This window comes from Pelodiscus sinensis, chromosome 4 (genome assembly GCF_052426305.1).
Source record: "Pelodiscus sinensis isolate ZL-2025 chromosome 4, ASM5242630v1, whole genome shotgun sequence".
Taxonomy (NCBI): Eukaryota; Metazoa; Chordata; order Testudines; family Trionychidae; genus Pelodiscus; species Pelodiscus sinensis.
The window spans coordinates 37,361,144-37,505,322 of record NC_143055.1 but is presented as its reverse complement, the minus strand read 5'-3'; the positions used below and the strand labels follow the sequence as shown (position 1 = coordinate 37,505,322).

The 144,179-nt window shown below is 41.0% G+C and overlaps 1 pseudogene; it reads right to left on the bottom strand.

Annotated features, from left to right (window-relative positions):
* Positions 1-37,370: 37,370 nt before the first annotated feature.
* Positions 37,371-96,363, bottom strand: LOC149524502 (uncharacterized; annotated as a pseudogene).
* Positions 96,364-144,179: the final 47,816 nt, after the last annotated feature.

The following is a 144,179-nucleotide window of genomic DNA, read 5'->3' as shown; positions in this document are numbered from 1 at the left end:
AATAATAGGTGGGCCTAAGTCAGAATCTTCATTTTTTCCTGGTTTGGAATTTGATCTGGTTTGAAATCATGTTAATTAATCAAATTTAATATGATTTAAACAAATAAAACCCTCATAATTCAACTAGTTCCATTCAACCAACCAATTTCAATTGAATTTCATCTATAGTTTGGCAAATGCTATTCAATCTATAATAGCATCAGCTGTTTTTTGGATTACAGTAACAAGGAATCTCCTATTAAGAATTTAGAATAGTAGAAAATATATAGCAGGTATTAATTAATGGGAATTTGTTTCAAGGGATAAGTCCTCAACCCCCACTCCTCTCCTCCCCCCACCGAAAAGCCCAAAACAAAAAACAAAATAATATTCACTCTATTTGACCACACCTTCTCTAAAATATTCCTTTGTAATAGTCATATTTAGTGTCAGTTGATGTCCCCCTTATTTTAAAATGACCCTTTTACTGAGAGAGCCTACAACAAAAGGACAAATTGAGACTTCCTTTAGAAAAAATAGAAGGGTATGGTGCAAATACAGTATCTTGCTTATCATCATGCATCATTTGATATATCAGATCAGTACTTAAGTATGAAATAATCTTCCACTGGAATTCATACTGTCCTTGGAATGGAGCAATGAGACTAAGGAATGGCCTTCTGGATATCACTTTAAGACATGAAAGCTTGTTCACAACTACAGTAACAATTTCTATTCTCATCAGGACTCTGCAGTCACTATATCAATTACCTCCTAATGCCTTATCAGTTCTCTGTATTTTTCAAGATACTATAATTTCTGTATAGTGTTTGTTTTTTGTTAGTAACACCCTCTAGACTAAAAAAAAAGAGTCCTTCCTTGCTACCAGTTTTGTTGTATTCCATTTGACAAATAATGAGCAACCACGTGTGTGTGTGTGTGTGTGTGTATGTGTGTAAAATAACATAGGTATATTTCATTTGTTTCCCTATTGATGTAAGAAGAGCTCTGGAAACTATTTATAAATCCTTTGCTAGCTTTACTATTTGGTAAAGCAACTACCATAGGTGCTTTATAAACATTATTATATTATTTGTTGATTATTTTCTGACTTCTTGGCAATGGAGTGGCAGTTAAAAATATTTAAAATCAAAAGGATAGTCCCTATCAAACTCCTTTTTTAATATTCTCACTGTCAGCCCCCCAAAATGCAAAATGCTTTATCGTTATTTAATATAAATTGATTAAAGTAAGTGATGTAAACACTTAGGCTCATATTTTTTAAGGTGGAACTGTCACCATCTTCATATGCAAAATCTCTGATATTTTTACAAAACAGAAAATTAGTAGCCACACTTTCAAGCTGAATAAAACTTTGAACCTTCACCACTGAATTCAATGGGAGTATTGTCACTGATATCAATGGGAAATGGATTATGTCCTAAATTGATTGTTTTGTAAACAAATTTCATTCATATTTACGTAATTTTATACCTATCAATAATAGATTGGTTTGGTTCTAGCCCTGAATCCTCATTTCTTCCTAAATTTTTATTCAATCCATATATAAATCCTTAAATCCTCAAAGAAACATATATTAGCTTCAATGTGAATAAAGACTGAATAAATTCTCATGTCTGGATTTCTAACTTGTGGAAATCAGTCATGTCAATATGCCTATGCTGACTTACTATAGCTTCTCATTTGACCCTGAGAAAGGTCCTTAGTGCTCATCAGTCTCTTCTGCTTTCTGTCAGACTAATTCTAAATCTTTCCATTTTTTATTTCATAGGAAACAAGAGGAATTAGCTTTCAGAGACTTGATGGTGTGCTGTGGTGAAATCAAAAGATGATTAGTTGATGACTTTCTAGTGGTGCATGCTGTGGTAACAATCTAATAACTATAAAAAGCAATGAAATTTTATTGCTTAAGGTTTAGTTAATGAAGCAAAATACCTCAAATAATTATTAGGAAAAATAGTTAATGTGCAGGCAACATTTTCAAATGTTGCTATGTATATACTTTCTGAAAAAAAAGCGTATATTCCTCTCTGCCAGACAGTGTCAAGAAAACCAGGAAGGAACAGCAGAGGGTTGGAGAGAAAAGGTGGATATTCAGAGGCATCACCCTTACTACATAGCATCTGTCAGCTTCTTCCCAGGAACTACCTGAAAATGCACCTTGCCTAGAGGAAAAGAGAAAGAGTCAGGGGACATTCTCACAATGTGACATAACTTACTATGCAAGTCCACTAATAACAACTAAATAGGTCTTTTGTTTTCTATTAAATAGAAGACTCTTCTGGTAATTGCCCACAACTATCATGAGCACAGGAACATGAGACCTATGCAAATACACTCATCTTTACCATTTGTCCTGTACCCTATTCTAGTTTTTCTGTTTATCCACTGCCTCTTACATGTGACCATAATCTTAGATTTTTGCTTTCAGGGACATATCTTTTATTTGTCTGTACAGCAGCTATCACAATAGAACCTGAATCTCTGATGGGGACTGTGAGGTACTGCCATAATCTAAATGAGTAATAAATATCAATTAGCTATACCATGTTACTTTAAAAGAAGTATAGAACCCTTAACTCCTCTATTTTGTCATTGCTATAAAGTATTGATTAATATTAGGCATTTCTTGAAGTGATGGCCAGTGACTGACACTGAAAGCAGTGATAACATTTTATAGTGACGAAAGCCTGATTAAAATATAAATAAACTGAAATATTTCATCTATGTATTTTATGTACATAATCCTACTCATCAATATATTGTAGCAGAATGTAGGTATTTCCAGGACTGCTCACGAATTTGGAATTATTTATAGACCTGCAATTACATGTTTTTCTTTCGATATAAGATTAGAGATTTTGTTTTTGATGAAAGGTGGAACACCTGTCATCTGATCAAAATATTGATTTTGTAAGTATTCTCTTATAATTACTCTGTATTTAGGTCAAGTGCTGCTCTGTTACTCTTCTACTATTCCAGTGAAATAAGTGGCATTGCCTTGGTGTTATGCATTGAAGGATTTGCCTCTCTTGGTGAATTGGTTATGGAGTTGCAATGTCTGATCGTCCAGTAGGTTGGAAGCATCATTATTACTATACATTATGGCTACGTCTAGACTGGCATGATTTTCTGCAAATGCTTTTAACGGAAAAGTTTTTTCGTTAAAAGCATTTGCAGAAAAGAGCGTCTAGATTGGCATGGATGCTTTTCCGTAAAAACACTTTTTGCGGAAAAGCATCAGTGCCAATCTAGATGCGGTTTTGCGCAAGAATGCCCCGATCACCATTTTAGCCATTGGGGCTTTTTTGCACAAAACAATACCGCTTTGTCTACACTGGCCCTCTTGCGCAAAAGCATTTGTGCAAGAGGACTTTTGCCTGAATGGGAGCAGCATAGCATTTCCGCAAGAACACTGACAATCTTACATGAGATCATCAGTGTTCTTGCGGAAATTCAAGCCGCCAGTGTAGACAGCTGGCAAGTTTTTCTGCAAAAGCAGTTGCTTTTGCAGAAAAACTTGCTAGTCTAGACGCAGCCTATTTGTACCCAAAAAGGATCAGGGTTCCCTTGTACTACATACTGTACTGGTACATGAGAAGACCCATTTCTTTCCCTGAAAAATGTACAGTGTAATATGAAACAAAGCACAAATGGATGTAAAATAAATTGGAAGCCACGCTGTGTGGGAAGGAGGACATGGGTAATGACAGAAAGATCACACAGTAGAGGTAAGCTATTGCACAGTTAGATTTTCTACCCCCTGGCTTCTACTCAATCTACCCATCATCAGTTAGCTGATTTCATTCCAGCATAAGAACAGATGTGAATATTGAGGAGCACCACTTCTGAGGAGGGGAAAGAAAGATGGAGAGGATTCATTTTCATTATATGTGACTGTAGTTGCAGCATGTAGTGGCAGTCCTTTTTTTTTTTTTTTTTTTTTTGCTATGTACCTGGACAGCAGGTCAGTTTAAAGGTCCTATTGTTCATTGACAGCAAATAACAACAACTCAGTAGTTGCAGGGTTATATGGTTTGTGTCAGGCAATGACACAAATTATATATGTCACGAATGTTTCTTTTGTAGTCGTTAAATAACACTCAGAAAATTGCCTTGTAACTTACAGTCTTTAGATGTAATGATATCACTGTTGTTTACAAGACAGAAAAAAATAGCATGTAATTACCTTGTCATTATATAATATTTACCGTTCAACATGATCCTTGTGTCATTGCAAGAGTTCCCCATTGGGATTCAGGGTTATGAAGTATCAACAGTTCCATGTCTTGTCAGCACCGAGGTTGTCTGCTATTACCTATTATGCACAAAGTAATCTATCCTCAGTGTTCCTGGAATTGCAGCAATTAACAGAGTTGTTGCAGTCAGCACTGGTTAATCTGATTTTTTGTGGGTTATATGAGGCAGAATTGCTGTCTTTAGACTTCTGGTAAAAAGGATCAGGTCTCCAGAGTTTTCTTTCTTCTTGCAGTGATCAACTGTCTTCTACAATATCCCATAGCAGTACTGCCACCAGCAGAAGTGTAGTATGGTGCTTAATTACAAAGTGTCATAAATTCATATGCCATTTGTAAGTTTAATAGTAAGTCATCAGTGAGATTTGTTCTGCCAGCACTAGAGCTGTAGAACATTGAAAGTAGAATTTCACAAGTTAATGGCCTGCCCTTTTCTGACAGCACACCAGGCTTTCACACTATTAACTAGCACTCTGCTTCACTCAACCACTGAACTGTTGACAAGAGCACTTTAGCAAATCTGAACAGCAGAAAACATCAAGTAAGTCAAAAGCCTGTTTGGAATGAGGGAAAAAAATAGGGAGGAAAATATGAATAAAAGAAAAAAGTAATTAGGTAAACAAAAGCAAGGAATTTTATATGATTTGGTTTGATAATCACATCAGTACTATTTTAACTGATGCATTGATATGGCCTAGGATAACAAAACATGCAATATTTAAATATTGGATACATATTTTGTAAAACAATTCAAACATTACTTTATTTTTTCCATTTGTTTAAGAAGCAGTATTTTAAGTTGATGAGACAGTACTTATTTCTGTGTAATATATTAGTATAAAATAAACAAACCCAGAAAATTACGATGTGGAGATATCTAAATTTTACAAAAATATCTCTAATGGAAATATTTCAGGGGAAACCTTGAACATTTATATATTTGTATGTTTTATATTTCTCAATGATCATCACTAAAATATACTTGCACACATTAGTTTGTTCCTCTATAATATTGTGTGTCAGGATGCATCTACAAAGCAAGGTTTAACTCGAAGTAAGCTACTCAAATTGAGCAACATCAATTGCATAGCTTATTTCAAAATTGGGAGCGTCTACACAGTACTTACTTCAAAATGGAGCTCTCTTCTTCTGACTTCCCTTACTCCTTGTACAGTGAGGGTTACAGGAGTAGGAGTAAGAAGTCCTCCAGCTTCAGAGTATTTCGACGTGATTTCGAAATAACTACCTGCTGAGTAGATGCAGAGTAAGTTATTTTGAAATAACACTAGTTATTTCAAAATAATGTTTCTGTGTAGACGTACCCTCTGTGGACAAATGTTGTGGCGAAATATTTCCCTAGGAAAATCCATGGAAGAAAATGAATGCTGGTACCTGAATTCCAGTACACTCAGCACATCTCTGATGATTTTGCCAAATGGACAAAGGACCAAATATATATGGGATTTTTAAAGATCAGAAGTAGCATCTAGGAAAGGGTCCGTGAAACAAATCAGTGTATGTAACCTAGTAGCATATGCATATGTACCAACAATGAACTCACATATACTATACCTGTTGAATATTCAACCACGGTATTATTAGAGTAAAAATTATATTGCATCCCATTTAGAATCAGAGTATGTTGTATTTTTTTGTCATCTTATTAATCAGAATTTCATGTGGTGTGGACAGATTGCATATGACTTCAATTAGACTTCCATGTTTACGTTAGAGAGAACTTAGCCTAATAGCAAGTTTGAGAGCCAGTCAGTCTATAGCTGGACTCACTTTATATAACTGTGTTGTGTATTTCACTCGAGTAATACATGAATTCTATCCTAAGCACTACTCTGCTAAAAGGTACTGCTGTTCTAATTCATATCTTTAGTTATCTAAGAAATTACAAAGCACTTAGTGGATTGAAGGAGAGAAGCTGTTTCCACATTTAAATTTAAAGAAAATGTCAATGCTGCCACATTTTGCCATCAACAAAGAATGTTGGATAAACCTTCAAAATTACAAAGTGGAACAAAACCATTTTAAACAAATTAAAAATACAAAACGTGACATGATAAGTATGAAATTGAATTGTTACATAATTAGAAATATAAGTCTTGGAGGTCACAGGAATAATCACATGAGTAAAGATTCGATGACTGCTAATGATGCAGACCTCATGTGTGATTTAAATACTTCATGCACATTTTTAGAGTCAAGTCACAGCAAGGCAGATGCCAGAGAGATTGGAAAATGAGATGGGAAGTAGGTGGGTAATAAGAGACAGAAGTGACAGAACAGCCCAAGGATTTAAAAAAAAAGTTTAGCTGTCACTCATTGTTCTTGTAAGATATTAACAAACTCACAGAGATGATTACTTTAAGTTTTCTACTTGTCTCATTTGCCTCAATTAAATGGCGCTGAAAAGAATGCACAATATCAAATTTGAAGAAAAATCTTTACTTCTTAATATTTTTTCTAGTTGTTCTCCCATAGAAATAAAATATTCATGCCCTGAGGTCACAGGTCCACTTTTTACTTGTCAGGCAGAATCTCTCATATACTTCTTAAAATGTTGACATAAAACATCTAGACAAAAAAAAGAGAGGATTATTAATGACAGTGAACAATTTCAAATCCAGTTTTGGCTTCTCGGCATTTGAGGAAGTGAGGCTGAGTATACACACGCCGACATTTATTGTAACAAAAAAAAGAAAGAATCTTTAGTGATATAAAGGTATTGCATATGTTAACATTTAATCAGAATTTACATATAACATTAGGGAGAATGTAAAAGGGTAAAACTGATTTTTTTTTAATTATCTTGACAATGGAGGGAGCACAAGCTGAACAGATCCTAGCTTTCCCTTTAAAAGCAATAGGATAGTCAGGCTATGTCTGTACTTTAGATAAGACTGAAGCAGCCATAGTCGATTTTTCAGAGTTTCAATTAAAGGGTCTAGTGAAGAGACAGCACCAAGAAGGCACTCCCATCAATGTCAGTAGTCCTGCTTCTATGAGGAATAAGGGAAATCTAAAGGGTATGTCTACACAGCAAAGGTATTTCGAAATAACCATCGTTATTTTGAAATAACTTTCCTAGAGTCTACAGAAGCCAACCACTATTTCAAAATTATTTCAAAATAGGGCACTATTCCTCATAGAATGAGATTTACCAGTTTCGAAATAGCAATTAAAATAGGCACTGTGTAGACAGGGAATGGGGCTATTTTGAAATACGGGGCCTCCAGCCCTTCCCAGGGTGCCCTGGTGGCCACTCTGGGCACAAACAGGGAAACATCTCTTCTCCCTCCCACTCCCAGAGCCCTTAAAGGGGTAGAGTCTGGCCACAGTTTTTAGTGGCTAGCACCAGGCCTGCCAGCCCAAAGCTATTCTGCTGCTGCCCTTGACCCAGGCCACAGCATGAGCTAGCAAGCTACTGGCAGCCAGCCCTCCACTGCTCCTCAGGACCAGTCTGCCAGCTCCCAGGAGCCTGTCAGGGGCCGGAGAAGGTGGGCATCTTCCTGGTCCAATGTGGAGATCATGGACTGATTGAGGTTTGGTGAGATGCCACCAACGCCTATGATCTCCACACTAGATGGAGGAATGCGCTGTCTAAAGCTGCATGGCTGCCAGCCTGGCCACAAAAGGCTACAACCGAACCCAGGAACAGGTTCAGATGAAAATTAAGGAGCAGCAGCAGGTGTATGCAGGGACACAGGGGGTAGCTCCCAACTAGGGACAGACCCAGAGAGCTGCCCCTATTTGGATACCCTGGACCGCATCCTGGGAGGCGGGACAGTCTGTGCCCCTCAGGTGGACATCGACCCTGGGGCAGAGGGCCCTGACCAGGGCATGGAGAAGGAGGAGGGCCAGGAGCCACAGGAGCCCAGAGGGAGCGTGCTGCACAGCCAGGACCCCCGAGCTGTCCCAGCAGACCTGTCGCTGGTGTCGTCCGAGGCCAGGGAGGCAACAACATGCGAGTGCCATCACTGTTCCCTTATGCAGGGGTGGGAGGGGAGGGAGACCAGGGACTGCGCACGTGGGCCTTGCTGACCACGGATCAGGCAGCAACCTGTGCACATGTGCGCACATGCTGTGCCACCCCTGGGCACGTGGACCCAGCTGGCCTGGCTGCCATACAGGGACCTTGGCCTGTTAGCCACACGTGTGTGTGAAGAGACATGACATGCTCCTGAACCCAGGGTGGGACACAGCAGGATGCCATCTCTCCACAAGCCCTCTCTACACAGAGGCAGGGGACATCTCCCTCCACCCCCCCACACACCCACACACTGATGCAGCATAGGGGCATGGGTGCAGTCTTGGGGCAGCTCCCACTTCTGGGGATAGCAGGACATCCCGAACATGGCCTGTGTGCAAGCACATCGGCTTTAATGGTGTGAAGAATTGTTGTCCTCACTTGCAGAGAGGGGCTGGGCTTCACCCACTGTGTCCGCAGTGATAACTGACCACTTCTCTTGTTTCTCCACAGCTGCACCAGCTGTGAGTGCTGGGCGCACCACCTCACCCAGGTCATCCTCCTGCACCCGAGCACTCTGTAGTCTGACCCATGCACAAGAGGACTACCAGCAGCTGCACCTAGGGGCACTGCAAGCCCTGAACTGCACCCTGGGTGGAAGAAGACCTGCAGCTCCGAAAGGAGAGCTGGTGGGAGCAGCTTGCCCAGGACCATGCCATCTGCGAGCACCTGCAGACCCTGGTGCAGAGATTATTGCCTCCTGCTGCTCCAGCCCCTGCTGTCTCCCCAGTTACTGCTCCTCTTCCCACTCCTTCTCCCTCTCCCGCTTCTCCGTCCACACTCTTTACCCTCCCCACCCCACCCCCCGGGATGCCGAGGCACCCGCACCTGCAGTGCTGGAGGACAGTTGGGCCATCAATACCCCCAGTGCAGAGCCCAGAGCTTCTCCTCCCCTTCCTCCCCTTGCCTCTCCCTTCTAGCTCCCTCCTCCCAGGTTTCCCCCTCCCCTCTCTTCCCCTCTCTCGCCTTCTTTTACAAGTCTCACCTGAGTTTCATTCCCCTCCCATCCCAGTTTTGTTCAATAAAGAGACTTTGTTTTCATGAACACATGTGTCTTTTATTTGACATCAGGAAGGGGGTTAGGGAGGGGAAAGTGGAAGGATGTGAGGGAGGAATGAGGCTGTTACTGTTCCTCTGGGTGGAAGCTCTCCCACAGGGCCTTCCGGGCATGGACAGTCCCGCGATGGACCTCCTGGATGGCAGCCGTGCAGGGCTGTGTGCACAGGCTGGCCAACTGCTTGGCATCTGCCATGCAGCCTGGCAGGAAAGCCTCCCCCTTCCGCTTCCACAAATTGTGCAGTACACAATATGCTTCCATCACATGCGGAATATTCTTTTCTGAGAGGTCCAGGCAGTGAGGAGGCATCTAATATGAGCCTTCAGCCGGCTGAAGGCACCCTCCACTATGATGCGGGACCTGCTCAGCCTGGCATTAAATGCCTGTTAGGAAGGGCTGAGGTGTCCCGTGTAGGGCTTCATGAGCCAGGATTGTAGGGGATAGACTGCATCCCCCACCAGGTAGACAGACATGTCCACATCTCTGACCCTGATGTGGTGGTTGGGGAAGAAAGTCCCAGTGTGCAGCCTCTAGAACACGGCGGAGTTGCAGTAGATTCGCATGTCATGTGCTCTGCTGGACCAGCTCACATTGATGTCCACAAAGTGGCTCCGATGATTAGACTGGGGATTGGGTTGCTGCAGATCCTGTGAAGCAGCCTGCAGAAAGTGCTGCCAGGCTCGCAGCAATAAATCCAAGAGAAGCACCAGAGTGCCCAGGGTTGGCTCCGGCTCCATGCTGCAGAGTGCTGTGGTGTCCTGAGTGAGGGCAACCAGAACATTCAGAGGAAAAAATGCTTTGCTGTCTCTCATCGAAGTAGGCAAGCAAGCAGGGAAACCTGACAACTGTCTGTGCAGGGGGGTCCCTTTAAGCACCTGATGCCCTGCCAGAATTGGTTCTGGCCAACCTTAAATGTGATTCAGCATCCAATCAGTGTAGACGTGCTATTTCAAAATAGCAAAACACTGTTTTGAAGTGAATTTTGTGTCTAGATGCGTTATTTTGAAATAACGTATTTCAAAATAACTATTTTAAAATTAGATATTTCAAAATAATGCTGTAGTGTAAACATACCCAAAAGGAGAGTGAGCTCTCTTAGACTTCCCACAGTGTGGATGTCACCAAAATTCAAGTTAAGGTACTTTGACTTCAGCTATGCAATTAATGTAGATGAAGTTGCTTATCTTAATTCGAACTATCCCCAAGTGTAGACGAGACCCCAATGAGTAATTTTTACATCTACAGTCCAAGATGTCTTATTTCTCTGAAAAAAATTTGGTTTACACATTCAGAGTTGTAGGAAATCAACTTCAAAAACTGAAGGAAAGGATTACATATTACAAAAGTCAGTACAGTATCTGTTCTGGGTTTACACCACTGTAACTGAGAACAGATGTTGGTTTGAAGCCTTGTTATTTTGTTTTGAAAATGAATCTCTTACTATTTACAGTACTGCCAGGTGCCTGGGACTGAAAGCAGCAAACTCATTTAACAACATTAACTAGAAGACAAGGAATGAATATGATGAAGTTTATATTCTCTGGCTTGGATAAAATATGAAATCCCTTTAGCTCACCTCAGCATGTATATTAGTGCTGGGATATGTGAGCTTGTTCTAGTCTCTGGTTGCATAGAAATGACTTTCTAATTATGTGTTACAAAAACCCAAGTAATTTTTTCCTTGATGCATTACATGGTTCATGTTACAAGTGAAGATAAACTAATGTTTTGAATTGTTTAGAAATGTTACTTATTACTGTGGTGATTCTTTTGGATTTTAGGGATGGCATTCTTCTCCCGCAGTCCTTCCCCCATTTGTCTATGAAAGGGACTTTGCATTCAGATTTTCTCCCTCTATGTAGAGAACAGTTGTTGGATTGCTTCACCATTTTCTCTGGTCCTGCCTAGAAATTGCTCAGTGAGTCCAGGCTCCAAGTTTGGGGAAAGGGCAGATAGTGGGTGCTTTCTTCAGTTACCTCAAAGTGTTTGACATTGTGCATGCTCTTGTACTAATCATAGAATACACTTTTTGTGGATTGTTACTTTATCACCATTGATAATAGTGATACAGCCATGTTAAGCATTGTTTTCTCAACAAAAAACTATATTTCACTTTGATCTACTGACATTAAATAAAAACTAGACACTCTTATTCTTTAGCAAAATTCAGGACTATGTAGCACTTTAAAGACTAACAAGATGGTTTCTTAGATGATGAGCTTTCATGGGCCAGACCCACTTCCTCAGATCAAATAGTGGAAGAAAATAGTCACAACCATATATACCAAAGGATACAATTTAAAAAAATGAACACATATGAAAAGGACAACATAGTCCTGTATTTTGCTTCAGCTATACCAGACTAACACGGCTGCATTTCTATTATTATTCTTTAGAGCACTCACTTGTTAATACTCCAAATGTACCCCTCCTTATTTTTACCATGCCAGTGCTCTGAAAATAAAACAATAAATACTGTAAAAAATATTGCTTAAAATTATAGGTCTGAATATGAAGTGAGAAAAGACCACATTTCTATTATGCTTTTAGTTAGTGATATTTGTATTTGCGTAAGCCCAACATAACTTAATTTTTAAATATATTTCATTTTTCACTCCATTTAACAATTTCTTACATTGTTTGTAGAGAAATGTGGTAAATTAATTTTAGAACATTTTCATTTTCCTATAAATAACACTATGTATTGTTAAATAGAGCAAATAAGGCAAACAGGTTTTTTTAAAAATCAGGTCGCTGTTTTATTAATCATTTCATTATATAGCTTTCATTGCACTTGTTGTAATTTTCTTACTGAACATTGAGAAAATAATTCCTACCCTACAAGGACTATGAACCTTGTCAGCAACAGCAGAAAATGGATTACTTTGAAATATTGCTTTTTAGGTATAATATTTCTTTTTTTCAATCCTTTAAAAAGGTCATTCCATTTTTATTAGTTTGACCCATTTTTCAGAAAAGGAAATTTGGAAAAACAGTACCTAAAGGAGAGATGCTGAATTTTTGCAATATAAGGTTTTCATATTGATTCAGAGTTTCTTGTGAATGGCCAGAAGGGACCATTATGATCATGTAGTCTGCCCTCCTATACAACTCAAGCCTTAGCACTTTCCCAAAATAATTCAATTCTATCTTTTAGAAAAACACATAATCTTGACTTAATAATTACCAGTGATGGAAAATCCACAACAACCCGTAGTAAATGATTCCATTAGTTAATAAGTCTTACCAATAAAATGTATGCCTCATTTCTAGTCTGAATGTGTCTAGTTTCAATTTCCCACCAAAGGAATTTGTTATACTTTGCTTTGCTAGATTGATGAGCTCATTCTTAAATATTTTCCCCAAATAGATTCTCTAGACAGTGGGCAAGTTATCATCTTAATTTTTTCTTTGGTAATCTAAATAGATTGAGTTCCTTGTGTCCATCGCTATAAGGCATGTTTTCTAATCCTCTTTTTATTCTTTTTTTACTCTTACTTGAGCCCTCTCCAATTTATCAATATCCTTCTTGAATTGTAGGTGCAAGATCTTGACACGCTATTCTAGCAGCAGTTGTGCGAGAGTCAAATATATTGGGAAAATAACTTCTACACTCCCAACTAACAATTCCCCATTTATTTATCTTTGGAATGTTAGCTCTTTTGGCCACAGTGTCACAGTGTGAATTCATATTCTGATGATTATAATATACTCCAGCTCCCAAATCTTTTTTCTAAGTCTCTGCTTCACAGTAAATGTGAACTGTAATGTTTATTCCTATATGTATATGTTTACACTTAGCTGTATTAAAAACACAGATTGTTTGTTGCATCTCTTTACCAGCAATCCAGATAGTGCTGAATCAGTGCTATATATTTAGTACACTGACAATTTTTGTCATGTGCAATCTTTCAGCAATGTTATCTTCCACCTCACTAAGAAAATATTAAACAGCAGATCCACTTGATGACAATTCTCCATTTACAGTTACATTTTGTAACTTATCAGATAGCCAGATTTTAATTCAGTTAATGCTTGCCATGTTCATGTTTTATCATTCTAGCTTTTAAATATAAAAATATCATGTGGTACCACATCAAATGCCTTACAGAAATCTAAGTATGTTATGTCAACACTATTATCTTTATCACCCACTTATAATATCAGAAAAAGGTATCTAGTTAGTGTCAAAAGAGCTAAGATCATGTTGATTTGCATAAATTACATGATTGCCACTTAGTTCTTTGTTCATCGAGTTCTGTATCAGCTGCTCCATTATATTTTCCAGGATTATTATTTAGGCTAACAGGCCTGTAGTTTCCCAGGACACCCCATTTTCCCTTTTTCAAACATTGGCAAGACATTACCTTTCTTCCATTCTTCTATAACTTCCCCAGTGCTCCAAAATTTATTGAAAATCAACATTAATGTTGCAGCAAACTCCTCGGTCAGTTTTTTAAAAACTCTTGTATGCAAGTTAATTGGACCTGTGATTGAAAAAAAAGGTCTAATGTTAGTAGCATATGCTTAACATGCTCTAGAGAAAGCAGTGCAATCAAAAGAATGTTATCACTATATAATGAATCTGTATCATATGTTTCCATTTCTTCATTATTAATGATAATTCTATTATGTCAGTCTAGTAATGGATCAATACCATTTTGAGGATTATTTTAATATTTTTCTAATATCCGTCTTAATGTCCATAACAATGCTTGCAATAGATTTTTCCTTTTGTCCCTTGGCTTTCCTTATCAATGCTGTGATTCAGATTTATATTAATTACTATCAACTTTCCATTGTGGAATTGTAACCTTTTGGGGAATCTGGTAAGGTATTCTTAAAAGATTCCCAATGACTATTCATATTTTTCAGATTATATTCTTCTTTCAATTGATTTGTTTCATAATTGTTTTCAGCATTATGAAATTGGCCCAATTAAAGGACTATATATACGTCATTATAAATAGGTGTATAAAGAGCTGGTCATCCTGTTCCCTAGAGCGGTTTTGTGACAGACCTATATCGTACTTCATCTTCTACTTTATCTGTAACCATTCATGATAATTTTCTTTCAAATTATCAGTGACTTGGAAATATGTAATGACATATTTGAAATAGAGTGCCATTCCTCTTCAGAATGTAGTAATACCAACTAGATTAAATTTATGATCATAAATGAATAATTCTAATTCCTCCTGTTTATTATCAAAGCACTTTCCATAGGTAATTAAAGAATTTATGCTCTTCATGCCCTTTGGTTCTTTGATTTTGTTCTGAAAATCATTATTTTTGTGCTGAATGCTTGTATCTTTCCCCTTTTTTACCTTCCCCTTTTGTTGTTAGCTTAACACCTTCATAACTACTGTAGCCAGCTTGTCCTTGAGAGGATTGGTTACCCTTCTACTGAGGTGGAGGCCGTCTAAACAATATGGCCCTGTCTTCCTATATAAGGTAAACCAGTGTTCCACAAAAGAAAAGCCCTCCACTTTATCCTACTTACTTAGACTTCAATTCACTTGCAGTTCTGCCTTCCTTTTCTCCATGGGACAAGAAGAATTTTGGAGAAGATGGCTTGGACTTTCTTCTTCAGCATGCTTCAAATTTATCTTAGGTAATCTGTGGTCCGTGAGATGTCCCATGATGCAATTTCATACATACCACCAAAAGTTAATCCTTGTCTGTTGTGTTCAGAAACTTGTCAAATCTTGTGTTTTGGCTCCAGAAAAGTAACACACCTCTTAGTAGTCTGCCTGTCCTTTGGAAGAAGTTTTTTAATTCTTCTGAATATTGATTTCCTACATGGATCATCTCTCTACCCTATACAATTAGAAAAGTTTTTGCAGGTAACAGTAATATTTTTTACAAGTTGGCTGAGCTGCCATCCACACATATGTCCTGTACATAGCTCCATGTCCTTGGGCTGACTAAATCCTAAAGGTATCTTTCTTAGTTTCCATGTTGGTGTTAATTTGAAATTTCAAGCTATGTGGAATTTATCTTTTTTTTTTATTGCTGGTGGCCACATTCTGTCTATCCCACCTTAATATATACTTGAGCTAGCCACCTTAATATATACCCTAGAAGTCAAGTGGGATTGTACTTGAGTACTTGACTGCTAATTTTGGCATATAGCTCAAACAGAGATTTTGTGTGAACATCATTCCAAGGTGGGAATTACATCTCCCAGATGCTGTTGATAAATGTTTAGTAGCTCATTTATCTACCTGTATAATACAGATAATAGCATTTTCCTACTTCAGAGGTTGTTGAGATGATACATTAAGGAGCGTAGTAATGAGGTCTATTAAAGAATCTTAAACTGCTTGTCTAAAACATGGTGTTCTGAGATATATTTCTTCATATTATTAGGGAAGATTTCTCATAAAAAAACTGATGTGGAAAAACTATATCCTGGGATAAAGGCAAGATAATAGGCACAGTAATTTACCACAGGCTTAGGAAAGGAGACTAATGGCTCATCTAGACTACAGGGAACGAAGTCGAAAGAAGAAGGTCCGTGGGAATTTGCATTTCTTCTTCCTTTTGCACTTTCAAAAGCTGAGCTTTCGAAAGTGAAAGTAATTAAGACACAGCTTTTTCGGTGGACCCCCACTATGTCAAAAAGCCGCGTAAATCTCCTTTTTTGAGGATAAGTGGCTTTTCGACGAAGGGGGCGGTTTGCCGGAAAAGCTGCATCTTAATTACTTTCACTTTCGAAAGCTTTGCTAAGGGCCAAAGGTTAATGGATAAGAACCTCTAAACACAGTGAAGAACTGTGGTGGGGCCACAGATATTCTTGAGATATTTGGGGTCTGCCCTTCTTTCACATTTTGGCAGTACACATATACCCTTGTCGTGTCTAGAATAATGTTCTGAAATGAACATAGCAGCAGATTACCCATTTCCTATTTAAATCTCATTTAAATCAATGCGCTGTCATCCTATTTAAATCCATGAAATGTCTCATGAAGTAACTTACATTTCAATGGAAGTAGCAGACAGATGGGTGAATACAAACAAATAAAGACAATGTTAACTGGTATGACAGACAGTGATCTCAGCACACCTTTGACCCAGGTATTGTCACAAGTTTTGTAGGCATCACAGGGAAGTAGAGTTTTAAGGAGGAATTTAAAGGATGATAGTGAGATAAAAGTTTATTCAGAAGTCTTCTCAAGTGTGAGCAGCAGCTTACAAGAAAACACAAAGGTGTCTGTTTGAAAATTTAATAATTGGACAATACAGGCTCACTAGAAGGTCATTGGAAGAAGTTGACAGCCTAATAATAAATGGGTGGGGCTAGGCCATGAAATGCCTTGAAAGTAAAGTTGTAACCCACACACCTACTTGCACAACAAAGGTGTGTCTAGACTACATGGCTCCGTGGATGGAGCCATGTAAAGTAGTTTACCCAACATAGTCAATGAGGCATACAAAGGCTTCCCTTGTCGACCGATCCACATCTAGACTGTCGTGCTGTGCCGGATCAGCTGCTTGTTGGCACAGCTCGGTGGCCATTTTTATTTTAATGAAGGAGGGATTATTTAAATCTCCGCTTCATTGACTATGTCGGGTAAACTACTTTACATGGCTCCGTCAACGGAGCCACAAGTTCTAGAGGTGCTAGGTTCAATTCCTCCTGTTGGCATAGCAAGTGGGGGCTTGCCTGGGGTTTTAACTGGGAAAAGACAATGGGATGTGCTTCCTCAGCTAGGGGAAGTATGTAACCCATACACTTTTGGGTGTAGTTACTGTCTCATCTAGTGGCCCTGAGGCCACTTATAGAGGGAATAATGAGTCTGTTCTACAGCTTTTGCCAAAAGTCAGCTGGCTTTTGGCTCAGGCATTAAGCTCCAGAGGTCCCAGGTTCAATTCCTCCTGTTGGCCTTGAAAAGAGACAACATCCATTATGTTTGATGCAATTGCGAAGGGGGAGTCCTGTGGAGGGACACAAAGGTTACATCTACAATACACAATTATTTTGGAATAAGCTATTCCAGAATATTTATTCTGAAATAGCTTATTTTGAAATAGAATTTCTACACCGCAGGGAATCCTCAAAATTAGTCCGAGGCAGACTTCCCTAATGTAGATGTGCTATCTTGATTTAGAGCCCCAGGAGGAATAACTTAGAATGGCTCTGGGAAGGGGGTATTTTGAAATAGCAGAAGTGGAGCATCTACACAGCTCCTATTTTGAAATAACTACGTTGGTATAGGCATTATTCTTCATAAAATGAAGTTTACAGAAGTCAGAATAAGCCGTCTGTTATTTTGAAATTATTTTGAAATAATGGAATTGCTGTGTAGATGCTTGCATAGTTATTTTGGAATAACAGCCATTATTCTGAAATAACTTTGCTATGTAAACACACCCAAAGAGGAGTAACATGGTCAAAGTAAAAGTTAGGAAAATGTTCTTTGTAGCATTAGCAGAATGTAAACGAATAGGACAAGATCATATTTGTAAAGAAAAGATAAAAAGGATGTTATAGCACTTGAGGTGGAAAATGACCTGTCCCTGGATGGGAGTTTTCACTGCATAGATTGATAGGCATGCCACATGTCAAGGCTTTTGCACTCTGGCACTTTGAATGCAGAAGGTGAGGGACTGCAAATACCTTGCCACTATAGGCTTCTGCTTAAAAACTCCCCAAGTTTCCCTGACCTTGGGTGGTATGCTGACACCAACCAAATGCAAAACCCTCCTTGAAAGCCCAGGAAGATGTATTTGGGAATTCCTTCCTGTGGGCTAACCCCAAGCTATTTAATCCTCCCTCAGCAGAAAGCTTGAAAATAAAATGCAGTTTCTTAATATGCAGTTTCTCGGGCACATACACACAGATCCTCCTGCGTTCTAGGACACAGGAATCAGGTCAAGATCTTAAATGATGATTTTAATAACAAAAGAAGACATACGTGATAAAACATACTTGGTTGCTAGGTATCACAGAGTAACTGAAAAAAGGCAGATTAAAAAATTTCTTCTCTGGGATTCAGTTTAAAAGTTACAATGTCTGATGAGGAGGGGAAGTGTACATGGCTCAGCACAGAGGAGTTGAACCAGACCCAAAATTTAAAAAAATATCCTGATCACGTCTAAGTAAACAGCCCCTATTCTACGTACATGTCAGTTGTTGCAAGGTTTAGACTTTTCTAGACATGGATATTGCTGGAAATCCTATGCCTGGCTTAACTCATGTCTATATCTCTCCTCTGGTCACACAAAGACTACAGCTGACAGATCCTGATTTCTTCAAAAACTTACACTCTCTATTCAATAGCTCTTCTGGCTCCTTGCAAACATTTCCTGGAGAGTCTCAGGAGTGCACTATCTCTGGGTTTAACCCTTACAGGCAATTTAGATAACTGAATGGCTGGGATGTCAAAAAAAGAGTAATGCCATCCCAGGCATCACACCACAATTTATAGCTGTTATGCCAAAAGAATTGGCAAGATTTAACCATAATCTGAATAAGAAACCATAGAGAGAGATTTGAATCAAAGATTACTCTCAACAGGTTATGGACCTAAGAGATGGGCAAGATGTTCACGTTGTCCACTGTGACTGAGAAAGGAGGTGGGTGGGAAGGCCTGTGGGGAAAGACTGAAAACTATTTTCAAAGAGTCTAAATTCCAAGGGCAGAATGTACCATTTTAATTCTCTATTCATCTCTTTGACCATCTGTATAAAACAGACCAAAGAGAATCTGCTAAATAATTTGTTACAAACTTTAGCATACCTTCTAGCCTTGTTGAGTTTGACCTAAAGGCTAGATATTTATGAAGAAATAGCAAAGAGAAATTTAAAAAGTTTTAGTTTACACAAGAGACAGTACTGAAGTAGACCTGTGAGTCACCAGAATAGATATTATGACCAAGCACAGAGCCCTGTGTTTCTATCTGGAAAGGGACAAGCAAAAAGACATTTTTTTGCTAAATCAGATGTAACTTCAAAACCATGTATTGAAAATACATTAGATTTACAGAAAAAAATTCTATTATATTCAACAGTAACTTTCTAACAGCTGATAATATAATTGACCTAGGTTGGAGGAGGAGTGAAAATTACAATTATAATTAAATTCTTGTTGCAGTCTTAATTATGGTGAGATGAATGCCACCTCATTATAATGATTATATTAATTTTCTTGTCATTTTTGATAAAGTGATGCAAATCCCTCTCTCCTTGCTGGATTTCAGAGACCAGATTCCATCCCAGGAGAGAACATTTACATTGGTACTTTTATACCTGTAGCATGTGCCACCACAAGCCTGCCTCAGCGGAAATTGAATATGTAACTTGCTGTTGTTCATTTTGTTTGTTTGTTTATTGCAATGTAACTATATTCCAAGTGAATGATAATCAACCATATCCTATGTTAAATTGTGTCAAAGGTTAATTTGCCTGTGACAGGCTACAACTCCATGCTAGCACCTCCTGATCAGATTCACAGATCAGTACACCAACATATAATCTGGTCTTGCCTGCTGACATTTCTGTTCCTAGACTCTTGTCACCATAAGGATCATAGTGTACTCTTCAGGACACAGTCCCTCATTGTCATATTCCCCCATTCCTCACAGTCTGACAGTCCTGCCAATCCTGGATTTCTGAATTTGCCTTAACATCTCTGTATTCTTTTGGACTGAAAGCTCTCTAGAATAAGGACTTTTATTTACGTATGTCCTATTAGAATTATACTAATACTAAAGACTAAGTTTATTTCTGTTCTAGCAACTCTTTGGTAGACAGTTGACGCATGGTCTGTCTCCATTCAAGTCTGTCTCCACATAGTATTTTATTGTAAACACTGATTTTCTGAAACCATTTGGGGATTGAATTGTTGGATCTTTTCAAGTGAGAGATGTGTACTGACACATGAAATACACATAAAAGTCCTGGTGTCTATTACAGAGGGCTAAATGGGCATCACAGCATCATAGAAATGTATGACTGAAAGGGACCTTGACAGATCATCTGTTTCCTGTTCTAAGATTGCTTATAAATTTCCAGTTACCACCCTTAGGGTTGACAGGTTCTTTGTCTCAGGATCAGGCCCACTATTCAATTATTCTATGGCTGGGAACCCTGATATGCACAGATGCCACACTCACACTACAGGAATTCTTGTATAACTGTAAATATAGTTTATTAATATATTTAGCACAAACACCCCAATTACATAAGATAAATAGTGAATGTACATCTGTATTTCTGTAACATATACTCACACCATTCCTTCTAGAACAACTTGAGGTGTTAACCATAATCTTTTTCATGACCTTTGCCTTCCCCATTATTGCCAGTGGCCATCATTCTGGTACCTCCCAAGGACTCCTGGTCTGGAATGCCACTTTTATAATATGTTATGCTGACATTGTAATGTTCGATGCATATTCAGTAAGGGATGTTTCCTTTTCTATGTATTTGTATTTCCTCACCTTACTAATGGTGAAGTGTCTTTTTCCAATAGATCAGTGTATAATTGATCTCAACATATGCATCAATTTATTACTATGGGCCTTTTGTGGTCATCTATCACATTTATAATTTCTGTCCTACCCGGTTATTCGTTCTGGTCTCAAGCAGTTATTTCAGGATATTCTAAGTGATGAAGTACCTGCTAAGTTTGAGGGTATTCTTGGAAGCTCCTATACCATGGAAGTCACTCTGTCTTACCACCAACTACCTAGGTGAAAGGTCCTGAACATATGTGAGCTACCCATGCTATTTGGGTGAAAAGTCCCAGATACTTTGCCTAATACTAACTTTGCCTTAGCTCAACATATAGGATGTGGTTTTTAAGTCTTTTGTATTACAGATAAACTGCCAATATAAATCAATCATAACTTATTATAAAAAACATATAATCAAAACAATAAGGAAGTAATCAATTCATATATCGACAGGAAAGCAATTAGGTTAGCCCTATAGGCTGCACATGTACTCCAGTCACCTAAATTAAGGAAGGTCTTATTTAGACAAGTATTCATCTAAACTGCACTCAGAAATTTTCAGTGATGGAGATTCCTCAGCCTCCCTAGGTAGTTTGTTCTAGTGCATTACTATCAATACAGTTCAGAAGTTTTTCCTATTGTCTCATCTACATATCCCTTGTTCATTACTTCTTGTCTTGTCCTCAATGGATAAGGAGAACAAATGAGCTCCTTCCTCTTTGTAATAATCATTTATGTACTTGAAGACTGTTATTATGTCCTTCCTCCATTTTTTTTTCAAGACTAAACCTATAATTTTTTTTCAGTCTTTCCTCATTGGTCATATTTTCTGGATGATCAATCATTTTTTATGCTTTCCTCTGGACTTTTCTCCAATTGTCTACATATTTCCTAAATAGCAAGGTCCACAACTAGACACAGTACTACAGTTCAAGCTATGCAGAATCTGTGCTGAATAGAGTGGAAGAATTACTTAATGTGTATTGCCTATAACACTCGTCATAATACATGCGAGGATGATAAGAACATAAGAACATAAGTATGGCCAAATTGGGTCAGACCAAAGGTCCATCCAGCCAAGTAACCTGTCTGCCAACAGTAGTCAATGCCAGGTGCTCAGGGGTAGTAAATCAAACAGGTAATGATCAAGTGATCTCTCTCCTGCCATCTAGCTCCACCCTCTGACAAACAAAGGCTAGGGACGCCATTCCTTATCCATACTGGCTAATAGCCTTTTATGGATTTAACCTTCATGAATTTATCTAGTTCTCTTTTAAACCCTGTTATAGTCCTAGCCTTCACAACCTCCCACCAAGGAGTTCCACAGATTGACTATGTACTGTGTGAAGAAGAACTCTCTTTTATTTGTTTTAAACCTGTTGCCTATTAGTTTCATTTGGTGCCCCCTAGTTCTTATATTATGGGAACAAGTAAATAACTTTTCCTTATTCACTTTCTCCTCACCACTCATGATTTTATGATGATGATTCATATTTACTCATGTTTATTTTGTGATCTATTACAACCCCAGATTATTTTCTGCCATATTTATTCCTGGGCAGCCATTTCCTATTTTGTATGTGTGCAGTTGATTATTCCTTCCTAAATGTAGTAATTTGTTCTTATTGAATTTCATCCTATTAATTTCCAACAATATCTCCAGTTTGCCAAGACCAACATGTAGGATGATGATGAAGAAAACACAGATGGGGAAAACAAATATAATAGAGCCAGGTGGTGATGTTAAAGAACATTTTCTTCTGACATATGACATGGGTAATTTACAATGATTTCACGGCAGTGAAACAAAGGCAAAAGGAATTCCTTTGGTGCGTTGTATTGTAAGATATTAAAACCAGCACAGTTTAGAATGATTTGAATAGAGAAAGATAAACCATGAGAAGGACTTTGTTTAATTGATGAATATTAAAATCTGTTACTATACTATGAAAGGGAACAGTTCTTTCAGATTCATGAATAGCCCATCATTTTATAGACAGTAATGTGTGCACATTCATTGAGGGCCATGAGTTGAGTAGTCACCATTTGTGATTTTGCTAAGTAATAATATTGCTCTGCTTACAAAGATGAACTTTTTTTTGTTTTTTCAGGAAAATAAATAAGTACTCATTTTTCTTAAGCTCTGTGCTTACTCTGTATATGATTAATGTGCTGCACTTGCAAAATATTATTCCTGTTATCTCAATAGTTAAATGTTAAATATTTTTTTCCAAAACCCACTCTTTAAATGGAAGATTTTTAACAAAAATCATCTGGTGGTTTAATTCTCTATCAGATATACTTTTGAGTGACTATATACATAGTGTTCACCTACCCATTCCTGATATGTTTGTCATCTGGAGTTCTATTCTACCTGTATAGTAGTTCTAAGCATCTTGTTTACACCAAATATACCTTCAACTACTTGCTTCCCTAAGGCAAAAATATGTATTTTTCTTAGTTAATTTTGTATGTAACAAGGGAAGAAGGGTTAAATTTAGGAGATCAGTTCTTTTTGGAATATCCCAATGTAGGTTTTATTAAGTATTCTGTATGACAGTGCAAAAGTTAGGTGAATTCCAGTGTATTTCTCACAGCAGATTTTGTTGTAAATAGTGATAATTTATAGCCACAACTTATCAATAATATTACCTTTTAATATCTTTATTTTAATTTGGGCCTCATTAAATTTTCCAACCAGCGTCAATTTGTCAATGTGTGTTAGTTATATAAAGTTCAAGGCCATTTTGTCCGTGTATATGTGGGTAGTGAAGTAAAGGGTGCAAGCTAAGCAAAATTATTCTAAAGCTTTTCAAGACATTCAGGGATCAGAAACTAAGTTGATGTTTCTGGCCTTCTAGCTGGCCATCTCAATCAAAGAAAAGGTCACTCTGCTCAGAAAATCCCTGCCCCAACCTCCCACCAAGCTTCAGAAACACCTCCAGCTGTGTAGATGAGTTATGTGAGCTGTCTGAGATGAGGAGCTTCAGAGGGTAGCCGAGTTAGTCTGTTACAGAAAAAAAACCAAATGGTCTGGTAGCACTTTAAAGACTAACAAAACATGTTGATGGTATCATGAGCTTTCATGGGCACAGCCCACTTCTTCAGATGACCAGTCATCTGAAGAAGTGGGCTGTGCCCATGAAAGCTCATGATACCATCTACATGTTTCATTAGTCTCTATAGTGCTGCCAGACCATTTGTTGTTGTTTTTGTCTGAGATGAAACGGCTGATTATGGACCTCCTGCTTCCCATGATATTCTGTTCTCTGTTCCTGTAATTATAGAATCATAATGCATAAGAACCAATTAGTAGATGGTTTGCTCATGCTCCTGGAAACAATGAGCTCTCAATAAATATGCTTCAGAGGGGTAGCCGGGTTAGTTTGTAACAGTAAAAACTTAAAAAACAATGAATAGTCTAGTACTACCTTAGGGTATGTCTACACTACAGCGCTAATTCGAACTAACTTAGTTCGAATTAGTTAATTCGAACTAAGCTCATTCAATTTAGCGCATCTAGACTTAAAAACTAGTTCGAATTAGCATTTTGCTAATTCGAACTAGCGCGTCCACACCGATTGGACGCTGGGGTGCACTTAAGGGCAGCTGAAACCGGTTCCGGCAGGGCATCAAGTCAGTAGTTGCTTTGTGTGGCTGCTGTCTGAGGCTATCTGAGGCTCGTGCTTAAAGGGATCCCTCTGGACATCCCTCTTTTCCGCTTGCTTGCCTACCTCGCCGAGGGACAGCAAAGCATTTTTCTCTGTCCCTGTCTGTGTCAGTGGTTCCCTTTGGGGCCGCCGCCGCAGTTGTCAACATGGAGCCAGAGCTCGCCCTGGGCTTTCTGGTGCAGTTTTTGGACTTGCTGCTGCAAGTCTGCCAGCAATGGCTGGAGGCTGCCTGGCACCACGTGATGCACGTCAGCCCCCTACCTCTCCTCCTGGCCTCCCTGGGGGCCATGGAGGAGCTGCAGCAGCGCCCAGATGACAGCGTGCCCTGCTGCATCTGGCGTCTGGATACCAGCAGTGACTGGTGGGACCGCATTGTCCTGGAGTGCTGGGAAGACAGACAGTGGACCCAGAACTTCAGGATGAAGAGGGACACCTTCCTGGAGCTCTGTGAGTGGCTCGCCCCTGCTCTGCAGTGATGGGACACTCGCATGAGGCCCGCCATCCCCTTCAAGAAGCATGTGGCCATCGCCCTCTGGAAGCTCTCCACGCCGGACAGCTACCAATCTGTCAGGAACCAGTTCGGCGTGGGGACATCCACCGTCAGAGCAGTGCTCATTCAGGTACGGCACCCACCGGGCACTGGGCCGGAGTGGGAGGGGGGCTGCAAGGAGGGGATGGGCCGCCCCAGGGAAAATGGGAGGGAGGTAGGAGGCGAAAGTGCCCCACACCGGAGGGTTTGGTCTGTCCTGGCTGTCCTACACGCCTCCCAGTGGGGTTGTCCCGTTGCTTCCGGGAGTGGTGCGCGGGGCAGTGCCAGGGAACGAACTGTCCCAGCCACTCGGGCGCCCCAGTGATTTGCTGTTTGCTGTGTCTCTCTGCAGGTAGTCAAGGTCATCAATCAGGTGCTGCTCTGCAAGGTGGTCCACCTCGCCAACCCGGACGCCGTCATCCACGGGTTTGGCGCCCTCGGCTTCCCCAACTGCGGGGGGCCATCGACGGGACGCACATCCCCATCCGTGCCCCGGAACACCAGGCCTCCCAGTACGTCAAGCGCAAAGGGTACTTCTCCATGCACCTGAAGAACATGTGTGACCACCGGGGCCAGTTCACGGACATTAATGTGGGCTGGTCCGGCAAGGCACATGACGCACGGATGTACCAGAACTCCTCCATGTACCAGAGGCTGCATGCCGGGACCTTCTTCCCTGACCGCCACATCAGGGTCAGGGACGTGGACATGCCCGTGTGCCTGGTGGGGGATGCGGCCTACCTCCTACAGCCCTGGCTTATAAAGCCGTACACGGGGCACCTCAACCCCTCCCGCCAGGCCTTCGATGACAGGCTCACCAGGGCCCGCATCATGGTGGAGGGGGCCTTCGGACGATTGGGGTGGGGGGAGGGAGGAGTGAAGGTGGGAGAGCGGAGGGGAAACCTGGGAGGAGGGAGCTAGAAGGGGGAGGAAAGGGAGGAAGGGAAGGGAAAGCTGAGGCTTGGAGGTCCTGCTGGCTCTCTCGTCTTGCAGCACTGCAGGTGCGGGGGCATCGGGGGGTAGTGGGTGTGGAGGGTGGGGCAGCAGGGATGGGGGGTGCAGAGGAAGCGGGAGGTGGAGCAGGGGAGAGAGGAGGAGCGAGAGCTGGGACGGCCACAGGAGCCGAAGCTGGAGGAGGCAGGAACCTCTTGACCAAGGTTGGGAGGTGACCTCTGAGGGCACGGCCCTGCACCTCCAGCACCTTCACACTCTGCTGCCACAGCCACAGGTCCTCCTGGACCCAGTGGTCCTGGGTGCGGAGCTGCTGCTCCAGGAACTGCAGGTGCCGCCGCTGATAGTCCTCCTGGTTCCTGGCGCGCCTGCTGGCCCAGCTGCGGGTGGCTGTTGCAAGCAGGGGTGGTGCACCCTGCAGTCCCAGGTCCTGTGGCTGTGGTGAAACAAGAGCAGTGGTCAGTTCTCCCTGGGTACAAGGTGGGTGAAACCCAGCCCCCCTCTGCAAGGCCAGGGCCCCTGCATGACACCTAGCTGCTGCTCCATGGCGGGCAAGGCCCAGGCCTGGGCTCCCTCTCCCCCCACCCTCCCATACTCATAAGGGGACCATGATGGCACTCACACGTGGATCCCTCACCGGCCTCAGACGACACAGGCGATGTGCTCTGTGGGGTGCCTCGGGGGTCCTGGGTCCTGGGCAGGCTCTCTGAAGGCTCCTGGCTCTCGGAATCCTCCTGCTCTTCCTCCTCCCTGTCTGGGACGGGGCCCTCTGCCCCGGGGTCGATCACCACCCGGGGGCATGGACAGCGTGAGCCCGCAGGATGTGGTCCAGTGCCTCAAAGTGGGGGCAGGCCTCTGGGTCGGCCCCTGGTTGGCAGGCCCGGGAGTCCTTAATTTTGCAGCGGACCTGCTCCCGGGTCCGCATGTGGCCTCTGGCGGCCAGGCTGTCAGCCATGCGGCTGTAGATGGCCGCGTTCCTGTGGCTAGTGTGGAGATCGTGGACGTTGGAGGCTTCCCCCCAAACCTTGATGAGGTCCAGGATCTCCGGACTAGACCAGGTGGGCGCCCGCCTCTTGCGGCCCCGGGCAGGCTCCTGTGAGCCGCCAGCCTGGTCCTGGGAAGAGGCGGAGGGCTGGGTGGCAGCGGGTGGCTGGCTCATGTCATGCCAGGCGCAGGGTCTGCTGGCTGGGTGCTGGCAGGCTTGCAACTGACACAAACACTGTAGCCAGACCGTGGCCTTTTAAGGGCTCCGGGGCTGGGAGGGGGGCAGAAGAGTTTCCCTGGTGGTGCCCAGAGTGGCCACCAGGGCAAGCTGGGAAGGGCTAGCCTCCCACTAGTTTGAATTAAGTGACTACACAGCCCTTAATTCATACTACTTTATTCGAACTAGGCGTTAGTCCTCATAGAATGAGGTTTACCTAGTTCGAATTAAGCGCTCCGCTAGTTCGAATTAAGTTCGAACTAGAGGTTTGCATGTGTAGCGCCTATTACAGTTAATTCGAACTAATGGCTGTTAGTTCGAATTAACTTTGTAGTATAGACATACCCTTAAAGACTAACAAAACATGTAGATGCTAACATGAGCTTTCATGGGCACAACCCACTTCTTATGGTTAGAGAAATATGATAAAAGCATAAACTTTGGAGGGCAAAAACTCACTTTGTCAGATGAATGCAGTGGAGATTACAGAGGCAGGCATAAATATAGTAGTCCTGTCTCTGTAATTTCCATTGTATGCATCTGACAAAGTGGATTTTTGCCAACAAAAGCTTATGCCAAAATAAATCTGTTAGTCCTTTAAGATCCCTCAAGACCCTTTGTTCTTTCTGTGGACATAGATTAACATGTCTGCCCCTCTGATAAAAGCATAATCTCACCAAAATTAATATTTCCTCATTTTATTAGAGTAATCAAATCTATACTAGCCACATGATTCCCAACTATTTGTAAAGATTCCTATGGTCTTTTGTTATCTCACTATACCATCTGCTATTGAGGGTGTGGAAGGGAGTGAAATGTATCTCAGTTTTCCTTAAATGAAACCGCAAACTATCAAACCTTGAATTTAATGTGCAAATGAATTTACATACAACAAACCTATATTAAAATAATGCTTTTGCATTGCAAAGTTAAGCGCTTGAAAGACAGGGAATAGTAGAATTGTCTAAGAAGCCTTAATTCTTTCTTCCTCATCATGGGCACTGAATGAAGCAGAGGTCCTGTGGAAAAAAGCAGTGGAGTATATTATAATTGAAGACTCTCTCTATATATATATGCACAATGAAGGTATGTTTATACTACAGCATTAATTCAAGTTAACGTAATTCAAAATAGTTATTTTGAATTAAGCTAATTTGAATTCATGCATCTACACACAAAACTTATTTCGAAATAGTGTTTTGTTATTTTGAAATAGCGTGTCCACACTGAGTGGACTCTGAATTGGAGTTAAGGCTGGCCGGAACCAATTCTGGCAGGGCACCAGGTCAGGACTTAATGTGTGGGGCTGCTGCGTGAGGCTATCTGAGGTCTGTGCTTAAAGGGAGCCTACCCCCAACCTGGACAGACAGTTCCCAGGTTTCCCTGCTTTCTTGTCTACTTCAATGAGGGACAGCAAAGCATTTTTGTCTCTGCATGATCTGTTTGCCCTCACTCGGGACACCACAGCACTCTGCCACAAGGAGCCAGAGCTGCCCCTGGGCACTCTGGTGCATCTTGTGGACGCATTGCCATCAGCCTGGCTGCACTTGCTGCAGGCTGCCATCCGGGAGGTCCATCGGGAGGCTGTCAGTATCCAGGGGGCCCTGTGGGAGAGCTTCTGCCCCGAGGATCACTAACAGTCTCCCTGGTCTGCCCTGCTGGGGGCTTGTGCCCCATTCCTCCCTCATGTCCTTCCACTTACCCCTTCCTAGCTCCCCACTTCCTGATGTCAGATAAAATACACTTTTTTCAAAAATAGAAACTCTGTTTATTTAACAAAATGGCTGGAGGGGAGATGAACTTCTGGGGAGACTGGGGAAAGGAGGCGGGAGACAGGAGGAGAGAGGGTGGAAGAGGGTAGGGGGAAAACTGTGAGGAGGGAGCTGGAAGGGGGATGCAAGGGGAAGAAGGAGGGGAAGCTCAGCGCTCAAGATTGGGGGTCTCGTAGGGCCACATGTCTCCCAGCACAGTGGGTGCGGGGGCCTCGGCATCCCCAGGAGGATGGGGAGGAGGGTGTGAAGGTTGAGGAGGGAGAGGCAGGAGGGGGAGAAGAAGTGGGAGGAGGAATGGTAGCTGGGAGGGGCAGCAGGTGCTGGAGTGGCACAAGGCAGCATGCTCTGCACCAGGGTCTGCAGATGGGTACAGATGGCACAACCCTGGGCAAGCAGCTCCCTCCGGAACTCCCGTTCTTCCTGTGTTTGCTGCGCCATGATGCGTGTCAGGGCTTGCAGGGACCCCGGGTGCTGCTCTTGGTACCCCTGCTGTGTTGTAATCATCCTGTGGAGCCCTCGGGTGCGGGAGCATGTCCCCTGTGGGGTGGTGCTCCCTGCATGTGCATCTGGTGCAGCTGTGGAGAAAGAAGAGAAGTGATCAGTTCTCCCTGGGGACACAGTGGGTGAATCCCAGCCCACGTCTGTGAGGTGAGGATGACCATGCCCTGCACCATCAGAGCCGCTGTGCTGCCCTGAGTGGCCTTGGCATACCCCTGCTGCAGTTCTTTAATTTTCAGGTGCACCTGATCCTGGGTGGGCCTGTGGCCTTTCTGGACCATGGTGGCAGCTATGCAGCCATAGACAGCCGTGTTCCTCAATCTAGTGCAGAGATCATGGACATTGGGGGCCTGCCCCCAAACCTCAATGAGGTCCATGATCTCCTCACTAGTCCAGGAGGGAGCATGGCATCTACGACCCCTGGCTGGCTCCTGGGTGCTGGGGGACTGGGCGGGGGACGGCTGGCTGGCACTGGCTGCCTGGCTCATGGTGGGGCCACTGGGTCAGGGGCAGAGACTGCCGGTAGGCCTGAATCTGACACGTGCAGTCTGGCCAGAGTTTACCCCTTTAAGGGCTCCGGGGCTGGGGGAGAGGAGAGGAGTTTTCCTGGTTTGTCCCAGAGTGGACACCAGGGGAAACTGGGAAGGGCTGGAGGCCCCCTATTTTGAATTAAGTGTCTACACAGCACTTAATTCGAAATAGCTATTTCGAATTTGGCATTACTCCTCGTAGAATGAGGTTTACCATATTTGAATTAAGCACCCCGCTATTTCAAATTAATTTAGAAATAATGGTTTGCATGTATAGATGCTATTAAAGTTAATTCGAAATGACGGCTGTTATTTCTAATTAACTTTGCAGTGTAGACATACCCTGAGACAGCATTAAGGCTTCACAGGCTGACTTAACTTAGTCAATTCCTGGTGAATGCCAAGCGAGAGAAGGGTGATGACAATTTCTAACACTATACAAATCAGCTAAATCTGAAGAAAATTTTATGGAAAAAAAAGTCACATCTCTAGTCCCAGGACTTGACTTAGAGCTGACAGAAGCTTTTAATGGACATTTTTGATGTTTGCACACACACACACACACACACACACACAAAAACTCAACCCAAGACAAAAACAAAAAACAATTTGGCCACAAAAGGAAGATACTTTTCACATTACATTTTTGTTGGTTAAAAATATGATTTTTCTTTGAAAAACAGTTTTGACAGAAAATTTTGGACTGGTCCTTATTTTACACTTTACTAATGGAATTTGTACCATATTTAATATTCTTTATAAAAGAATTGTATTTGAATGATATTTGGGGTGCAATATATTCTAAGATTGCAAGAGGAAATAAATATTGCAATCTTCTTTTGGTATCCATTATTTTTAATCCCAGTAGCTAAACAATGGCAATCACCAGTAATGCCATACACATGTACACTCTTATAGCATTTCACATGGAGGCTACTTTTCATATTTTAACATAGAAGGAGAAAGCAATGCAACAACTAGAAATTCTCTGAAGATTCCTCCTGATGGATTCTCTGTGGTTCATGATGAGAAGGGACCTACTGTTTTCCAAGTTATAGCCATTCTTAAACAGCATAGCAGTTTCCTAACACTTCAGACACAGAGACACCAGTACAATTTTTAATACCTATGTTTCATTTTTGGGAAGCCTGCCTCATACTTTTTCCCATAAAGGCCTGTAATGTTTTATTATTATCATAAAATTCTGTGGTTTAAGCTAAGGCAGTGCATTTGAATGAGATCTTAAGGAGCGTTATGGGCACAATGTGGCTGTTTCTATCTTGGAAGCAAAGGGGAGTTTGCTGTGACTGTGAGGAACCTAAGTAAGTTTGGGAATTATTGAGTCTGTAGTAACATGCATGAAGTAGAATTTATGTTTTTGTTGCTTTAATTGGTAATTTCTGTTAGTGATATTCAAGAACAGGAAACATAGGTGAGTAAATTTAATTAATAGCTAACTAGATTTTGTATGAGTGTTAAATAGCCTGCTTGCCAAAACATGCTGTGCCCTAATAAATTCAACTGCATCACTATGAACTTGTTGGCACTAACATGAATAGATTGTGATAGGTAGTTTGGAAGACATTAAAAATTACTAGATAATCACTGTTTTGCAATGGATTTCAAGAAGTGAATGACATGTCATGTGCTCAGAGATGCTTTGGCGATAGATTAGATTGATGGTCCTTTAGCTCAGCAATAAGAGTACTGGTGCAAAAAATTATCCATGCAGTAAATACTAATACAGGACTTGTGGCATTCAAAATCTGCATAATATTCATCTGAGTAAAAGTGAATGGTAGAGTACTGTGCCATAAATCACCTTCAGTAAGAGTCAATAATTTGCATAAAATAAAATAAAATAAAATAAAATAAAATAAAATAAAATGTATGAAACCTATATGATCAAGATGTAGCAAAACTATCTGTAGGAAGTTCAAGCATTTTGAACCTGTTGGTTGCCATAGTAGCAAACAATTTGTATATTAGCTAGTATTTTAAGCATTTTGATTTTCATTGTTTCAAGATATTTAGCAACAATCACTACTTCTTTTGAACAATGAACTTTATTCAGTCTTATTATATAATAATGTGTGACTTTTAAAAAAGATTTTATAATCATTCCATCTTTCTTTTCTGCTGTTGTCTCTCCATATATGTATGAGTAAGAGAGAAAGATAAATATTTTTTCCTATGCAAGAAGCATTGAAATGCCAGTTATCTGATTCCACTAACAGCATTCCGCTAATATTGAAGCTACTTTATCTAGGAATAAGTTGAAGAAGAAGAATTAAGAAACTGAATTTGTACATGTGCAAGATTACAAAATTTATAGGAAATGATAAATCAAATACAAGTTTATTTAAACTCTTCTCCATATTAGGATGAGGGGGAAAAGACACAAGGCGCATAGGTTGTCAGTTCATGCTAGACTAGCAAGCAAGGAAGTTACTGGAGCCATAGCTCTAGCCTGTTTTACTTTATTCTGTAGAGATTGCTCCACACTGGGAGGGAAGTGGGATGTTCTATCAAATGAAAGATACAATAAATGCTATGTTACAGGCATATATTTATACAAATTTATTTCTTATACTTTGTAATAGAAAATATGATGTCATGTCAGATATAAAGATGGAAGTGATTAGCAGCTATGACTTGATTTTATCTAGTGCTGTCATTTAGTGGGCATTAACGCCTGCGATTAATTCAGGGCAGAATTAACTCGTTTAAAAAATTAAGGCTATGTCTAGACTACGAGGAAGATTCAAAAGAGGACATGCAAATTCTGTGGGAATTTGCATATCTTCTTCCGATCTCACTTTTGAAAGTGAAAGTTATCTAGACGTGGGGGTTTTTCGGCAACTCCCTCCCCTTTTTGAAAGGCCACTTTTCCTCAAAAAATGAGGTTTATGCGGCTTTTTGAAAAAGGGGGAGTTGCCAAAAAAAATGCTTTCAAAAGTAAGATTGGAAGAAGATATGCAAATTCCTTTTTCAACTTGTCCAGGTAGTCTAGATCAGCCCTGACTCACCTTAATCCCAGAGGTCAGCAAACCAGCATGAGCTGCTTCAGAGGCCCTCGCTAGTAAGGCACAGTAATGCAAACCACCACCAGAGGGCATATGCGGAAAAAGGAGCTAGAAAGGAGGAAAAAACCTTGAAGCCATGGTTCCAGCTCCAGCTGAGAAGTAAACAAGAAAAGTAAAGACCCTGACATCTGTCCCTCTCCCCTCCCCTCTCACCCAAGTCACCCTCTCTTTGCCTCCTGGGGTTGGGACTGATCCTCCCCCACATCTAATTCTGAGGCTGAATACCCCTTCTCGAACTCTGCACTGCCCATGGTGGGATCCATGTCCCCCCCAGCCCAGGGCCTGACCCCTCCTCTGAGCTTGGGGGCTGACCACCACCCCTGAGCCCTATGCCACATGCAGTTGGGGGCTGAGCCTCCCCTGAACTCTTCACTGCCCATGGCAGAATCTACGCTCTCCGGTCCAGTGCCACCCACAGCTGGGCTGAGCTAACAAAGGATTATTTTGAATAGGACACAAATGTATTGATTATACAGAAGAATTTAAATTCAGCTTTCATAATAGAATTTTCACTACAGTACTTCAGTGAGGTGAACTGAAGTTTTTTTTTTTACAGTATAAATGTTTTGTAATAAAAAATAAATATAAAGCACTATACACTTTGTATTCTGTGTTGTAATTGAAATCAATATATTAGAAGATGCAGAAAACATCCACAAATATTTTAAAAGATACTAATCTTATTATTGTTTTACAGTGTGATTAATTGTGCAATTAATCACAATTAATTTTTTAATCACTTGACGGCCCTAATTTAAACCTTTGGATCAGGCAGTCAATATAATTTTTTATTTCCAGGAAAGATTTGCTGCTGATAGGTAGAGTCAACATCAGAGAGAGATCTTAGATATGAATTCTGTGGTACACTTCAGTAGTGTCATGAATGTTCAGCTGAAAACCAAATAGACAGTTCAGATTCTTTTTCCACCTGTGGCTAAAACAAAGATTCAGAAGCTTTTAGTATGAAAGAACTTAGAAACACCACAACTTTGCAGTTCTAACCAGAGATTTGATCCATATAAAAGGACTATATGCAATGTAAACAAACTCGGAATGAATCTCTAACATGGAGATTCACTGTGTACATGTTTAACAATGAAAAATTATATAACTACTCAATGATATGCATGAATGTATCAATTCATTATATAAGGTCCATTTTTAAAATATTACTTATATATATGGTAGTGCTTTCTTCTATAGGCTTTATGACATGGGTATGGTGTGTACTTGTTGTTAAAATGGATCCTTCTGTAATGAGAGTAATAATTAAATTCCTAAAAATGAGCATTAGAATAAGAAACTGCCATATGCAATTTTTCTCTTTTGTTATGGTTTGGTAAACTGTTTTGTTACAGGGAAATAAATGACACTGAAAAGAGAAATGTTGCTGATATTTAACAAAAAATGACAACAAAAAAACCTTGATGAAATGAACAGTAGCTTAAAAATAAGCAAATCACTATAATTTAGTACATACGAAGAGGAAGAAAATATTCTGATAAAACAGGATGATCATGCTGGGTTTTTTAAAGTAGAATACTATAGGAAGCAGTATAAAACTGAAACTTTTTGTTTTAAATATGCTGCCTGGACTTGTAAACCTAGATTTTTTGGGGGGGAAGTTTGATAAAAAAGTCTTTGTGGCCTATGCAGTCCATGTTACTAGAAGTATAGGCTGCACAGAGAAAGCAGAATTTGGCCTTTTAGCTGTCACATTTTTTACAGAAAACAAAACAGGTCAATGATTTTCTTCCAGTTCTTAAGGTGAAACTCGGAATAGGGACATTTCACATTCACAATTACTTGAGTTTTTAATGTCTTTCTAGTGTACAATAGAATTCATTTACCCTTTGCTCTGAGTGTTTGATCCTTTCCTGTCACAACCTTCAGACTGCTGCGATACCTATATATACCATCTTTAGTTGTCACCTGTGACAGGTATTCCACAACCTGCCTTGATAACCTATTCCAGTACTTAACTATCCACAGAATTTTTTTTTCTTAATATCTATTCTAAATCTCCCTTGTTCCAAAAGAAACCAATTACTTCTTATCCTACTTATAGGGGATGTGGAGAACAACTGAGAACTATATTCTCTCAAGCTCAGTAATCAAAATGTCCTGTCATATGGGCTACGTCTACACTGGCCCCTTTTCCGGAAGGGGCATGTAAATTTCACTAGTCGTCGTAGGGAAATCCGCGGGGGATTTAAATATCCCCCGCGGCATTTAAATAAAAATGTCAGCCGCTTTTTTCCGGCTTTTAAAAAAGCCGGAAAAGAGCGTCTAGACTGGCCCCGATCCTCCAGAAAAAGTGCCCTTTTCCGGAGGCTCTTATTCCTACTTCAAAGTAGACGACTTTGAAGTAGGAATAAGAGCCTCCGGAAAAGGGCACTTTTTCCGGAGGATCGGGGCCAGTCTAGACGCTCTTTTCCGGCTTTTTTAAAAGCTGGAAAAAAGCGGCGGACATTTTTATTTAAATGCCGCGGGGGATATTTAAATCCCCCGCGGATTTCCCTACGACGACTGCTGAAATTTACATGCCCCTTCCGGAAAAGGGGCCAGTGTAGACGTAGCCATGGAGTTTAAAATCAAAATAATCATTAAGATACCGTAATCACATCCCATATAGAAGCAGCTATTATGCCTTATTATGAATTATACCTTGTAATTATGCAACAGTGTTTATTTCAATCTCAAATATGCTGATAGCAGGGAATTATTATGCTCGAAGTCCAGCAGAGGTTTAGTAGTACTGAAGTTTGTTCTTTCTCATACTGGTGTTCAGACAACTTGCTTCCAATAAACAGTGAAACTAATGCTGTACTACACAGAGTCCAAAATTAGACTGCCTTGTCTTCATAACAGTTGTCCAGCAATTAAACTATGTGGGTGCATCTAGACTGGCAAGATCCAGCTGTCTACACTGTCCGCTTGAATTTGCACAAGAGCACTGATGTTCTAATGTAAGAATTCAGTGCTTCTTGCACAAATACTTTGACACTCCCGCTCAGGGATAAGCCTTCTTGTACAAGAATACTTGCACAAGAGGGCCAGTGTAGACAGGCACTTTAATTTTTTGCGCAAGAAAGCCTGATAGCTAAAATGGCCATCGGAGCTTTCTTGCTCAAAAGTGCGTCTATATTGAGCAGAGATGCTTTTGCGCAAAAGCACTTTTTGCTCAAAAGCATCCATGCCAATGTAGATGCTCTTTTGCAAAAATAATTTTAACGGAAAAGTTTTTCCTTTAAAAGTATTTCCGCAAAATCATGACAGTCTAGATGCAGCCTATAATAACACTGCTAAATTAGCTAATTAATTTAGAAGATCATGCCATTCCCTTTGATTCTCCATTAAAAAGTCCCATTGTATATATTGGTATTGTAAGATGAGATGTGAACATAGGTCTTTGGAAGGAACCCCATTGTTAAAAGTTACTACTTTTTTATCAATAGGAATAAACTTTTACTAGAGCCTCTCTGCTGTGCTAGCTAGAAAACATTTGTCTAATTGCTATTGCTATTCTCCCGCCCCTCCTCAAACCTCTACCAAACATCCTTGACCCACACATTGCTGCTGCATACTATATAAGGAGGTAAAAGAAATGCAGTTGGCCAACATCAGACAGGCACAAGAAATTGCAAACTTTGTCTATTTTTTTTTTTAGTTTGTGTTTATCCTATTTTGGAAAATCTGAAAAGTGGGTTTTCTTCTGTAGGAGAATTCAGTAGAGTTCAATGCTAAGAGCTTACTAAAATGGAAAAACAAAAGAAGAAGTGGCAAACGAAAAGGCAAAAAAAAAAGTAAAGAGAAAAATATAGGCCAAATCTTCAGCGTAATGGCTTCTACATGTGGATCATCAAATGGAACACCATCATCAGTTTCTTTGCTGATGCTAGATCCATCACTGGATTCAAGTTCAGGCTCCTCTAGCTTTAGTACTGCAACCAAATGGTGTGCATGTTTGTATAGCTAAATAGATAGCAAATTCAGCTGTGCATCCCCTGAACTAGAGTTATATCTTTGCAATTTCATTGACATCAACAGGTTTGTTCTGGGAACATCTATGGGTCTTTCTGATGTCAAGCCATCTTTTCACAGAACTCCTGAATTTGCATCTGTCTGACAGCTCTTCAGCTGCAATGCCAAATAGTTTATTTTATCATCTGTTTGTCACATGTAATTTCATACGTAATCAATGTATATTAAATACATTTACATTATAGGATTATAAAAGTATAGGACTGATAAGTATTTACAAATAATGAGTATGTGTTAGGTCTTAGTAAAGCATGGCTAAAACTTGGTCAATTTTTTATCCATCAAAATGTGAAATATAAGCTTGGTGCACAATGATAAATGTTACTTTCAGGTTTTGGTCATACAGAGATTCACGTATACTACATGTAAAAGGGAAAAAAACTTATTTTCAAAATATACACTTTTAGAGTGAAATACATGTCATTGTCATAAAACCAAATGATGCCCTAGCCATGGGCCACAGAACCTTGCGGTCCTCAGCAAGAGTGACATTGTGGGTGCTATAGCCTTTCTTAGTGAACTTTCCAATCCTAACAATCCTATGTCCAAAATTATATCAGCCAAAACTAGGATAACCTGGTGGGAGAATAGTGGGGGGAAGGGATGGAATCAAATGCTCTGTCTGCAGTAAATGTCAAAGCATTGCCATAAGAATTTGATGGTAATATTCTAGAACTTGTCCAGATCATCAGTTTTTCTCCCAGACTACCTCTGTGAAACCACAGGAAGCATTCTCAAAGCAATCTCTGCACAATCATACAGTACAAGGCACTTCCTCCTGATATAAGAAAAAAATATGCAAATCTCCATTGAAGTAAATGAACTAACATTACTTTACAATATAAATCAATCGTTTTCTGCTATTAACACTGAATTATTAGAACGCCAGCTCTTATAGCAGTAAATGTTCTTTCTTTTGAGGGTATAAAATGAAATCTTTTTTAACATACTTGTCAGTTGAATCCAGGAGAGGATTTGGGCTTGAAACATGACCTTCAGAATCAAACACAACCTGAATGTTTTTCCTTGGATGGGTCATCTATGGAAGAAGAGTAAATGGAAGGTTAGACTAGTCTTTTTTTTATCATTTCTCAAACACTGCTCAAACTAATGAAGTGTAGCTCGAAGGGGAAAAGAATAAAACAAAACAAAAATCATACTACGAAACAGCTAGAAGGAACAGCTTAGTCACAAGGGGCTAAGAGTTCACCATTTTTCCTTATAAACAAATAAATGATATTTCTGTAATTTATGCCACTGTATTTTACTCAGTCCAGTCAGTGTCTCACATCTTTTTATGTTCACTGATAAAATGTATTTGCCTTTAGCTGCTCTGCTTTTAAACTTCAGAATACATGTAACGGAGCTATTTCAGGGTCACTTTCCTTCCTATGGAGCAGAGCAAGACTTTAAGATTAATTTTATTGCAAAAGTTTAATCTCTTTTACCATTTGCACGGTGTGATTGTTTTAGGCTGTTTTTATTTTCTTTTGTTTGTTTCAGGTTTAGAGAAATTCATTTTGTCAGAAGTGTGTTTTTTTATATACACAGTACATAATATTTTATATGAATAGTTCCATGCTAATTAATCTTAAAGTTAGATATACTAGTAAAAAGTTCCAATGAGAATTTCATTCTCAACAACACAACTTCATAACAACATCACCTACCTCTAATCCTCCATATCATATCATATCATATCATATCATATCATATCATATCATATCATATCATAATCATATCATATCATATCATATCATATCATCAAACACCTAAAATTTTTCATCCATAGATCTCAAAGGGTATGGCTACACTGCCACCCTAGTTTGAACTAGGGTGGCTAATGTAGGCATTCGAACTTGCAAATGAAGTCTGGGATTTAAATATCCCGGACTTCATTTCCATGTTCCTGGGCACCGCCATTTTTAAATGCCCTGTAGTTTGAACTACCTGCCCGTGGCTACATGCGGCATGGACTAGGTAGTTCGAATTAAAGCTCCTAATTCGAACTACCGTTAAACCTCCTTGCAGGAGGAATGCCTACAATGCAAGTTCGAATGCCTACATTAGCCACCCTAGTTTGAACTAGGGTGGAAGTGTAGACATACCCAAAGTGCATTGCAAAGGAGATCAGTATCATTATCCCTATTTTACAGATGGGGAAACTTGGGGCAGGGAAATAACTTGTACATTGCCACTAGGTAAAAAACTGTCAGAGCTCAAGTTTCCTGAATCTCTTTCCAGTGTCCCATCCACTAAGCAAATTATCTCTGTGAGACTGTGATCTTAAGACTTGTTCTCGAAGTCTCTTGTCTCTCATAGTAAAATTCAATTTAAAGAATAAATTGGCTTGTGCCAAAAATTCAGACCTATATCTGCATTGAGATCCCAATTTTTCTAACAGTCTATGGCTGTGTCTATACTGCACCCCTTTTCCGGAAAAGGGATGCAGATGAGACAAGTCGGAATTGCAAATGAAGCAGGGGATTTAAATATCCCCCGCTTCATTTGTATAATCATGGCTGCCGCTTTTTTCCGGCTCGGGCTTTGCCGGAGAAAGCGCCAGTCTAGACGGGATCTTTTGGAAAATAAACCCTTTTCCGAAAGGTCCCTTATTCCTCTTAAAATCAGGAATAAGGGACCTTTCGGAAAAGGGTTTATTTTCTGAAAGATCCCGTCTAGACAGGCGCTTTTCTTCGGCAAAGCCCCAAGCCGAAAAAAATGGCAGCCATGTTTATACAAATGAAGTGGGGGATATTTAAATCCCCCACTTCATTTGCAATTCCAACTTGTCTCATCTGCATCCCTTTTCTGGAAAAGGGGTGCAGTGTAGACACAGCCAATATGTTTGGATCTAGCGTTTGGGTTTGGTCCCATTATAATAAAAAAGTGCAGCCCTCTATAGAAGGCTATCTTAAGAAATACATATTTCCATGAAGAATAATTCCTTACTTTTTCTTAAATGATATTTTTTACTTTTGAAGTTTAAGGGTCCTGCAATATTCAAATCCTCCAGTTTTTCATTAAAAGAGAGAAGAAAAAAAGTGTGGGTAAACAAAGCACATTGTAAAAGATTTTACAGTTTATTCATCACTATATTTATTGCCTGATCTTACCATTCTGGGTCCTAAAAAATCTTAATGATTACACACAGTCTTTTTGCCTCAAGAAAGACTGATGGATAGAATATGTAACAGTATTGAATAAATTTGTAAACTTGTTCCAGAACTGCTAATAAAATGGCTACAGTATGTGAGAATGAAAGACAATCAAAGATAATGTTCAGGGATGCAGAAATCATAAACATACTAATAATTTATCTTGCTATATTGTATTTCTCTCAATTGCCCTCAAATCTCTGCCTTCTTTTTTTTATTATTATTATCAGACTCAAAAACCAAAATGGTGAAACTTTCTTTTCGTAATTTGTTTTCAAAACAAGAAAGGACTCATTTGCCAAAATAGCCCTTCCTCTTTCATGTGGTATGGCAGGAAGGCCTTTTAACAACTTGCAGTTACATGGTTCATCAGTAGGTGTTTCTGAATGAGGAGGTCCCTACCAAATGTGTGGTCCATTTTGGTCAGTTTCGTAGCCCTATAATTTTTTAAATTATATTTTTTTATGATTTTAGCTCTTTCAACCTGTATTATAATTGTAGGGTATTCTGATCCAAAAGGGAGTTGGGTGTGTGGGGGTGTGTCTCAAAGTTATTGGTTGTGGCGTGTTGCAGTGCTACTACCCTTACTTCTGTGACACTGCTCGTGGAAGTGCTGCCTTCATAACTGGATTTTTGGAGAGTGGTGGCTGCTGGCTGGGAGCTCAGTTCTGAAGACAGCACCTCCAGCAGCAGAAGCATAGAAGGGTCCCTGCACAGCTAGGAATTTAGTCAGCAGCCACTACTTTTTATCTTCCCAGCTCTGGCAGCAGCAGTTCAGAATTAAGGGTTGCAAAACCATACCAGGACATGCTTAATTCATGCTGCTGTTGGCAGGGGCTACCTTCAGAGATAGCACCTGGCCAATAGCTGCTATTCTGAGGCTGCCCAGCTCTGAAGACAGTGCAGAAGTATTGGTGGCAATACCACAAGCACCCCTAAAATGATCGTGTGATTCCTTTTGAGACAGGACCCCCCAACTTGAGAAATACTGGTCTTCCCCATGATAGCTATACAGAGTAGGGTAAAAGTACATAAAAAGCTAGATTTTCTTGGGGGTAACCAGATTTCATGGTCTGTGTCACTGTTTTTGGCTGTGAATTCAGTAGGACTCTATATATGAGAGAGAATGATAGTCTTTGTGATGGAGCATTCCATATTTTTATGGAACTATGATTATGAATATGAATATAACTGGAATATGCATTGTGCGAGATTCTTCATGTAAGATATCTATGGAAATTTTGTAGTCTATCAAATATGATTATCCCATTTGGATGCATGTATCATTTTTGCAGATCAAATTAGGAATGTTGAACTGTATATTTGTAGTTGCATATTTGCTGCTTTGCATCAAACCCATTGCTTACACTTCAGGAATGTGATGGCCTATTAGCAAGAAACAATGGAGCTTAACCTCTCTGCAGACATGTAGTTCCTCACATGAAGTACGGAGAGAGAGGCTGTGCAGAGACATGGGACCATGTTACTTGATCCATTTTGGATGAAGTATCTTTCCACAAGGGATGAGGGAAAGTATAGGCTGAACACAAAGGATTTCCACGTCTTACAAAACCTATTTAATAATGGAGAATGAGGTAATCCAGGGTGTCAGTTCTCCCTGGCTACACCATCCAAGATGATTGCTGGAAACAACTAAGACTGAGCTTGGGGAAGGAACTAGACCAGGCTGGACAGATATTTAGTCTGTGAAGACTATTAGAACAACTTTTAGGGTGAGATTCTAAATCTAACTAGTTTTTTTAGTGTATTAAGTTCAGCTTGTGTGTTCTGTTTTATTTTGCTTAGTAATCTACTTTGTTCTGTGTATTATCTCTTATGACCATTTGAATCCCACCTTTTATACTTAATAAAGTCAGTTTTGTTTATTAATAAATCCATTGTATATAATTCTTACCTTGGGGGAGGGGGAATGTCTTTCTTTATATTGAGAAGGCGCATTTCATGAGTTTATATTATGTAGATCTCTACACAGCACAACAAAAATTATCTAGGGTTTTGCTCTGAGAGGGGCTGTGAACTTGAGTGCTGGGAAAAGTCTCATACTGTCTGCTTACATACCGAGTGTGTGTGTGTGTGTGTGTGCATGCGTAGTTTTGGTGATGTGATCTGTGCTGAAGCAGGCTGAAGAGCTGGGCTTAGCAAAACAGGGCTATAGGGTAAAGAGACTCAGTGGGCCTCAGCACATTAGGTGACAATCCCAAGGAGGTCCTGAGCTGCACAGCCTTCTTGAAGTCTTCAGACTAGATTCAGATCTCAGTGACACAATTGTGAAGCGCTAGTAACTTCAATGAGTACTGAGGTCTGAATCTGGCTCCATGTCATTATTCCCTTGTATGGAAGAATAATGTGCACTAAGAGTCAGAAATTTCCTCTTACTCTTCCTTGACATAAGGTAATAGCAATTTGTCTTTCTTCCTCTGCTCCCATAAAAGCAGACAAGAAAGTGAAAATGATCATACTCTTGAAATGTAATATTTATTACTAATCTAGTAGGTGATCATTTCTGAATCATAAGGGGAGGAGTCTAATGACAGCCATTAAAATGGGAATGACATTATTCTAAATGGAACAACTCGTTCTGTGGTAAGTAGGGAAATATTTGGTTGAAATATATTTCAAAAATTCAGAAATTTCACTTCTCCATAAACAAATCCAACTCTACCTGTATATGGGTGCTGGTATGTTCAGTAGGCTTTCATGTACAGTGTAGTTCCCAATAAACTGAAATTCCTGTGATATGTCGCAGACATTTGGGATTTTGTTGTGATATAAAGAAAGAAGCTGTTAGACTGATTAATTGCTTTTTAATAATGATCTCTGTGGATGTGAGGTATTTTACTGTATTTTGGGTGCTGGCAGGCTTCAACAGAGCATTGTATGGCATGTATATTGAGGGAATGTATATTTTTTTCTTTAAATATGTGTGCATTCCAGATTTCGTTTCTATCAATATTTTCCAATATTGGTTATAATTTCCTGGTTAAGTGAATACTCCTGCCAGCATTGGGTGGGTGGAGGACAGAATTGCTGGCTCATTGGGAAAAGTGCAGAGGAGGCACAAATCCATCCTTCTGTAAGGGGCAGGGCCTCAGGATGAAAGGGCAGGGCTGGGATAATCATACCTTAATGGCTCCTGGGCCATGCCAGCCTCCATCCTCACCAGTCAACACTTAGCCCTAGGTGGTGATTTAAAGGTCTTGGGGCAGTTACCACTTTTGCCTCTCACTGTTGGTGGGCCTGGCCAGCATAGAATTGCTACACTATTCATTTAATTAGCTTAAAATTAGCTAATTAGCTTAAAATTAGCTTAAACGGGTTCTGGGCATGCGCAAAGCAAATGCATTAAAAGTTTGACCTATTACAGTTATTTGCATAAAACCATTTTGCAACATTTATCCAATTCCACTATTTAATATGTATGATTTTTTTTTAAATTTAGTTCTCCTTCCTTAAAGTTTGTATGTTCTTATTAGAGGGCACATTCTCCTGTGTTCAATCCTTTCTTAAATGATAAATTAAGTGCCACACTGAAGAGATAAAGCAGATTCTTGATACCTCTAGATAGCTCTGCATACCTAACCATTTTCTGCTTTTGGCAAGTAACCAAGCTGAAAATTAAAATGAAATAACTCAGTCCACATTTATCTGACTGGTCTGAACTCAACATTGTCTTACAAACTTTATCTCTCAGCACAACTAAAATTAAAAAACCTAAAAAACAGAACTTCGAGGGGAAAGATAAAATGACATTTATAGGAAAGAGATTTTCATTAATAGCTATGTGCCTAATCCATCCTAAGCAAAGAAAATAGACCATAGACTGGCAACTGAACAAATACAGCTGTAGGTATTTGGTTGTATATTTTATTTTCACCTGTTAAAAGATATCAGAAAAAATAGATGTATGTTTATTCTTCATTAGCAACAGAGAATTAGGAGGTTTTCTTAGAGACAACACACTCAAAATGTGTGGGAGAGAGTAGCACTAATTCTCTTTATTACTTTTCTGTTCAGTGTTCTTCTTCAGGATTAGTTAGGGAGGCCAATCAATATACTGAGATTTTGTCCAAGTTTATTTTTTTAGAAAATAAGGCAGAGAAACCCATCTAAACTAAGCAAGGACCTTGATTGTTTGAAGCATCTGCCTTCTATGTGAAACCTGGACAGTTTTCAGTTGAGGTACAGAACAATTATTTTGCCAGAGCTGTGTAGAGCAAGCATAATTTTTTACAGAATTTTTATCACACATTTATTATCCCCTCAGATATAAATGTAGTTGGCACTGTTCTCAAAGCAAGCAGGTCTGTTGCAAAAGTTCCAGGTTACGCATGTGAGAATAACATATAGCTCTTTTCATTATTCTGATACAAAATATGTCTCTGTGACTTTTACTGCTCCACTAGTTCCTTTTACCCTCTTGGATTTTGAAAGGCATTTACATTCTGTTTCATGAGCTATGCTTGTTCTACACATAGGCCATCAAAAGGAGAAGTTGAAGCATGGTTGTGACATGTCCTATGCAATTTTATGAATACATCCTTAGTATAATTTCTGGACTTAGTTCAGTGAGTGTTTGAAAGTTATGAGCGTCAGTACTTGAGACCATTGGATTCCCCATTTTTTTTGCCTGAAGTAGAAATAAAGCTTAATTTCTACCATACTAATGTAGATAAAATAGTTTTTGCCTGTCAAAATTCTTCCCTACCCATATATAATCTCATGGGCTTTCATGGGCAAAACCCAATTCTTCGGATAAGACTTAAAAAGATAGGGACTTTTTTTCTTCTGTTTTTTTTTACCAATCCCTCCCCCCTATTTTTTCAAATCATCTGCAATATTTCACATGTTCTGAAACAATTTTTTCTTCATTTTTTCCCATTTATAGTGGTTTTCATAATTTTTAGTTTTAACAATAGCTAAATTCTGAAACAAATCACCATTTCAAAAAAAAAAGTTGAAACATTTTATTGCAAATAATAAAAATGGAGCATTTAGACTTTTCCCCCACTTTTTTTTTTAGCAGAAACTGTTCGTTGTATTCACCCAAATTAACAAATAGTTTCAGTGCCTTGAACAATGTGGAGGCAGTTGGCAAATTTATTATATGTGGTAAATTTTTGCACCACTCTAATGTTTTTTCTCAAGATTCATTCTCTTTGTAAAGCCTGTGTTTCAAGCTCTTTGGCTGAAAGATTTCATTGATCTCAAAGAAGATATTCTATTCTATTCTATTCTATTCTATTCTATTCTATTCTATTCTATAGCTCTTATACTTGCCTCAACGCTATCATATACGAATGTCTGCCAGTAATGCATTACATTATCTGACTAACATCTGTCGTGTGTAGTTCATTTTCTTTGTGTGCTCAGTGTGCTATATAGGAAGTTATTTACAAAACAACCACTGCTATATATATATTTATATTAGGAAAAGCAAAGTTGAAATGTGCTTTGCCCTTATTGTAGAAAGTTGCATTGTGCTAAAGGAGCAAAATTGTCAACCAAGTTCCTCTTCATGAGCTGTTAGTTGATTTTTTGGTAGTCTCAATGAAGGCCATTGAGCACCTCAAGGATAAGGACCAAGATTTTGAAGATGACTTGATATGGCTTCCATGTCATCCTCCCTGCAATGAAACTCCATGGCTACGTCTATATTGTGTATTGCTGCGCAAGAAGATATGCAAATGAGGCACAGGGATGAATATGAGGCGCAGTATAGACAGATCCTTCTTGCACAAAACCCCCTTCCGCAAAAATGGTGGCTCATTAGGTATTCAAATGGGGTGTGGCGATATTCATCCCCACAGCTCATTTGCATATCTTCTTACATAACAATGTGCAGTATAGACATAGCCCAGAAGTAGAATAAAATCTTTAAGGCGTAAACCACTGAATCCTTTAGAATGCTTTAAATGATTCTTTGTCTGTTCATGTCATGTCAGACTACAGGGCACTACACTTCAACCTTTATAGCAGTTCAAATAGGCTCCTTGCTTTAGATTGTTTGTGTTTACAGAACTTGTAAATTGCTTTAAACAGTTCACTATACATGGATTGCACTTCGCCTATTGTTAAGTGCCCAACTAAAATATATATGTTTTCTGCTAACTTGATTTTTCTTGAATTTTGAAATGCTTATTATTGGTTTCTTTAAACTATTTATTTTTTCAATGAACTGACTGATTTGCAACCCTAAATATTCTGGTCATAGGCAAAAAAGTGAGTGAAATAAATATAAAGCTTGTTTTCGTATATTTAATTGCTTTATATCATGATGTCTCAATCTTTAACGTGTCACGTTATATCATGGGCATGAAGTGGTAATAAGGAGTCTAATTAAGTAGCACTTGACCTTATAGAATGTGAGATGTGGTAAATTCAATAAAACTTGTCTCAGTATCACTAGTTTGCTGGTAATTTAGACTGACAGGTGTTTTCTAACTGAACCTGGGACAATAAAGAAAGCATCAGATTTCCAAAAGAATTCAGCATGCTGTCTGCTGAGCACTTACAAAATATCATTTATTAAGCACCTAAATTGGACATGACCTCTTTTAAAAAGCTGGTCCATGACCATCTTCTTTCCTGATATAATCTGTACAACCTATTCATGTATGTTGATTTTCTTCCCTTTGTACAAGAAAGAAGAAAAAAAATGCAAACCATATGAAGAAGATTGAGCAGAGCACAGACTTAGAGGGGAAATAAATATAGAATTGGGATAAACTATAAGTGAGAGGATGAAGAGGCTTCGTATATTTAAGTACCATATGTAAAATTATGGAAACTAATTTTAAATGTCTATAAAATTAAGTAAAAAGTTCTGATCTCTTGGAAAAACTCCATATTTAGTCTCCTCTGCAAATCTGAATTTAAAATGCAGCAGTGCTGTTTGTTCTCTCTGAAAGTCGCAGGGACTGGATAGTGGGTTCATTACAGACTATCTTGATTCTTAGATTTATCCCAGTCTCTAGTCATTATCTTGATTACATTGACCCAATGTATTCAATTCAATGTAATAGAGTACAGTGACCCAAGAAATCTTTTTTTTTTAGTTCAGAAACTAAAAGAAACTTAAGAAAACATCTGCTGTGTCTAATAATTCTGAATTATCAGACAATTCAATCTAGAATGATTAATTCATCTTGAAATGGGACGAGGTTAGTAGAAGAAGGGACCTAGATTATTTTCCCAAACAATGGAAATTCAGTGAAAGTCAAGGCTTTATTAGGGCACTTATTTCAGACAATCCTCTGTTTTTGATAGTTAAAATAATGTTTCAGAATTGCAAATCTACAATTTTTCAATTTTTACGCTTTCTTTTATTCTTACTTGTGTTTAGTATGTGTATGTAGATAAATAATTGTTTAATGCTAGACTGTTCCTTTTCTTTCTTATTTCACTTCTTTCCCCTCCGTTTGCATGTTTCTCTTCCTAATTTTTTCCCGTTTTTCTCAATTTATGTTTTTTTTCCTCTTCCATTTACTTCTTCCTAATATTTTCTCCCAAGTTAATTATGTGGCTTTCCCTTGCCACCCCTCTTGAGACTGATAAGAAGCATGACTTTCAGTAGGATTGATGGAGCAGCCTAGAAAGCTGACACAGCAGAAAGAGTAAAAGCATTGCTCAAAATTAAATTAAGAGGCCTTTCTTAGCAACCTAATGTTAGCATTTGACTGTGGAATTACTGGCAAGAAACTCAGGATTAGTCTGTTGCTGACAGGCAAGTAGAAGGTATGGGAACTGCAAAGCCAAGATTTTCAGCCCATAGAGTAAGCAAGTAAGTACACTATGTCTTTGTAGTTACTCCTGTGGATGGTATAAGAGATCGATTATTGAATTCTGGAGGATGTTGTAATATGCCTCTCTTGGTCAAATATATAGTTAGCACAAAATAGAACATTTATAGGTTAGGGGCAGGAAAGACAAAAATGGAAGGTGCAGGGATAGAAGAATAAAAATCATAAATTAATTTGGCCAAATTTGCATGGACTCTCAATGAAACCATTGCTGTTGCAGTTCACCAAACAATGCAATATATGCATTATTAAAGAACTTTACAAGCATTTTCAAATTAACACACACAATCCTTATAAATTATGGAAATTCAGACACAAGGAGAAATCTGATAAGTGAAGGACCAGGTTTATAAAGGTGCCTAAAGGTGCAGATAGATGCTTAACTCCTATGATTTGTCCCCCTTTGTGTATTTAGCCATAGTCTTCTAATTAATGTTATAGGTACAGCTCACTAACTTAATAAAATATACAAAGGATTCCACTAACCTTCTATTAGATAAAGATTATTTTGCTGTACAGTGGGTGGTCCATCCATTGGAATAGCCTGACCTTCCTTACAGCAATTGTTTATTTTTTTTAAACTGGATTCTCAGTTTCTAAAATGAGTATATGTTCATCAAGGTCCACCTATAACATTCATATAGGAGTTGCCTTCACTCATTGAAAGAGAGTTAATCATCATAACTTATCTGTATTGCCTCTTGTCTAAAAAGAATCCAATTGCTTTATAAGCACAGGGATAAATTATGACTTTAAGCCATAGATTGCAGCAGGGTGCAGTGAGGAAAGGAGCTGCCTTGTCAGGAGCTGCTGGAGTCACTGTGGTTGAAGCAAGCTCAATGAAACTGGGAGTGCAAAAGATGCATAATAAATTCTACACCTTTGAAAGGAGGTTTGAGTTAAATTAATGTCACACAAGGGGCACTGAACTATAATCACATCGTCTTCCCCCACTACACTGAGAAAGCAAGTGTCAAACTTTCCTAGCACTATGTAGGAGCATAAAGGTGAAGGGAAAACTTGTTTATTCTTCTAGTTACTTCCCATTGTGCATGCAACAGGGCTCTCCACAAAAGGATAATCAAACTATATCTAGAGAACGCTTCACTCACCAGTGAAATACAGCACCATCTGGTATGAAATAGTGTGGACTACCCAACCTTTAGGGATGGCAACAAAGAAAATTATATCCCATTATAACTACAAAAGAATATAAATGCAGAGCTGAGAAATAGTGAGCATTTATTCACTCATATTTGGGTGATTATTAAGCAGCTTTTTGGAATATCTTTATATCGTTTTATTTGCATGTTCTGAACTGGTGTTTTAGCCAAGGTTTGTCTAATGACTGTTCTCTGAAAGCAAATGAACTGTTGGCTCAGCTCTCAGGAGTACTCAAGTGAGAAATTGGCATAGATGCCAGAGTTTACTCTGACTTTTGTGAAAAGTGCTGTGGGATTATAACACACTTCTATGGAAACCCAGAGCTGTGAGCCACTGTGTAACCTACCTCAGCAATAATTAGTTTTAACGGTGATTAGACAGTAAATCAGCTCCCTGCCACACCACTCTATGGTCCTTACCAGCAAACTCCTTCAGGGCTCTTCAGTCCCAAAGCTAGCATATAGAAGTTAGTAAAGGTCCCAACTTTCTCACAGATGTTTCTATCTAATGCACAAGCCCCTACCACTGTGCATTCAAAGAAGATATTAAGTTCACTGCTGTATTAAATAGTATATTACAGTTTATGAATGTAACAGGGGTAAGTACACCTTCCCTTCTAACACTGAATGGCTAAATAGGAGTAAAACAAATTTATTAAATTTATTCTGCAAAAGAGTATAGATTAAGTGATACCAAGTGAAAGAGATAAAAACAGATATTGGTACAAGCAAATAAAAAAGAAACCACTCATCTAAAAGCCTAAAATTTCATCTAGCAAGATACAGTCTAAATCAAGATGGTTTCTTTTTATCCCTAGTCTCCTTTCCAGCATTTTACTAGACCACTCGGACAAGACATATCAGACAGATCAAATCACTGGGTTTTTTATGTCAAGGAGGTATATAGAATCTCTCTTTCTCTTTGCTCCTTATAGTCCCCAAAGGATGCTTTCGACTTACAACACAGGAAGATCTCCTACCAGTATAATCACCTGTGTCAGGGTGCAGGAGCCATATTAGTTTTGGGTCTCTCAAGATCAGGCTCAGAGTAATTTCTACTGATTTAGCTTGATATTAGCCATAAACAAAACTATGTAAACTGAGGCAAACCTACATTTCTTTATCTAGGACAGACACATTTATTATTTCTATCTTGGCTAGATGTCTGATCTTGAGCAACTTCTAGTAACAACATAGAGAGAGGGAATCCATAATTTTATATATAACATTAGAACTTGCATTTTATAAAAATATTAATGATCACTATGTTATTAGCATTCACATGATACCTCACAAGGCATATATTGTACAAATATTATTGCAGTTGGGAGTAAGATATGAATACTGGGTTTCCTAGGATCACAAGGATCTTTTAACATGCATAGTCAAGGCTTTGTTATAACTGTTTAGTCAGACAGAGTGACCTGAATCACTGTTCAGGAAAACCAGTTCAGAATTTGCTCATAGGCAAGAATTTCAACTTCTGAATCAGTAGCACTTGTTCTTGTAGCATCTTGTCACTTCCGCTTTTGTTTCCTGGGTAGATATATATCTGGCCTGACCCTAATTAATTTGTGAATTCTGAGGCAATCACAGCTTGAGGTTGCAATCTGTTCTCTCTTTATTGCATTCTTATAGATACCATTAATATAATATCAATTTACATGCACTCATAAAGTGGAGAATAGACCCTTTCTGTTTCATGCTCATGTAATAATATTATGGATTGATTTCTCTGCTGAAACATTTATAGAGAAAATTCACATTACTTACTATTAATGAACACTATTTTAGTTATTTGCTTTTTACAGGTTGTGATTAATGTCAAACAAATTGAATTACTGTGAAAGTGGTTTTGCTTAAAACAAAATTAAGAATCCACATGTAGTATACAAATAGTGAAATTTCATTTCTTAATATTAATCTAATCAGAATACTACAGCGAACTACTCAATTGATAAGATTTTTCTCATATCTACCAATGACCACCAATTATACAGCATACTTGGTTTCCCGCAATTCTCTTGTAAGCTCAATAAAAATAGATATGACTGGAAGTATATGAAATCACTACTAACACAGCTGAAAGGGAAAAAAATGTTAATTTAACATATCCTTTAGCAGCCTGTCATAAGCAAATTAAAGAGAACCTTAATGTAAAGTACTGTAGCATGGCACTTGGCAAACATGCTCTTCCAGCTTTAGATGAATCAGCTCATTTAAGCCCTGAAGAATTCAGATATAAATATTATTCATATCAGAATGGTATAAAAGGTCCCCAGTGGACTGTATTGCATTGTCTCGGTTCAGTTCCTTTTGAAGAAAAGAGTATGTGTGAATGGAGTGCTATATTATAACTTAAGCGCAACACTGTTTGAAGTTTCCAGAATGGTGTGCATAGATATGTGGACAATAAAAATTGGGTAGTATTCTGTATTTGGCTATAGCAATTTATATTCCAAAGAAACCCCATGGGCCAAATTCATTGCTTTTTTGTTTTGCTTGCAGACAGCAGAAATCCAAACAAAATCCAGGATTTTGACAATTAGGAAAAGGGGATTAGGCTGATAATGCTTGTTCTTTGTGTAAGAGATTTCTGGCCTCCCTTTTTCTACACAGCCTCCGGAGTTATCTCTTTCCCTGGCTTGTCTTCACCAGGAAATTACTTGGGTGCATAACAAGTAATTGGGGAGCCATGATGCCAACTATGACTTTGTAGTTTGATAGTCTGTCTGTTGGATGGGAGTAATCCTTACCAGATCTAATAGTTTTCAAGAAAAGACATGTCCCTAGTGACTCTTCCATATCTCAGGACCAGATTCTACTCCTCCTACACTGAATGATTGTATTTTACTCAGGGAGCAGTCCAAGTAGGAAAGAAAGCTAAACAAAAAAGTATTTCCTGACAACATGTCACACTGCTAACTACGTGAAATACATGAATAGTAATCTCCAAAATAGTTGGGAGTAATACGACTATTAACTAGAGAAAAGAATATTTGTTAAATATTATATCATCTCATTTACTTCATGCACTATAGCTACGCTTTGTGGTAAGCATATGTAACCACCACTTTGCAGATTTGAAACTGGGACCTCAGGGTACATCTACATTGCTTAGGTCAGTGGTCCTCAACTTGTTTCAGTCCACGGACCACCAGGCCAATCAAAAAAATGTTGTGGACCATCTCCAGCACAGGATGAACGACACAGCAACCACTCAGCATGATGGTGGCAGCTATACTGATGCTCAGAGCCTCAGACAGAAGTTACTGGCAACATAACATGGTTGCGTCCTAGGTGACGCTATGGATGACGCACCGCGTGCTTGTTAACACAGCATAAAACAGCCTAACGGTGGCACCTGCTCACGCTGTGTGACTTTGGACAATGTTCCTGTGGGCCACCAAAAAAGTCACGATGGACCACCAGTGGAGAACCACAGACTTAGTCTGTAGAGTCCCCTTGTTTCTGTCTCTCATTGTAAGTGGTCTAAGTGCCACTACATGGAACAGTGAACTATACTAGGTTGTAGTTTACATGTGTATACTGTGCTACTTCCTGTTAAATATAAGCACATATAGTTACAATAAAATGAAATACAATCCTTTCAATTGTGAAGTGTTACATCATGTCAGACTGTATTTTGTTATAAATGAATAGTCCCTAAAATAACACTTTCCAATTCAATATATTGCAACAAATATGACATGATATGGCAAAACCCCTCAGAATGTCTATAATAAAAAGCCCCTATTTCCTCAAATGACATGCTCAGTATTGTAATTTGATTAGCACATATTTCATGCTATTCTTCAGGAGATTACTTTCCCTTTAATTACCCATGGGTTCACTTTTTGAGGTACTTCATTACTTTCACGTTTCTAACTGCATCAATCACTCCTATTACACCTTTTCAATTACAATGATAATAATATAAATGGAATTATTAGATTACAAATTAAAATGTGAATATAACAATTAATCTTCTCCTAAGCCTTTACAACTAACTAGAAGTAAAATGAGATAGATTTTTTCCACCAGATAATTCCTTTTCTTTTATCAATTACAATTTCCCCCCTCTTTTTTGGGTGTTGGTGGGAGTGCTTAGTGGAAATTCTATCTTTTTAGTTTTCAAATAATAATATTCCTTCTTGAAATATGCTTTTGGGTAGCCTCTTCTCACCATCAGCTGGGAACCAGGTCTCAATTCACACATCTAGCCTATTGACAAAGATGCTGTTTGTGGACTGCCCTTTGAATAACTACATTTTCAGAAATGGCTAATGATTTTGAATGCCTCAATATTTGGGTGCCCAACTCAACATATGTGAAAAATTCATTTTTCAGATGACAGTTGGTCAGCAGTTTCAGGCCTCTTTAAGACTGTTTTATGTTGGGTACCTGAAAATTGAGGCATCCTGAAATCATTTTGAATATATAGGACAAAAAAACTCCTGCTACAATTCTTTTTAAAATGCTTTTCTAGTCTCAAAGCTCAAGCACGTAGTCTCAATCCTAATAACTTTCACACATAGATTAAAGAAATAATAAAAAAAGAAAGTTAAAATAGAAGGCAATACAAGATATCTTTCCACAGTAAAATGTTGCAACACAATTTTGTCAATACGTTCAGTAAAAAAGAAGGCTACTGTCCATTCAAGCTGACCCTTTATAGTACATCAGTTTCTGTCCTTTTCTTGTGCATTTCTTGAACTCACCTTAAACGAGTATATGCTAAGCACCCCGGGAGTTGGAATTGCTGTTGCATTGTTACAATGTGAGGGACTAGAGTCATTACCCACATCTCCCTTCATTGATTTAAGTTGGCAGAGGAACTGTGGTAGCCTTCCTCCATGGATTCAAATACAACCTCTAGCCTACATATAACTTTCATCAAGTGAATACAGTGGTCCCCAAACATACTGCGTGTAATTGCTTTATCTTTCATGGGAATCATAAGAATTACTTAGTTACATATGCCAAACCAAACCTGTTCTCATCCTGGATGCCTTCTACTGCATCAGGATAATAATATTTGCCCTTTTATCATTAATGGCTACTTATAATAAACAGGTTACTTCAAATGGAGATCTAAAAATGTGTTAAATATCAAGAAGAGGAAGATTTGATAGGGCTAAAGGCGAAGGATTCAGTAAACTAGCTTATTTTAATCTTTTAAATTAAAAGAAAAAAAGGACTGTTTTCAAGAGAGCCAAAGGAGCAGTACAATGGTAAATGGAATTATAAGACTTATAGAAAAACAAATACACTGTTATGCTGGCTGCCTTTCACTGCAGCAGGGCAGTAACATTAGTCCAATTATGATAAAGGATGAGGTGGCCCCAGAAGAGAGAGTCAGCCTTTGCCTTCTGATGACATCGAAGTGTGAGTGGGTTTGCTGTCTGGGCATCTTTAAGAAATGCTTGACAATTTCAGTTTTGCTACTCCAGATAGTCATTTCACCAATCTGCGCTCAGCATGTAGTGGTTTTGAGGCATAATTTTCGGTCAGTGACGTTTTTCCTCACCCACAATCTCTAATAAACCTTTTTGAGCCCTTAAAAATTGAAATTCTGTGCATGCTACATTAAAATATAAGTGAATTGCCCACATCTTGGGATGACAACTTGAGCTTTCATCTATGTTATCACTATTATGTCAGGATGACCCAACCAATTTTAACAAGTTTCCAGTATCTGTATGTGAGTCCCTGTACCTGCTGAATACTGATCCTGAATACTGTTCCTCCTTTGCTCAGTGTTTAACAATTTATTTATCCTTTGATATGAGCACTGTGTCATATTAGGACAGACACATGCACGGAATTAAGTGTCAGGATGCAACTTTTATTAATTTTTAACATAAGGGAAGGGTATTTCCCACCCCTCACCAATACTTTGCCAGGCATTTAATTGGGTCCAGTGTGAAGGGTAGGCACAGGGCTCCTTACTAGAAAACCCCTAACTATTTCTGCCTGCAGCTCGGCAGAAAAGGACTGCTCTCAGGAAGCCTGCAATGGACTCAGCATCAGCTGCAAACTTCGAGGAAATGCCACAAAGAGTCAGAACCTCAGAAGAACAAAAGAATGTCCATGCTGGTCAAACCAAAGATCTATCCATCCCAGTACCCTTTCTTGGAACAGTACCAGTTGCCAGATATTTTAGAGCAAATGAACACAATAAGACAATTATCAAGTTCCCAATCATCTCCTTCCTGTTCTGACAGACAGAGTCTGAGTGACACCTGGTGCATGAGATTGCGCCCTTGACTATCTTGGCTGATAACCAATGGTGGGCCTCTCCTTCATGAACTTACATAATTCTTTCTTTTATCTGGTTTTTGTTTTATATCTTCCAAAGACAAAATACTGGCACAAGCCCCTTATTAAGATGGGCCATTTCAGGTGATCGCTATGTTGCTTTTGAAATGGATGCCAAATTGTTTTGTGGTTGCACATTGAGGTACAAGTTCCTTGAGCAGTCTTGGCTGTCTTTTTACACAAGGTGTAGATTTTCCCCATTAGTGGAAACAACATTATTATATTTCCCAAAATGATTAGCCTAGGTAGATCATTATGTTTATCTTAAAATATGTTATCATTGGCTTCATCTGTCCTTTCTTGAGAAAAGTAACTAATGGCTATATGACCAGATTCATGGGATTTTTATCAGCACAAAGTTTTGCAAATACATTTAAAGGGCAAATGAATCAGAATGTGTATTGTCACATTACATAGACCATAACTAGGATGAATGCATCAGTAAGATAAACATAAACCTTAATAACTGAGGGTATGTCTACACTACCCCGCTAGTACAAACTAGCGGGGGTAATGTATGCATACCGAATTTGCTAATGAAGCCCGGGATTTGAATTTCCCGGGCTTCATTAGCATAAAGCAGGCTCCGCCATTTTTAAAAGCCGGCTAGTGCGAACCCCGTGCCGCGTGTAGCCGCGCGACACGGGGTTCGCACTAGCCGGCTTTTAAAAATGGCGGAGCCGGCTTTATGCTAATGAAGCCCGGGAAATTCAAATCCCGGGCTTCATTAGCAAATTCGGTATGCATACATTACCCCGCTAGTTCGAACTAGCGGGGTAGTGTAGACATACCCTGAGCTATACTAAACCCAAATAGCTTGAGTTAAATATGGCTTTTTGCAAGAGAAAAGAGTAAGGACAATGTAAAGCCCCTATTGACCCTAATTATCTTACCCATTACAAAGATAGCTTCCCCAATTATCACCTCTAATATCATTATCTCATAGACACTAACCCCCTTACTCCCCTCATTTCCCCTCTGTTCTAAAATCTGATTTGTCTATTTTATATGTTTTCACTTTTTTTTATTGTATCCCTTTGGTATATATGGTCATGCCAATTTTCTTCCACAATTTGATCTGAGGAAGTGGGTCTGGCCCATGAAAGCTTATCACCTAATACACCATCTTGTTAGTCTTTAAAGTGCTGCATAGTCCTGTTTTTTGTTTCAGCAAGAGCAGACTAACATGGCTACATCTCTATTCCTATTGAACCTCGTTAGTTGGAAAACAAAATGTAACTCCCTTTTTTATACAGACTTCATTTCAGAAGGATGTGAGTGATTTAAGTGACCAACATACCACGAAATGTGTTTAGCATAATATTTTTACCTGGTCTCTCACCATTTCAGTTAAAAAAAAGCTCTTAAATGAGCTTAGCAACTGATAATCAAAAAGGACAGAGTTGATGACTTTTATCAGATTTAAGAGATGCCTTGATGAGAACATGCCCAGCTCTGACTTTTTCCAATCGCAACAGAAGAGAGGAAATGAGAGACACTTGTTTTGTACTGCTATAGCTTGAACAGGATGAGTATCTATGCTGGTTAGTGTATGTTCTATTGCTCAGGCAAAAATCTCTCTTATGTGACCTTTTGTGTAAGGTCAGGAACATAATTTTTTGGAGTGCAGACCTACAAAACAGAGTCTCCTAAGAAAACCCCAGTTCTCTAGTCATTGTATCTGGACAATGCTAAATGAAGGTCTAGAGGAAAATTAAATAAAACAACTACTTAGACTGCTAAGAGCTGAACTGCACAAAATCTTTCTATAGAGCCAATAATACCCAAACTATTTGGAAGGTTAGCATGCCATGAAATAACCAATGAAAGAGCAAGTTAAGCCCATTACATTACCAGAACAAACTCTCACTGGGTGATTTACCCTGAGGACATCATGCTGTTGCTAGCAGCTTTGATGAAAACTGTCTTGCCCAGATTAATCTTTTCACAAGTGTCATATACATCACAAAGCTGTGCAATCAACTTGGAGAGTTTGAATCTTGGGTAGCTGAGAGGGCAAAAATATTTCATTCAAATCCCTTTCTTAAAGTAAGTACTCAGAATTTTTCCTCCAGGCCTAGCAATTCCCTAGTCCATTGGAAGAGCATAACAAATGACTTCACATGTGCTCTTTTAGAATATCTTCAAAAATGTTGAACACGGGCTTTATTTATTACTCATCTTGCAATTTCTAAAATCATTTGCTGGTGGAATTGATTTGGAAAAGAACTGGATATAATTCTTTTTCAGTCTTGAAAAACTGTATCATACACTAAAACAGTTCTATCCCTGGATAATCCCTGAGATATTCTTTGATCCTTGATTCAGTTATCCTCTGTTCTTTAGCATATCAGCACATTTTCAGAAAGAAAAATAAAAGAATTTGCTCCCTGCTATTAGTCTATATATAATTTGCAAAGTTGGCACAATGTATCATTAATTTGGGTTGTTCTTGTTGTCTCCTTATAGATTAACTGTTGCTCTAGTAGATGAATAGTTCTTCTTGCAATATCAAAATGAACCAGGTCTCTTCTGTACAGTTAAGCCTCAGGGTATGTCTACACTAGCCCCTTAGTTTGAACTAGGGAGGCTAATGTAGGCATTCGAAGTTGCAAATGAAGCCCAGGATTTAAATATCCTGGTCTTCGTTTGTATCTTCCCAGGCACCGCCAGTGGGGATCTTTCCTGCTGGGTCAAGGTATTTAAGCAGAAGAAACCAACCTCAAAATTTCCTGAATCAGAGGGAGCCCTGCCAAATCATCATAGACAGCTATCAAATGGGTCTGTTGAGTGTTTGACAAGGAAGAACAAATCTGAAGGAGAAGAATCCGATCAAGGAGAAGACCAACTATATAATATCTGTCTGCAAGAGAGGAGCTATAGAAAAGGGCAGAGCAGAAAAAGAAAGAGCAGATGAAATTTCCTCAGAAGAAGGATATCAAGGAAGATGGAGAAAAGGAAACAGGGTAGAGTCATCTGAAATGGTCAGTCCATATTTTGCAGCCTAAGTCTATGCTTGGAGTCAACTGTGAATGTTCATTCTCAAGGGTATGTAGATTTAAAGACTTGAGAGGTAACTCCCAGTGATCTGCTTTAATGGTATTTTGGGGGAGCTTAAACTTCATTCATAAAATATACAGCAAAGTACATGAGAAATGTGGTTTATCATACATTTGAGAGCTTAAAAGTTTCTCTGCAAGTGCTTTACAAGTTGTACAATTGCACGGACAGGTATCTTTTTATAAGATAGAAGCAAGCATATAAAGCGATGTAATATATATTTGTAAGGGAGTGGCTATGCTAAGGCCTGTGTTAAATCTTTGGAAATGACCAGCATGTACTGAAACTTGGTATTTCATAGGAAATCAAGGTTGGCAGATGTGCAACTCCCATTTATTTACAATATTTGAAAATCATGAGATTTCCCCCTTTTTTTGAAAATTCCACCTTAAATGTCTACAGAAGCCTGAGCGGTTTCATGCTGAGATGAGTACTAATATAGATCTCCAAAATCAAAATGGATACTGGTAGCTTTCAAAAAAATGGTAATTACCATATGTTTTTTCAGTGAAACTACTTCTTGATAATTGCTATAAAATGCTAACAAATATTTTTATGAGTAGTTTATACATTGTTGGTGTAAGAAAGAGGACAGGGACCTGGCATAGGATCAATGATCTTCATATATATGATTTTCTTACAAATCACACCTAAGATTCTTACCTTTTAACATTAAAATGATTCATTGGGTGATGCCACTGATTTTAGCGGGGCCAGGATTTGATCCATTATGATTATTTTTTCTGACCTCCTGTATAAATGAAGCCTGTAGAATTTTATCCAGTAATTCAGGGATCATTTCTGGTTGAACTAAAGCATTCGTTAAAGTAAGAGCCTGTCGTGGTATACGATATGTGAAATGTAAAACTGCTGTCTGTTTTAGTTTTTGTCTTCTTTTTCCTGTTTTGCAACCTTTTTATTTCCCCATAAACAACTAAGAAAATAGAAGTAGTTTGTCCTAACTTTATGGTACTGTCCAGTCTGGTATTTTTCAATTCCTCCAGTACACTGTATATCAATAAGGATATGAAGGATTGTTAGGGTTTCTGCTGAGACATGGTAGTACCAAATTCACATTTTACATGCTCTGCAAATCCAATGAACTCTGGAGCACACAGACATTGTGCTATAACAAACAAAACAAAAATGAACCCCCCCAAAAAACCCAAACACACATACATGCGCACACACAACCAAACAAAAACAAAGAAAAACTAACCAAGCAAATAATGTATTATGGACAAATATTACTTTACATTAACATACTCATAGGACAGTATTTTCAAATCATGAGTGAAGTGTTTAAAATTGTAAAACATTAAGTTTTATCATGAAAAACCTGGCTCACACAAGTTATAGGAAATAAATTAATAGCTTTTAAGGCAAGTGTCTGCACAGTACAACTAATAACATAATGGATATAAGGCATAATTATTCATTTGGATTAAGCAGCTAGAGTTTTCAGTACACCCATTCCATAAGCCAATAGGTTTGAACTGGTCTATAGGAATGTCCATTTCTAATTTTGTGTTCCTGTATTCATTTCATCCAGCTTCTCTTTTGTATTATGGCCAAGTTAAGGAATCAATTATTTAGTACCTACATGGATTTTAGTGACTTTTTCTTGGGTTGCAAATTTATTTTTAAAGCAATTAGAGTAAAAATGAGTATTTACACCAATATATTTAAAAAAACCCAGGGCCATTGTTTCCTTCACACATTTCTATTTTCTACAAGGACTGCCAATTCTGATGTCTCTATAGGTCACCTGCTCTGGCCAGGTAATGAAAATAATTCTGCTACTAGCAGTGTAAGCGGGGTCAGGGTACACTCTACCCTGACATCTGGTGGTGAACTGTGGCAAGTGGTGTAAAGAGACTTCAGGGGCTGATCCCAATTTGCATAGTCACACCCACCCTGTCTAGTATGTGCTCACAGCAGTCCAAATGGTCACTTTGGCCACTGTGGGATCTCCAGCCTCTCTGTTATTGAGGCAGGGGGGATAAAAGTGTTGTTACCGTGATTATGATAATCAAGGACAATGGAATGGTGAAACTGTTTATGACAGAGGGATTCGCCATAAACTAAGTAGCACTCGCTAGACAAGGGGCATGGGTTCCAAACCCAGTCAAATTGAGAGAAGTTGGGGATAGGTCTTTGTAGCTGGTGGTGGGGTGCTGTCTGAGTGCCTACACAGCACTGATTCCATCCCCTCCTTTCCCCACTGTGGAATATCAGAATTAATTGGGATTCCATTAGGAGTCTAGTTGTGAGCTGTGAAGTAAACTTTGCTGTGGGCCAGTGGAGCACTGGTGCTGAGCCTCCTCTCTTATGACCTGACATCACTGTCTGCTGTGGTGAGCCTGGCGCTACACCGGGGACGAGCTGAACTCGCTGTTGCTGATGAGAGCCTGGTGCTACACTGGGGATGAGCTGAACTCGCTGTTGCTGAGGGGAGCCTGGTGCTAAGGTGCTGGGCTACTAGCAGAGCAGCTTGCAAGGGACAACCAGCAAGCGCAGGCGGACAGCAGAGCGGTTTGCCGGACCGGTGGGTGCGGGAAGACAGCAGAGCAGCTGGTGGGGATGACCTGTGGCTGGTAGGAGTGACAGCAGACAGCCAGTGGATCAGCGGCAGGAGCAACCAGCTGGCAGCCAGGGGCATGGACCGAGATGGCTGGCGGATCCGGACAGCAGAGGCGGTTCCCTGGACGACAGGTGGAGTGTGGCAGAGTGACTCATGGCGGCGGCAGAACCCCATGGAGAGGCGGAGCCATCGGCAGAGCACATAAGGTGTATTGATCCCCGCCCCTCCAGGTTGGGATGGTGAAACCCTGCTGGGTGAACTTTTGAACCCTGGGGCGACACTGACCCGGGGCAGAGACTTTTGGGGTGTTGGACTTTTGGGACTTTGGAGGATTTGTGGCTGGGGGGAGGGCCTTTGCTCATGTTTGGTCTATAAATCCGAGTTGTGGTGTTTTTCTCAATTTAATGCTGATGTCGGTTACCTCATGTTATTGAAGGTTTGCTGCTATACTGAGGCTCTGTGCTTGCGAGAGGGGAAGAATTGCTTCTTTGAGGCACCCAGAGGTGTATGTAATATTTCCCAGGTCACTGGGTGGGGGCTCGAGCCGGTGTTGTATTACCTTGTTGGGAGGAGACCCCTAGATACTGAACCCGGCCAGGCCCGGCAGAAGGGTTGCAGCACAATTACAGGCGATCAGGATTTTGTTGATAAAACCTTTTTTTCATTGAAATGTGCTGATTCACCAAAATGAAACTTCTTGTGGGAAATGTAAGTTTTGCTTTGGTATTTGTTTTGGGTAGGGAGAGGTGAATGGACAAAAAACCCTTTAAAGATGTTGTAATGAGACAGAATTACACATTTTCAAAACATTTAAATGAATAACTTGTTGGAACTGACATAACCTCAGTAAGTTTTGGTGTTGAAAAACTTTTCGAATGAAATAATTTCATTTTCATTTTCGAATGAAATAATATTTTTCGAAAAATTCCTGATTACCTCAATTTTTAAGATTTCCTCAAGTCAGATCATGGGGGTCTCCACATGATGTCCTTGTCTGCAGACACCAATCCTGCAGCTTCCTTTGATCAGTAATGGGGAACCGTGGCCAGCAGAGTCTGTGGAATTGGTGCCTGTAGATGAGGGACAGCACATAGAACCACTGCTGTACATGCCAGCTACTTTCAAGCATGATTAAAATAATCAAAATTAAAATAATAAATTCTAAAAACAATGAGCATCCTGTGACACCTAAGAGAATGACAACTGGTCATTAAGACCTTTAGAATTCCTGAGGCTTTGGGGGACCAGTCCTTGAAAATGTCCCACCAACAATGCTTGGTTAGGTCAACTATTTCATCACCCAGTTGTTCAATCTGGTGGTCTTTAGCTAAAACATTAATTTGTGTGGTCACCATGGAGTGGACTATTAGTTGGGCCCTTTTTGGCCATGTTGGAACTCTTGTTTAAGAGTTCAGTTGAAATGGACCAGTTCTGGAGAGGGGGAACAGGGAGGCTGGGCATAAGGGCTGAAACATCAGTGGTTTGGAATGAGGGTGGCTCCCGTGTGCTATGTTGGGTACTGTTGACCAGAACACTGGACATATTGTGTGTACACTAAGTGTGGCTATCAGTAAAATTACATTCTTGACCTGAGGGCAACAGTAACAGGAAACATTTCTGCATGAGATTGTGATACACATAGAGGAAGATCCTGTGTTAAGAACAGATACCCTATTCTGCAGTGGTAGGAAAACACAGAAAACCTTCTCAGGACACGGCTCAGAAAAGCAGGTATCCTGGAGCACTGATCCAGGTAGACAGACCCAAGAATTCAATATAACCTGTGAGCAGTGAATAGTGGGGGTGTCCTAAAACCAGAGTCCAGTTGGATTGAGTTCTAAGGGGGAGCCATAGCTGGTCTGCCACTGACTAGGTGGTTTCAATTAGCTGGCAGGGGACTGTAGCTGGTTTGGTGCCACTCCAAATGTGTAAGCAAACCCTATCTTGGCCCTGTTGAAGTCCATGAGGGGCTGTGGCTGAAATCCCAGTCCAAATTGGGGTCCTGTTGCACTGAAAGGGGAATTGTACCACTGTTCATTTGGGACACTTGACCTTCCCATCAAATTTGTGTCTGCAAATGGATCGCTACACAGAACTGGTCCAAGGAGCAGTGAGGCCATATGGATACAACCGCCCGTAGGAGTTCTGGGGTTAACACTAAGCCATCCAGAGTGATGGTTGGTGATTTGACTTGCCACTGAAGCTATGTCGGGGAGCTGTCAGATGAGAGCTTTGCCCATTCCCATAGACGTGACCCCATGGATGCCAATTTATTAGCAAAGACTTCTACATCTATGGAATTGAGGATTCCCGTTCCTGCCCCCTGCACTGCAGGAATGGGGAGCCCCTTTTAGTCTATTTGTTGTTTATGTTTCATACTACTTTGAGTAACTACCTATCCTTTAAAATGTTACTTTCATACTAAGTGGTTATCATTTACAGGAATGTACCTGAACTTCCTTTTTTACCCCTCCCACTAAGCCCTCTTTCAGAGCTACTTTTTGTCTGGGCCCAATCCTTTATTTTACTCACTGAACAGTTTCTTTTATACCTGCCTACTCCAACTTCTGCTTTACTTGCAATAGTTCCTCTTTTTTTTCAAAAACAATATATACACAACAATGCTAACATTCAGACAAACACCACTAGACAAACATAAATCATGAAACTTGAAACATAAACATAAAACACAATTTTTGATGAAATAATACATCCATGTTATTTTGATTGCTCTTTAGCTGGTACCAGCTCTTTTAATGTTCTGAAAAACAAAAGAACATTTTTCTACCATTTTGGAGGTGGTACATTATATCTTGTAATACTCCTTTTTTAACAAATATATTTGCTGATTTCTTTATTTGCCTGCAGTTACCTCAATAATTACCTATACTTTTATTCTATAAACTGTCCAGGTTTCAATAATTTCTTCCTTTTATTGGTCTAGGGTAAATTATCCCACTGTTGAAGCCCTTGGTTCGAACTAACATTACTCCTCATTTTTTGCTTCATTAGCTACTTTGCTCATTTGCATTTGCATCCCTAATCTGAACTAGGGAGCAAATGTAGATGTACCCTAGAAGAGTAGCATGTGAGACGCGGCTCTAGAGAGGAGCCCCTGTAAGCAAGTGTCACAGCTAGCCTCAATAAGCAGCTACATGTAATGTCCATCTTCCTGGTGCCCTCTCCAAAGTGCTTCTGGGGGGCTTTAAATGCAATGCAGGCTCCAATCAGTGTGGATGCATTATTTTGAAATAATTCTGATATAGTTCAATGCTGCTTTGTAGTGTGGATGAGTTATTTCAAAATTATTATTTTGGGAGTTATTGTTTCAAAATAATTTATTTCAAAATAATTTCCTAGTGTAGACATGCCCCCCGAGTAGCTAAAGCTTCCACTGTTCCACATCACTTTTACTAACTGGCCAGCCGAGTTGAAATACCACTCCCCACGTTATTATATTCAAGAAGGACTTATTTCTAGAAATGGCAATCATTGTAATATGGGAGTTAGTGTGGTTCACCCAACACATAATAAAGGGGTTAGGCAGCAACATGTGCAGTGCTCCTAGACTGATATTTTTTCTTTAATGATGTATTAACAAACATTGGGATCCTTGTTTGCTTAACAGAACTCTATTAAATGTTTATGAAAGAGAAATTGAAATCTGTCCTATGAAGTTTAGATGATCTATTGGGAAATGGAAAATAAAGGAATAAGAGGTGTGAAGACAAATACAGAGAGTCATCATTTCCACTGTGAAAAGTAGTTTTTAAAGGTTGTCATGCCGAAACCAGAAATATCAGCTTTTTTCCTCCAATGAAAGTATCTGTATAGCTGTATGATCAGTAGAACTGGATAAATTATTCATTATAAATAATGTATTAATTAAATGTACTGTAGCATATACTTCTGTTCACAGGATTTCTACAAGGAGATGACAGTTTTAAAAATAATTATTCATGTTTTTTTAATAAGACTTTGGTGCAAACTCATTTCAGTCAATGGACTGAATGTAAACTTTTTGCTCCCAGTATTTTAAATTCACAATTAGGAATTTATATTGGCCATCCCCAGGAGGGTACTAGGCCTCGGGCAATCCCCTCAGTGTCCCAGGTGTGAGACCCGGTGCAGCTTCACTGCCACAGGCCCTGCCCCACCACATCTCTGCTTTCCATCAACCCACCTCTGCTCCATTCTGCCCCTTCCCCACCCTTTCTCCAAGCCCTGCCATGTCCATTCTCATCTTTGCTCCTCCCCTTTATCTCTGTCCCATGTGATGCAAGCCAGGGAATTACCAGGGGTCAGGAGACAGCAGGGGTCTCTCCGCCCCCACCCTCTGCATTCCCCACGATGTCAGGAGCCAGAGCGGCCTGGCAGCCTGCTCGTCTATCTCACGCTGTCCCACCCTGCCCTGCCACCTACCCAGCCCACTATGACTCACTTCTTCTCAACAGTGGGAAGAATAGCACCCTGCAGAAGGCTGGGAAAGGGTGGAACATGCTGCCAGGCCATTCCTCTCCCACCACTGCAGTGAATGTGTGAGTATGGAGGGAGGGAGGGAAGAGTAGGGCAACCCCTGCTGCCACCCCACACCAGACACAGCCATAGGACAGTTGAGGTGGCTGCCGTGCTCTCCCCCCCCTCCCCCCGCCCCAAAAAGCATTAGGTTTGGTGCATCCACTCCAAACAGTCCTACGGAAAGTGACAGCTCTTGTAAATTTTTGCAAAAAACCAACCAACCAAAGCTTTTGCTAATTTGGCTAATACATTGTTGTAAGCAAGACACAAAATAATTCTTCAAATATATTCCATGCTGATTAAGCATCAGATGGAATAATTTGTTCTGTTATAGTCAGCAAATTTCAGGAAAGATGTGGAGAAATTGAAAAATGTCCTGGGAAGAGCAATACTAATATTAAAGATCTAAGTACATGACCTATATGGATTTTTTTTTAACTCTGGAGAAAAGAAGGCTGAATGTAGACATAATAATTTTCAAGTACAAGGAAGATGGAGAAAATGTTCTCTTTAATCTATGAGGATTGGGCAAGAAGTAATGGGGTTGGTGTGAGAGAGGAGACTAAGTTTTGAGCTTGTCTTCTGGAGGCCCCATCGCTCTGTTTCAACCCTTCCCAGAAAGGACAGTAGAAAGGTGCTCCAAGCTGCTTACAGTGCCTGTGTGAGAAGCAACCAGTTGGGACCCAGCAGGTTAGTACAAGTAGAGTTGCAAGGCCAGAGTGAGATCAATACCTTGCTAGACCTGGAGGAGAGAGGATGGTATGTCAGGCTGACTGAGGGAGCTACAGGATCTCATACAGAACAGTGCTGGCAAAGGCTGAGAGGAATGTGAATGCTCTCTGTGCTGACTGCTGAGGCTACACCAGGACAAGGCCCTGAGATAAGGGTGAAGAATGTTCTGGAAACATGGGCAAGAAGCTCAGGAAATTAGAGAATTAGTGTATCTTAGATAAAGGAGCACAACATGGTTGCTATTTAGTGGGTCTCTAGGCTAGTACCTGAACTAAAGGGTGGCCTTAAGTCTCACCACCTATTGGGACACTGGAATAGATTTTATATATCCCAGAAGATAAATTAATTATTTTTGAGACCCACATGAAGAGCTAGGGCCAGAAAGGCCCCCCAAAAGAGGGTGAAGGCCTTGTCCCCATTGAAGGCATCTTAGCCCTAATGAAGCTAATGACAAAAATTATTTCAATGGCACCATGATGTTATGCTTTAACTTTTCCACCAAAGGATGAAGCTAGCCCCTCAGATTACACATGTATTCTGCTTTGAAGTGAGTTCTGTGTACACAGATCTCAGGTCAGAACCCTGTCTTTACTTCGTAGCTAAGAAAATATACAGCAAAAGCCTCATTATTCAGTACTTAATAAATCAGAAAGCTCAATGAATCAACATTTCCTATATCTCTCAATATAAATCTTCAGTCTAGTCATTTGGATATACTGGCCAAGAGGTTATACAATTGTACATCTTGCAATCTACTTTTATGCGAAGGAGATAGAAAACAAATTCTTCCTCATAAAACGAGGTTTTCTGCGGTCAAAAAAACTGCAGCATTCTTTCGATTTACTTTTGAAAGAATGTGTCAGCAGTCTAGATGCAGGGGAAGTTTTTTCGAAAAAACCCTGTAGTCTGGACACATCCTTACAAAATAAGTCACAGCAAAGTTTATCTTTTTTTCTCCTCACCATAATACATCCCTGACACCTCTATGGGGAAGGTGAAAAAATATGAATGTAATGAAGTCAATCTTGTGTGAAAAATTGCTTTCCAACTCTCTATAAAGGAACAACCAATATAATGCCAATAGCAGATCCTAACCTGGATATTAGCCCTAGTTGGGAGGGAGGGTGTCTGCTGTCTTGATGCTATATGGAGAAAGGGCTTCCAATGCTCAGTTACCCTTTTAAAGCCTTCAGTCCACATCTGCAAGGGGTGAGTCAGTGCTGCAAAGCTGGGCAAAAGCTATGTTCTTCCAACAGTTTCAACCTCCTTCTTTATCCTTCCCTTCTGCCATAAAGCACTACTTCCTCCACCCTGCCACCTCCCGTAGTGGGTTTAGTATGCTCATTTATTTTAATAGGTATAGCTATTTAATTCCATAGATAAGGGAATACAGACCTGTTTCTGTGTTAAAAGTACTTCCCATGAATTAAAATATTTGAATTGTTGAAGCACTGCTCTCAATATCTTCAATTTAAAAAAAAACAAAAACAAACTTTTGATCTAAGTTGCAAATGGCAACTCTTCCATTATGCAGCCAAAGATCTTCTAGGGTGAAAAGGGTGTAGAATGAATTGAAAATGGTTTAAAATGGCACACACTGTGGCGTTCTGAAAACGTACTTACTTTGAATAAAAATGAAAAGGGAACTGAGATAAAATAGCTGTAACAATCCCTGGTACATGTGCTGTTGCTGAGATACACAGTATTTCATAAGAAAAAGGCATTCACCAGTATGTAATATGAACTTTTGTTCTTAGAATTTTAAGAAAAAATATGTAGGTTGCTCATTTTCACATATTTATTTTTTCCTATGGAAACCTGGGTCTTTTTGCCTCACACTGGTATAAAGATATTCAATAATAAATTTTTTTTGGTCAGAAAGTCAAAGGAAATAAAAACCTTTCATGTGTTACTTTCTGTCCTATGTTCACTGAGGACAAGTGGCAAAGCTCTCATTAACTTTTTTTTAGTACAGGATCATTGCTTAACCAACCACAGAGCTTCTAATCATTTCCCTCCCTTCTCTCTCCAGGCTAACTTTGTTTTGTTTTGTTTGTATCTATGGTTGTGGTTAGGGCTCTATTCCACAACCTTTACTCATGGGCTGTGTTTAGACTGGCCAGTTTTTCTGGAAAATCAGCCGCTTTTCCAGAAAAACTTGCCAGCTGTCTACACTGGCCACTTTATTTTCCGCAAAAGCATTGAAGATCTACTGTCCGAAGTCAGTGCTTCTTGCGGAAAAGCTTTGACACTCCCCGTTCAGGCAAAAGTCCTTTTTGCGAAAAACTGTTGCGCAAAAGGGCCAGTGTAGACAGCTAGCTAAGACTTTTGCGCAAAAGCACGCTAAACAAGAAAAAAGCTGTTTGGATGCTGGGAGACCCCGTAGCTGCCCCAGAGTTCCTGGTAACCCGAGCTCTTAAAGCAGACGCAGGCTGTTGAGCGCACGTGGCAGGAGTGTGCCTCAGACCTCTGGCCTGAGGTCTGCCGCGGTGCCCCTGCTGTGCCCAGCAGCCACCTCGCAGCCCAGCATGGCAGCTCCGGGCGCTCAGCCACCCGCACCCCCAGCGCAGGAGGCCCCAGGGGCTGCAAAAGAAGAGCCCCATCCTGGTCCTCGGGGGAGCTGGAGACCATCCTGGACCTGTGGGAAAAAGAGGAAAATCTGCACGACACCCGGTCCCGGTGCCGCAACACCGACATCTTTGGCCACATGGCCCAGGCGTTAGCCCAGCAGGGCCATCCAGCCCGAAACCTGGAACAGGTACGGGCTAAAGTGAAAGAATTGCGCCTGGGCTATGTGCGGGCCAGCGAGAGCCGGGGAGCAGGACCAGACACCTGCCCCGACTATGACTGGCTTCACACCATCCTGGGACAGCCAGCTCCACAAGCCCCGGACGGCACAGCGGACACCTGCGTGTGCCCCCCACTCACCAGGACCACCACGATGGGGGAGAAAGACAGCAGCAGCAGTGCATCGGAGGATGAGGCCAGCAGTGCCACCCAGCAGGCCCCCTACGGCAGCCCCGATGTCTCCCACGCGTCCTCGGAGGCTGGGGAAGGATTCATTGGTAAGTGTTGCACTTTGCACTCACAAAGGCAGGCAAGAGGGGAGCCAGGCACCCAGAGGGGGGAAGGGGAGAGCATGTCAATTGGGCCACATGAGCTGCATGCTGTGTAGTATTAGGCAGCAAGCAGCACGTGCAACCACGTGCAGCCTGGTGACCGAGCGGCACGTGGCCATGGCAGGCAGCTCCATGGCATGCCTGGGACTGTGCTGCTCACACACATCTGGCAGGACCGGGGTGGAGGGAAGGGTGGATGCCGGCTGGAACCAGCCAGGGCCCCAGGGACTCAGGTCAGAGCCTGCACCTCCGCAAGGGTGTAGCAGGCAGAATAGCACACTGTCCCCATGCCTGGCTGTGAGGTACAGCCAGCTGATCCTGGGAAAACTGCAGTGTCACAGCCCTCTGAGTGCGGCCCCCCCTGACCCCCTCTCCTGCTCCTGGTGCCTTGGCTGGCTCCCGGAGGGAAGTCCCCAATGCGGCCACACATGTCCTTGGGGGTATGGCTACTCTACAAAGTTAATTTGAACTAACAGATGTTAGTTCGAATTAACTTTAATAGGCGCTACACTAGCGCTCCGCTAGTTCGAATTTAAATCGAACTAGCGGAGCGCTTAGTTCGAACTAGGAAAACCTCATTTTACAAGGATTAAGCCTAGTTTGAACTAGCTAGTTCGAATTAAGGGGTGTGAAGCCCCTTAATTCGAACTAGTGGGAGGCTAGCCCTCCCCAGGTTTCCCTGATGGCCACTCTGGCCAACACCAGGGAAACTCGTCTGCCCCCCTCCCAGCCCCGGGCCCCTTAAAGGGGCACGGTCTGGCTACGGTGCCCGTGCCAGGTGCAAACCTGCCAGCACCCTGCCAGCAGACCCTGCACCTGGCACGGCTCGAGCCAGCCACCCAATGTCCCCCAGCCCACCCCCTCTTCCCAGGACCAGGCTGGCGGCTCCCGGGGGCTTGCCCGGAACCGCAAGAGGCGGGCACCCACCTGGGCTAGTGCAGACATCGTGGACCTCGTCCACTAGCTCCGCACTAGGCACAGGAAAGTGGCTGTCTAGGGCAGGAGAGCTGCCAGCCTGGCCACCCAGGAGCAGGTGTGCAAGAGAATCAAGGGGGTCCACTGAGACCCCCGACCCTGAGCCCTGAGCTGATAATGGCCGTCCTGGTTCAGACCAAAGGTCCATCTAGCCCAGTAGCCTGTCTGCCGACAGCGGCCATCCCTAGAGACCCTGGAGGGGATGGACTGAAGACAGTGACCAAGCCATTTGTCTCGTGCCATCCCTCTCCAGCCTTCCACAAACCTTGGGCAGGGACACCACTCCTACCCCCTGGCTAATACCACTCCATCACTTTATCTCACTTCCCTTTAAACTCTGTTCTAGTTGTAACCTTCATAGCCTCCTGCAGCCAGGAGTTCTACAGGTTGACTCTTTGCTTTCTGAAGAACAACTTTCTGTTACTAGTTTGAAGCCTGCTACCCATTCCTTTCCTTTGGTGTCCTCTAGTCCTTCTTTATGGGAACTAATGAAGAACTTTTCTGTATGCACCCTCTCCACCCCACTCATGCTTTTAGAGACCTCTATCCTGTCCCCCCTCCGTCTCCTCTTTTCTAACCTGAAAATCCCAGTCTCTTTAGCCTCTCTTCATATGGGACCTGTTCCCAACCCCTGTTCATTTTAGTTGCCCTTCCCTCTCCCAGCCTCTCTCTTCCCCTCTCCTACCTCCTTTTCCCAGTCTCCCCCAGTTTTGTTCAATAAAGACAGATTCCATTTTGGAAGACACGTTATCTTTATTTTGTACATCAAGAAGAGGGGCTAGGGAAGGGTAAGTGGAAGGAGGTGAGGGAGGAATGGGGCACGAGCCCCCGATGGGGAGGACTGGGCTCGCTCTGTGGGCTTCTGGCGGTGGAAGCTCTCCTGCAGCCCCCCAATTGCCCACTCTCCCCAGATGGCAGCCTGCGGCAAGTGCAGCCGGGCTGATGGCTGAGTGGTGTGATGTGCCTAGTGTGGGTAGTCCGGGCAATCCCAGCCAGGACTGCTTTGCAAGTGGGGCACCCCTGAGAACTGTCTGTCCGGGGTGGGGGTCGGGACCCTTTAAGCACAGCCCTCGGCTAGCCTGAGACAACATCTCCACGCTCTAAGTCCTCCTCTGATGCCCTGCCGGCACTGCTTCCGGCCATCCTTAAGCCCGGTTCAGGGTCCACTTAATGTGGACATGCTAGTTCGAATTAGCAAAACGCTAATTCGAACTAGTTTTTTAGTCTGAATCCGTTAGTTCGAATTAGCTTAGTTCGAATTAACGTTGTAGTGTAGACATACCCTGGGCTACCGTGTGTGAGGGATAGTGGGAGGAAGAAGGGGGGAAAGAGCTTGGGCTTCCCCTAGGGCTGCCTGAGTTTTGCTGCAAGCATGGGACACTCCCCAGTCACTCTCCTGGTTCCGTCCAGGAGATATCCCACGCGATGGGGATCTGAGAGCTCAGACCATGTCTGCCAGACGTGCTCCCAGGCACTGTGTGGGGATTCATCTCGCTCCCTGTCAAACACCAGTGATTAGCCCAAAGCCTCACAGCCTCCACCGGCAGGGAGTTACACAGGTTAACCCAACACAAGCACCCTCCCACTCTCCACGGGGCCAGGACACAGACCAGGGGTCCAATGCATGGAGGAGGACCCTACTCCAGGGGCAGTCCTCTATGCAAACATACAACATAGGAAGGGGGAACTGAGGGGGCCCAAGCCACACTATCCCTGTGTGTCACCTGGGCTCAGGGGTGGGGCGGAGGGCATGAGGTGTGGGGACAGAGGCCGGGCTGCCTGACTGACCCATCCTTTCTTCTGTTCCCTGCAGCGGGACCAACCAGGAGTGGGGGACCCTCCAGTCCGGCAGCAGCAACACCCCCAGCCGCCCAACCATGGAGGCAGCACGTCCGACTGTGGGACCAGCTCCTGTGGCGCCACGTGCAGGCCGTTGAGTGCCTAGAGGCTGCCATCCACAGATGCACAGAGGCGGACCTGAAGTGGCACCAGGAGGCCCGGGCCACCTTCCAGAGACACTGTGCACTGATGGCGTACTCCATTGCCAGCCTCTCTGCACACATTGCCCATGCCATACATTATGGCATGGCCTTGCCCCATGCCCCCGCCATCCCTCCCCTAGCACTGCCCCTGCCCCTCCTGCTCCTCCTGCAATGGCCCCTCCTCCTCCTGTCCCTGCCCTCCTCCAATGGACCCTCCTGCTCCTAACCCTGCCCCTCCTGCTCCTGCTGCCCACTTCTCTGTTCAGCCTGCCCCAATGTGGCCTGCCCCCCATGTCCAGGTCCACCCCCACAGGAGCGGTCATAGGGGCCACCCCTCCCAGCTCCCCTCTCACTCCCAGTTCAAGGTCTCCTTCCCCTCTCCCTCCTTTGTAAATAAAAACCGACAAGTTTTTTTGGTGAAACCAAACTGTGTTGTTGTGTATTGGGAGGTAAGGGGAGGGGGAAGGGAAGGGCAGGGAGTTGTCCAGGGAAAGCAAGGCGACCCTACTCCGGGGCCTGTGAGAACATGTCCATGAGGGCCTCCTGGATGCGCACCCCATCATGGTGCACCTGCAATGGCCCCTCCTGCTCCTGTTCCTCCTGCTCCTCCTGCCCACCTCCCCATTCAGCCTGCCCCCCATGCCCAGGTCTGCCCCCGCAGGAGCAGTCACAGGGGCCACCCCTCCCAGGAGTAGCTTCCCTCCCCCTCCCAGTTCAAGGTTTCCTCCCCCTCCAAGTTCAAGGTCTCCTCCCTGCTACGCGAGGTAACGTGAATAATTAATTTAGAATGACGATCAACCCAATAAAATCACAAAGATTACAAATGCGGACTTCAAATTCCATATCTATCACTGGTTTTCTAAAAAAAAGGGAAATCATTTTAAAGGGTTATGAGTTTGTTATGCATAAATGAATACCAACTCTGAAGATAAAATTTAACCACACGACTATATTTGATATGCATAAAATCACAGTCAAGCAAGGGATAGATTACAAAAGAGTAAAAACAACACAAAATACATTAAACACAGTCTAGGCGCGGAGGGCGATTGCAGTGACACTGGCGACCTCGATCCTTTGGCCCTTCAGGGCCTCAGGAGAGGAACTGCCAGGAGATTCCTCGAAGATGACTGGAATCGGGTGCGCTGACTCAAGCCTTCCGCACGAACCTCGAATCCCCTTCCTGTTCTTTGGGAAAGCTTGAACAGACAATGGTGGCCAAGAATATCTTTAAACCTAACCCTGAACTAAAAGAAAACCCTAGCTATGACCGACACGCACGACGAACAAACTCAACGACGGCCGAAATGCTTTGAACCGACGACGATAGCTAATCTCACTATACCTAAATCTAAACCTAATCCTAATTGGTAGGTACAAGCCTTCCACTTGACCTGACCAAACCCTTAACAGAAAAGAGTACTCTGCTCTGAACTAGACTGCTCATACATATTTCATATAACAATCATGAACATTCTGCACAACATCCACCTCTCCCCCAAACTGTGTTAGGGTATGTCTACACTACCCTCCTAATTCGAACTAGGAGGGTAATGTAGGCATACCGCACTTGCAAATGAAGCCCGGGATTTGAATTTCCCAGGCTTCATTTGCATAAGCCGGGTGCCGCCATTTTTAAATCCCAGCTAGTTCGAACCCCGTGCCGCACGGCTACACGCTGCACGGAGTAGCTAGTTCGGATTAGGCTTCTAATCTGAACTAGCTGTACTCCTCACGGAATGAGGAAGCCTAATCTGAACTAGCTACTCTGTGCCGCGTGTAGCCGCGCAGCACGGGGGTCGAACTAGCCGGGATTTAAAAATGGCGGCACCTGGCTTATGCAAATGAAGCCTGGGAAATTCAAATCCCGGGCTTCATTTGCAAGTGCGGTATGCCTACATTACCCCGCTAATTCGAACTAGCAGGGTAGTGTAGACATACCCTTATTGTGTATTGGGAGGTAAGGGGAGGGGAGGGAGTTGTCCAGGGAAACTGAGGCGACGCTACTCTGGGGCCTGTGAAAACATGTCCGTGAGGGCCTCCGGGATGCACACCCCATCCTGGTGCTCCTGGTGGCTGGCAGCTGTGTGGGGCTGTTCGTAGGCCTGGCCCTCCACTGCCATCCATGAGGGAAGGAAGGCCTCCCCGCTCCGCTCCACAATGTTGTGGAGCATGCAGCCTGTGGCCAGTACCTCCGTTGCATTCCACTCACCCATCTCGAGATGGGTGAGAAAACACCGGAAGTGGGCTTTTAATCGGCCAAAGGAGAGCTCCATTTGATTGAGGACCCGATTGAGGTGGTCATTGAACTGGGCCTGGCTCTGGTTCAGCTGCCCCGTGTAGGGCCACATTAGCCAGGGCAGCAGGGGGTAGGCTACGTCCCCAATGATGCAGATGGGCATAGGCACATCCCCGACAGTCAACTCCAGCCGGGGGAAGTAGGTTCCCGCCTCCAGCCTGCGAAACATTCCAGAGTTGCGGAGGATGCGGGCGTCATGTGCCCTGCCATACCAGCCCGCATAAACATCCAGAAAGTGGACCTGGTGGACCACGAGGGCCTGCAGAACAATGGAGCAATACCCCTTTCTGTTCATGAAATGGGCCGTTCGATGCTCCGGGGCCTGGATGGGGATGTGGGTTGCATCCAGGGCTCCCCCACAGTTGGGAAACCCGAGGGTAGCGAAGTCGGCGGCAGTAGTGTCCATGTCCCACAGGCGGATCACTCTGGAGAGCAGGATGCCGTTGATGGTATGAACGACCTGCAGAAGGGTGCAGAGAAACACAGGGGAACACATCACATAAGGCAGGGGTGGGTGTGCGCTCCCTTGGTCCCCTCCCCATGATTCCCTCTGTCCTCATGCACACACACAAGCACACACACACCACAGCCTCCTCGCCCTCCACCCCCCCCAGCAGGCCTGTGCAAGGGAGGGGCGGCCCGAACCCCTGGGTGACCCAGCGTGGAGTCTTGGCTGTCCCTGGGCATGGAGTGCAGCACCCTCCCCCCACCCCACTCCTCACTCCCCCTGGAACTTACCACCATCACGACGGCGCCAACGGTGAATCTGCTCACCCCGAATTGGTGTGCCACCGATCAGTAGCTGTCCAAGGTGGCCAGCTTCCAGACTGCAATGGTGACCCTCTTCTTGATGGGGATGGGTGCCCGCAGCCAGGTGGTGGCTTTCTGGAGCGCGGGGGTGAGCCAGGGCACAGAGCTCCATGAACATCCGCTTTCGCGTGCAGAAGTTCTGGAGCCATTGCTGGTCATCCCATTGTCCTAGGACCAGCAGGTCCCACCTGTCGGTACTGATGTCCTGGGGTGGGGGTGCCACAGGGATGCCATGGCCTCACTGGTGAGGGAGTCCAAAGCGATCTGCCCCTCCTGGTCCTGGAAGAGGAGGGCACCAACCTGGAGCAGCAGCTGCAGGCACTCGAAAATGTCCGACAGGGGCCAGAGCAGGACCATGGCCACCCCTGGTTCCATGGCACAAGAAACAAGGCAAGGAAAAAAAAACCTGGCAAAAGCAGTAGGTGGCCAAAGGCAGCGGTGTCCAAAAGTCAGAGGGCGACCACCAAACCTGCTATGGCTGTCAGTCCCTGCAAGAGGCCCTATAGCACGGAGAGGAGACAAATGGCTGTCTGGGGAGATCCCTTTAAGCACGTGTCTGAAAGGAGCTCCAGCCCCCGCCCTCGGAAAGGGCTGGTGCCCTTGTGCCCTCTGCAAAATGGTTCCGGGCTTCTGCTTTTGCAGAAAAGCGCGCCGACAATGTAGACGTGATTTTCCGCAAAAGCGCATCGTTATAACGCGAACTCTGCACCAATCTAGACGCTCTTTTCTGAAAACGCTTTTAATGGAAAACTTTTCCGTTAAAAGCATTTCCGGAAAATCATGCCAATCTGGACGCAGCCATGTTGATTATACCCTCCATTGACTTCAATGGGCTACTTAATGAGAATGTACAACATGCACAAGGATGATACATACTGACACTTGTCTTATTAGTTCTTCAGGGCAGAGTTTGTATCTTTATATGTGCTGCGCAGCACTTCAGCATTTCTGAACAATATGAAATAGACTAAATAAACATGAGATCCCCTGAGACCAGTTTAGTTTGATCTGTAACTGATATATTATTAAGGATGGGGGCACCATTATATTTCCAGTAGCTGTGATATTGTTTTCTCTTTACATTCGTTTTTTTTCTTGCTGGGCTGCACATTTAATATTTTTGGCAGGTAATGCCTCATGTGATATCCAGTATTTATGTAATAATGGTGATACAAGAGCCTCAACATTTTGGCTTTTTCACTAAGACATCCCATTATGCTGCACAAGTTAAATCCGTTTTCCTGACAGTTGAAGGTTTTTTCTTGATGTTTCCTTTTAACAATAAATTAACTTATTACTGTATATGGAGTGCTTCACTCTTCTTAATCCCTGTTAGCTTTGGTCAGCAAAATATAAGCTATCTCTGCCAGAATATTGAACACAATTGGTTGAAATTGGTTGAAATGATTGTGTCAAAACTTTTTTTTTAAAGAAAGTTGGCTTTTCAAGTGTAGTAAAAGCAATGTAGTAGAAAATATTCATTTTGGTTAAAATATTTTTTTCAATGAAAAGTAAAAGAAAATTAATTCAGAGGCTTGATATTACCCCTTTTTAATTGTTTTATGTTTCCTCTCCAATAATCAATAAGTGAGAAGGAGAAAAAGCAAAATTGCTAAAATTTACAACTTTTGTGAGGTTGTTGCTTAGCAGGGGTTTTTAAAACAAAAATTGTTTCAGTTTTCATTAAGCTTGCAAAAGAAATTTTGAAATAAAATGAAACATTTTCTTTTAATTTTAATTATTTTCTTGGAAATGCTTATTTTCTAAATATCTTTAACCAAAAACTATGTTGTCTCCAAATTGCATATATCTGGCTGAAAATCAAGCATCTAATATATATAGAACATAACCAAAACTCATAAGTATACATATTTTCATTAAGATCCATGTTTTCTAAGGGCATGTCTACACTAGGACATTATTTCAAAATAACTTATTTCAAAATGATAACTCCCGAAATAACTATTTTGAAATAAACAACAAGAAGTCCTGTGGGACCTTACAGACTAACAGATTTATTGGAACATAAGCTTTCATAGGCAAAGACCCACTTCATCAGATGTTATTCTGCTCAATAGCTGATTTGAACCAGGAAGTGCGCTCCGGGATGCGTTAGTTCAAATCAAAGCCCATGGTTCGAACTAACGTTCCTCATCATTTTTTGCATCCCTAGCTCGAACTAGGGAGCAAGCGTAGACGTACCCTAGGGAAAGCAGGAGTTATTATTTTGAAATAAGAGGCTAGGTAGTGTGGACATTCCGCTTGCTACTTCAAAACAAGGGCTACATGAGGGCTAAAGGTCCATATTAAAGTGCAAGCACTAAAAATATGTCCATGTTTTGAAGAAAATATTATATTCAGGATTTTCTAAAAAGTCTCACTCTGAGAAACAGCTTGTTTGTATTAAAGGAGCAGTTGCCATTCTCTTTGCTTCACAGACTCATGGATCTAAGCTTGATGATTGTTATCTGCTCTTTGTCAACATTTATTTAAAAGTTAATCTTATAAAGATTTTTATTAAGAGTATATTTTTTAAATAAATGTAAATAAGTAATATACACTTCATTATTTTAAAGTTTCAGAATCCTTTGACCCTTGTTACAGTGATAAATGACAGTATTCCTAATTTCTATGTCTTCATCAAATCCATATTGAGTAATACAATATAATAATATAGTTGGGTGCGACATGTCACAATGTTTTGTCATTCAGAGAAATCTTAAAAAAATATGTTCACTGAACATTATGATCTCAAGCAAATGCTCATTAAAGACCAAGTTGAATTATCTCTGTTACTTCTGCCTCCTTGTATAGTATAACAAACTTTGAAAACAGCTGTTTCATATATATCTATTTGCCACATTTGCCAGTTTTCTGACAGCTCACTTGGGCAAATCTAATACTGAATGCAATTTAATTAAAGCCCCAAAACTCTTCATATAATATTAAATTTATGATATGATAAAAAACACATTTAAAATGTTAAGTATTGCTGGGAAATTCTTAATTTTTTTCTGTGTGTGTTTACGGCAAAACAACATTAGTTCAATGTAGGTTTTTAAAAAGCTTTTTTTTCCCCACTAACACTGTAAAAACAAGAACTCGTACGGAACCTCAAAGGGTCGCTCATCCCTAGGTAGTGGGCTAGCACAAATCTTATGAAGCACATAGATCCCACTTAAACCTATGCATGGGGGTGATTTGCACCTAATTGCTTAAACTACAGTAGTATTAATAAGAATTAATACATATAAAAATTGTATTTGTTCAAAAATCTATGCAAATATTCATAGAATCATACAATCATAGAGCTGGAAGAGACCTCAGGAGGTCATCAAGTCCAGCCCCCTGCCCAAGGCAGGACAAACCCAATTAAATCAACCCAGCCAGGGCTTGTCAAGCTGAGACTTAAAACCTCTAGGGATGGAGATTCCACCACCTCTCTAGGTAACCCATTCCAGTGCTTCACCACCCTCCTAGTGAAACAATTTTTCTTAATATCCAACCTAGACCTCTCCCATTGTTAATCATTCTGAGACATTTTAGGGCTTCAGCAAACTATCTAACCTGCCAGAAACAAGATGGGTCCACGTAAAGCCTGATCTAAAGCCCATTACAGTAAATGGGTGGGTTTACATGATATTAGTAGGCTATGAATCAGTCTCATAGACCCTACTAAAAACTTGAAAGGAAAATTCAACCATCCTGGATGTACCTGAATCTGTAAAGCCTTTGAGATAGATTAGGGTACAGGATTAGTTATCTGAAATACACTCCTCTCCATTATTGGTCAAAGCCTACATTCTTTATTTAGGTAAATCACTCTTTGAAGTCAAACCATGCAAAATGAAGTTACAAAATAGTTATAGTCATTACAATATTACAAAACATCACTGTTTCAACTTAAATCAAGATGTATTTCTTTCTTAAGCTATTTCTTTCCTTTTTTTGAAAAAAATTCACCTGCATCTAGACTGCCGTTGCGTTCTTTCAAAATTAAATCAAAAGACCGTGGAGGTTTTTTTGACACCGGTAAACATCATTTTATGAGGAAGAACGCCTCTTTCAAAAAAAAAAAAGCGTTCTTGAATGCAAACAGAGCTTTTTTGAAAGAGAGTGTCCAGATTGCCTGGATACTCTCTTTCGAAAAAGCAGGTCGCTTTTTCGAAAGTCTTGTGGCTGTCTAGATGATCTCTTTCAAAAGAGGCTTTATTGAAAGAGTTCTTTCAAAAAAGCCTCTTTCGAAAGAGGATTGTAGTCTTGATGTTCCCTTAGGCTACATCTAGACTGCAAGCCTCTTTTGAAAAAAGAGCATCTAGACTACAACCAGTACTTTTGAAAAAGCAAGCCACTCTTTTGAAAGAGAGCATCCAGGCAGTCTGGATGCTTTCTTTCGAAAAAATACACCTTTTTTTGAAAGAGTTTTTCTGCGGTCGAAAAAACTACAGCGTTCTTTCGATTTACTTTTGAAAGATTATGGCAGCAGTCTAGACACAGGTGGCTTTTTTCAAAAAAAGGCCACTTTTTTGAAAAAACCCTGTAGTCTAGACACACCCTTAGGGTGCATCTAGACTGGCAAGATTTTGTGCAAAAGTGGCTGCTTTTGTGCAAAAACTTGCCAGCTGTCTACACTGTCTGCTTGAATTTGCGCAAGAGCACTGACTTTGTAATGTACAAAATCAGTGCTTCCTGCGCAAATACTTTCATGCTCCCGCTCAGGAAAAAAACCCTCTTGAGCAAGAATACTTGCGCAAGACAGCCAGTGTAGACTAAAATGGTGATGCATAAAATGGTGATCGGGGCTTTCTTGCTCAAAATCGCGTCTAGACTGGCCACGGATGCTTTTGCGCAAAAGCATTTTTTGCGCAAAAGCATCTGTGCCAATCTAGACGCGCTTTTGCGGAAATACTTTTAACTGAAAAACTTTTCCATTAAAAGTATTTCCACAAAATCATGTCTGTCTAGACGCAGCCCATGTGTTTTCTTCTCTGTATATTCGGTAGATCCCAGGAAGTGCTGACCATCCACAGCTCCTAGTAACGATAAGTTTTGTGGGTTCTTCACTCTAGAACTGGCCAGAAAATAGTTTCCCTCACAAAAAAAAATTTCTTCAATATCTAAAATAAAATAAAATAAAATAAAATAAAATAAATCCTATTTCAGTTCAGGAAAACAGCCAGAATCAGGGCCATTTGGTTGAATATGAACATTTTGATAATTTCAGAGTGTTTCATTTTATTTGACAATTTTTGTTTATTTTCTATTATTATTAATTTGTATTTCATAACAAAAATGCATTTAAATATTATGTTTCAAAAATTTAAAAATATTTAAAAGTCATCAACGTTTTTAAGTTAAAAAAATTGCCAGATCAAAGCCTTTCCTGCAAAGAAATGTTGGATGTTGCACCAAAACCAAAACTAGAAAGCTTTCTCAAAAATGTCCCAAAAAGCCTTACTTAGACACTCATGTGAACACTGCACAGATGGGAGCAGGAAAATCACTTGCTTGTTTGACTGCAAAATGAGGCTAGGTCTAGACTGCTGGCTTCTTTCAGAAGAAGCTTTTCCAGAAGAGATCTTCCAGGAAAACTTCTTTCAAAAGAGAGCATCCACACAGCAAAAGTGCATCGAAAAAGCAATCTGCTTTTTCAAAAGATAGCGTCCACATTGATTGGACGCTATCTCTCATTTAAGTTGTAATTACTATGGACGGAATGGCCACTAGGGCACCTACACTTTTTCCTGGAGGCCTTTTCTTTCGGAAAAAAAACCCTCTTCCTCATCCACACATGCCTTTTTCTGAAAGAGTTCTTTCAGAAAAAAGGCTTCTTCCTTTTAGAAAGAGGTTTACCACTGTCAGAAAAAACCCTGCATTCTTTCAACTTTCTGTCAAAAGAATGCAGTTGCCATGTGGACATAAGTATAGTTTTTCCAGAAAAACAGCCATTTTTACAGAAAAACTCTGCAATATAGACATCGCCTGTGTGAGTTAATACTATTGCTTATTAGTACAGTAAGGATGTGTCTAGACTACAGGGTTTGTTCGAAAAAAGTGATCTTTTTTTGAAAAAGCTTCACCTGCGTCTAGACTGCTGCTGCGTTGCTTCGAAATTAAATTGAAAGAACACAGCAGTTTTTTGACCACAGAAAACTCCATTTTACAAGGAATAACAACTTTTTTCGAAAGTGCTCTTTCGAAAAAAGGCGTTATTAAACACAAACAGTGCTTTTTCAAAACAGAGCATCCATACGGCCTGGATTCTCTCTCTCAAAAAAGTGGTTCTCTTTTTCGAAAATACTGGGTTGCTGTCTAGACGATCTCTTTCGAAAGAAGCTTTTTCAAAAGATTCTTTTCAAAAAGCCTCTTTCGAAAAAGGCTTGTAGTCTAGACATTGCCTAGCCTATGTGAGAATATTGTGCAGAATAAACTGGATAATAAATGTTTTGTTTTGGTGCGGCTTAAAAGACTTATTCAGGATGTTTAATTATCTGTACTTTAGCCACCTAATAGTTTCTATGATAATTTAAGGATTTTTAAACATGTGAAAATCATCCTAAGAAATGGAATACGAAAAAGAAAAAATGGCAAAACAAAGGAAACAGATATTATCATAGATTAAGCAGTAGCACTATCCAATATTGGGGACGCAAATAAAAAATCTCTAAATATCATAAGGACAAAGAGAAGACAGGCTATTTTTCACAAATAAATATTTTTTCCTCAGAAAATTAGCCCATCATTAAAGGCTATTTGCCTGAAAATGTTTCTGTTTAAAACAAGCCAGTTTTTAAACTTCTTGCTTGCTAAAAAATGTTTGAGACCATGATAAATATATTCTCTTCCTCCATCCCCTTCTGCTACATATCTTAAGAAAATGTAATGCATATATTTATCATTTTAGCAAAACAGATTTACAGGATGTCTGACAACTTGTAAACCAAATTTCAGACTGATGAAATTTAAAAACCAGCCGGGGTATAAATCTCTGAATGCTGTTTTTAATGGTGGTTTAAACTGAACCATCATTATACCACTACAACCAGCTCCACTCTAATAACTGTGGCACTCAGTTAATTAAGATAACAGATGCAGGAATTTTTGTGAAGGTTGAACTGTTTCTTATAATTGATTTTTAAGGGATACTTTAAGATATCTTTTAACCTCCACACCATCAATGATGACCTTTACAATATGTTGACTTGGAATACCGCAGTCACCTCTGGTGCTGAACAGTGAAATGTCATAGATAATGAGATCTTGAGGTTACAGTAGATAAAGACTTAATGCACTGAGTGGGACTGTATTTACAGAAATATCAGATAAATGGAATAGTGAATTCATGAAGAAAAAATAGAATGGGTCCTGATTTTTCACAAAGACAAATTTATCAGAGTAGTTTGTGACCGTTGTTCCTTTATTATAAAAAAAATAGACAGATGGTTGCATTTTTGTTATTTGCATGGTGAAAATAGGAGGCAATATGGCTGAAATGATCTGTATTGTTCTATTTCTTGAATCATAAGAAAATCTGACAATATTTCTAAATTAGAAATAGCAGAGTTAATACCCTCACTTTAAAAGGAGCTTAGAATAAACTGCTGAATCATCTTTGTATCTCATTCACAGTTCATGTTCACAAAAAGAATTCACTGTATTTTATCATTTATCCCACTAAGATGCAATGGGCTAAGTGAACAGAATGAGAATCTCAAGCAGCAATTTTTTTCTGTTACTTAGTCTTAAAAATCCTTTTAATAAAATTCTACCAAATTGTATCCTAAATTATGAATTCTAATTGGCACTGTCCAATTTATTAACTTCTACCACTTAGTGGTGAATTTTGGAAGAGCATTATGTCAAGTTCATTCTTCACTCTTACAGACTCTTTGTGCTGACAAAGATTTTACCAGAAATATATTGAGCAGCACACTTCCATTCCAATTAATGTACACATTGGCTCATTGTTCAAACTGAGTGTTTGGCAAAATACAAGAAATTGGGAGAAGTACATAGCACACACAGCGCATGCTAAGCATAAAGGCATCACTCAATATAAAAGCAGCATGGATGTGAGTACTTGCCAAAATTTTTTGGGATTCTACTTGAGCCCCATTGATTTAGAAAAATTAAAATCTCCCCACCACATATACACACTCCAAAAATACTAACAATAAGAGACAAAATGATTAGCAAACTTAAATGGAGACCTAAACTGGGTGCCTTTGTGGGCTGAATTCTCTGAGGATTAGTAACTCAAATTGATACAGGTGCTTTCAAGGCAAAAGGAAATAATCTGATATTCAGATATGAAGGCTCCAAATACACATATCACTCATAATTTCAGAAATTTTGATACCACAAATTATCCATTGAAAGGATTAAAAAGTGAACCAGTTTATTCATATTTCTACAGCTATTCAGTTGCCAATTCTGTGGAAGCCAGTAAAGCTGTTAATTTTAGAATCCTCTTCTGTAATGGCTGAATGTTGAAGCTATTCTCATCCCTGACTAGACATGATCTGAAGGGCTTATCAGACTGATGGGCAATTTCTGGTAAGCTTGTTAGCAGACCTGTAGTTTTTTTTATTTCAACATTTTCTGTGTAATACTTTCAGCTTGAGAATAAATGTGCTTGCTAAGTAAGTGCCATGTGGTAACATATAACTCTTTCTATTCTCTCTTCAGGAGGTAAAGAGACATGTGGGTTTCTGTCCAAGTGAGGAGACAGGTGAAGCCATTACTGAACCATGGGGTCAATATCAGTGCAGTTGGCCTAAATTATGTCATGTATGGCCATATCATGTGTGATTTCTGAAAGTCTAACTTTCTATATGTCTAGACTACATCCCTCTGTCGATAGATGGATGGAAATGAGGCACTTCGAAATTGCAAATGAAGCTGGGATTTAAATTTCTCATGCTTCATTTGCATAATGACATCTGCAGTTTTTTCGAAATGGGGCTTTTCGATAAAAAATTGCAGTTTAGATGGGGCTCTTTAAAAAATAAAACCCTTTTTCGAAAGATCTTGTAAACCTCATTTTTTGAGGAGTACGGGATCTTTTGAAAAAGGGTTTTATTTTTGAAAGATCCCCATCTAAACTGCCATTTTTCCTTTGAAAAGACCCATTGCGAAAAAAAACCCGTGGTTGCCATTATGCAAATGAAGCACAGGAAATTGAAATCCTGGCTTCATTTGCAATTTTGAAGTGTATAATTTACATCCCTGTTTCGAGAAAAGGGATGTAGTCTAGACACAGCTTATAGGTGCCAGAAGCAGTGCAAGCAAGGGAGAAAGCACAGAGAAGTCACATTCCTTTGAGTAAAGAAGAAATGAAAAGAAAGATGGGAAAAATGATTCCTGAACAGCTGAAGAAAGGTCAAGTTTCTAAGCAATGCAGAGAAAGGCAACTCAGCACTGAGGACTGGACAAAGACATTGTAGTAGACTTCCTGTATTCTACTGACCAAAAGAGGATTCTGGAGAAAGTCTGCAGACAACATCTAGTCTACTGGCAGAGGGTCCCTCAGGTGGGGAAAATCTTAGTTTTGAGCCCCAGGAGGGAAGCTGTAAAGAAGCTAACAGAGGCAGTAACCATGTTGCATCCCACCTTAATGCATCTGAAGCTGCAGTTGTGGACAGGTCCACAGGTGGTGCAAAAGAGGTGTCAGTTGAAGCTAGAAGGCAAGAGATTGATTTCTTTGCTGGGCCATGGAAGGGAAATACAGGTGTAGTTGCCCAGAACTCTGACTGTATCAATTATTTGAAAGAGCTGCAAATAGATCTGATGCATTTAAATAGAGTCAAATTTTGCTATTATTATCTAGACCTCATTCAGACAAAAAAGTATTCTAATTAAGTCACTTTCTTTCACATCAAGTGTAATTCTAAATTGCATAATCATGATTTCCAAGAAGTCTGCTGGTGCTGGAACAATATTTCAGTTTCCCTTGTTCCAGCCTGTGGATTCTTATTGTGGGATACAGCAGGACAATATTTATCATCGTCTTTATGTAAATTACTTATGCACTAAATTGAATACCAACTGCATTACCATCACTCATGGTAGGTTGTATATTTATTATATTATTGTAGGAGTTAGACATGGAGATACACTACACTTTATCTATAGCTGAATGGAAAGCAAGTGTGGATGAAAAGTGGCTTACAGCTTCCACTGTGGATAAGAGCTAGTGGATAAACAGTGACAAAAGTAATCACAATGAAAATGCAAAAAATTAAAAATAAGATACAATTTTTAAGTCAATTAATTAACTCATCAAAATATTTATTATAATTGTGGAAATATTAATGATGTACTGAACTTCTTTTACTAGAATTGGCAAACATACCCAAGTTCACATCTACCTGTAAGTTCAAAAGTTTCAGAGTGCTGGCCGTGTTAGTCTGTAACTGAAGTTTTTTTAAAAAAGTAAATAGTCCTGCAGCACCGGAGGGTATGTCTAGACTGCATCCCTCTGTCAGCAGAGGGATTCAGATTAGGCAGGTTGACATTGCAAATGAGGCAGGGATTTAAATATCCCACGCCTAATTTGCATAAAAATGGGCACCATGATTTTCCAACTCAGCACTTTGTCGGCAAAAAGCAGCAGTCTAGAGGGAGATCTGTCGATAAAGAAAGCCTTTTTTTGACAGATCCTTTATGCCTCCTGCAAGGATGCAGTTTAGACATATCCTTAGGGTATGTCTACACTACAAAGTTAGTTCGAACTAACGGATGTTAGTTTCAACTAACTTTCATAGGCGCTACACTAGCGCTCTGTTAGTTCGAATTGAATTCGAACTAACGGAGCGCTTAGTTCGAACTAGGTAATCCTCATTCCACGAGGATTATGGCTAGTTTGAACTAGCTAGTTCGAATTAAGGGGTGTGGAGCCCCTTAATTCGAACTAGTGGGAGGCTAACACTCCCCAGGTTTCCCTGGTGGCCACTCTGGCAAACACCAGGGAAACTCTACTGCCCACCTCCCGGCCCCGGACCCCTTAAAGGGGCACGGGCTGGCTACGGTGCCTGTGCCAGGTGCAAGCCTGCCAGCATCCAGCCAGCAGACCCTGCACCTGGCACGGCTCGAGCCAGCCACCCGATGCCCCCCAGCCTTCCCCCTCTTCCCGGGACCAGGCTGGCGGCTCCCGAGAGCTTGCCCGGGACGGCAAGAGGTGGGTACCCGCATGGGCTAGTGTGGACATCGTGGACCGCATCCACGATCTCCGCTCTAGGCACAGGAAAGTGGCCGGCTTGGGCAGGATAGCTGCCAGCCTGGCCACCCAGGAGCAGGTGTGCAAGAGAATCAAGGGGGTTCACTGAGACCCCCGACCCTGAGCCCTGAGCTTACAGTGGCCATCCGGGGTCAGACCAAAGGTCCATCTAGCCCAGTAGCCTGTCTGCCGACAGTGGCCAACCCTAGAGACCCTCGAGGGGATGGACCGAAGACAGTGACCAAGCCATTTGTCTCGTGCCATCCCTCTCCAGCCTTCCACAAACCTTGGGCAGGGACACCACTCCTACCCCCTGGCTAATAGCACTCCATGGACTAAACCTCCATCACTTTATCTCACTTCCCTTTAAACTCTGTTCCAGTTCTAGCCTTCTCACCTCCTGCAGCAAGGAGTTCCACAGGTTGACTCTTTGCTTTCTGAAGAACAACTTTCTGTTACTAGTTTAAGCCTGCTACCCATTCCTTTCCTTTGGTGTCCTCTAGTCCTTCTTTATGGGAACTAATGAAGAACTTTTCTGTATGCACCGTCTCCACCCAACTCCTGCTTTTAGAGACCTCTATCCTGTCCCCCCTCCGTCTCCTCTTTTCTAAGCTGAAAAGTCCCAGTCTCTTTAGCCTCTCTTCATATGGGACATGTTCCCAACCCCTGATCATGTTACTTGCCCTCCCCTCTCCCAGCCTCTCTATTCCCCTCTCCCACCTCCTTTTACCAGTCTCCCCCAGTTTTGCTCAATAAAGACAGATTCCATTTTGGAAGACATGTTATCTTTATTTTGTACATCAAGAAGAGGGGCTAGGGAAGGGTAAGTGGAAGGAGGTGAGGGAGGAATGGGGTACGAGCCCCCGATGGGGAGGACTGGGCTGGCTCTGTGGGCTTCTGGGGGTGGAAGCTCTCCTGCAGCCCCCCAATTGCCCACTCTCCCCAGATGGCAGCCTGCGGCAAGTGCAGCCGGGCTGATGGCCGAGTGCTGTGATGTGCCCAGTGTGGGCACTCAGGGCACTCCATACCAGTACTGCTTTGCAAGCGGGGCACCCCTGAGAACTGTCTGTCGGGGGTGGGGGTCGGGACCCTTTAAGCACAGCCCTCAGCTAGCCTGAGACAGCATCTCCGCGCTCTAAGTCCTCCTCTGATGCCCTGCCAGCACTGCTTCCGGCAATCCTTAAGCCCGGTTCAGGGTCCACTTAATGTGGACATGCTAATTCGAATTAGCAAAACGCTAATTCGAACTAGTTATTAGTTCTAGGTGTGTTAGTTCGAATTAGCTTAGTTCGAATTAAGTAATTCGAACTAAGTTAGTTCGAATTAGCGCTGTAGTGTAGACATACCCTTAGAGACTAACAAAAATGTAGATGGTATCAAGAGCTTTCATGGGCAAAACCCATTTCTTCAGATAAATGGAGTAAAGGGGCAAATAACGTAGTCCCCTTTACTCCATTCATCTGAAGAAGTGGGTTTTGCCCATGAAAGTTCTTAATACAATCTACACATTTTGTTAGTCTGTAAAGTGCTTCAGGACTATTTGCTGTTTTTAAGCTGTAAGTTACTGTAAGTTACTGATTGAGAACTCTGGACATTACAGTAATATAAACATTAAATAATAATTTTCAGGTCTTATTTGAACCGCTTTCTCTTTCAATCTAAAATTATTTAGGGTTGCACATTGAACAGTGAGAATTAAATAGCATATTGACAGCAACCTTGCTTATTAGAACCTGGCATCCTGTGTACTGAGGTCTTGATCCAGCTCACACTAGAGTCAATGGATCAGTCACTGAATGAGTCAGCAGTTCCATATAAAAATAGTATGTGATCATGCAGCAAAGTATTGTATTGCAATAGAACCAGGCGGTGAATGGTCATTCCATTTCACAGAAGATTTTGAAATTTTGCTTCACTCTGATTTTGAACAGTTATCCAAAATTTTGAAATTCTCTGTAAAATAGAATTTCTATTCTCTGCCTAATTCCAATAGGAGGACCTTGAAAACTTGTTTCACCTGCTGGGCTGCCCAGTCACTTCTATTGTGAACACTAAAATTCTTTTACAGTTGTTTTCATATGAACTAACATTCAGAGTTTTATACTACAGCAATCCCCCTAAGGAATCTCCCAGTCTTCTATTTCACAAAGCACCAGAATCTAAACCAGCAGCACTGTTGCTATGTAGCTTGCCCTTATGATATATAATACATAGTAAACATGGTTATATGGAACCCAGCTATGTTTTTGTTGTGCGTATTCATTCACATGGATATACTTGTGCCAACTTTGCTCAAAGTAGACCCTAAAAAATGGCATGTCTGTGGTGCCATGGGCAGCCATTTGAACTAACCATCTGGAATACAATTAAGCCCAACACTTGGTGTGCATGTTCATGCAGCGAGGCTGAAGTACAAGTAGTGCTATTGGTGACATCTATTTTTAGTTGATAGCTTGGGCAAAGTTAGTGTGAGTATGAGTGAGAGCTGGGTATCACATCTGCTAGCTCTATAATAGACATAAGTTTTGTGGTTCTCTCATATTCTTAATGTTCTATAAAGAGCAAAGATGCAACAATTACATTTATTTTACAAGAAAAATATTAAAAGGTGAAAAAAACAAAACAGCCATTCTGCATCCTTGAAGCTAAAGGACTGATCAGGGCTAGAATTAGCAGTATTCTAAGTATAAAATACAGAGTGCTTGGTACGCTGACAGGTCTAAGTGATGCAACAGTGAACCATAATTACAGTGCACAGCTGTATGAGAGGGAAAAGAAAAAAAATGTGACTAGTGAAAAATAATGTATGTATGCATTACTGGCCCATATTGTGTCCATTAAATCAAATGGGATAATGATAATCATTTTCAAACAATGAAAATGCTGTAATGAAAACATAAGGAACAGGATAAAAATTTAGAATATAAATTATAAACTAAGTATAAATAATAATAATAATAAGTAACGTCACACTATTGTTCCTAGCTTCCAAGCATTCCTTTGTTCTCCTTACCACTCTTTTTATTAAAAAGTTAATGAAATGTAGTGAAAGTGAGAATACATTCAGTTAGTTTTCATTCATGCATTCTGTCTCACTGTGTATTTAATATTGAATTGCAAACCAAAATGAAATTCAGTATAGCCCAGATTTTGTCCTAAATGTTCCCCCAGCCTGTCCATCTAGAAATAAAGTTAATTAACTAATTTAAAATGCCTTTTGTCCTCTCAGATATTTTTGTATGGTACTCCTGTAACTTGATGTTCCTGTTTAAATGTTTATATTGTTTCCGCGTAACGAAGAAATCAACACTGTTTTGTGTGTGTGAATGAGAAATGTATATTAGAAGAGAAGTGTGAAGGCCTTCACCAGGTCATACATTCTAGGGAGGAGCCAAGGATAGAAATAAAGGCTCCAGAAGATTGCTGTATATCCCTATTGATATTTGAGAGGAGGGCAAATTGACATCTCTAAACAATAAGGTAAGAACCTATCATTGAGACAAAATAGCTGATGATATGAGAAGAATAACTTAAGAAAACAAGTACATGTCAAATGGTAATTACAGCATGATTCTGCAAAACTCACTGATCCCAATGAAGGAGAACTACTCTAAAAATGGGCTGCTTTGCCATGTTTTTTTGGGTTCATTTTGCAAAGATTTCCCCTGGAGCATCGTGTCACAACCAACAGAACCCAGCTCCTCCCTATCTGTGATCAATCTAGCTGGCCACCTGATGGATCCTGACCCTGGACTAGTAACGCCGTCATTGACTGGCAGGACAGAGTGTGTGTCTGTATATGTGTGTGTATCTGTGTGAGCATATGCTGTTGTACTCTTAATAAACACGGCATATTGCTTTTTCCCCTAAAAAGATCCCATGTGCATTTTACAAACGTAACACTGAAGCTTTTTGTGGGACACCTCTTTTAAAGCAAGCACTGGCCAACGTGTCTGATATATTAACTTTTTACCATGTATTCGAGAAAGTTTAACAATCTCTATATAAATTCTTTTAAAAAGTTAGTAGTCTTTGAATGTATAAGCAAGTTTTATTAATTTCTTCCATGTGCCAAAAAAAAAAAGAAGTGATTCCAAAGGAATTCCAAATGCTGCATGCTGTACATTTAGTTCCTGCTTTCTGAATATTATTTATTATATTATATATTACTGTAGCACAGGGGTGGGCAATAAGCCAGAGCTTGTTTGATGGGGTTAACCCCTGGTGGATTGCCGGCATCTTATTTACCTACCCTTTGGCTACAGATCACTGTTCCTGGCCAATGGGAGCTGCGGGATATGGCCAGGAAGAGCAGAAATTGCCGTACCAGCAGATGTGCAAGTAAATAAAATGCTGGTGGCCCACAAGGGACTAATCCTAGCAAATCACATCTGGCATTCAGACTGCTTATTACCCATCCCTGTGGTAGCACCCTGTGATGTGACAGGAGAAGCCAGTGTCTTAAAAGTGTTCTCTGATTGAATGTTATTAACCTGTACAGATGTCCTAGCAGTTATATGGGATATGCCATAGATAGCACAGTTCAAATGCATATATAGGATTTTTTCACCTTTTCTAAAATTCCAAATGTTCAAAATCTTGATAAAAATGCTAATTTCTATCATTCACGTCTATGGAAAAAGTTTACTTGAAAAGCTTTTCTGTTTTCAGCAATTCCTAACAACTAATATTATTCTGATTGAAATAATTAGTGCTATTTGGTGCTTAGGTACAGAATGAAAGTTAGTTACAAATAGAGTATTGACAAAAGATAAAGTGGATGACAAAATCCTTGAATGGGTCAAAGTCTGTTCAGTTGAAAAGTGTGGGTTACCATGGCAAAAGGATTATAATGAGTAATCTGATTGATTAATTTACAAAGAGAGAAGATGAATGCAAGCTAAATTGAAAAGTGAAATTTTATTAAATCCTCTGCACTACTCCATCCAAATGGCTCCTTTGCTTCCAGCCCAACTCTCTGTATTTCCTGTTATTCTTGTGTCTGATCAATAACAACCCCTCCAGAGAACATGAACCCTTTGACTCCAGTTTCACTGATCTTGTACAATGATATATTTTCAAAACATGTGTAAATTGTATTTATATTCAACCTGTGGGGAAAAAACATGCTTCATCTTAAAACCTATGTCTAATACAATATAATCTGAGTAATCTGACCTTATGGCATGGAATGTATCCAATATTCAGCTCATGTTCTTTACACAATTTTTCAGACTGCTAGACATTTATTTTTTATGTGGGATCAAAATAGTATAAACCAGAACACCTAGGTTTTTTCCTGAGGCATGAACTTGTAATATTTACCATTTACTATGCTTTTGTCCTGGCTAGAATTTTAAGGACTACTCAGTACCTAAGGTGTTGAGGACCTCCTGGATGGGGAGGGGTATTCTGAACTCCTAGACCAAGATTTTAAAAGAAAAAGATGCCTAAAGTTAGCTGCATAAACAAATGACTTAATTTTAAAGGTAGTAAGCACAAATCAGCATCCACTGACTTCAGTGAGAATTTCTGGTTACTACGAACCCCATGATAGGATACCCTCTCCTCCCAGAGCACACCTGGTCCTGGGTGCGGGGGTAGTGGCCCTTCTGGGCCAGGGCTTCAGCCATGCGGCCATAAATGTCGGCGTTTCGCCGGCGGCTTTTGAGGGCCTGTAAGGCCTCCTCCTCTCCCCACAGCTCCAGCAGGCTCTTTATCTCTGCGCCGGACCAGGATGGTGCCCGGCGCTTGGAGCCATTGGCTGGGTCCCCAGAAGGCTCGGAGGAAGGGACAGGACGCTCTTGGGGCTGTGACATGCTGCAGCAAGGTCGCCGTGTGCTCTGGCTCCTTGTCTGCAACAAGTGGCTGTGAGGGTGCGCCTGTCCCTTTAAGGAATGGCTGCAGCCAGGAACCACAGACGTGCAACCCATGGCCCAGATTGTCCACCAGGGCTCGTTCCTGGAGGCCAATAATTTCGAAAGAAAGGGCTCCCCCCATCCAGACTCACGTTCTTTTGACGGATCTCCCTCGAAAAAGGCGTTCTTCCTCGTGAAACGAGGTTTACCGCCGTCGAAAGAAAAGCCGCGTTCCTTCGATTTAATTTCGAAAGAACGCGGCTTGAGTCTGGACGCAGGGGAAGTTCTTTCGAAAAAAGGCTACTTTTTTCGAAAGAACCCCTGAGTGTGGACACGGCCTAAGAGACCTTGCTTTTGTGAATACCACCATGTGGTTTATTTACCATGCTTCATTTCACCACCTTTTACATACTCATACAGTTATATTATTCACAGAGTCATTCAGTTTATTAACCAGTTCTCCCATGGGCTGGGACTGTGGGGTGGGGAAACGTCTTTCCACGCAGGAAGCACCTTTAATCAGGTCCAACTTGCTTGTGCACATGCTCTTTCTCCCCCAATTGCACATCTTTACTGTTCTTTTTTTATCCAATCTCCCTGCAAAGGGGCTAAGAAGTTTTTTAACTCCCATGCATATTCCCATCTGGTAATCAGAAGCCCCTCTCGTAACTCAGGCTACCCCCAGGGGCCTAACTGGTTAAACCGTGATCAGTGTACTGGTTCAACTGCTGATTCCCAGCACTCTGTCACATACCTCCTCTGTGCCTAATGGATAGATGTTTCTTCCTCCATACTCACCACCCCATTTACTGGAAGTGCTACTTGACAACAGCCTTTATTTGCCCATACGGTGCTCATCTGGATCTTCTTGTAGTTTCCATTGATTCTCCACCCACAAAAAATCACATTGGGTGAGTGAAGGTCTCCCCTGTTGTTATAATTTGTCCCACAAGACCCCATACCAGGGGCAACCTGGAAAGATGTATTCCCCTCAGTCCTTGTTTTGTTGAGGGTTTGCTTGTATTCCTCTTTCTCCTGGTTTCTCCTGTTCTCCCAATTCCCGAAATGCATTTGGGATCACTCTCTTTTTCACTCTAGAGGAGGGAGTTCTTATAACTGCTCAACTGCTATTAACAAACTTGTATTATCTTTATAAGATGAGACTATGTTCTCGTCTTGTTTTCCCCTCTTCAGCTCTCAGGTGTTTCCCTTTCTGTATTTTCTTTCTGGCTTGTGTTCTCCAGTCTCATGTTTTCCAAAGTTTCTATGTGTATTTTGGCTCTTTTCTCTTTTCCATGGATTTCAGGCCTTTCTTATAGGGTTTCCGGGTTTGCTCCCTAAATGAGACGGGGTTCCAGTTTATGTCTAACACAAAGGGGTTATTCCACTATTCCAACCCACTTCCTTTTAAACTCTTCCCCAATTTCTAGGGACACCAGTGCAATAGGGCAGAATAATTCATCCTCATGTATATATTAGAGCTGTATTCCTGCTCAAGGAGGTATTCAAATGAGGGTTCATCAATTCTCACTAGGGATGAAAAATCCTGTTTAATTTGCTAACCGGTTAAATGTAATGTTTAACTGATTAACTGATTAAAGAGGGGATGGGTGGGAAGGGACCACTCCAGGTCAATCCTTTTCACAGAGGCTTCCTTCTTCACTGAATACTGATCCCTGCCGTAGGATTTACCATAATTTGTAGCAGTTTTTTTCTGTGTCTGGACTTGTTCTCAGACAAAGACACATAGGTTTTTCTGTGGCTCAACCTGGTAAAACAGAGACTAGAATACTGGCTCAGTTGCTGTCACAGCACCTTTGAAGGGGAGCCCATTGATTTAGCTTCCTAAATAAGAATCTAGAAACTTGATTTTGGGAACCTTTTTTTTTTTTTTTTTAATATTGACTCCTTGGAGTTCAGGAAGCCAAGCACCTCATAGTATCCACTTTTGTTCCTGGTGAAAGACCAGTAGCTAGCACCATTAAACCATCTATTTCCACTGCTGTTTCCTTAATGATAAAGGTCGGTAATTTGACAGTGGTGGATTTTATTCTCTTGTTTGTTTATTCCACTATCACATTTGGAAATGCACAACCCTTGACCCCTCTCCCCCTCAAAGAAATAACTTCATAAATCTTTTCAGAAATTAATATTAATCCATGGTGGGGTAGAAACTGTCTACTCAACCCCCTTTCCCAAAGAAGGGAAACAAAATAAGCATTCAAAAATTACATTCTGTTACAAGGAATAAGAATCACAGATTTAAGACCTTTATTGTTAAAGTCAAGCATTATATTATAAAGATATGTGTTAAAATGCACTTTCAGTTAAAATACAACAGTGAACAGCAAGCACTGGGGAAATGTAAATAAGAAATATACACTGCAGCTTTCTTCTTGTTTAAACATAATCATAAACTTGAAGTCCTCGGTAATTACCATAAATCATGAAGAAAGACAGTCAACTGCTGCTTTACCTGTATTGAAAGGATTGTTGTAGTCATATCTGCCACTCTGGGATATGAAAGAGAGGAAGACAAGAAAATGCTCAACCTACTGTAAAGGCAATCATGGAAGACAGTCAATGGCAAATGTATGGAAAAGAAGAGGCTGGCAACTTGAAACAAAATAAAGGCTGTCACCCATAATTATGTGAACATAATCTTTTCCTTCAAAGGCTTATGAAAAGAGACACATGATGAATTGCATTCTCTTGGAAATGTGCTAATCATTTAGTTCAATGGTAATATACCACTCACCATATTTATGCAGCTTGACTTAGAACACAGACATAGCTCAGAGTGTATTTCCTCTGAAACAGCTTATTATGAAATAAGTGTGCAGTGTAGACATATCCCCAAAACTGATCCCTGCTCTTCCAGCTTGATTGTGAACCATTTAACTAAACTCTGGGAATGGTTTCCCAACAAGTTATGCAGCCACCTCTATCTAGTTTGTATTTCCTTAGATTTTTTTTATCCAAAGGTTATGCAAGAACATATCAAAAGTCATACTAACATTGAGATATACCACATATACCACTTACTCTCCACCCACTAGTCATGTTACCCTGTCAGAGAAAGCTATTAGGTTGGTTTGACACAATTTGTTCTTGACAAATTGATGCTGACCACTATTTACTACCTTATAAACTTATTACTTCTTATCAGAGGTGCTTTCAGCTCATCTGAGGAAATGGGTTTTGATCATAGACGCTCATGATGCAATATATATTTTGTTAGTTTCTAAAATGTCACAGGAGTATTTATTGTTTTTAAAGTTCCAGACTAGCACGGCTACCCCCTCTGAGACTTATTAACTAGTAGTTTTTTCCAAATTGATTGCTTAATTATTTGCTCCATTATATTCTGGGTTCTGAAGCTACGCTGACTGGTCTGCAATTCCTGAGATGGTCCTTATTTCATTTTTTTATAGGTGGGAATTCTATTTGCCCTTTTCCTATACTCTGGGTTCTCTCCAGATAATCACTGATAGCTGTGATATCTCTTCAGTCATCGTCTTATGTATTCCAGGATGTATTTCATCAAGCCCTTGTGACTTGAAAACATATAATGTGTTTATGTAATTATTATCTTGTTCTTTCCATATTTTAGCTTCTGATTCTACCTCATTTTCACTGGCATTCACCATGTTAGATATCCAATTGCTACTAATCCTTTTTGATTAAAACTGAAACAAAAAAGTAATTTAATACTTGTGCTTCCACATTTTGTTATTGCTTGAGAAAGGGTGGAAAAGGCCCCGAGGCCAGAAAGAGCCATAGATAAATCCTGTAAGAGGCTAGACAGGCTCTGGAGGAACCATTCAATTAGGGCCTTGGGAATCCTACAAAAAGGGCTGCAAAGCTTAGCAGCAGTCAGTGAAGGGCCACGCTGAAAGAGAGCAGACTGTGAGGCTGGCTGAGAAAGTTGTCTTCAGGAGAGGAAGCCCTGGAGGTGTGGGAAACAAACTGAAAGAGAGACTTGGAGACACCAGCAGAGGGCACACCTCTGGGCCTTGGTTAGGCATGTACCCTGGAAATAATTTGAGTATTTCACGGAGTGTGACTCATCCAGAGGGCTAAAGAGATAGTGCAGGCAAACACACTCAACCAGATGGGGGCAGGTACAGGAGATGAGCGCCACCCAGTTACATTCCCCCATTCCTATTCACAAATGGGCCTACCCTGTCGTTGGTCTTGCACTTGCTTCTAATGTATTGATAGAATGCATTCTTGTTGCACTTTATGTCTCTAACTAACCTCATTATTTTCCTTGGCCTTTTCAATTTTCAATTCATCCTTTGTAATTTGACCTGTAGTTTTGACTTGCTGTGAGACTCTTTATTGCATTTCAGATCAATGAGATATTGTGTATGAAAGGGTTTATTGTCACAGACCCTAGTAATCCCCTGTTCCTGCCCACGTGCTAGGATTGTTGTAAAGTTAAGTCAAACTTCTGTGTTGTTGATCTCTTGGAACCTGAATGGAGATCAGGCACCATCCCAATCTTGAAGTCTCAGGCACACACTTATAAGATTCTTCTATTTAGCACCCACCTTTACATATTAGAACCTGCTTTCCAAATGCCTAGCTTCTTTGGGTGCAGCAATGACTCTTTAAACTCTTCATATAAACATACCCCTATCATAGAACTCCACCCCAAATCAGTGAAGCTTCTGGTTTACAGTTAAGTCTCCTAGGAGCACAAAACAAACAAATAACAGAGTCACTGTTTACCTTTGGGGTGGATCTGAGTGAAAGCTGAATGTGTCTGTGGCCAGGAATCCTGCTGGAAGTAGTGATACACTGGTTTAGCTAGAAGGTTCTGTAGCCCAGAACTGTTGGCAGAGGTGATATACAGAGCTTATGTGAGAGGTTATAATCTGAAATTCTCATCCTCAGATCTCTGTCTATGGTACGTCTAGACTTCATGTCTCTGTCGCCAGAAGCATGTAGATTAGGTTACCAGTCATAGGAAAATGAAGCAGCGATTTAAATAATCGCCGCTTCATTTAAATTTACATGGCTGCCGCGCTGAGCCGACAAACAGCTGATCAGCTGTTTGTCGGCTCAGCGCGATAGTCTGGACGCCCGGGTGTCGACATCAAAGGCATTTGTCGATCAGCCAGGTATACCTCATCCCAGGAGGCATACCTGGGTGGTCGACAAATGCCTTTGATGTCGACACCCGCATGTCCAGACTATCGCTCTGAGCCGACAAACAGCTGATCAGCTGTTTGTCGGCTCAGCGCGGCAGCCATGTAAGTTTAAATGAAGCAGCGATTATTTAAATCACCGCTTCATTTTCCTATGTCTGGTAGCCTAATCTACATGCCTCTGGCGACAGAGGCATGTAGTCTAGACGTACCATAGATACAACAAAGACTGCAATGCAGAGGAGATAAGGTATATTTAAAATTTCATTCATGCTGTGAAAAATCCTGGTACTCCGTACTTAAGAAACACTACCCTAACTCACCCTCTGTTGTAGTTCCTAATGTGCCCTTCAAACTGATAAGCAATATTGTAAGCTGATGCAAAACCACAAGCATGGACTACCAAGAGTGAAAGCGGTAAGTTAGCAACACACACAGCTAAGTATACTTTTCAAAATTCTTTAAATATTTGCTCTTGTATTTCTCAAGGCACATTTTTTCAATAAAATAATTAATTATGCTTGAAGTATTCTTACTTAACATATATCAAATATACAAATGGTTTATGGAAAAACTAGAAGATATCCCCAAACACATTTTAAAAGGGTCTCTAATTTGTGCACATTCAAACTTTGTTCACACACATTTACATGAACATTGTATGCACAAACTGGATAGTGCATGTCCAATCTGCGTGTGTAAATGTACTTGAAAATGTATACTCTCAACAGAAAATCAAAGGCCTTTTGAATTTTTTGTCCAGCTTATTCAACATCTGATCATGTAAAAAATTCCAACTAAGTTTATTATTTTATTGTATTTAGCTCTATAATGCCTCTTAGAGTTTTTGACTGATTTGTCTGAGGCTAATATGTCATTTGAAAGACTCTAGCTCTGTCATAAAAGCAGCTTTTATTATATTGCCATCTTTATTATTTTCATTGTGAATACATAAATGGAAAGTATTTTGTAAGATGTGTAAATGGGTCAATTAACCAACTCTGCTTTTAAAGCTGAGGTGTGATGATCTTTCACCTGCTGAAATACAAAGAAATATACACCAGAAGTAGAAATGTATGGAAGTAGTAATATATTTCACCTTACAGAGAAGTACAAGGTCAAGGATGATTATTAAACTTTACAAAGGAAGCAATTGCTACTGTGCAATTTTTTTTCCTAAAAGCAATTCCTATCATCCCTCAGAAATTGAATAACTTATTGTCATAATAAAAAACATACTTGTTCTGTTAATTCTTCTGATTTCTGTAACACTAACAAGTAACAATGAGTTTGTCTCAATCCAAGTTTACTGCCTAATATGTTATGACTTCATACATCAAAGATGGAGTGCCCTGAATGTGTTAGGACGAGACGTGGTTATTGGATATTGTCAGCCAAGTTCTTTTGGAGGTACATGTCATCAGTGTATTCATAACATAGTTAATGCCTCTTCACACTGTTGTAGCTGTGTCAATCATAGGATGTGAGAGAGACCAGGAGATAGTAGTAATATTTTTACTGTTAGTGAGAGAGAAGCTTTCAAGCTTCATAGAGCTCGTCCTCAGGCCTGAGAAAGGTACTTAAAGTGTCACAGCTAAATACTCGGGACAAGTAGTTTAGGATAAGTAGTAAGCACGTATTCTAAGGGACCATTCAAGGTGAAGTGGCTCATTAACAGCCCTGTAGTCATAGAACAAACAAGGGAGGTTTGTGAGTTACAGATTGTAGTAATAAGCCATAAATCTGTTGTCCTTATTAAGACCAGGATTTCTACAGTCTAGCAAATTTAAGCTTCTAGGTATGTGTTTTGAAAGTGTTGTACAGATTGTCTTTGAGAATAAGGACTGATTGATTGCTTTGTGAGAAGTGATCAGCCACAGGTGATATGGTATTTTCGTCTTTTATCATTTTCCTGTGTGAATTCATTAGAGTGCAATGACTGTCTTGTTTCACCCAGATAGTTGTTATTGGGGCATATAGTACACTGGATGTGGTAGGCATGTATAGAACTAATGGATCTTGAAAGATGTGGATTTAGGAGCTATCCAGTCAGGGAGCAGAAAGAATTCCATGGGATTTTTGTTATGTGAAAAATCATATAACATACACTGTTAACTACAAATAGACAATACTCAAAGGAAGACCTGGGACAGTTTGTGAGCAGTGTATATTTTGTATAAAAATTATTCGCCAGTTAAATTTAAATAATGAACAAATTTGTAAAAAAAACCCCTATTTATAAATAATTACAAGGCATATAAAGGTACAGTACTATATTTGTTGAACAAATTGTTTGTTGTGTAAAGATCTGCAGGGCTAGTTTCAAGTGTTACTTCAGAGCTACTTTCAAGAACTTCCAAGTTCCTTACAAATGACTCTATGATGTAGTTAAAAACCTCTGCTGGAGCCTAGAGAAACTTAGTTTCAGTGGTAAATGTCACATGAGTATTAGATACAGCTTGCACAATTTCTTGGTGCCAGTTTCTTTCATTTTATCCAGATGTCACACAAAACTTAAATGCTAATATGTAAATATTTCTGTCTGGGAAATAGTGAGAAATCTTGCAAAGTACCACTCTTATCTATGATGAATTTGCTAGGTAAGCTTACCCCTTATAATGGCCTAGACATGGATTTATCCAGGCTGGCATTGTGAAAGAGGTCTAAGGGAGTTAGTCACCCACCTCACATTTCTTTAACTCCTTTTATCCCCTTTGAGAATTCCAACCTTATAAGTCAGTTCTGCTCTTTCTTTCCTGGTAACTTTTTGTGTGTGTGTGTATGTATGTGCCATTGCCACAAAGCAATGATTGCATTTATGAAGAAAAGAGGAGGAAAAACACAATCATTAAATGAGCCCCCTGCAATAGTGATAGAGGACACCAACATATCAGTGAACAAAATTGCATTGCAGTTCTTAGTACATGTTCAAAGAGGATCACTTGACAGATGGCCCATACAGAAGTCCAGTTCCAACATAGCTCTATGGTCTGGCATTTGTCACTGAAGAAAGGACATTATCTATAAGCAACTACCACTGCTTCCCACAGCACCTAAGGAAATCAGCTATGCAGCAGGGATCTCACTTATGGACTGATAACAAGAAAGAAAGATGAACCATCACGTTTGAGATTTATTAGTGTATAGATGGAACAGAGATAAAACTTATTCAGTGTTGACTGAACTGTTGGAAACTAGTTTTTCCTTGAATTTTTAAAGCCTATATTTTTTTCAGGTACAGTAAATGCATAATCATCACATATACACGTTCTGCCCAGCAAAATATCAGTGAAGACATCCTTATTGGTCTAATTTTAGCATTAACAATTGAAACATGAGAGATTTCAATGTCTGAATAACCCATCTCTCAGCACTGTAAGATGTAATATAATGCAAAATAATTTATTGAATGTTATAACAAATGTTACATACATAAACACATATCACTACAAAAATATGATAGCCATTAAAACAAGGTAGCTTTCTCCAGTCTGACATTGTTCCGCAGTCAATGAAATTCACTGCTTCTCAGCCAGCAAAGTGAGACACCAGTCATATCACATGCTAAGGTACTGCTGCTGAGGTGAACAATGAAGATTTTGAAGGGCTTTGGGAGAAGGGGGAGCCCGGGGAGGCAAAATAAGTGATCCAGATCTCAGTGTCAGTGAAACACATTTTCATCATCACAATTTACTACAGAACCCATGAAGAAAAGTGCAACTACTATAAATTTAAGGTGAGTCTTGAAAAGAAATCTACTTTGTAAATAAAGGCTATCTTCCATTTATGGTGCGGAATTGAATAGGGAGGTGTCCTAGCTAAGTAATGGTCTGAACAGCTAGTGTGGGTTAGGACCTTCAGAGATTATGGAAGGAACAGAACTTGACTTGTGTGGTAAAGTATACTAGGCCCAGATTCTCAAAGGGACTTAGGTGTTGCAGTGCCTAACACTAAATGCCTAGCCAAGCAGGGGCAGACACGGTGTGTCAGGAACCTAGACTCCCTGTACAATTGAAGGAGATAGAAAGACACTGGAAAAGTGAATCCACAAAAGTCAGCATGCTAAGCAAAGCTAGCAAAGGCAGATACTAATAAGAGGCACATATCCCAAGCCCCACTCTCAGCACACAACTCATTGTGTAAACCTGGGCTGGAAAGAGGTGATAGTCTCTTCTTGCAATCAACATCAAGAACTCACTTGACCATTTTGTGTGTTCTGATCACCCCTACAGATGGCAAAATATGCAGGAGAATGTGTATCCTTATGGCTTAAGGCTACACTGGAGTTTAGTCATGAAATAAGTGCTTGGCAGCTATCTGGGGCAACAATATGCAGGCCTTGAGGCAGAAATTAGACAGCAAGGGGACTTTTACAGCAAAAATGTGAGCACCTACAGAGTTAGAGGGCAGTGTATCCGAGCTTTGTAGATTGCAGTGGTGTCTGAATTCTCCTGTGCATCTAGCTCTTACAAAGCCCTTTTATGCTGTAACAGGGTAGAGCCAAGTTTAAATCCTACTATAGGAGAAGACCCTACTTGGCCAAACCCAATCATAATGGCTAGTGTTGGCTGATGAGTCAGTCTTCAATGTGCTCTTTCAGGATTAAAATCATCCTTTCAATCAAAGATTGATAGTCAATTTCTTATAAAATTGTAATATGTTCAAACCACTGAATTCTAAATATTTGTTAAATATGTATACACTTGTAAAGGAGTTCCTGGTGCTGTTTAGACAAAGAAAATTACAATTCCCTGCCTTGAGAAATTTGCAATCTACACTAGACAGAACCTAGTCAGGGATGCAAAATTTCTATGAAAATAAATTAAGTGATTAGGATTTGTGTATCTATTCATAGACATTAATGCTAGATGGGAACATTAGATCATCTGGTTTGACCTCTTATTTAAGACAAGTCATATAATTTCATAATAACCTCATATATTAAGCCTCAAAACTATGACTAATGCATATTTTCCAGAAAGGAACCCATGAATGATTTAAGGATTTCAAGAGATGGAGAATCCACTCTCACTATTTTTCACCCTCACAATTAAAAATTTTGCCCATTTCTAAATTGAATTTATCTGGTTTTAATGGTCAGTCATTGTCTCTTGTTGTGCCTTTCTCCATTAGATTAAAGAGCACTTCGATAATCAATTTTTTCTCCACCTCAGGTACTTGTACACGTTCATCAAATCATGTTAGTAAACAATGAGATAAATGTCTTGCAAGGTTCCATGAGCAATTAAGAGTACTAGTTAGAAGCCACCTAGTGTAAGCAATAGGGAATATAGAAGTGTTTGCCACACATCTTTGAAGACACAGCAGATTTTTTCCCCACAAAAGCAAAAAGTGATTTTTTTTTCCTGGTTGTCTTTAATAAGCCTATAATGTCAAATAGTAGTGGCTTTAGATTCGGACAAATATCAAGTAAAGTATGATGGAAATCAGATTTTCTTTGTCCAGATCTCCAGAAGAGAAATGCTAGTTCTTTAAATCAGCATTCTCTTACCTTTTATGCTCTAGAGATTCTGAAAAATATTTTGTTGATATAAATTTGACTTATGACTCAAGGTGAAAGCAATACACTCAATAGCCTCCATAGTTTTCACTTAATCTTTCTGTTATGTTTGACTTGTTTACCCTTTGCTATCCAAAATCTACACTTGTAGAATTTATTTATATAATAGTTTTTTCATATGGCTGCTATTTTTAGCATCTAAGTGAAGGACTGCAATAATTATCCTATCCTTGTTAAATGTGTAGCAGAAACCATATTTTGGGAAAGTTACTATGTATCTTGTTCAAGTATTTTGGGGAAGGTCTATGGCCTGTGTTATACAAGAGGTCAAACTAAATGATCACAACCATCCATTTTGACCTTGACATCTATAAAACTTTTAGAGGTTACTGCATGGAGTATGGTCAACAATGATGATAAAAGTGAAGAAATGGAACTGGCAGGTGGTCAAGAAACAAGATATCCTATAATTTAGTTTATTTGATATGTTTATTAAATCCTGTGGCAGGGATTGTAGCCAGAAGTAGTGACTATAGAAGAAAACTATCCCCTATCTACTTTGGTTTTCCTTTATTATCATGTCCCTATAATTAGCTTAACATTTTCAAATTTGGATACACATTGAACTAGGCCTGAAAATGCATCATTGACAATCTACAACCTATCCTGGAAAAAGATCCCTCACTCTGACAGACTTTGGGGACAGGCCAATCCTCACCTACAAACAATTCCCTCACCTGAAGCAAATATTTTCCAGCAGCCACATATCACACCTCAGATACCCTCACCTAGGAACCTGAACTTGCAACAAACCCCATTGCCAACTCTCCACACATCTCTACAAGTGTCTCCATCACAGGACCTAACCACATAAGCCACAACATCAGGGGTTCATACAACTGCTCATCCTCTAATGTGAAACATGCCATCAAGTGCCAGCAATGCCCCTCTGCCATGTATATTGGCTAAGCTGGACAGTCTCTACAACAAAAGATAAATGGACACAAATTAGACATCAGGAATGGTAACACACAGAAATTTGTAGCAGAACATTTTAACCTTCCTGGACATTCAGCTGTGGATTTACAAGTAGCCATTCTTCTACAAAGAAATTTCACCAGCGAATTATAGAGAGAGAGTGAAGAATTGATATTCATCTGCAAACTTGACACTTTTTCCCTGAACAAAGACATTGTTTCAGCTACACCAGACTAACATGGCTACATTTCTATCATTAATTGGATGTCACATTAAAAAGCCAGACTTCCCTTCATTTAACACCTCATTTTTACATCAAAAGTTGAGTATGGACACTTCCAGTACACTTAATTAGCCACCTTAGCAAAAGTGTAACAATTGACAGGTACCTTTTTTCCCTTTCTTTTTCTGTTATAAATTTTGGGTTTCTGTTATTCCTCTCCAGCATCTCAGACAAAGTGAGTTTTACCTAAAAAAACCTATTGATACTATATATATATTTGTAGTACTTTAGAAACTAACCAAAAATATATAGATAGTATCATGAACTTTCATGTGCACAACCTACTGATTCATATGACAAATACGGAGCAAGAGGCACAGAGATTCAATTGTAACGCCTAAAAAGAGAGGAGAAGGGAAGGGGAAAAAATCCATCAATTAAAGTGTCTGTGCTAAATGAAGCTTTAGAGTGGGCTGTAAGTTCCCAATACTTAGCTTTTGATGTCATTAGGGTATAATGGCCCATTATACCCTAATGAATATAATGGACCATCTTTGTTCAAGCCATGAGAGGTGGAGTCAATTTTGCATATGAAGGCTAGCTCTACAGACACAGTGTAGTTGATTTCTGAAATTACTTTGTAAGAGATAGGCACCTTTGAATACATTTTTGGTTAGTCTATAAGGCTACATCTACATTGGCATCCCTTTCCGGAAAAGGGATGCTAATGAGATGAGTCGGAATTGCAAATCCGCGGGGGATTTAAATATCCCCCGTGGTATTTGCATTTACATGGCTGCTGCTTTTTTCCCGCTTGGGGATAAGCCGGAGAAAAGCGCCAGTCTAGATGCGATTCTCTGGAAAATAAGCTCTTTTCCGGAGGATTTCTTATTCCTACTTGAAAGTAAAAAGGGCTTATTTTCCAGAGAATCGCATCTAGACTGGCACTTTTCTCCGGCTTATTCCCAAGCCGGAAAAAAGTGGCAGCCATGTAAATGCAAATGCCGCAGGGGATATTTAAATCCCCCGCGGATTTGCAATTCCGAATTGTCTAATCTGCATCCCTTTTCCGGAAAAGGGGTGCAGTGTAGACACAGCCTAAGTGTACATCTAGATGGCTTTCCTCTTCCAAAAGAGGAAATGCAAATAAGGTGCTAAGTAGCTTATTCTTGTGCTTCATTTGCATATCCTCTTCCGAATCTTTTTGTGAAAGAGGTTTTTCACCAAAAAATGCAGTCTAGATGCACCTTTTTTGTGGAAAAAACCCAGTTTTGAAAGAACTTGTAAACCTCATTTTTTGAGGAATATGGATTCTTTCGAAAAAAGGATTTTTTTTCATGAAAAAGCCATCTCTAGACTGAGTTTTTTGGCAAAAAACTTCTTCCACAAAAAGGGTCGGAAGAGGATATGCAAATGAAATGTGAGAATATGCTAATCGGCACTTCATTTGCATTTCCTCTTTTGGAACAGGAAAGCAGTCTAGATGTACCGTAAGGTGCTACAGGGTCATTGTTGTTTTTAAAGTTTTTTTAAGTAACAGACTAACATGGCTACCCCTCTGAGACTTTTACATATATTTTATTGGTCTCTCATGTGCCATAGGAATACCCATTTTTAAAGACTCATACAGCTACCCCTCTGAAATTTTTTAAGCCTGAAAGAACAGCTTCTCTGTTATTCTTCTGAGAAGAACTATAAAAAATTTAATACTAATACTGCTTCCCATAGGGATTACTCTGGGGTGGAGGAAGATGGTGAATGAGAGAAACATCCAGAGAATGTCAAGTGGATTTGGCTACATCTGTAGGATGTACACTTAAGTTAATAAGCACGCCCTTCCAAATAGCGGGATGACTGTGACTGAGAGAACGACTGCTCAAGAAAGGGACTGTGTGGAGCAGACAGGCTATAGCATGGAATGGTTGAAATTATGTTTTTGACTTTTCTCATATGTGTTGGTTTCAGTGGAACTTGAGATCTCACAGAATTCATCCTAGAGTCAAAGATCTTGTTAACTGGACAAATAGCTCTCTTGACTGTGATAAAGCATGTATTTGTGTTTAAAAGACATGCTACAGAATGACCTCCTAGAAAGTAGGAGGTATAGTAGTAAAAAGGCATTTTTTACACAGCTTTTATTTTCTTCAAGTATTTTCTATTTAACTGTCTATAATTTTTAAGAAACTTCAGTGGCTTTCTCAGACAGTATGATGAACATATCAGCTAGAAATCCATTTTTCAAAGCAAATGGTTGGAACTAGAATCACGGAGCCTAGGATTCCTAGGATTCCTAGATTCCTTGCTTTAACTAGATATGACTGACATGTGTCTAACTCACAGATCACAGGCTAAGTTTTCCCCCAGCACTTCAGTGAATGAAAATATCCCAAAGTCAATCAAAGAAATTGCATTTGTCCATTCCAGACATGAATCCCTCCAGTGTCTTTAAAAAAATAATAAAGCAGCCAGTCTCCTATTAGACCAACTGATTTTGTTCTTGGATAGAAAATTCCTCATAGTTTGAAAAACTTGACTCTGTTTCTGAGTAAAGGCAATCGGGCTTCATTAGATTGTCAACTGCCCAGAACGGTTCCACTGGGTGTTATGAAAGACAATTGAGAAAAGGGGTTTCTGCAACAGAATAGGACCTTGAAAACCTCTGTTGCAATCTATTACACTGAGTGTATGATTTCTCCCATTAGAGTTTTAACCTCTGCCCATACTAATAATCTCTCACAGGATATTTACATACAAAGATGACCAGAGAGGATATTGTATAGGAGAAATATGCTTAGGAATCCCTGAATCAGAGTTAGCAATGTCCTTTCTAATGACTTTCTTCCATCAAACTGGCTGCTGAGTTCCTAATCACTTATGTGGTAATCTTAGCAGAGCTAGCAGCATAGAAATCCTGGTCCCACCAGCCCCTCCCAGAGTCAAGGATGAAGCAGTATGGGTCCACTCAATGACCAAACACTGGGAGGGGACCACAAAAGGTACCATCTTGATCACAAAGGCTCTCTCCTATGTATTCTTTGCAAAAATATGCACCTGTGAAACCAATATAAATCCAGTAGCTTGGTATATAGAGCAGTGGTTACAATACCATGAGCTTTAATTCGAGAATCAACTTGAATGTTTTATAATATTGGTCCTGCATGTTTGTCATGCTTTTTTGCTTGTGGTATTTGTGGTAGCATTTGTTTGTTTTGGTTGGATTTGGTTTGGGTTAATTTGCCTAAAGAAATTTAAGATAAAGTTTATAGTATACTGAAGAGTTGCCAATGCTGTAAAACTGTGAGCAAAACCATTCACCCTGTTTGGTAACATCAGTGTGTGCTGAATGATGATTACTATAATAGCAAATATTCCTAATTTTGATATTAGTACTTGTTCTAAATACATTATTTAGAACATGGCCTAATATCAAAATTAGGAATATTTTAATGCCAACTAAGTAAATCTTTTAAGTGTGAAATTACCTGACATTTTTATAAAGATTTAGGTTTATTTAGTTCTTGCAAAAGGCAGTGACTAAGAAGTCCTTTTATTTAAAGTCCCTTTAGTTTGGTTTTTTTGTTTGTTTTTTTGTTTTGGGGTTGTTTGTTTTTTTGTTTGTTTAATTCTGGCATCTTCTAGTTACAAACACAGCATTATAGGACCTCAATTGAAACAGCAAAGTTCATTGTTTGCTTTACTGAGTAAAGACATACCTTCTATATCTCAAGAGCCTTTGAGGTCAAAGAATTTATAAATCAATCAGCACATAAACATGATAGTAAGAAATATTCTCCTTATGCTGTAATGTTTGAGAATTCTGTATAAACAACTGTGCTGAGTAACAACATATTATGGCTATGTCTAGACTGCAGAGTTTTTCCAGGATACCAGAGATATCCTGGAAAAACTCTATTACATCCAGGGACTATATTCGCTTTTTAAGAACAGTTTCCAAATAAGCAGGTGCGTTCTTTCTGCATCCCTGTACTCCTCATTTTATGAGGAATAAGGGATCTTCTGAAAGAGGAGGTTTTTTCAATATTTGGCCCCGTGTAGATGGGCCAAATGTCAGAAAAGCCTCTTCCGAAACACCCCCCCCCCCACACACACACACACAGGCTGTGTCTACACTGGGCCACTTATTCCGGAAAATCAGCCACTTTTCCGGAATAAGCTGCGAGCTGTCTACACTGGCCCCTGAATTTCCGGAAAAGCAACGACGCTCTACTATACAAAATCAGCCGCTATTCCGGAAAAACTATTCTGCTCCCGCTCGGGCATAAGTCCTTATTCCAGAACACTGTTCCGGAAAAGGGCCAGTGTAGACAGCCCAGTAGTCTTTTCTGGAAAAAAGGCCCGATTGCGGAAATGGCGATCAGGGCTCTTTTCCGGAAAAGCGCGTCTACATTGGCCACAGATGCTTTTCCGGAAAAAGGGCTTTTCCGGAAAAGCAGCCGGCCAATGTAGATGCTCCTTTTCCAGAAAAACTGAAAACAGAATAGTATTCCGTTTTAAGCAGTTCCGGAAATTCATGCCAGTGTAGACACAGCCACAGTGTAAACATAACCAATGACACAGAGAGCAATTAAACTTGACCAAAATATTTCTGCACCAGATTATTTAACTGGCCCCAAAGAATCAACTTATAACTAAGTATACAATTTAATGATGAAATTATGCATGCCCAGTTGAGTTTCCCCATATTTTAGGTAGACATACGCAAAGCTCTAATTATTTTTTCATTATTTAACAAATGAAACTGTGAAGAACTTCTGTATGCAAGCCAGAACTCTTGAAGGTCTGATAGCCATCTAAGCAGAAGATTTGCACTTAATTCAGCCCATAAACAGAATTTCCTTTTCAGTACATGAAGAGTTGTTTTAAAATCAACTCTGGGGTAAAACAAAAATAATTAACTGTAAATTTAGGTGGCTGATACATGCCAGCAAATTTTCAATATTGCTTTTTGAGAAGTTTACTTAACCTGAAGTGTAAATATAGTTTAACCAATTGTTTTCCTACTATTATAATTGTTCTTATTGTTGTATTGCCTGCAGACTGCAATAAGGAATCAAGTTCAGAACAGTACACAATATTGTACAAGAGATGGTATAAGATTGTTTCCATAATTGTTTTCTCCCCCACCACTCCTTAGAATGCTTACTAAAACTTCACAGAGGTCATGAAGCTGGCGGGATCTGGCTAGTGTGTTTCATGCTGATCACTACTGTCTCAATTTTTCCTTGAACTTCCTGTATGGATTACTTTTATCTAGAATGAAAACTATTTGGGGCAAGGACTATCTCTTATGTGTTTGTATAGCACCTATCACAATGGGGCCTTGGTCTGTAACTGTGTTCACTAAGTGCCACTATAGTAATCAATTTCTTGCATTAATTGCAAACATCTGGAAGAAAATAAGGTGATAGGTAACAGCCAGCATGGATTTGTAAAGAACAAATCATGTCAAACCAATCTGATAACTTTCTTTGATAGGATAACAAGTCTTGTGGATAAGGGAGAAGTGGTGGACGTGATATACTTAGACTTTAGTAAGGCATTTGACATGGTCTCACATGACCTTTTTATCAATAAACTAGGAAAATACAAGCTAGATGGGGCTACTAAGGTGGATACATAACTGGCTGGATGACCAATCTCAGAGAGTAATTATTAATGGTTCACAGTCATGCTGAAAGGGCATAACAAGTGAAATTCTGCAGGGATCTCTTTTGGGACCAGTTCTGTTCAATATACTCATCAATGATTTAGATGTTGGTATAGAGAGTATGCTTATTATGTTTGCAGATGATACCATGTTGGGAGGGGTTGTAAGTGCTTTGGAGGACAGGGTCAAAATTCAAAATGAGCTGAACATACCGGAGAAATGGTATGAAGTAAACAGGATGAAATTTAATAAGGACAAATGCAATGTGCTCCACTTAGGAAGGAACAATCAGTTTCACATACACAGAATGGGAAGTGATGGTCTAGGAAGGAGTACTGTGAAAGGGATTTAGGGGTCATAGTAGATGATAAGTTAAACATGTGTCAACAGTGTGACACTGTTGCAAAAAAGCAAACATGATTATTGGATACATTTATAGAAATGTTATGAGCTGATTAGGCCTCAGCTGGATTATTGTGTCCAGTTTTGGGCACCACATTTCAAGAAAGATGTGGAGAAATTGGAGAAGGTCCATAAAAGAGTAACAAACATGAGTAAAGGTCAGAAAACATGAGCTATGAGGGAAGACTGAAAGAATTGGGCTTGTTTAGTTTAGAGAAGAGAATATTCAGAGAGGAGATGATAGCAGTTTTCAAGTATATAAAAGGGTGTTATAAGAAGGAGGGAGGAAAATTGTTCTCCTTGGCTTCTGATGATAGGACAAGAAGCAATGGGCATAAATTGCAGCAAGGGAGGTTTAGGTTGGATGTTAGGAAAAACTTCCTAACTGTCAGGGTGGTTAAACACTGGAATGCATTACCTAGGGATGTTGTGGAATCTCCATCACTGGAGCTATTTAAGAGCAGGTTAGACAGACACCTGTCAGGGATGTTCTAGACAGTGCATGGTCCTGCCATGAGGGCAGGGGACTGGACTCGATGACCTCTTGAGGTCCCTTCCAGTAGTAGTGTTCTATGATTCTATAATTCATGATTCAAGGAGGCGAGAAGCCTCAAATAATCCTAAAGATTATTTTAAATAATGAAGGAAATTGGGGCTCTTCTTATTTACCTTCTAGCTTTGAGGCTTTAGAGTTCATATTTAAGCTCTTCTTCTCTCAGCCATGAAAAATAGAAGATTGCTTTTTTAATGGAAGCTGAGATGCTTATATAACAAGATTTCCAGAGCAGAGACTTTTAAAATAGCAAGTATGAGACCAATAAACCAACAGTGTGAATGTCATCCTTCAAGGAACTGGTAGAAAGAATAAAAAACTGCACATATGATATGGGCTTTTTTGTATCTTTTTTCTAAATGTGGGTCTAATCTGACTGCAGGAGAAGTCATTGCAAATACTTTAATGGGATCTGTGTCAGGTTCTCTGAGGAGATAAGTAATAGAGGAGTACATGAGATACATTTCCTTACACCTCACTTTGGCTTTGGTCTGGCAATAAATAATCATACTCTCCAGAAATCTCACTTATGCTGTAGATCAAAATGTCATAGACTACATTTGCATAACTGGCCAGTGCTTTTACTCAGCACTTCTGAGAATCTGGTTCTTTTTTAATTGCCAATAGAGCAATGAAAAACTGAGGCAGCCAAAGTCTCAAGTCTTTTTTTAAGCAAGGTTGTACAGTCTTAGTCATAGTGTTTATCGGAAGATTGTAAATAACTTGTACCTGTTAAACTTTAAAACATCCATCTGCCTTGTTATATAAATTTATAAATATTATAATCCAGACAATATTTTATTAATGAACTGAAGACAGGTTGCCATCATTTTTGCAAATGGTTATATTTTAATAAGCATTTCTTATAGCTGAATCGTAAAAAACAATTGGTTATAATATTGCTTTAAATATTTAATGTTCATTCAGTATTAAAATTACTTATTAGAGTAAAAATCTTTTAATATTAAAATTATCATAAAAATAAAACATTATGTAAAATCAACACACTATAGTGATGAAGTCATCATAACTATTTCATTCAATGATTTGGGGTGGGATCCCCTATGTGAAGGGTTATGACTAATTACTTAATTGCAGATCTTAAAATTCAGTGGCCTGTTTGACATGTCATTGTTGGTCACTTGTGTGGTTGAAATTGATGTTGCCATACTCTTTTGTCTGATATTTGATGACTCTTGGAATTAGATCTACAAAAGGGACTTAAACTCAGTGTTGTATTGCATAATATTTAAGTATCCTGGCAACTAGTAAATTCCCTAGATATTAGCTGGGGGAGTAGAGTTCTTATCCAAATCATAGGGAGATTTAGGCACCTAAGAATAGGATCCACAAAAGCTAATAAACAGAATGAGTGAGACAACAGGAAATGCCAACTGTGGGGAGAGGAGGCCTAAGTAGGGTGACCATATTTTCCTACGCTGAATATAGGACACCAGGTAAATTCAATGGCAAGGAATCAGAATTATGCAATACAAACTGTCTTGCAGCCAACCAGTGGATTACCTTGAAAGGCCACATGAGAAAGGTTGCCAACCTCTGTGGTATCCTTTACCCCTTAACTCAATCGCTGTGTCTAGACTGGCCAGTTTTTCCGGAAAATCATCCGCTTTTCCAGAAAAACTTGCCAGCTGTCTACACTGGCCGCTTGAATTTCCGCAAAAGCACTGACTTCCTACTGTAAGAAATCAGTGCTTCTTGCGGAAATACTATTCTGCTCCCATTCAGGCAAAAGTCCCAAAGGGCCAGTGTAGACAGCTCAGATTTGTTTTCCACAAAAAAGCCCCAATCGCAAAAATGGTGATTGGGGCTTTTTTGCGGAAAAGTGCATCTAGATTGGCATGGATGCTTTTCCGCAAAAAGTGCTTTTGCAGAAAAGCATCCGTGCCAATCTAGATGCTCTGTTCTGAAAATGCTTTTAACGGAAATCTTTTCCGTTAAAAGCATTTCCGGAAAATCATGCCTATCTAGACGAAGCCAATGGTTATAGCTATGTATTTCCTATATGCTTCCTTAGTTTGTTAAAGAGGTGATTACAACTCTTCTCTAAGAGTTCCTTTGATAAAACTGCTGAGATCACTTTGGTCATTTAAGACCTTATACATTTATAATCATACTCTCCATACTCTTGGTCATTAGATGACCTGATTGTTTAAGATTCCTCATTGCCATGATATACATTAATAATGAAACCCTGATGGGAGCACTTGGGAAAAAATGTTGGCCTCTTTGCAGATTGCTCTGGAATGCATATGTTTGATAACGGGTTATTCATTGACCGTTTGTCTTTGCTGTCTTCTGGGATGATTAGTAGTGCACTTCTGGTGCACGTTCTCTTGCAAATGATATCCAATTAAATCTATCTATCTTTGTGGATGCTGCAGTGCAGTCTTGGAGAAATAAAGGAACTGGCCAAAATCGAGTAATGGATACTGAGCAAGTGGCTAAATATGACTTTATATAAACATTTATACTAGTTTCATCATGACAAAGAATGTTCTGCTCTGCTACTTCCTTTTTAGGAGATTACAATCTTTTTTTTTTTCAACAGGGAATTATGATAAAAATCATAGATTCAAATATTTGCATGTATCCCCCAAAGTCATACTTGAACACTTTCTTTAATTCATGAAATATTAACACACTAAATTTTGCAATAGGTGTTCATGATTGTCATGTCTTTATAACTTTGATTCTTTGATATCAGGTGTGCTAATGTTAATAAATAAATGTGCTTGTTGAAAATACAGAAGTTAGGGTTTTTTTCATTTTCTTTCCTGTGCATTTTTCTTGTATGGTTAAGATATAAATGTCAAGAGATTTATTTATGATCTGTTTTAAAATTTACAAAAAGAGAAGGGTTTCAGTTTTCAGAAGAAGATACATTCTTATCATTGTTTGCATTGTAAAACTATAGATTGCTGACTTGCAAAATGTATTATATAGAGAGGCTTATCATACAGCCTTCAGAAAAATGATATCATAAACTTTCTATCACTAATAAACTTTTAGATTATAGACCTACTAGAGGAAAATTCTTTGTTAGAGTAGCATGACACATCTCTATTCTGATCTCCTTATTTATTCATTTCATAATACCCTTCCTGATCAGAAAAAAGTGAAACGTGCCTTTACATGTTTGCATCACTTTGGACCAGTTTCTCTCTGTATCCATAATCTGTTGTGCAGAGGCTTTAGCACCCACTGAAATCAATGGGATTTAAGTGCCTACATAACTTAGAAGGTGTAAAGCTCCTTAGTGATTCAAAATGCTGATTCAAAACAGAGACCTAATTTGGTGTGTGAGTAAACTATTCTGTGTTGTTTTTGTGAATTTATGATGCGATCTGTGGTGTCCTTTTCCTTGCAATCTCACTGCAAAACTCTATATTAGAGTTATTAGAGTTCTAAGCAGTAACACTTCTTTCTGCCCCCAATTAGAGTTATTTAATACATGCAGTCTCCTAAGAAATTCCAGGCAGATAATCTCAGGCAGATCATCAGCTATAGGGACTATATAGTATATATATTTAGTACATTAAACAGTTGGAGTCTTTCTAAAGGACAAGCTGGGGTGAATCTTTGTTGATGCTAAGAGCTTGATATCCCGATTCAGGTGAGTATTTTTCAGTATAGGAAAAGAAGTGGTGGTTCTTTGGCTGGCAAACATAGCTTTGTTGCCATTACAATATTCTGGTTCTTTCACCAACTAATAGACAGTTATATCAATGAGTCAACTTAGAATAGCCTCAAGGATGCACTAAGTTGATCCAATATTCCTGTGGTTAATTGGACCTAGTTCAGCATCTAGGGATCAATAGAGTGCAACTATGTTTTGGTCATATCTCTTTTTTCCTGGCCTTTCTCTCTGCATTAGGGTCTGGGAGGGTGACATAGAGACGCCACACAAATTCTATGGCATCTGGCTATTTCCTTGCACAGGATAAATGCCCAGGTAACAAGCAGAGCCAGTAGTGTACCCATGGAACAAAGGGGCCATAGAAAGGCAAAGACTGTGACTGTAAGGGCATGTCTACACTAGGAAATTATTCCAAAATAACTTATTTTTAAATAATAACTCTTGAAATAATAAAAATAATAATAATTTTAAAATAAGCATTATTCCTTGTGGAAAGCAGGAGTTATTATTTTGAAATAACCCATCCCCTTATTTTGAAATAACGGGCTTAGTAGTGTGGATGCTCTCCTTGTTATTTTGAAATAAGGGGAGTTATTTAATGGACTGCAATCAGAAATAAGACCAGTGCTAGTAGTCCATTCAAGAGTCTATAATTTCTCAGGTTTACACAGTTTCTGATTGCATATTTTCTCTAGTTTGGAATGCAAGGCAAAGGGTTTATTGTTGCACATTTTTTAAAATAGGATCAATTATTTTACAAAAATTCCATGAAAAATTTCACTCTCGCGATAGCCCAATACTCAAAGGGCCTGATCAGAAATTTCAGGTAGCTTTAATTCAGAGAGAATAATCTATTAGGAAAGGAGTTGCACTCTCAAAAACAGGAAATCTAACTGAGCAACAGCAAAATATCATCTGAAGCAAATGGTTCGGGGTCATTACAAATGTATTTATATAACATTTTCAGAAAAGCAAAAAAAGCTATGCATGCCTGTTTACATTTACTTGTCTGTTGTTGTTAATTCATGCTGGGCACCTGTGATACTAGCAGATGGTGTGTGTCTCTCTCCACATGAGGGAAAAAAACTGACTTAGAAATAAAGCCCATTTTTAATCTTTTATTTCCCTTTTTCTTTTAATGTGAGGAAAATAGAAACTTGCTACCTATCAGGTTATGTTTTTGGGGTTCCTCCCTAAAAATGGGGAGAGGCAGAGACACTTTCCATCTTACCCTACTGTGGTTTCTGATATCATTCACAGGTGAGTTTTATACTGTAGGGTATCAGGGGAACTACCCAGATTCTCTATTCAGCAGTGAGGAAGGAGGGGGCAATAATAGTATTGGCAGAAAGCCAAAGAAGAGCAGCATAATTCTGTGATATACAGTTAGTGATAATCATGCATAATAAGATCTGATGTCTTAACAGGACAGTACACAAGACAGACAGTACGGTTTGAAAGGAGGAGAGAGAGAGAGAGATTGGGAGCAGAGCTGTGAAACAGAGCTGATGGTGGCAGCAATCATAAGGCAGGGCATTGAAACTAACAGGATAGAGTAAGCCTGCCAATTTTTAATTGCAGTATAAGTATAGTATACTTTAGTGTAGGATTAGTGTTAGTATGTGTATGCCTGGGTTAATAAAGATGCATAAGATTTTGTTGTTAATTTTACTTTACCTATGTTACATTTAAAGTATAATTTAAGAATTGCTGTCAGTGATCTGTGACAGACTGGCCATCTGGACTGAGAGGCATTTTGACTGGAAATTGACCGTTTTCAGCTGTCATACAGAATTTGGATATAATCATGAAAACTCTGCCTTCCGCTCAACTCTTCTACAACATCAGAATAAACCTTGCCCTTCTGCCTGCCTAACAATGGTGTAATGCACAAGAAAAGAAAAAGACAGCATAATGCTATTTTGTTCCTGGTTTCCGATCACCACCTGAAGTCCTGAGCTCTTCATTATAAAAGGGATACTGCAGTCAATTTCCAGTCAAAATGCCTCTGAGTCTCTTAAGTTTATGTCAACACATTTATGTTGACATTTTTGCTAAAAATTCATCTCCATCTTAACATCCACCTTCATACCTGACCAACCCTTCTGTTCAGCAATATGCAGATGGGTGACCATTAGCAGAAATACCTTTCTGGTAGAGAGACCCATATGTCTCCCACAGGACTGAAAAGCTACCATTCTGGTACCTTGAAAACCATGGTGTTCTCCAACTGTTGTCCAGCCTTTTAAAGAAGAAATTGAAAACTCATAACATATCCCCTGTAAGAAAGTGCAACAATTTTCCTTCTCACTTTCAGCATTATGAAAACTTTAATTTTTTAAAATTCATATTCCACGTGAACTGCACAGCAATCTATGAACCAAGGGCATTCTAACAGTCACATTCCTGGAACGCTGAAAAGTATAAAAATTGTAGCTTTCTGCTGGGAATTTTTGTTACATAGGTACAATCTTCAAAAGGAGAAAATATGCTATATTCTGTCTCTGAACTGGAATGATTTTGATATCCTGAGAGGGAAACAATTTCACATGGAGAGCAGGATCAGTGCCCCAGTGACAGCAGAGATAGAGTGAGAAGGAGGAGGTGCTGCTTATTGTCATGAACAGAAGGAACCAAAAGCAGTTTGAGTTCTTCAAGCCATAGAAGGATCAAGATCTCCAATAGACAGAGATTCTAATGAACATTGGCATGGGGAACACATAGGCTACATCTACACTGCATTTTTTGTGTGAAGAGGAAATGCAAATGGAGCACTCATGTGCATATATCACACTTTCATATGCATATCTTCTTCTGATCCTTTTTGTGGAAGAGGTTGTTGTGATAAAAAGCCCTGTGTAGATGAGGCCATTTGTCAGAAAAAAAACCCATTGCACAAGATCCCTTATTCCTATAAACAGGGCTTTTTATTGCAACAACCTCGTCCACAAAAAGGATCGGAAGATATGCAAATTAGCACTCAATTTGCATTGCCTATTCCACAAAAAAAACCCACACTATAGATGTAGCCACAGGGAATAGGCTTATTTCCTAATGGAAAGGTTGCTAGGACTCATGTCTTTATGAGCTCATGGTCTGCCTGATGCTGGGGGTGTTGCTTCTCACCATGAATTGCTGATGCCTTTTGTACTGGTGAGGTAGAGGGCCCAGGCTCCCCATATGCTGCCTTACTAATGCAGGAGTCAGCTCCATTTCTGGGGCAACTGGTGTTGGCCCCCCAGTGGCTGCCTGGGGAAGGAGCGGCAGGAATCAAGCCCACCATCCTGTGCTTCCCAGGCAAATTCCATAGTCACTAGCCCACTCTAGAACCCACCCAAACTTCTTACCTTCAGGGGATCGCTTATCCTGCCTTCCTAATACCATTGCCTGCACCACCTGGGGAAACTGGTGTTGGCTGTCTGGCTGCTCCAAGGGTCACATCTTCCACTGTCATCTCAAACTTCTGATAGAGACACCTTGGCATCCAGAAAAGGAATGATAAGCCTGTGGGTGTCCCTGAATTCTACCAAGTACTTGCCCCCCAAATTCCATGCAGAAGGCATCCACTTTGCCCCTAGAACATTTTCCTTCATGTTTTTCCCCTTTCCCTTGTTTGGGGAAGAGCAATGAGATGGGTGCAGAGATGTTAGCATTTGTCCATACACACATTAATCACATTATCTTTTGTTGCTGTATATTTCTTTTAAAAATAGTTTTACTTGTTTAATGTAGTGCTTCAAATACTTATAGTTTCCCTAACTTCTGTTTGGACTCTCCTTCATAAGTACAATAAACGGAAGAAATTTTCAGGTTCATCTTCAGGGGCCTGTAGAACTTAGCACACGAACAGGAATGCTGAGACTGTGGTTGTTATAGTGAAAACAATTTTCTGCCTCTTCAACTCCCAAATTCAGAGATATATGAAGTCCCCCGGATACCATTCCACAGGATGGAAAAAGAACAATTAGTGATATGGTCTTACAGAAAGCACTATTAGTTCTAAAAGTAGCAGAATCCTCACTATATAGAAAAATGGGTGGAAAACAAGCTATGCATACAGCACTGCAGCAGCACAGCTGCAAGGATGCAGCTGTGCCACAGTAACACTTAATAAAGATGCTACCTACACTGATATGAGAACTTCTCCCATCAGCATAGGTTCTATTTCACCCTGTGAGATGGCAGGTTGATATGAGAAGCCCTCCTATCAATGGTGAGCAATCTATGCCAGGGGTTAGTTTAGTGTAGATACATCATTCAGAAATGTGGATATTCCATTCCCCTGAGTGCCATAGTTATGCTGACATAAGTCCTTAGTGTAGACCAAGCCAAACATCTTTATAGCTTGGTTTATTGCAGAAAAACAAAACATAATTAAAATAATAATACAGACATCTGCCACTACCAACTGACTAAATGCTCCCCATCTTCTCTGGAACATGGATAAATTTCAACCTCAGAAGGGATTGACAGCCCACTACATGCTGTTAGCACTGCTGACAATGAATTTTTTTAATATTCATCCTCCCTCTCCCCTGCAAATGTGGAGAAGATTGAAAGAATGAGGACTCATAATAACCGGTTTGTAAAGAGATATAACTAATACAAACAAAATTACCTGCATAACACTTTTGTTATCACAACATGAACCCAGACCAAAGGTGATAACCCTGTGGAGCAGCTCTGTTACAATTGTCTTTAATGAGTGGATTGTCATAGAAACATGCAACTGACAATCTTTGACAATAGGGAAACAGAGCCTTCACAAAGCTAGATAGCCCCACAAGGATGGGTCAATATTCCCTTGTCTTTTTTCGGCAGCTGTACGGGGTCTGAAAATGTCATCTTCTGCCTCCCTGCTGTGCCAAGAAATATGACAGATATGGCAAGTTCCTACAATATCCTGGACAAATCCTACTGACTTAATTTTAAATAGTAGTTCATTGTATTAAACATGCAAATGTTTATGGTTGTATATGACTTATTTAAGTGGAGAAAGGACTAATGTAGAAGTGTTATGAGCTTCAAAGGACCTTTTAAAAAAGTGGCCAGATAAGACTGCACTGTTAATTCGGTGGACTTGCTAGGAAATATTTGAGAGGAGCAGATAGAAATCCTAAGTCAGGACCCATCATTTTGGCACTGTGCTATTCGAGGAGAAACAAAATGTCTGCTGATCACCTCTTACAAGAGGATAAAATCAGAGGTCAAATCCAGACAAGGCAATGACTATGATTCATGAGGATTCTTGTTCTGAGTTAACAGATATAATGCATTTGTGACCACAGAACCCTACATTTTTAGGGTTTGAATAGCTAATTTACTGGCCAAAACCATTTTTTGAATTAGGTTGATATCTGTTCAGTTAAAAAGCATGTTCAGAGTCAATTATTATTTTTAATGTTTCCTCTCTAAGGGTATGTCTACACTACCACCCTAGTTCGAACTAGGGTGGTTAATGTAGTCATATGAACTTGCAAATGAAGTCCAGGAGGCGTACAGGTAGTTCGGAATAGGAAGCTACCTAGTTCGTGCCACGTGTAGCTGCGGGCACGGAATCCGCACTAGCGGACATTTTAAAATGGCGGCGCCCGGCAACATGCAAATGAAGCCCGGGAAATTCAAATCCCGGGCTTCATTTGCAAGTTCGTATGACTACATTAACCACCCTAGTTCGAACTAGGGTGGTAGTGTAGACATACCCTAATGCTTTCACCTTACAAATAAAACGAGGTGAAACGAGGTGTACCGGTAGTTTGGAATAGGCACCCTAGTCCGAACTACCTAGTTCAAGCCCCGTGTAGCTGTGCTGCACGGGGTTTGAACCAGCGGGGATTTAAAAATGGCGGCTCCCCGCTTATGCAAATGAAGCCCCGGAAATTCAAATCCCGGGCTTCATTTGCAAGTGCGGTATGCCTACTTTGCCCCGCTAGTTCGAACTAGCGGGGTAGTGTAGACATACCCAGAAAGAGGGGTAAAACTCCCTTAAGTCTGACAAACTTTGTCACATTAAACAATTACATAAGCCCCCTTGCTTCTTAAACATTTTTATAGCATCCTGTTAACAGATTGTCTTGGAACTAATAAAACTTGAAACAATAATTATAAATACTTAGACAGGTAGCAGTTAAGAAATTAGTTTAACCGGGCATATTTTTACATGCTGACAATAGTTATAATGGAGACATTTCCTCCTTTAAGAGATGGGCTATCAACAGAAAAATAATCAATATTACTTCCAGACAATAAATAAACCCTGCTTAATGCTCTTAGGGCATGTCTGCAATGCAGCATTATTTTTAAATAACAAGGTGAGCGTCTATGCAGCTAGCCCATTATTTTGAAATAATTTTGAAGTAATGGGCTTCTAATTCCAGAATATTAAAGCCTCATTTCATGAGGAATAACACCTATTTCAAAATAATTATTTTGAAATAGTGTGCGTGTAGATGGCGTAACATGGTTATTTTGAAATAATTGGACTTCAGGGCTTCTCACAGCTGCTCTGGTGGCCACTCTGTCCACACCCATCAGAACTCTATGCTTCTCCTTCCCCTGAAGGCTTTAAAAAGCTGCAGCCACAGGAGAAAGTGCTCATGGCATAAGAAAGGTCCTGCCAGCCCTGTGCCACACAGCAGGACTGATTTGTGGTATCATGGCAGACCCCTTCTCTTCCAGCAAGCTCTCTATGGCTGGTAGTGAGCTGGCACCCAGCTCCCTAAGCTCCTTCCCAGAGGCAGAAGAGGAGGGTAACATCCTCGTCTGGTACAGAGATCCTGTATCTTATTGAGGTCTGGGGCGAGGAGGCAAACCTACAGGATCTCCACACCAGGTACAGGAATTTGGACTTCTACAGCCAGATATCCAACAGCCTGGGCCACAAGGGCCACATGTGCACCAAGGAGCAGGTGCGCATGAAAGTTAAAGAACTAAGACAGGCCTACACGAAGACCAGAGAGTGGAGCTACCACTCCAGAGTGGCACAACACTCATGCCAGTATTATGAACAACTCTACCACATCCTGGGAGGGTGGTCAGTCCCTCCCCTCCTCTTCTACTCCCCCGGTTGTGAGCTCTGGGCTGGAGATGTCCATTATCAGCCTACTGAGGGCAGGCCCATAGACAAAGAGGGAAAAAAAGTAGAGGAGGAGGAAGAGGAGGCCAGCACAAACACCATGCCCACCAGCCAGGCGTTCATGTCCCTGAAGCCATCCCCGCTCAGGATATCACCCAGGGGCTGGATGAGGCTGGAGTCACAGCATAGGCTCATGTGCGCAATCCTGGGGCAGCAATCCCTGGCAAGCTCACCAAGGAGTCAAGGAGGAGGACACCAAGCCCCTGCAGGGGGTCCTGCTGGGAGGCAGGAAGAGGAGGGTACTCCTAGCACTCTATCTGGCAAGCACTCTATCTGCCGCTCACATATACCTCCCTCAACACCATCCTCCCCCTCCTCTCCTCCACTGGGCAGGGATAGAAGTCCTCTCCCTGTGGGATGCCACCACTGCCAGACCCAGCATGTGCCCTGCACAGAGGAAAGAGGGGCGTAGCCGGCACCTTCCCATATCTGCTTGTCCCCGGGACATGGGGGTAGCGAGGCTCCCCTGGGATATCTGTGTCCCTGCAGGAAAGTGCTCGCTGTCTAGGCCACAGAAGGCCTTGCTTGAAGCACATCTCCTTCTTCTGAACCGAGACCTTTTGGTGTTGGCTCAGAGATGAGGGCTAGGCTTCATGCACTGTGTCTCTTGGGATGACTGCCCTTCTCACAGCTGGGCCAGCTGCGAGTGGAGTGCTTGCAACACCTCCCACATCCTCCTCCTGACCCTATGAGACCTTCAGGAATGCAGAGGCCCTTTGTGGGGAGGCCCAGGGAAGGGTTTCTTATGTGTCCTTGGCTGAAACTCTTCCTCACAGCCTCATGGATGCACACAGACCCCTGATAGTCTGCTGGATTGCAGTAGTATGTGGCTCAAAGGTCCTGCCCAACTTCTCAGCCTCTGCCCTCCATGCTGGCAGGAATGTCTCCCTCTGTTCTCACACAGGTTGTGCAGGACTCAGCAGGTCACCACCACCACCTGGGGGATATTCTGTTCATCAAGGTCCAGCCGGGTGAGGAGACAACAGAACCTCCTTTCAAATAGTTGAAGGCATTTCCAGTCACAACGTGGGCCCTGCTAAGTCTGACATTGAAACGTTCCTTTGTGGAGTCTAGGTGTCCTATGTAGGGCTTCAATCAGACACGGAAGCAAAGGTTAGGCTACGTCCTCACAATACACATCAGCATATCCATGTCCCTGACCTTGATGATGCAGTCAGAGAAAAAAGTACTGGCATTCATCTTCTCATAGAGGCTGGAGTTGGGGAAGAAGTGGGCATCGTGCACTTTCCTTGACATTTGTGAAGCAGCCGCAGTGGTCCACAATGGCCTACAAGACCATGGAAAAATATTCTGGTTGATGTGTTCGAAAGCCTGGTGGTTGAGGGCCCGAATGTGGATGTGAGTGCTATCAATTCTCTCCCTCTCTCCCTATCCCTACAGTTGGATAAGCCTATGGCAGCAAAGCCAGCTATGATGGTGTCCATGTCACCCAGGATGATGACCCTGTGCAGCAGGATGGTATTGATGCCCCTCACCACTTATAGAAAGATACAAACATAGAACCACAGGGCTGCCAGAGTCCTGGCAGGAATTCTCCTAGCCCAAACACCTTCCCACAGCAGGCACAACCTCAAATTACCTCATCCCTGGCAGGGCTTTGTGACGGTGGGACTGAAAAACCTCCAAGGAGGGAGAGTCTCCCACTTCCACAGGGAACCCCATTCCAGCAGTGTACCACTCTCCTGGGGCAATAGCATGAGAGTGCCATATCTGCATGAGCATGGCCCAGACAATCGATCTCTCCATGCCAACCTGGTTTCTGATGGAGTGGTAGCTGTCCAGCATGGAGAGATCTAAATGGCGATGGCTACTGGTGATGGCTACTGGAGGGGGATGGTGGGTCTCATGTGGTTGTCCCATCAGTAGAGGGCAGTGGCAAGCCACTCACAGAACTCCAGGAAGGTGTCCTTCTGCACGAGGAAGTTCTGGAGCCACTGCTGGTCGTCCCACCAGTCCATAACAATCCAGTCCTATCTGTCGGCAGGGTCGGCCCGTGCCTATAGGCAAATCTGGCAGCTGCCTAGGGTGCCAAATTAAATGGGGAGCCAAATTCCCTACCACTTCTCCATCCAGGCATTGGCCCCGGAGCAAGGCTTCCCTGCGCCACATGAGGGGTGAGTTGGCCCAGGAGGAGGAGCGTGGGGAGTTGGCCCCGGGGGAGGCATGTGCCAGCTTCCCCTGTGCTGCAGGAGGAGGGGTCAGCCCCGGGAGAGGCGGCGTGCAGGGGTTTCCCTGTGCTGTGGGGGGGGGCGGTTTGACCCCGGGGGAGGCGCGCGCTGGCTTCCCCTGAGCTGCAGGAGGAGGGGTCAGCCCCGGGAGAGGCGGCGTGCAGGGGTTTCCCTGTGCTGTGGGGGGGGGCGGTTTGACCCCGGGGGAGGCGCGCGCTGGCTTCCCCTGAGCTGCAGGAGAGGGGGTCAGCCCCGGGAGAAGCGCCCGGGGGGGGTTTCCCTGTGTCGCGGGAGTGGGGTAGGGGATGGCCCCGGGAGAGATGCGCACTGGCTTCCCTCTGGGGAGGGGAATCCTGGGAGGAGCTGGGTGCAGGGGACTCTGTCCCCCCATTGGCACCCTGTTCTTTCTCCTCTCTCTGGCAGCTAGTCTAGGGCCGCCCCTGTCTGTCAGAATTTGTTTCCTGGTGCCGGACACACCAGTGCACAGTGTGAAGGGGAGGGTGGAAGAGACTGTGCTGCATGAGCAACATGTTGAGAGGTGAGGAGGTGCCCTACAGTGAGCTCATGTGGGCAGCTCACAGTAACTGCACCAGAAGGTACGGCATGAGGTCTAAGAGCCATCAAATGCTTTGCAACAGGTCCGGCTTCAAAGCTGGAGTGCTGTGGTGTTTACAAAGCCAACCAGAGCATGAGTTTGCTGTCCCTTGAGGAAGTAGGCAAAGGTGAAGTGCCTGAGGGTGTTTCTAGACTACAGGGTTGTTGTTTTTTTAAGTGGCCTTTTTTCGAAAAAACTTCTACTGCGTCCAGACTACTGCTGCGTTCTTTTGAAAGTAAATCTAAAGAACGTGGCAGTTTTTTCGACTGCAGAAAACTTTGTTTTACAAGGAAGAATGCCTTTTTTTTTAAAGTACTCTTTCGAAAAAAGGCGCAATGTAATGCAAACTGCTTTTTCGAAAGAGAGCATCCAGACTGCCTGGGTGCTCTCTTCAAAAAGTGGTTTGCTTTTTCAAAAGTACTGGTTGTAGTCTAGGCGCTCTTTTTTGAAAGAGGCTTTTTCGAAAGCTTGCAGTCTAAACATGGCCTGAGACATGACTGTAAAGGGGAATTCCTTTAAGCCTCAGGATAGCCTCAGGCTCCAGGAAGTGACTGTTGACTTGATGCCCTACCCAAAATGCTTCCGGGGGACTTTGAATGTGATTCAGCCTCCAATCAGAGTGGTCGCACTATTTTGATATAGTTCAGTGCTATCTCGATGGGCATTTGTAGTGAGGACACGCTACTTTGAAATAGCTAATTCAGGAGTTATTATTCCTAATTAGCTTATTTTGAAATAAGCACATAGCGTACATGTACCCAGACTGCATGTAGTCTCTAAAGTAGTGACTTTAACAACACATGTTTCAAAAATAACGAGTATTATTTTTCTTGATGCCACAGAAGCAGACCATCTTCAGATCACAGGAGTGTATTATATGATATGGAATAACTCTAAGATACGGGGAAGTCTTACAGTCCTGGGCAGTGCTTCAAATATTATCCTGTTTTGTCTTCTCACAAAGCTTTTTAATCCCATCACTGGTACTGCAGTCCAAGCAAGACAAATGAATGTAAGTTGTTCAAATGAAGTAGGTCAGCTTCTTAGTGCAAATGGAGCGAAGAATGAAACTGTTCTTTCTTTTCAATAGGACAGCTAAGAAAAAAGTCACTCAAATATAATTACTTTGCAAAAGGCTTTATCATATTATTTCAGAGTGGCATTCCTATATGGATTGTGAGTTTAATTAGTTGTCAGGGTGCCTAGAGCGTGTGTACAGGCATCTTTGTATATTTAAATAATGTCATACAGAAGTGTGGTCAAGTCAAGCATGTAATTTAAAAGTGATATAACCCATTACCAAAAAGCTAAATGACTATTGAAAGAGAACTACATGACATTCAGTATTATGAACCAGAAGAGTTTGTGTGTAGTTATTTGACATATAGCATGAAGATTTTCAAAGTAATCACCAGCAAATAGCAACAACCTCACTTTTTGTTGGTTAGTTATATTATTTTCTATGACTGATCAGTTGTTTTATGCATGGAACTATTTTGTTGTTGTTGTTGTTGTTGTTGTTTCCCCCCTCCCACACTTGATTCATGTGACACAATAATGCATAAGCCCAAAAAGGATTAAATCAGAGGTTAGAAGTCAATAAATATTAACCAACTACAAATGTGAATACATTAATAAGAGAGTGCATCTATATTCATCAGTGTTATACAAGTGTTTTGAATGCTTATTTACTTAGTCATGAAGTGAGAGTCAGATTTACATTAAAAAAGTATGTACTATCTTATGTTTAAAAAACAAACACAACAGAAATTCCATCATGTGCCCTCCTTTTGACACTTTCTTGGGCCACTGGAAATGTCAGGATCTTTTAAATTCACCGAACAGACTTCTTGCAATTGAGCTAATGAAGTAATTGGCAATAGCAGGAATTTGTGGAGTAGCACCCAGGGACATGTTTGGCCAATGCATTTCAAAGATAATTATGGACTGAAAAGGAAGGTTGAGACTTAGGCCTTGTCCACACTACTGGAGTATGTTGTCCTAAGTTATACTACTCTAGCTTCTTGAATAATGTAGCAGGAGTTGATATAGCTTAGGTTGTCTTACTGCAGCATTTATCCTATACTGGTAGATGCTTTCACTACAACTTATCTTACTTCTCTCATTCCAATGGAGTACCAGAGTCAACCACAGAGCACTTTGCAGTCAATTTAGCAGCTCTCCATTATTTGCTAAATCAACACTCACTGGTAAGTGCAGACATGGCATCAAGAATCTTGTGATCTGTTCCATGGGCTGGAGGGAAATGTGTTCTAGTATTAACTTACCCTCAGGCTTGTATCCTCCAGGCCCCCAACCTCACACAATCCTCATCTCTTCTGCGTCTGTCCCATAGAGCCTGTTCTTATCCCAGTCTTGCTTCTTCTCTGTTTACTGGTTTCTTGCCTTCTATCTCCCCAGTTTCCTCCTTTAGGAGCCTTAACAGAGTCTCAGTCTACTTTTCACCCTGGGCCTCAGTTTTAGACTCACTCCCCAGGCTCCTTGCAGTAGTTTCAGCTCCATTAGGCAACACAGCCCAGTCTCCCTATCCAGCCAGTCCACTTTGTTAGGCTATGTCTAGACTGCAAGCCTCTTTCGAAAGAGGCATTTTCGAAAGTATCTTTCGAAAAAGCCTCTTTCGAAAAAGCACGTCTAGACTACAATACGCGCATCGGAAAATCGATCTGCTTATCGAAAAAGAGCGTCCTGACTGCTGGATGATTTTTTTAAATTAAAAGCCACCCGGAACTGCTTCTGCCAGGGCATGGGGCAGCATTTCCTTCTGGGTGCTGCTGCCTGCCCTTTGCAGAGACGCATGGTTAAAGGGACGCTCCTGAACACCCGTTGCTCTGCTTCTGCAGCTGCCTTTGCTGTCCCTCTAGGAGGTAAGCAAGGCATTGCAGTGCTGATTTGGAGTGCTCAGCTTCCTGGGACACCCTAGAAGATTTTTTGTTTGGAGGTTTTTTTGTTTTAGACCGTTTTTTTAGCATGGAGCCAGAGCTGCCCCTGGGCAGGCGATGGCCCCACGCCATCATATTGCAAGTGTTGCTGCATCTGCATGACACAGTCATGAGGCTACTTCCCCATCTGGATCCAGACCAGAGGTATGAAGGGATAGTCCGTCATGCAGCCCCACTGCCCTTGCCTCCAAACTTCTTTGTGGACAGGCGTGTTTGGAGGCTTGACACCAGCTCTGACTGGTGGGACCGGCTCGTTATGGAGCTCTGGGATGACCAAGAGTGGCTACGCAACTTCCAGATGTGAAAGACCACTTTCCAGGAGCTGTGTACCTGGCTCGCCCCTGCTCTGCAATGGCAAGACACCCACCTGCGGCCCGCTATCCCCGTGGAAAAGAGGGTCGCCATTGCCCTCTGGAAGCTGGCATCCCCCGACAGCTACCGCTCCGTGGGACACCAATTTGGAGTGGGCAGGTCTACTGTTGGATCCATCCTGATGGAGGTAAGTCATTGTCTGGGGACAGTCACAGTTTGGGGTGGGGGGAAGGGAGACTGTCAGGAAGGGCCAAGTGGAGTGGGAGTGTGAGTGGGAGGGAGCTCCTCCACTCACCCTGAATTGTTGGGGGGGGGAGTTCTGAGGAGGGGATTCCCGGGGAGTTTGAGAGGGAAGGTGGGTGGTGGGTTCTCCTCCTAAGAGATAAGGCACCCCTTCTAACATTTTGTTGTCTGTCTCTTTCTGCAGGTTGTGAGGGCCATCAATTCAGAGCTTCTGAACAGGCTCGTCTGTCTAGCAGATCTGGACAGCGTCATGGCCGGCTTTGCTGCCCTTGGCTTTCCAAATTGTGGAGGAGCGCTCGATGGGACACACATTCCAATCTGTGCACCGCCACATCGAGCAGCCCAATTCATTAACAGAAAGGGCTACTTTTCTATGGTCCTCCAGGCCCTGGTCGACCATCGTGGCCAGTTTTCTGACATTTATGTTGGATGGTCAGGGCAGGCACATGATGCCCGCATCTTCAGGAACTCGTACCTCTACCGGAGGCTTCAGGCAGGAACATGACTTTGCGGTTGGGGATGTGCACATGCCGGTGTGCATAGTGGCTGATGCCGCCTACCCCCTGATGCCGTGGCTGATGAAGCCCTACACCAGCCACATGGATGCGAGCAAGGAGCAGTTTAATGCTCACCTTAACCAGGCTCGCAAGCAGGTGGAATGTGCGTTCGGACATTTAAAAGGGAGATTCCGGTGCTTGCTCACACGGCTAGACATGGGGGAGCGCAACATCCCTGAGGTGATGGCCACGTGTTGCGTTCTCCATAACCTGGTGGAGAGGAAAGGGGAGGCCTTCCTACCAGGGTGGGGTAGAGGTGCTGATGGCCAGGAGAGGCACTTTGCCCAGCCCCGGACAGCTGCTATCCGCCAGGCTCACCGGTCTGCTGTTTGCATACGGGAGGCCCTACAGGAGCAATTCTCAATTGGAGGCCACTGACTCTACTGAGGGGCTTCTACCTGGGGACTGGGTCCTGGCCCAATAGAAGCTTCCCTCCACAACCCATCTCCTGACCCTGTTTGGAGAAATAATAAACACCAGGGTTTGTCTCAAAAGAATAAGGTCTGTTTTATTTTTTAAAATATCACTCACTGGAAAACAGTATAACTGTTGCAAACATAAAAAAGCTTTTGTTCATTTTTGATGTAGAAAATATACTTTCATGCCAAACTATGTACAATAAACATTTTGTTTAACACATTCCTTGTCATTTAACTGGGGTGATGGGGGTGCTTGAAACCTGGAGGGGGGAAGGGGACTTGAAACCTGGAGGGGGGAAAGGGATCAGGTTGCATGGTGCTTGCCTGATCTCAGTCTCCTGCTTGGCCCTCGTGTTCGGGGTCCACCATGGCCATGGGATCGGGTGGTCCGCCTGTCGGTTGGCTGGATGACAGCGGGTAGTGCTCTTGGGACTGGGAGGCCTGGGGGAGAGGAGGGCCAAGGGGAGAGAGGGGCTGGGGAACTGGGGAGGGCTGGGGAGAGGGAGGTCCAAGGGGGGGAAGGGATGGTGCTGTGGAAGGGGGGTTTGGTGGGGCGGGGTGCTGGAGGAGCAGGACCAGGCACAGGAGCAAGCAAGCCGCAGACCTCCCTGAGACTGGCACACAGGGACGTGCACTGCTGGACCAGCTCCTCCATCAGCCGGTCATGCCACCGATCCTCTGCTTCCGCCCTCTCTTGCAGGATGGTGTTGAGCACCACATGCTGCCTCAGGATATCCGCATACACACGCCTGTGTCTGTGGCTCTCATATCCCCGAGATGGAGATGGGGCTGGGGTGCTGTGGCCCTCTTGCATGGCTGGTCCGGCTGTGGAGGAAAAGAGGAAGACACAATCAGTCATAAAAAACTGGACTACGTAGCACTTAAAATACTAACATGATGGTTTATTAGGGGATGAGCTTTGATGGCCCAGACCCACTTCCTCAGATCAGAGTAACACGGCTACATTTCTATCACAATCAGTCATGTGTGCAATAGCTGTCCAAAAGGGCATGAGACAGGGGAATCAGACATTCTGAAGGTAACACCGTGTGTGACCTGGGCATCAGCCCGATCATTACAGGTTTCCCTTGAGCATCACCCACTGTGCACCCACCTACCCCCCTCCTCTCCTGGGTGTTACACAACCTCACTGCACTCACCTGCTGCTTCATCTCCGGCGTCAGATGATACCTGGGAGGCCTCTGGGGTCTGTGTGACTGGCTCAAGGGTGAGGGTCACCGTCTCCTCACTGTCCTCCTCTGGTACCATGTCCCCGTCTCCAGACTGCTCTGGGTCCTGCTCTGGCGCGTCCACCACAGGGTCCGCCAAGTCTGACTGCATGAGACGCCGTGGTGTGCGTGCTTCACCACCACCCAGGATCTGGTCCAGCTTAGTATAATAGGGGCAGGAGTGGGGGGGCTGCCCCAGAACGGGAGCTATCCTCCCTGGCCTTCACATATCCGTGGCGCAGCTCCTTAACTTCGGAGCGCACCTGGTCCTGGGTGCGGGGGTAGTGTCCTTTCTGGGCCAGGGCCTCTGCCATGCGGCCATAAATGTCCGCATTTCGCCATCTGCTTTTTAGGGCTTGTAAGGCCTCCTCCTCTCCCCAGAGCTCGAGAAGGGTCTTGAGCTTTGGCCCAGACCATGATGATGCCTGGCATTTGGAGCCCCTGGTTGGGTCCCCAGAAGGGTCTCTAGAAGGGCCAGGAGGGTCTTGGGGCTGGGACTTGCTGCACTTAACCAGCTGTGTGCTCTGGCTGCTTTGCTGCCACAAGCGGCTGTAAGGGTGCCTGTCCCTTTAAGAAATGGCTGCAGACAGGAACCAGAGACATGCAAGGCATGCCCCAGATTGTCCACCAGGGCTTCTTCCTGGAGGCCATTATTTTCGAAAAAATGGCCTCCCCACGTCCACACTCACTTATTTTCAATGGATCTCCATCGAAAAAGGCGTTCTTGCTTATGCAATGAGGTTTAATTTAATTTCAAAAGAACGTGGCTGCAGTCTAGACGCAGGTGAAGTTTTTTCGAAAAAAGGCTACTTTTTCCGAAAAAACCTTTGAGTCCGGACACAACCTTACTGATACAAATTTTTGATGGGATCAGCAAAAAGCAAAATCTCTTACAAAAAGGTGACTTGCCTGCTGGATTTTGAGTCTCTGCTATGAGGCATAAGAGTACTACAGTTTCTCAACATAACAATTGCAAGATTTTTTTTTAACATTGGAGCTATGTATTTTCCCCACAAGCTAATTCTTAGACACTGCTGAACCATTTTAGGTGAAGCCTTCTTTTAAAAAATCAGACTTGGCGCAAATACCCCAGCAAGGATAAACTTCAGAACAAACAGTTGGGCAAAGTTATCAGGAACTGAAATAGGGTCTTATAATTGGAAGTGCCAGATAACCTTAACTGTAGGTTCCATTACAAAGTTTCATGTGCTTTTATACTCAAGAAAGACATCTTGGAGACATTGTGGATGATTCTCTGACAACGTCTGCTAAATGTGTAGAGCCAGTCAAAAAAGCTAGTAATATTAGAAACCATTAAAAAAGGGTTAGATAATAAAACAGAGATCATCATAATGTCACTATATAAATCCAAGGTAGGCCTATACCTGAAATACAGCTTACACATCTGGAACAGCTTCTATGTGAGGAGAGATTATAATAAAGCATTAGGTTGTTCATCGTAGAAAAGAGACATCTAAGGGGGTATTTGATAGAAGTCTATAAAATCAGGAATTCTGTGGAATAAGTATCAGTTATCCCTGTCATGGCTCCTTCCCCACTCTGGCATGATAAATGCAGAAGTGAGGGCCAGCAAGTGTACCCCAAAGCCTTATCTACCAGGCTTTGGTATAAAACTTCCCCCAAGATCTTGAAAACCTAGATCTTGGGAATAAAACTTCCGCTGCCACCACCCAAATGTTGCTAAAGAAACCAGGGGAAAGATCATTTGGGAAATCTTCCCCCTAAAACAAAAATCAGGGCACACCATTAACCACTGCCAGGTTAATAAAAGAAAAGAAAGAACTTTTATTATTACAACAATATTCTGGTTGCAAGTATAATGACTAGAGAGGAAGGTAACAAAATATACTCATGGAGAAACTCCATGGGCCTAGAACTTAGTTACAAAGAAAAGCCAAAACATCTTTTAAGCAGTGCCAGATCTCAGATCCCATACCCAATCCATAACACAATAAAACCTAACGAAACTACCTAAACTTTACCCTACTTACAGAAAATGAAGAATGATGTCTTGGAGAGAGAGAGAGACATGCTTGTCCCTCTCTGTAGCTGCAGAGAACTCTCTAGAGAGCCAAAAGGACAAAGGAAAAACCCAAATTCCTTTGTCCCAGTTTGAAAAATCCCACCTACATTCTTATTGGTCACTCCACCTGGCTAGGTGTAGTTAACCCCTTAATCCCCAGGCTGCTGGCTAACCCTCATAATCATGACAATCCCTTCATATAAAACACGAACCGGCGACACACAATGACATTAATAGGGAGCAAGTTTAAAAATTACTTCATACAATGGTGGAATTCATTGCCAGGGGATGCTGTGAAGACAAAACTACAAATGGGTTGAAAAAAAATTAGATAAGTTCATGTAGAGTGGCTCCCTCAATGTCTATTAGCTAAGATGGTCAGGAGTTTAACCCCATGCTCTGAGTGTCCCTAAACGTCTAAGTGCCAGAAACTGTGATGGGAATTTAGGGGAAGAGTCACTCCTCTAACAGCTCTGTTCTGTTCATCCCCTCAGAAAAATCTGGCATTGGCTTTTGCTGGAAAACAGGGCACTAGGCTTAGATGGACCTTTGGTCTGAGCTACCACAAATAAAAATTGACCAGACTTAACATTATTTTAACTTCTGAAAGGTGGCACCTGCAGCAGCCAGGGCTGGGCTCCATGTCTAGCAGTCCTCTCCATCCATCCATCACAGAAATGGCTCAAGCCCCCACCCGTAACTGGAAAATTCACACAATATCCCTGGGCACCTCTGGGAGGCAATGTTTCCCCGCTCACAAGCACAGAGTTTGAGTGTGGAAAAGAAATATTTAATAAAAGGGGAAAGAAGTAAAGTGGCATTAATCTGGGAAAACACCACAAACACAGTTCATAACCAAACCACAAGTAAATGTCCCAGCTCAAATAGGTTGGGCAATGTCCTTTTCCTCTCAAGCTCTCAAGTCCAGCAATGTAAGTGTCCCCTTCACATGCCCAACCCTCCTCTGCAGCCAACTCAGTTGTTGCCTTTCATCAAGGCAGACCAGAGTTCAGCGGTGTTCTGCAGAATCCACCTCCCATTTTGAGTGGGGGTGGGCAGTAGGAGGCATCTCACCCACTCCGCTGGTTACTCTCCATCTATCTGCTTACTGCTGTCTAGTGTTACTTTGGTGGCCATTCATCATCCCTTGCTGCTGCTGTTCTGCTGGCTGCTCCCCATGACTGCCCATTGATCACCTCTCACTGTTGCCACTCTGCTGGCCACTCCTCATGCCTTTCCATCACCACCTCACTGTCTGCCCATCACATCTTCTGCTGCCTTGTGGTGGATTTGACTCAGAACCAAACCTAGTGGCTAAGTCTACACTGGCATGATTTTCCAGAAATGCTTAAAATGGAACAGTTTTCCATTATAAGTATTTCCGGAAAAAGCGCGTCTACATTGGCAGGATGCTTTTCCGGAAAAGCACTTTTTCCAGAAAAGCGTCTGTGCCGATGTAGACGCACTTTTCCGCAAAAAAGCCCCGAACATCATTTTCGTGATCAGGGCTTTTTTGCAGAAAACACTACTATGCTGTCTACACTGGCCCTTTTCCGGAACAGTTTTCCGGAAAAAGGACTTTTGCCCGAACGGGAGCAGCATAGTATTTCCGGAAAAGCGGCTGATTTCTTACAGTAGATCGTCAGAGCTTTTCCGGAAATTCAAGGGGCCAGTGTAGACAGCTGGCAAGTTATTCCGGAAAAGCGGCTGATTTTCCGGAATAAGTGGCCAGTGTAGACACAGCCAGTGATTTCATCTCTTAGTCCAAAGCACAATCCAGCCATAAGAGGTTCCAGCATTCACTGGAGTAAATGTACATACCAAAGAGACTCCTTATGGAGCCTTTCTTTAACTCTGTCATTGAAACAGTCTGGAGAAACAGGTTGAACCAGCTCATGCCTGGAGGGAACTCAGCCTGCTGATTCACCTCACTCCCCATCTTATTCTTTAGGGCTCTGAAAGCGGAGTCTCTGTTCATTCAAGTGTATTCCACTATCAGTGTCTCTCCTTTTAACTGAGTTAAACAGAGTCTGACTTTTTTTGTACTCCCACAGTAACTGCAAGCATTGTTGATCATCTCTCAGATCTCCTCCATTTAGTGTTAACACAATTTGTGACCCCACAACAGCCAAATTGATTACAAGGGGCAAAACACCTTTGCAACAGTTGAATATAAAAATGGAAGAACACCTAAAGGCTACGTCTACACTGGCCCCTTTTCCGGAAGGGGCATGTAAATTTCACTAGTCGTCGTAGGGAAATCCGCGGGGGATTTAAATATCCCCCGCGGCATTTAAATAAAAATGTCCGCCGCTTTTTTCCGGCTTTTAAAAAAGCCGGAAAAGAGCGTCTAGACTGGCCCCGATCCTCCGGAAAAAGTGCCCTTTTCCGGAGGCTCTTATTCCTATTCAAAGTAGGAATAAGAGCCTCCGGAAAAGGGCACTTTTTCCAGGGGATCGGGGCCAGTCTAGACGCTCTTTTCCGGCTTTTTTAAAAGCCGGAAAAAAGCGGCGGACATTTTTATTTAAATGCCGCGGGGGATATTTAAATCCCCCGCGGATTTCCCTACGACGACTGTTGAAATTTACATGCCCCTTCCGGAAAAGGGGCCAGTGTAGACGTAGCCAAAATATATGTGAATGTATGAAGTTAAGTTCATTCACAAGTTTAATTCTTATGCTAATTGTCTAAACAAGAATATTGGATGGCTCACACACTATTTACCACCTTCTAATAACTTAACCAACCAAGTAAACAATGGATGCGCTAATGGCTCTTAACAGACTCCTGTAACTACTTGAACTATCTACTCAACATCTACATGTTTTGTTGGTCCTTAGAGTGCTGCTAGACTGATTGTTGTTTTTTAAAGTTTTATCTACTCACTATCTTTCTTTTTCTTCCTCCTCTCCCCTTTTTCTTCCTTCCTCCCCTTCCTTCCCCTTATTTATCCTTGGATCTGGACTCATTATACTCCAGTCATTTGAAGAAGTTGGTTTTGCCCATGAACGCTCATGATACCATCTACATGTTTGTTAGTCTTTAAAGTGCTACTAGACTATTTGTTGTTTTTTAAGTTTTTTAATTCATTTTCTGTACTTTGTTTTTAGGATTTGTAACTAACTTGTTGTCACTTCACAAACTTACTCGTTTTTTTTTTTTTTAAACAAAGTTATTTGTTTTGAAATAGTGACAGGGAATGAAATAACAATTTAATTAACTTGTTTTTTTTTCCAGTTTTCAATATGTATTATCTTTGTTTAAAAATTTCCATTGTAATTTATTACTCATTTTAGGAAAAGTTTGGCCCTGAGTGTATATATGAGTTACAATGCATATAAAATAAGAAAGAATAGCCATTAAGTGGGACCCACAGAAAATATTGTTATGGTCTTATGCTCCCTCTACAGACTTTCTGCAGTAGTAATAACAACAAAGGGAATATTCCTTTTTCATGTAATTCCAGTGAACTCATTATCATTATATCGAGGATTAACTTCTCACACAAAATCAAACCTTTCTTTGTCACACCAATGCAGCCACAATGAAATCATGGGGTTTTAATTTAAAAACATAAATTAGTTAGAGTTTCACTAGTGAAATGAAGAGCAGAATTTGATCAAATATCACCGTTTCTCTATACCTGTATTATGTGAAATCCTGGTCTCACTCAACAGCAAATTCCTTATGGACTTCAATGAGGCCAAGATTTTACCCATTATCAAAATACACGAAACTAGAACTTGCTGGATGAGTTTATATGTACCTGATTTGGCTGTGATGCAAATAAGGAGCTTAATATTTATTTAAAGTTCCACCTATATAACATATATGTTGTGGCATTAAGCATATCTTTAGTATGATAACCACCAGTATAATAATCATCAAAAGAGACAGCAGCAGCAGCAATGTTCAGCTGATTGCAGACCATTGCCTGACTCCTCTTCTTTTTGGTTTTGATCATACTTGTCTTTTGGGTTCTTTTTAAATAAACAAACATCAGATTTTGGCAGTTCTTAAATCTCCCTTTCATAGAAAGAATCCATTTGTTTACTTGTTAAGTCCATCCCTCCTGACTCTTTGGAACCCATGTCCAGACTAGCACCACTTGTTTGTTCTATTGTTCTGCTTACCTGAGCTACAATATACAATGGCAAAGATACCTTCGCATACATATATTGCTGCCTACTTGGGGATTTTCTTGGCATCTAAGTGAATAATACTTAAGTGTATCCTGAGCTAACCTCTTCTACACTGACATAAATAGTATTTGAGGAGAATATCAAGTAACTTCAGCATGCTTGGACCCACTTAAAATGCACCAAGGACCAAGAATTTGTTATCCATCAGAATTTATGATCCTTTTTCCCAGCTGCAATTACAGTGCATAAAAGATGGTTGAAAAAAAATCAGTTTATAGAAGAAAAAACATTAATTTGTTTTTTGTTTGCATTAGTAAAATCATTCTGATTGTAAGCTAGACCTTGTACCTGGATAAGATATGTAAAGGAATACTCAAAACACTTTTCATAACTTAGAGACTGCCTTTTTAAAAAAAAAAATCTTTAATTTCAGACACTCAGAAAAGCCTGCATCAAACTGTTTCCTTAACTCTACAATAACACCCTGTGGGTTGTGCCATATTAGAAATGTAAAGAAACTTTTATTTAATAGTCTGCTCCAGATATTGCAGATAGCAAAACACCCACCACTGACCTCATGTTTGCTATTTTCTGAATTAATCATGGGTAAGTGACATGTCTTTTCAGATAGAATAGTTTTACAAGATAAACATAATTGAATAGCTTGCAGTATTTTTGTTGTAGCCAGTGTTACCCCTATACACAGGCTACTGTTGTCTGGTTTCCAATTTTGATAGCATATGAAGTCAGCATATAGGTTCTGTGTCTCATTAAAGCTCTATATTCATATAGGATTCCCCGTCCCTCCTCATCCATCATTTCATGTTCTAGTATTGCTTATCAAGTCAGTCCTTTGGGTATTATGGACTCTTATATCATAATGTTTGAAAGGTGACTTGAAATGAGGTTATCTCTGGTGTTTTAGCAACCAAGCCCTTTTATATGCTTGACAGAAGTGGGCAATTATAAATTAGGCATTAATGCAGGGTCTTGAATGTGGGTGTCTTACTAGTCAGGTGAGTACTTTAACTACTAGAATCACTCACTCTCTGGTTCAATGACTGATTGTACACACAATGGAACAGCTTCTGAAGGAGAGACACAAAAAGCTCTATCCCAGAATATCCAAGAGGTCAGGGGTAAGAGCATTCTTCTGTAGTGTGGGAGACCCAATCCCTTTCCCACATCAAGTAGAGGGGAATTAACCCTGGATGTTCTATATCAGAAAGTTTGTGTGCTAAAGATTAAAATAGAGATAATGGCTCCACTGCCTCCTTCTGCCACATTCTAAATGGTGCCTCAGGGCTGAAAACTTTTAGCTGAAATTATATGGCAAAATTACATCAAATTTGCTAATAGTTTTGACTATTCAGAAATGCATTTTTTTCTAGCAAACTTTCTATTCACCAGAAAAATGATCCAGCTGTACTGACCATGTCACCATGACAATAGAGACATGTGTTCCAGGAGGTTCAAATGCTTGGCCACATAGGCTCTAGTATCTAGTGCATTCCTAATAAACATACATACCAAAATGTAAAAGGAAAACAAAAGTAATCACTAGGGCAATTAGAAGAGGAAGGATGAAAAGAACCCTAATTTTGCTGCTCAGATGATTGAGATAAAAAAAAAATCATGTAGCTACCAAGACGACTCTCTGTAATTTCTGGAACAATAAGGCATCCTTAAAAGAATAGTTAAATAATATTGTGGCACAGGTCAATACACCTATGCTAAGCTATATATACAGTACAAATTACCTTACTATAATTTATGTGATTCAGGGATGTGAATAATCCACACCTTAACCATGAAAGTTATAACAACCTGAGTGCGGGAGTTGACAGTACTAAAGCAGTGGGAAAGATTCTTCTGGCATAGCCACCACCTTGTGCAGAGGTGGAGTCACTCAGGCAATAGGAGAGCTCTCTCCTGTTGGCTTAGGTCATCTTCACCAGAAGTGCTACAATGATGCAGCTGTGCTGATGTGAATGATTTAGTGCAGACATAGCCCGTTATTATAATTTATTGTTCTAAAGTATGTGGGCAAGTTCTTAGTTTTGAAAGATGATGTGGGTTTTTAAGCAGATTTTTTTGGGATGGAGCAATAGCAGACAGCAAGGGATTTTGCTCCTTGCCTTAATCACTCTAACTGGAGTAAATTCTTGAAGCAAAATTATACCCTGGCAACTGGTGTTGGGATGAGATCCCTGAAATAAAAGATTGTTTATCTTCATGCTGTTTGTGAGAGTCCTGCTACTAATACAGGCGAATATGTGTCATTTAAGTAACTTGTACTGAGAATGAAGCTGGACTTTTTATTGCTATTATCTTCTTCAATGGGCAGCAGACCTGACATCTGCTACCATTCAACAGCGAAGCAATACATTTAACATTTCTTTGAATACTGAACTCAAAGGGACCCTCTACAGATCTGAGTGTTTTTCAGAGCTAAATTAAGGCAACTAGGGTATGTCTACACTACCACCCTAGTTCGAACTAGGGTGGTTAATGTAGGCAACCGGAGTTGCAAATGAAGCCCGGGATTTGAATTTCCCGGGCTTCATTTGCATATTGCCGGAAGCCACCATTTTTAAATGTCTGCTAGTTCGGACTCCGTGCCTGCGGCTACACGCGGCACGAACTAGGTAGTTCGTATTCCGAACTACCTGTACACCTCGTTCCACCTCGTCCTACAAGGAGTAACGGTAGTTCGGAATAGGAAGCCTAATCCGAACTACCTAGTTCGTGCGCGTGTAGCCGCAGACACGGAGTCCGTACTAACGGACATTTAAAATTGGCGGCGCCCGGCAATATGCAAATGAAGCCCAGGAAATTCAAATCCCGGGCTTCATTTGCAACTCTGGTTGCCTACATTAACCACCCTAGTTTGAACTAGGGTGGTAGTGTAGACATACCCTTAGGGACTCTGGAAACTTTGACTGTGTCTAAACTACATCTCTTTTTCAATGGAGGGATATAGATTAGGCACATTGATATTGCAAATGAAGCCGGGATTTAAATATTCCATGCTTCATTTGCATAATAGCGGCTGCCACCTTTTTTCGAAATGGGGCTTTTTAAAAAAAAACCAGAAGTTTAGACGGGGCATTTTTGACAGAAATGCTCCATTTCGAAAGATTCTGTAAAGGATGTAGTTTAGACACAGTCTAGTGCGGCGGAGTTGGTAACTGAAGGGCAGTCCCTGGCATTTTCTCCATCATTTTATTTGGGGTATTATATTAGGCCTACTGCTTTTTTGTTCTAGCACACAATAGTGTGTGTATGTATGTGTGTGTGTGTGTGTGTGTTCTCAGAACAGGGGAATTTGGTGTTTACAGTTCTACTGCATTCACTTCATACTACTCATTGCTATCATTTTAGGCTCTCTACAGACTCAAGAAAATGCCACTGGAGCAGGTAAGCTTGGCTCAATTGCTTAGATTTTTCTGTATAACCTCAGAGCTAGAAACATGCTTTTTTTTTTCTTTTTTAAAACAAAATACAGTATAATCACATGATTCTGGGAGTTGTATGTCTAGGCATTTACCTATATTGCCTGTCGCTTAATCTGGTCTTGTTATCTATAACTGGGATAGACAACAGCATTTGTCAATTTCTACCTTCCTCTATACTTGTATAGGCTCAATCAGTCTACTGAGGTTACACAACAGCAATGGGAGGCACAATTTGACTGAAGCAGATTTGAGAAAGAGAAACAAACCTCGGCATGTTGGAATTATCATATCCAGTTCTATTTATAAAAGTTTGAGGGGATATTAATTTTGCAAGCAGCATTGAAAGTAATGCTTTGGCAATTGTTTGTTGTCCATCCTTTTACTGATATGTGTATATTTGAACACTAGAATAGCTTCTAAAGATTGAAAGATGGTACTGTTTTTATACACATGCAAGGGCATTCCTCTTTGAAAAATCTCAGTCCTCTGTAAACTATACGTCAAGTCTGGGAAAAAGACCTTGGGAGCAGATCTGTCCCACCTAGCTACTGGATCTGGCCCGTGGGAGTCTCAGCCTGCTTCCTGCCTGGCCTGCCCCTGCTTGGCACTCAGATAAGAGGGCTGCAGGCATTATGAATGCTGTGAGCCCAAGGGAAGGGGGAGAGGTTTTCACACTACCCCTGCATCCAGCAAAATCTTGCAGCTACCATTGACCAGTTTCCGGCCAATAGGAGCTATCTGTTTGCAGGACAAGCAGCATTTGAAGTACCCCTTCTGTCCTCTCCCAGGCTCATGGCGTTCAGGTCAGAGCAGCATACATGTGGCCCCTGAAGCTGCTCTGAGCATGTGCAGGGGTATGGAAGGCAGTGACCCTGGTTAAGGAACATTCTGGGCTGCTGGCTGGGATCCACCAAGGTAAGCACATCCCCAGCCAGAGCCTGCCTCTAGTATCTTTGCCATCTAGCCCTCACCTCCTTGCCAACCTTCTTCTTCATATTCCTGTACTTCTATTGCACGTAACTCAAACCCTCTGCACCCCTACTCCTGTATACATATCCCTTCCCAGATCCTGCACCTCCTCTTCCATGCCTCTTCCAGGTCACAACCCCCCCTCAGGCCTTGCACTCAAATCTCCTACCCGCATTCACGGTCCAAACCACTGCACCCCAAGGGCACAACACCATCCTTCACCCAAACTCCCTCCCAGATCCCACAATCCCTCCTGCACCCCAATACCTTACTGTAAGCTCTTTTCTGCACCCAACCTCCATCCCAGATTCTACACCTCCTCCATTAATATCAGAGAAGATGACAGCACTTGATCACTTACCAAATTCTTGGAGTGGCCTTGTATCAAAAAATATTGCCCACCCCTGCTATAAATCAAAGGAGTATATCATTTTAGTAGTACCTCTCACTGCTTTCTGATGGGATATGAAAATGAACTACCATGAAGAAAGCTGTTCTTGAAGTATTTTCGTCTCCCTTTGATTTTCATGTTAATAATATAAACAATATATTTTGATAAAACAAACAAAAACATACACATATATCATTTGAAAATTACTAAATGCTTCCTTTTTTTTCTTCCTTTTGTCTGGATATAAAAAAAACCTTCTCATATAACTTTCCATTCTAAAAAGAGGGTAACATTGGTAAATAGTATCATACCAATAAATAGTTAATGGACATGCTTTAAAAACCATAAAAGAATATATTGGGATCAATGAATGAATGATATTAAAATATTTTAAGTGTATTTTAGCAGTCATTATAATATACCTACATATTGGAATGTTCAAAATCATTTATAAATGTCTCTGAAATGTGTTAGGTTCTTATAATATTCATCTCTGCATGCGTTTTATATTAACATTTTCTATTAAAATATTCATAAATATTAACTCTATTTAAAATTTATCAAAGATGAACTATTAGGCCCAGATTTTCTGCTGTGGCCAAACTTTGCTGTCCTTGATAGGATGGGGGTCACTGCATAGTTACTGCTCTCTGATAATGAGTGCAGAATAATCCCAGACTTGGCAAGATTTAGACAATCAAGAGTCTGCTCTAAATTATGTCACAGACGAAAGGGTCTTAGTGCTCACATTCATTATAAATATAACTGAACTTTTGAGTTTGGTTAAGTGTTTTGCTAATTTCATTTGAGGGCTGAAGTAGACAGCACAAAACATCCTCGGGAAGGTGCAGTCTGAGATTCAGCTTCTCCACTGTCTCTCTGTAGGCCCCTCTTAATTATGTTTCTTGCTTCTTCAGTATAATGGCCCAAAGTTGGCCCTGACATTTGCAATAGCATAAAGTTCTGACTAAGGCTTCTTAGTCTCTCTAAGTAAAGTTAAATTCTAACTTTGCTCATGACTTTGATTGGTAAATCTGACATTATGCCTCCTTGTTCCATTTTTGGCACAGATTTATTTGGAACAGGAATTATGCTCATATTAAGCACTCTTTTAAAGATTGTGCATTTTCGTCGTCTTCTCTGAATAATTTCTAATTCTTCGGCGTCACATTGTAAGAGTCTTTGTTTAACATTTACGATACAGCATCACAGAGTACACCCACTATAGTACAGTTCTCTAATCTGGGGATCCTGAAAAATAGGTAGGGACTATGCTATTAGGTTATCCCGATCTACCTCATACAGGAATGGTTCAGATTTCTGTGATTCTAAACTCCATGCTCCAATGAGACAAGAAGGCCTTTCTATCTGGTATGGCAGAATGGGAGGGAGGTGTTGCCAGTCAACTTGCTTCCAAAAAGACCTTTTCAGATGTGAGAGATCAGTCCCAAATGAAGCAGCCTGAAGGAAAATAAAATGGGAATAGTTGTAACTTACTGACAGGAACAGTATGGGGAGGGTGGGAGGCTGTAAGTCATGGAGTTATGAGATGATTAATAGTGGTTTATTGGGTATGCTGAGTATTAATCCTACACTTGTGTTTATCACAAGTCACAATAATATATATACCATCATTCTCTAGTTCTTTCTCTCTCTGATTTTCAATTTCTTTCTTATCTTTTGTTTCCTTTTTGATTTCTTAATTTAAAAAAGTATTTATTTCTCTGTGGAGGAAAACCTAACAAACCAAACTTCACTGAATGCCTCTAAACAAAAATTAGTTCTATGGGATATACAAGTATATTTCAAAATATAGAACCACAAAATGGAAAAAAGAAAAAAAATACCTTAAACCATTAAAAAGGTTCCTAGGAGGTCTGAAAACCTCATTAAATTCTTTTGGTTATTTAGGCTATTACTGAAAACAGCAAATATAAACTTACAAAACACATTTCCATCAGAATCCCCTGACTTTCAACAACAATCATCTACATGTCCCTTTCTATTTATCAGCTATTTATCAGCTAGTATATCTTTGCTCTCCAAAGAGCAGGTAACTGAATAATGATAACACCATTATCTTTGTTTTAGGATCTCAGATATAATTCCCTTAAGCTTTTTTCTTTAAGTATTTTAGTTGCATGCAAAGTCAAAATACGTTTTTCTTAATTCTTTTGAATATTGCATAAATATTACAATACATAAAGTCTTATACTGTATAGGCTGTGTCCACACTGGCACCCTTTTCTGTAAAAGGGATGCTAATGAGACACTTCGGAATTGCAAATTCCATGGGGGATTTAAATATCCCCCGCGGCATTAGCATTAACATGGCTGCCACTTTTTTCTGGCTCGGGGTTTGCCGGAGAAAAGCGCCAGTCTAGACGGGATCTTGCAGAAAATAAGACCTTTTCTGGAAGATCCCTTATTCCTACTTGAAAGGGAAAGTAGGAATAAGGGATCTTGCAGAAAAGGGCTTATTTTCTGCAAGATCCCGTCTAGACTGGCGCTTTTCTCTGGCAAAACCCCGAGCTGGAAAAAAGCGGCAGCCATGTTAATGCAAATGCCGCGGGGGATATTTAAATCCCCCGCGGAATTTGCAATTCCGACTGGTCTCATTAGCATCCCTTTTACAGAAAAGGGTGCCAGTGTAGACACAGCCAA